The sequence below is a fragment of the Lichenostomus cassidix genome, chromosome 3, assembly GCF_008360975.1.
Source record: "Lichenostomus cassidix isolate B80296 chromosome 3, HeHo_3.0, whole genome shotgun sequence".
NCBI classification, from domain to species: Eukaryota; Metazoa; Chordata; class Aves; order Passeriformes; family Meliphagidae; genus Lichenostomus; species Lichenostomus cassidix.
In genome coordinates this window covers 17,915,095-18,045,834 of record NC_139483.1, presented here as the reverse complement: position 1 = coordinate 18,045,834, position 130,740 = coordinate 17,915,095, and the positions used below count along the sequence as shown (strand labels likewise).

The 130,740-nt window shown below is 41.8% G+C and overlaps 4 protein-coding genes and 1 pseudogene across 10 annotated transcripts; 4 read left to right on the top strand and 1 right to left on the bottom strand.

Moving 5' to 3' along the window:
• Positions 1 to 9,222: 9,222 nt before the first annotated feature.
• Positions 9,223 to 67,337, top strand: MARK1 (microtubule affinity regulating kinase 1). Of its 6 annotated transcripts, XR_014850699.1 has the most exons (19): positions 9,223 to 9,606; positions 32,041 to 32,244; positions 32,837 to 32,890; positions 39,300 to 39,348; positions 40,464 to 40,529; positions 41,484 to 41,554; positions 42,539 to 42,595; positions 46,340 to 46,576; positions 46,666 to 46,785; positions 50,854 to 50,953; positions 51,553 to 51,665; positions 52,902 to 53,055; positions 54,141 to 54,334; positions 56,955 to 57,055; positions 59,182 to 59,340; positions 60,139 to 60,393; positions 61,540 to 61,651; positions 63,129 to 63,173; positions 65,240 to 65,334. XR_014850699.1 is itself a non-coding variant. In XM_085054752.1 (18 exons), the coding sequence occupies exons 1-18, from the start codon at positions 9,556 to 9,558 to the stop codon at positions 65,592 to 65,594; spliced, it is 2,385 nt and encodes a 794-aa protein (XP_084910878.1). In that variant the 5' UTR covers positions 9,226 to 9,555; the 3' UTR covers positions 65,595 to 67,337. The 6 variants fall into 6 exon arrangements, 5 of the variants coding, with proteins under 5 accessions (XP_084910880.1, XP_084910878.1, XP_084910881.1 ...); XM_085054752.1 differs by lacking the exon at positions 61,540 to 61,651 and having other exon boundaries at positions 9,226 to 9,606; positions 65,240 to 67,337; XM_085054753.1 differs by lacking the exon at positions 61,540 to 61,651 and having other exon boundaries at positions 9,227 to 9,606; positions 60,142 to 60,393; positions 65,240 to 67,337.
• Positions 67,338 to 70,306: 2,969 nt separating this feature from the next.
• On the top strand, positions 70,307 to 74,667 carry C3H1orf115 (chromosome 3 C1orf115 homolog). The gene is made up of 2 exons (XM_085054751.1): positions 70,307 to 70,769; positions 73,149 to 74,667. Exons 1-2 carry the CDS (start codon positions 70,479 to 70,481, stop codon positions 73,266 to 73,268), a joined length of 411 nt encoding a protein of 136 aa, XP_084910877.1. The 5' UTR covers positions 70,307 to 70,478; the 3' UTR covers positions 73,269 to 74,667.
• Positions 74,668 to 82,188: 7,521 nt separating this feature from the next.
• On the bottom strand, positions 82,189 to 83,739 carry LOC146439198 (profilin-3-like; annotated as a pseudogene).
• A 51-nt stretch (positions 83,740 to 83,790) lies between these two features.
• MTARC2 (mitochondrial amidoxime reducing component 2) lies at positions 83,791 to 93,523 on the top strand. Its single transcript, XM_085054747.1, has 7 exons — positions 83,791 to 84,110; positions 84,252 to 84,425; positions 87,443 to 87,605; positions 89,022 to 89,162; positions 90,187 to 90,248; positions 90,337 to 90,408; positions 90,947 to 93,523. Exons 1-7 carry the CDS (start codon positions 83,866 to 83,868, stop codon positions 91,074 to 91,076), a joined length of 987 nt encoding a protein of 328 aa, XP_084910873.1. The 5' UTR covers positions 83,791 to 83,865; the 3' UTR covers positions 91,077 to 93,523.
• Positions 93,524 to 93,539: 16 nt separating this feature from the next.
• On the top strand, positions 93,540 to 99,781 carry LOC146439196 (uncharacterized). 2 transcript variants are annotated; one of them, XM_085054748.1, is made up of 6 exons: positions 93,540 to 94,949; positions 95,025 to 98,077; positions 98,267 to 98,291; positions 98,398 to 98,468; positions 98,899 to 98,983; positions 99,688 to 99,781. In XM_085054748.1, exons 2-6 carry the CDS (start codon positions 97,962 to 97,964, stop codon positions 99,739 to 99,741), a joined length of 351 nt encoding a protein of 116 aa, XP_084910874.1. In that variant the 5' UTR covers positions 93,540 to 94,949; positions 95,025 to 97,961; the 3' UTR covers positions 99,742 to 99,781. The 2 variants fall into 2 exon arrangements, with proteins under 2 accessions (XP_084910874.1, XP_084910876.1); XM_085054750.1 differs by lacking the exon at positions 98,899 to 98,983 and having other exon boundaries at positions 99,688 to 99,774.
• The last annotated feature ends 30,959 nt before the right edge of the window (positions 99,782 to 130,740 follow it).

Sequence of the window (130,740 nt, the reverse complement as noted above, 5' to 3'; positions counted from 1 at the left end):
AGGAAAACCCATGCTGGCTGTGCCATTCCTGGAAGTCTGCCACCCTCCCAGGGATGCCAGCTGCTGAGAGCCTGCTACAAAGCTTCCCAATTGCATGGGATATGAGGACTGTAAAGAGAAAGATGCTCAGGTGCCAAGATAAAACAGGTTTTATAAGTAATAGAGATAGGAATATCATAGAATCATAGAATGGTTTGGGTTGGAAGGGATCTTAAAGATCATCTCATTCCAACCCCCCTGCCATGGGCAGGGACACCTTCCACTGGACCAGGTTGGTCAGAGCCTCATCCAGCCTGACCTTGCCAGTGCCCCACCACCCTTACAGTCAAGAATTTCTTCCTAATATCTAATCTAAATCTGCCCTCTGTCAGTATGAAGCCATTCCCCCTTGTACTATCACTGCATACCCTTGCAAAAAGTCCCTCTCCAGCTTTCTTTCAGGCCCCTTTCAGGTACTGGAAGGTGCTGTAAGGTCTCCTCAGAGCCTTCTCTTCTCCAGGCTGAACAGCCCCAAGTCCCAGCCTGTCTTTTTGTCTTGTCAAGGAATTCCCACATTCATTGATGGTATTGGTTTAGATCTATATTAAATGGCACAATGTGTATGTTTTTGTAGCCATTCATTAGTGCTTTTCTTATTGCTGTCACCATAAATTACAGCAAGTATGTTGTTAAATATAAGTTGTTTTGAGTTTTTTTTATCATTTTCCCTAAACTGGACAATATTTTACTGGTTTTGTCCCTTGGTATTCCATTCTCACCATGCTATTTACCATTTATTGCTTAATTTGAATTTTAGTCTGCTCTACCATTTGTCCTCCACATCTCAGCATGCTACGTACTGGTAATAATAATAACCAAGAACCATATCCTGAGCTTGTTAACAGAAGAATAAATTTGAAGCTTCTGTGTAGACTTCACCAGAGGTCTAGAAAGCTTACAAGCACCATGGTCTTGACACTGAAATTGCATATACATGTATTGTTTTTGGTGCAGATCATGTTCTAACATCAAGGCTTCTGTTTGTATGAAGCCTTAAATTCACTGACCTTGTTATTTCTCTGAGTACTAAAACAAATGAGTCTTACAAGGAATAAGTTGCACTTGTAATTAGTAACACAATTACCACAAGAGTGGAATCTCTCACCATGCACAGTTTTGATATAATTACTAAGCATTAACATTTGCTTTGGCCCACAAGATGAGTCACTGTCTGCGTTAATGATGATGGGGACCAGATTGTCTGCTGGTATATACTGGGATAGCCCCAGCGGGGTCACCAGAGAGGAGCTGTCTTACAACCCCAGGGATTATGGCCCTGGAAGCTCCACCATGAGCCTCACTGGAAGTCAGATCCAGTCTCTAGTGCATTTTCTCCAGGAGGTAAATAAAATTAATAACTAACTAGGAATGAAAATTAGGGAAAGAAAAAATACTCGCACTAACATGTGGTTCCCTTCCAGTGATTCAAGTTTACTGTACATGCTACATGAAAACAAATCTTTGCAATTACATTTTTCTTGGGGGAAGGGAGGTGTCGGGTTTTTTGGTTTTTTTTCTGAACTCCTACACCCTGGTTAAAAGCTTAAAACAGGCTGAGTTGTGCAAGGCTGTGTTGAGACTGATTAGACAGGAAAGCACGCTGTGACACTCCCATCCGTGTGAAAGAAGAATGAACCAGCTCCTGAAGTCCGTCCTTGCCGGAGCTTGATCTTCCTCCCACTTGTTCATGTCAGCAGTCCTGATGCAGGAGCAGGAGATGCATCCAGTTCTTACTCAGCAACAACTGCTATGGAAATCAGGAGGAATGGTGTGGACTCAGCTGTTTTTTATCCAGCAGGATTTGAACTACCGCGAGTTCTTTTCTAGTAAAAGCTCAATAAAAACTGACCAGAAGGCCTTAAGATTTGTTCCAGTGGATTTTCTATCTAGTTCTTCAGGGCAAATAATGGTAATACAGGAGTAGTGCCAAAAGTAAGGCTTGAGACACAAATCTAACCTGAAGAATTTTTATATACATCTATTTAGTTTTGCAATGAAAATAAACCTTGCCATTGTCAAAGATGGATTTGCAAACCGTACTGAAAAGTGTTCTGGTACCCCAGTGAGCTCTTCTGTCGTGTACTTCATTGCAACTACATCAGACCTGTGTAAAAAATGAAATCATTCTCTGAAGCAAACCATTAGCTTGTTCTCAGATATTTTACTTAGATTTTTAGTACTCCTAAAGGATGCTGGACTTTACAGTGTTTCAGCTAAATGTCCTTAATTCATTTTACATCACTACCAACAACACTGAGTAGGTGAGTTATGAATATCCCAGAATAAAGTCTGGCATTTTCTTCCATCCCTGGAAGCACTGGCACCATCACAGAGCATTTTCACTAACTTTAAGCTAAGCTGATGAGTTGCAGAAGGGAACAACTTTTCCTGCAGCAGCAGAGTGCCAGATAGGAATGACTGGCCACAGTTAACCCCTGACAGATTTGAACCGTGACCTAGATATCAGAAGCAGCACAGCACCCAACAACATGAAATAGAAACAAAATCCATAACCTTTATTAAATATAGTGTTGCATTTCATCCCACTGCAGATACGTCATTATCATGCTGTGGGCAAAGATGAAAATAGCACGCCTGATACTATGCATTTATGTAATGCATAATAATGCTTAGCAGACATAGAGCACTGTTCATTCTCAAAACACTTAAAATCATTTAAACCTCAATAAAACGGTGAGATAGAGCAGTGTGTTGCTTCTATTTGGTTTTTTAACCATTATTTCCCCCTTAAAATTTATTGAGTAAGTGCATCACATCAAGGAACAATAGATCTATGGCCAAACTCTGATCAAATTACTTTGGTGAAACTACTAATTATCTTTGAAGCCAATGGAAAACTTCCAGCAATATGACCAAAATCAGAATCTGGTTCCTATTTGTACACGCCGTAAAGCTGAATTGTTATTGGATAGCTTGGTACGTCTAAAAATAACCTCTTTGGTTTATTTTTATCTCATTCTGGAAATCAGGTTGACATTGTTTCTTACTTCTCTGGCTAACTTTAAAAGTAGAATCTGACAATGTGCTTCTTTTCTGGTTTGCTCTGCTCTCCCATCCATTTCCAGGCACCCTCCTTTCCCAGGCTGGGAAAGCCCGATGATGTGGTTTTGCAAGGTGGTGGTGCTGGTGGCAGACTAAGGCACTATACAGTCAGCTAGCACACCTCAGGGGTGGCCAGGTAATTCAGAGTTAGGTTCCCTTTTCTCTCCTTGCACCTTACTTTGGGGTGCTGGTTTTGTGCAGACATTTAGTCAATTCAAAGTGAGCCCTCCTGCCTATCATTCTCATCTCGTTGTTTTACACCCTCTTGGGGTCTTTAAAGACTTCTAGAATTCATCCTCTTCTAAATCCACAGCTGAAGCTGTTGCAGTCAAGGTTACTGCCAGCTCTGGCTCAGCAGCTAATACAGGAGGTCCAGATGGCCTTCCTTTGCTCCTGATAACCTCAGAGAAGGTGGGAAGGATTTCAGCTTAGTCTTCAGTCCACTGTAAGATGTGGCCAGGACGACTCATGGCCAACAGTAAGTGGCTGTTGGCCATTTTGTTCCGCACGCAAATTCTGGGAGGGATAAAATTTACTTTCTCTTGTGGAAGTAATGAATTCGTTTGAACAGGCCATTGTGGTTGAACTGTTAAAAAGTTCAGGAATGCCTGTGTCAGTTCTTTCCTTCCAACATTTTATTCTATCCTGTCATTTTGTCAATTAAGGCTATTCTGCCAGTTCAGTGCAGTCAGCAGAAAACAAAACAAGGCGACTGCTTTTTGGGGGGGAGGTGGAGGAGGGGTTAGGGGAAAGATGGAAAAAATAGTACCACACAACCCAAGTAATTTTAAGCCTCTAAAGCGGCAGAGTGACTCAATAAAAATGAAACCTAGTACACTCAACAAGGTATTTTAACCAAATAAGATATTACAAAAATAAATACTAAATAAGTAAAAAATTACTCACACACAGACACACAGACACACACACAGACACACACACACACACACACACACACATGCTTAAATGCTGCAGTCAGGAGTTAGCTCAAATCTGTCTTTCCTTGATCACCTTAAAATGTGCAAAGGAAAGACTTCAAACCGACCCCATGCTCCCTGAGGATTACATCGGGTCTTTGCCACAGTTAGAGACTTTTCTGTTACAGAATCATTTATTGGATCAACTCATAACAAAATCTGCAATTGTTTCTGGATCAAAAGCCGTTCTTAGTTGGATCATAATATGCAATACTGCTGCACAATAGCTTTGCACCTTTCTGCATCAAGGAGTTCTTGTTGCACTACTGTAGAATACACCTTTGGAAAAATTAGATCCTGCCAGGGATAGCAGCTCCATTTAGCACAGAGTTTCTGTTTCCACAGAAACCACACCACTGAAGTCTGCAGAGGGCAGATGTAGAGTGAGAACATCTGTGACCACTTAGGTTAATTGCCTTTCCCAACTCTTCCCCCACTTCTGGTCTCTGGTGGCCTTCTGAAGATCAATGGCAGATCACCAGGCATCTTGTTGCAGGCTTTCTGCCATCCTGCCCCATCTCCAGGGGTTATCTAAAGCTGGTTTTAAAACTGTATCCAGAGGGTCCCCAAGGACTACTTCCAGCGAGTCTGCTGTCTCCTTTGTCCCTGGCTTCCTCTCTGTTCCTGGACAGACCATTTAGTCCCTCTGCTCCTCAGATCCACAGCTTAGCAACAGCTCAGGAAGCTTCCCAGCTTGAATGCAGAGGTGCATTATGTTTTATGTGATAGCTCAGATACCACTGTGATAGGAATCATGAAACACCTGATTTAAATAGTTATTTTACTCTTCAACATGCTTTCATAACAAATAAATATTTTCAGATAAAAGGAATACCAAGATACTGCATATTCATTACAGATACTTCCAAAATACTACACTGTTTTCATTATTACTCTCTGATACATATTCTTTTCTGAGAATGTTAATGTTGCCCAAAAAATGAATAGCAAAAAGAGATTGTCAGTGCTGATGCATGAAAATGATTCAAGCCTTTCCTCCTCTGCCAAGATACTAATCTAAACTCAAGCAACCAAAAAAAAAAAAAACAAAAAAAAAGAGGAAAGAAAGAAAATGAAACTTTTTTTAAAAGTAAGTTTGAAACCACTACTGAAAGCCACAACAGTCAAAAAATGCTGCAGAAAAAGAAAACAAGGGGTGAAATTCCCGGAGTTGCCATTGCCCCAGGTTTCATTGTGGTTCTACCTCAGTGCTACAGTGGCTTGCTAGTTTCCTTTTTGAAACTCTTCAGATGTGGGAAGAAGTTGGCTGTGTGGCTGAAGAGACTGGGGGCATCAAAAGAAAGATGAGATATCAAAGCTGAAGGAAACAATCAAAACTAGCTATTTTTAGCAATGATTATTAAAAGCCAATGCAGAGATCTTTAACATAGTGGGACCAATTTACAAGAGCCTTCTGGATTTTTACGCCATCAGAGACATGCCCAGGCAGCAACTGCTCTTCCAAACTTCCAAAAATAATTCTTTCTTCTCTGGAGCAGATTTTCTGATACCATTTTAGAGGCCTTGGGTATGTGCAAGAAAGCTCTGCAATAATCAAGTTGTGTGGTGATTTTATTATCCTTCTCCCAGATGTCCAGGATAATCAGTGACAAACACTGCTTTTATTTACTGTTTGCATGTCAAGTTTTGCATGGGTATTCTTAGGGCAGTTTTTCATAATAGCACCGAAAAAATAAAAATCTTGAGTTACCCAGAAAAAAATGAAGACACAAACTTAACTACTAAATTTCAGTACAACTGACCTTGAGACAAATTCTGGCCTGTTAAATGTATTTAAACATTTTTGGGGGGTTTTTTTGGCATGTACATGATAAGAGTATTCACAAAGGGTATGGGTTGCTATTAAAATAAAAGCTCATTTGTTTGCAAGTTTAAAGTATTAGGGCAAATTATATGTTACTTAATTTTCCACTAAGACTGTGCTTCCTAATGATTCTGATGGCAAAATCAGAATCTTGATTGTAACTAATAATATATTTTAAAAGTCTACATATATTCAGAGTACGTATCATTTTTTCCAGTGTCCCTCATGAAAGTAAACAATCCATGGAGACCTGTACCTGTAGTTTGTAATGACCTCAGGATTCCTTAATGCTATTGCAGCCTCATTACATGCAGATGGAGGCATTTTACTCTTTCATATTTGCCAGGTCTTTCATTCAGTTTTCCACACTACAGTAGATGCCCTGGTGTAATGAAAGGAAATAAAGAGCATGATTTTGCTCTGTTTTATTCACATCTGAGTGGTCACCTGTTCCTGTGTTGTTACTGAACCTCTCACCCTTTTGCTGTTGAGAATTGAATTTGAAAATTGTGGCAAAAGGTTTCATTCAAGTCAGTATCTGAAATCACTGCTACAGTAGTGGATGGGATTCAGGCCTGTTAAGGTGGTGGAATATCCATGTTTTCAGTGCCAAAGTTCAAGCCACTCACTAAGTATACCATAGACCACTCATGCTGGGCACCAAGCAGGACTTGATGCTGCTTGAAGCAGCAATAACTTTCTGCATATTTTAGTTGCAGGAATCAGACAGTCTGAAGAATTCTCCTTCCAGGACATTTTTGTGCTCAGCCCACTGCCTATCTTCTGCTTTGTCTCTTTGGAGAGTGATTGAGCCTTTGTGGTCACCTTCTCTTCCATGCAGCTCTTCAGACATTGTCCCTGCATTTTCCCACCTGGGGAAGACATGAAGCCTGTAGTAATAACACAACAAGATTAAACTGGGCTATTAAATGAATGACTGACCTTATATAACATGAGAGAAGATGATAGCAGTAACAACCATGGCAAAGCAGATCTTCAGATAACAAGAATTATTACATTATTATATTTTTAATTTCTGATCAACCAACATTTTGCTATGGACTACGGACCAAAGCTTATTCAAATTGTAAGGCAGGAAGTCTCTCTAAGCTTTGCCATAGTTAATGGTGCCATTAAAGATGGTTAGAAGACATTGGAGTTTACACTTCTTTCTTCTCCGACCACAGGCACACCACAAATCCATACCAGGATGGGTTTGCATCAGTAGGAGCTTTAACCAAGCAAGGATTGCAGAGTCAGGCCCCACACAGAGCCCTAGACAGAGTCTTGTTCTTACTTGGGATAAAAGTGAGTGCATTTTGATGAGTTAAGCAACTAAACTGGGTTAATATCCAGTTTGTCAACAAACTTGTTTTGGCATGCTGGCTAGACCATGGTTGCTTACCTTGAGTAAACCCAATCTTGGATTATTTTGTTCCCAGTAAAATGAAGGACGCTAAAATTTCCTTTGCAGTCAGTAGTGCCAGCTACGTGAGAGAGAACTAGGAACTCACAGAGGCCCTTGCTGGGATTTGAGAGGCTTTGGTCCAAGGAGGAGCTGGGAGCCTCTATCATTTCTAGACTGACAAATCATGCATGCTCAGAGCAACAGGGTGCTGAATGTGCAAACAGCAAGTCCAGTTACACTCCTCATATGATATGGGGATGTTCTCTGCCTGTGCCTGCATCAGCTGTTTTCCCAAACATGTGGAAAAGTCCACTGTTGGCTGACCAGTGCTGAGGAGCTGGGGGTACGTCTTGAATCACACCAGAATTAATATAGCCGGAATTACACATTCGCTACTAGTGTGTTTACCTATATATACATACATATATATATATATATTTGTTATCTATAAATATAAGTCATGTGTAACAGCCAATGCTCTTTCAGGAGCACATAAGTGCTTCCTGAAGATAGACATACAACTCATGAAGTGCCTTCCAAAGTGTTTCCATAAGGAAGGTCTTTCAGACCAAGGATTGTGTTTAGAGAATTTATGAAGATGTTTACAGCCTCAGCTACACAAATCTGTCAAAATATTGCAATGGAAATTCAGACCCACTGTTTTGCTTTCGGTACAGGAGAAGTTGGGGGTTTTTTTACACTTTTTGCAGACTATTTTTAGAATTTGGTGAAGGGTTTGGCTGGTTTTATAGCAAAAGCTGCTGTTGTGTAAACACCAGTAACTTCTCAAAGACAAAAATGCGTGTATGGTTCTAATTTTAAGCACATGAGGTCACTGGTTAAGTGTTCGAGGACTGTGCGCTGGCCGGACACGAGCAGAGGGATGCGCCACAGTCTTGTTGATCCCATTTCAGCTTCAAGCGGGTAAAGGAGGCTGGCAGGCTGGCTGAGGTGCACAAATAAGTGGTTTGATTTACACAGACACTCTGATGCTGACACAGGGTTTTTCAAACCTCCAGAGGGTCCATGAACTGGGGACTTGAAGCTGTGCAAGAGGCAGGCAGGGCTGTCCCACTGCCCTTCCTCAGGCTCCTGGTAACCAGAGACAACGGAGAGCTAAGGAAGGACAACTCCTGGCAACTCACCAGCCAACATCAGCGGGCCCCAGCACCCCGTGGGCTCTGTCCCAAACACGCAGCAGGTTTGGGGCTCCCCGGGCGACCGACTCGCTGAGCCCTGCCTGCTTTCTCCGAGGCCTCCCTGTCGATGCTGGCAGGCAGAGGGACACGCCCGGTCCCCAGGCAGGCCCTGACCCCGGGGCTCTGCGACACGCCCTCCCCTCGGCGAAGCACCACACCTGTCCCACAGAATCATAGGCTGTACCAAGCTGGAAGGGACGCACAAGGACCATCGAGTCCAGCTCCTGGCCCTGCACAGGACAGCCCCAAGAGTCACACCATGTGCCTGAGAGCATTGTCCTAAGGCTTCTTGAGCTCTGTCAGGCTGGAGCTGTGACCACTGCCCTGGGGAGCCTGTTCAGTGCCCAGCCACCCTCTGGGGGACGAACCTTTTCCTGATATCTAATCTAAGTCTTCCCTGACTGAGCTCCAGGCCATTCTCTCGGGTCCTGTCCCTGGTCACCACAGAGATCAGTCCCGCCTCTTGTTGACTGCTGAGGTCCCGTGTCCCTTCACTTCAGCCCCGGGCCCAGGGCACCCTCCCGCCCGGTCCCCACCCACGCTGGGCCCGTCACGGAGCCACGGCCACGGCGACGGTGGCGCCAGAGCAGCGCCGGCTCGCGTTTGCCGCGCCCGCCCGCACCGCCCGGCGCTTCCTGCGGCGGGGCCGGCGGGGCGGGGGCGGCCAGGGGGAGGAGGCGGAGGAGGAGGAGGGGAGAGACGGGGAGGGGAGCGAAGCGAGGCGGAGTTGGTGCCGCCGCCGGATGCTGCGAGGAGGCGCCGCGGCCCCCCTGCGCTGCCGGTCGCTCACCTGAGCGGGCAGGAGGGCGGGGGAGTAGGAGGAGCCGGCGGCCGAGCTGCGCGGAGCCCGGCGGCGGCGAGGCGGGCGGAGGGGCGGCCAGGCGGTCGGGCGAGGCGATGGCGCCGGGCGCGTAGCGGGCAGGAGGCCCCGCGTCCCGCCGTGTGCGCCCGGCTGCCGGCGGGGGCGGCCGGCGGGCTCCGCCGAGGCCTAGGAGCGGTCTCTCCCCTCGGAGCGCCGGGCGCGGCGGCGCCGCGGCCCGCACGATGTCCACCCGCACGCCGCTGCCCACCGTCAACGAGCGGGACACGGAGAACGTGAGTGGCGCGCCGGGACCCCCCTCCCTCCCCGCTTCCCTCCGCCTCTCCCCGGTACCCGGCGGCGCCCCGGCCCGTCGTGCCGTCCAGGCCGAGTGCCCCAGGGGCGGGCGGGCCGCGGCCGTGCCCAGCGCCGGGCCGGCACCGCCGCCTGCCCGCGCCCCAAGCTCCTCCATGCGGCGCTGCCGGGGCGGGTCCGGCCCGCCGCGCTCCACGTCGCCCCAGCCCTCCCGCGGCCCCGGGCCTCCCGCGGGGAGCCCTCCCGCAGCCCCTTGCAGCGCTGTCGGGCCGGCCGGGCCGGGCCGGGCTGGGCTGCCCTTATATGTCCTCGGCTGTCGGCGCACACGGGCCGAGGGCCCCGCCGGCGAGAGGCCTGTAGCCCCTGCGGGCGGCAGCCGGGCTGCCCCGCCTTAGGGCGGCCCCCACCCCGGGCACCTCCGCGCCCGCCTGGGGATAGCCACTTGTGGGCTGTCTGACCGCCGGGCACTTGGCCTTGTCTCACCTCTCGGGGTTCAGCGGTACTTGCTCTTTGTTCGGTTTGCACCTCCAAGACGGTCCCTGGTGTTGCTGTATTCCTTCCTCTGTTTTGCTTTGTGTTGCCTCTGAGAGAGGCTGTGGTCGTGTCCTTGGTTCCTCCCGAGTTCATTGTATCTTCCTTTGTGCTCTGTTTAAATATCTTTGCGGTCTCTTCTGCTCCGCCCGGATTCGATGGAGCGGGAGCACGGTGGTGTTCTCTGCTGTGGTGGTCTTCCATAGAAAATAGCCAGTCTTGGCTATGATGGACGATCTACCTGAGGAATGCTGGACCATGTCTGGTCCTGTCCATCAGTGGTGATTATTTACATAGGTGGTAGTGTAGGAGGTGTGAAATTTTCCTCTTGGGTGAGGGAACCAGCGTTAAAAGCAGTATGTTTGCAATGTGTATCCTTAGTTGCCTTTGGGAAGCTGGCAGAAGGAGGGGAGAAAGGAGTCTTAGGAAATGTAACACATGCAATTTTACCCACCTTCTATTTGGGTGGAAAGTGGTTGGTAAGAAATGAAGGAAGATGGCCTAGTGGTCTGAAATGGGTTGAAGAAGATGCTTGTTTGTATTACATCAATTTATAGAGATTCTGGCCAGCAGCAGGAAGTCCTAAGGTTTGTTACTGTACAAGCCCAAGCAGTAGTGCCTTCTGAATAGGTTACTGACTGATATGAAACAAAAAGTGACTGTAAGAAGATGATTTGGAAGACAAAGGTAACAGAAAGAGGTAATATAGCTAGAGAAGTGAAAACCCTAGCATGGTGAATTATTATAATGAGCTTTTAGTATCAGTCACTCAGTGGAAGTTTAATTGACACAGCAGTATCAGACTTATTACAAGTTAAAGCAAATAGATGCATTTGGTTTGTCCTTACTCTTCATAAACTGATGAGTTCTGTGTTATTGTAAGAACAAGAAAGTCTTTGGGATGAAAACTGCGATTTAATTAAATGATAAAGTCCAGATTTGCGTGATACATGTTACTCATGAGTCTCTATTTCAAATGTATATAGGAATGTAGATGAGAGGTAGATGACAGGAAGGGATAAGAAATATTTATGTATATATCCAGTAATGCAGTCCATAAGACTTGCAAAATTTACACAAGGAAAATGGAAATATTTTCAAATATCATCTTATATGGAATGAAAACTTAATTGAAGTGTTAGTAGATAATTTAAAAAATATTATGTTACTTGTGAATGCTCCATTTTGACACCTAAGGAATAGTAAGTGTTTTTTTATTATTGTAATTTCAGAGAGTGCATTGGGCATCTGCAACACTCAGGCTTATACAGGATATCAGAATGCTCAAAATGGCACATTTGTGTTTGAAAACCATGATGTAAGTCTGCAGCCTTATACTAATGCATATAATCCTCCAGCCAGATAAGCGCCAAAGATCTGTGCAGTTGTAAGTTCCCAAGAAATGTGTTCCAAGTTACTCCAGTGCTATCATCAGCGTGGCATCTGCAGGGTTTTGGAGCAGAAACCTTGAGCTCTGCCTCAGGAAGCCGTCTTTGCTACCTGTGGTGTCCCTTACGTAAGACTCTTGGCTAAAGTGGCAGGTGTAGAATGGAGGAGGAGTAGGTGGTCCATTGCTGACTTCCTGATCAGCAGCATTCCTTGATTTAAAATGGATTCTGTGAGGGTGAGGTGAGACTCTTAAATTACTTTTAATGTGCTTTCTTCTGCTAATAAACACTAATGGACTGGGGAACTGTTTATGCTGGTGGTTTGTGATGTACAAAGTCGAGCTGGTAAGCTCTGGGTGACTGAGGTGGTGAGAAGCTGCAACTAAAGGAGAAGTAATTGGAAAGAGTGAAGAATTAAGGAGCAGGTTTTGGCCTGGTAAAAAAAAAAAAATCTTTGTAGTGCATATTTCCAGTTCTCTAGTATGTATATTAGCAAAGCTCTCCTGAGCAGCTAATGGTGATCTTCAGGAGAGGCTCTTTTCTTCCATCTCAGGCGTGGGGCCATCTCAGCAGTGTTGCTCCATTGTGTGACTCCCAAGGGACAGGCTGGAGCTCTGTATCCCGGAGAGAGCTGATTGATGGTTCTGACTACAACCCTATGTACACATCCAGCTGTGCTCTGCACATGGGGTGAGGTTGTTGCATGAAATCATGGGGAGCTACCCTGCCACCACCACCCCGTCTCTTGACAGCTGCTTTCAGTACTTTAAAATAGAAAATAAATGAAATTTTAATGTGTGCTTTTCTCAGTGAGTGTGCAGCCATGTGTGTTATCATTTGAAAAAAATTATAATACTTGAATAGAGCACCTATCGTAAGAATATACATTCCTTGAGGAATTCCAGGAGTTCCTGGTGGGATGGATGAAAAACTTGCTTGTTTCCATAACTCCTGTGCCTTTTGTCCCACAGTGCCCTTTGAAAATATTCTAGAAGGGATAAGATCAGGCAGCGTATTACTTGATAAAGTCCTATCAGAAAGCTGGAGTGAAAAGTACAGGAACTGGCAGCAAGGGACAGACAACAGGTGGAGGGAGCCAGGGGCTGTGAAGCATCAGTGTATGTGTAACTGATAGGTCTGCCTTTTGGAGATTCACACCCTTTTTCTTTTCTTTGCCTTTTTGCTATTCCTGACATCTCTCAGTGCTATGTTTAGCTTCCTTAGCATATGTCCATAAATACTTTTCACTGGAAATGTTATTTCTCTTTCACAAAAGCTGTGTTTAAGGAAGCAAAGTAGATTATGATTGTCAAACACTTATTCTTACTAACAGTTTATTGGGAATGTTGGGGAAATTAATGGGTGGAAGCAGTACTGTATTTTTATGCATATTACTGGATTTATTTTTTCAAGTGAGGGGTAAGGGTAGTATTCAAAATAATAATTTCCCTGTGTTTTGATTTCTTATGTGTAACTATTTGCAGCCTTCTCTTGATACATTTTACGTAGGCTGTGACAGGTAGTGTGTCAGTGCATTCAAACAATTGTACTTGGGGTTCGTTTGGGGGAACTGAGCTTCCCGTCTCTGCTCTTGCTGGAAGAGGAGAAGGACAGGAATCAAAAGCTTTGAGCTAGTCTTCTGTTTTCATTGAGTTGGTATTAATTGAGGAAAGAGGGGCTTTTACATTTTCCTCTTCATAATTTGTTGTCTTGTGCCATTAAATTGTGGCATGTTTTTTCTGAATTCAGGCAAAGGAAAAACATAGGTAATATATTCTCTTAAATGCTTTTGGGAAACTGTAAGAAAAGACTTGGAGATTCAACAGTTGGCTCTAATAGCACTAGCTGTATATTACTTCTAGTAAAGTTAATAGAAGTGAGAATGCTGTAGTTTGCTTTTCTGACATAAGGACCTCTTAGTCTGGCATAAGAATACATTTTTTTTTCTCTTATAGTAAGTGCAGTTTAATCTTTTGAAGGTATTACTATTATCTGTGAAGATATTGCTGTTTGTTTGTGTAGTGCTCTCACCCATCTAGCTAAGTTGGAAGGTATTATTTTGTTTTGTGCTTTTCAAATGCCTCAAAGTTGTTTAATTCTGCTGGAGTGATCTGGTATGTTTACAGGAGAAGGAGGAACAAACAAGACAGGAGTGCTGGGTGATAACTCCGAACAGAGTCGAGGAGGAATGTGGGAATTGTGGTTTGTCTTACGTAGCCAGTGCTACATGAGAATGATTTAGATGTCATGGCAGGGGTACTTTTAAGAAGGATAAATCAGTGACCTGTGATCATGTGATTTGCTTCACTGTCATACAAATAATTACAACTTTGACACATGCACACCCGTTTGTGGGTAAGCTATGGAAGGGTGACATCTCGGATGCCAGCTTAAGTGGGTGTGGTTAAGGATGCCTTTCTGATAGGGAAGCCTATGAGACAGCTGCATTTTAAAGACAAGAAAAATTGAACAGGGCAAGAGATAAGAGGATAGAACAAAGTGGTCAAGTTGGGATGATAATGATTATACCATGTTTAATTTCTTTCTGGGTTTTTTTTTTCCTTCTGGATTTACTTTTGCACAATAAGAACACATGGTTTTGATTTGGACAGAGGGGGCGTGGGAGAAAGTATCTGACAAGAATTCTTTCCTTCAGTGCCTTAAGCAGAAGAATGGCCTAATTTCCAAGCCTTATGGGTTCAAGAGTACAGCTGTATCTTTCTTATCCACAGGAGATGGACTTGAGCAAAGTGAAGAATGCCTCTGTTTTTTCCCTTGCAAGATTATTTTCCTTGAGTATAAATACACCATTAGGTTGTATGTTTGTTTGAACGGTAAAAACAGGGCATGTTCTCCTAATCTCTTTTTTTAAAGTTTGTGTTTTCTCAATGCAGACTTGTTGTTGTTGTTTTGCTTCCTATCTGGAGCAAGCTCCTATGTTGTGGCGGGAAAACACATGTTTAGCTAGAGCATTATGCATGGAGAGAGCAAGGTTCATTTTGAAGTTAACCTGTGTGGATCAGGGAGAGTAATGGGACTGGTGGTACGCATAATTTAGTTTAATTTTCTTTATGTAAAGAGGAATATTTTGGTACAAAGCACTGAAAATGCAGCTTCATGCTTCAGTATTCTTTCAGTATTCTTTCTATTCGTGTATACACAAATGAGTATATGGCGTTAAAAGTTCAGAAAGAGTTAATGCAGTTTGCTTGTAGTACTTGTTTCATTTCATACTTCATGGGGTTTTGAGGTTCATAGGTAAACAGAAAGTTGGATTGTTTGTGGTTGATGTTCTGAAAACGGTACTTAACATGGTCAGTGGACTTAAACACTGAACAAGAACAAGGAGAATATGTTCTAGGGAAACTTACCAGAGAGATCTTTACTATTGTATACTTCTGATCCTATGGGCTTACTGTTTATATTAATAGAGATTTACAAAAAACCAAAAAAACCCCTCTGTACTTAAAATGTTTCAATCATCAGTAAAGGCAGGGGTTTTTTTTCCCCATGACACTTGATTACTTTTGCAAACTAATGTTTCTACTATAAATGTTTTAAGTTTCTACCATCACAATTGCTGTTGCTTAGCAGAGGAATCTCCTGCCAGCTTCTAATTGACATCAATAGTTTAAACACAGACAAAGTAGTAATTTAATTTTTAAGTGGAGATACTGTGATTTCTGTAAAAATACGTTCTCAATCAGTGATTTGTAGTTGTAGTCGTGGAGTTTTTCTTCTTGTTCTCAGAATTTAGATAGACCTGACCTTATTATCTTACTGATGCTTGAGAGAACTTTAAACAGTGTTCCAGTAGAGCAGATGTATTGAGGAACTATCCTGTAAGAAGGAGAGATGATTTTACAATTAATGTGGAGCTAGAAAACTACGGTGCAGCTAAAGCCCTAAGACAGGTTTCTTACAGATTAGCCTACTCACAGCTTGAGCATTTGAGCAAACTTCTCATATGTTGCAATATTAGAGAGAAAGCATTTTATTACTTCTTTTTAGATCTTATCTTTCAGTAACTTCAGCCTGTCCTTTATTTTAAAATACAAGTTTACCGTCTGTGCTGCCCTCCAGGTTAAACATACTACTTGTAAGCTGCTGCAGACAGTGACAAGTTTCAAATTCAGCTTATTTATGTTGTGGTCATGACACCATCTATTTTTTGTTGTTGTTGTTGTTGGAAACACAATGCTTGCTTTTTGTGGTTGGATTTGTTATTGTGTTTTTTTAATCTTTCTGGAATTTCAGAATAGCCAAAAACTGTTTTTTTTTAGGATTTCACAATTTTTTCTGGGTCTTGATTCTTGAATGTTTGCTCTGCTCTAGATAGTGGTAAATTAAGAAGAAATGTTTTCCACAGTTGACTGTTTGTGAAAACAGCCGTGCAAACAGGAAAGTTTCATCGAAACATTCTCATTGTTTAGTGTAATGCATATAATGCAACTCAATCTAAGTTTTAATAAGAAGCTCTTTCTCCACATCAACTATCATGCCTGTTTAATTGTTAGCATTTCTCTACTTCTTTCACATTGTCAATTAGCTTTTCTTTGGTGTCTTCTCCGTGCTCAGCGCTAAACTGAGCTTTAAATTGGGCCAGTTGTAATTCATGTAAGAATGAATCATCTTTGTTTTTCTGTGAATAACTTAGTAAAATAGCAAAATCAAAGGATTGTTGAGATCTCAAGGTCAGTTTGAGACTTCATAGCTGTATGTGATGATTCAGCTTAGATTGTTTTGGTGAGCATCCTAGTGAATCTGAGGTTAAAAATTCCCAGATGATAAAATGGCCCTTGTTTTTCAGGTGCATTTCCCTGTGACTGTTTCAACTTTTATTTCCTAACTAGTGACTAAACAGGCTATAGCTATTGTGGGAAAATAGTTGAAGGCAAGAGCATTAGAAAGTACTCTCTGTGCTTGTCATAATCCTGCTTCTTTTTGGCCTGAGCTGGCAACTGAAAAGAAAAAGTTTGGTTGGTTGGTTTTAGTGGTGGGGTTTTTTGGTTGGTTTGTTGAGGGGGTTTTGTTTTCTTTTTTTTAACATAGGCCTTTTTTCAGGGATTTCTTTTTATATGCTTTCAAAGAAAACAGCAAGTTCTGCTGAGAGACATATGTTCACAGTTGTAGTAAGGTGCTTGCACAGTTAAATTCAGCTGGGCTACAATTAACCTTAAAAGCAATGAACCAGACATGCTCATGGAACACTGCCACAGCTTAGTGTCTAATGATTGATCAATAGTTGTATTTATGTGAAACCCAAAAGCACAAGTTTATTTGGCATCTCCGGTGTGAAAGATCATTTTGTTACTCTAAAATTCTCCATCTGACCAGGACAGCTGATGAACAGTCACTACACATTGCTTCAATCCTTGTGGAAAGCAGGCTCTCTTGCTGGAATGAATGTGTTTGGGAGTTTTCAAGCTCTCTTGTTCTACTCTTTGTTGTATATGGTTTCAGGAAAAAGTAATTTTCCTTTTTCATCTTGCTGTTCCTATGCTTGGGGGACACCTTAGGTGTGGTCTGTGGTGTCAAAATGAGAAGTGGTCTGCACTCCCCTTATTTGATTAGCATAAATGTGCCTTACAATTAAGATGACTTCTGTAAAGAATCCTGCATGAATGTTCAAGATTTAAGCACTCAGCACCAATGACTTCTAGCCCTTTGTGTGCAAACTATTTCAAGTCAGCAATGTTTTATAGAAGTGTATTATTGTTATAGAAGCCTAAATTCAAAATACCGCCACACAATGTGGATTGAAAAAATGGTTCTTTCTCTTCACACCTACCTTCTGCAAAAGCCTGACAATATCTCAGAAAGAGGACTCTTGGTTACAGTAAGCTTTAGCCAGAGTAGTTGTTTATGTTTTCAAGGTGTACACCCATTCTAAAAGAGCACTGAATGCCCACACACTGATATGTGTATTCACAGTCATAGTGATTTCTAAGGTAAGGATTGTTACGTGTAATGGAGTTTTACTGAGGTCAGAGTGAATCACATGTGTGACTTCAAACCAGCCTCTGCCTTGTTCACCATGACCCTACTGATGTGCTGGCAATAATCAGAATAATAATATTGGTTTTTGTTAAAACACCTGTAGAATTCACAAAAGTAGCAGAATGTTAATCAAAGCAGAGAATGATGTCCAAACTTAATATATATTTCAATTGATTGAACATAAGGAGGTTTGTCCAGCTGTGTTGGAGAACTGTATTTTAAACAGACACAGTTATGATATGTTGGATAATAAAACAGAACTTTAGTTCACCTCTGATGAAAGCACTTGTGTAGTACATTGATGTTCATGTAGCTGAACATACAGAGTTACTGGATAGCCCATGGCAGTCTTTTGCAAGAGCAGATAATGATAATATTACTGGTGACAAAGTCTAATTGCTTCTGTATTATAAAGTAAAGTAGTGCATGATAACTTTTAAAATCTCAAGCAGAGACAAAATTAGGCAAGGTTGTTAGAGAGAAGTGATATCTTTCATTAGACAGATGTGGTTGGAGAAAATAGATGAGATTAAGATAGATTAAGCTCTAGCAGGGCTTGCTGGAAAGGCTCTTGCCCAAGGTGAGACTTGTGGTAAAACCTGTAGTGCCTCTGCTCTGCTTCTGTAGGAGGGCCCACACCTTACTCATGGTGCAGTAAAACACACATCATCTTGTAAGCAGAGCCTCAGCTTTAGTCACTGGGGTAGAGTTACTATTTTAAGCACTTCTGGAAGGGTTCCTTCTTTCCCCACTCTTGGTTATCTTTTTCATCTTAACCCAATAGTCAAAAAGAAAGTAATAGAAAAATAATGTAAAGCATCTTTTACTTGTCTCCAAGCAGACCCCTTTTTTCTGAGAGGAAAAGGCCATTTATTTGTAATCTTAAGGTGTTCACATAGATGTAATTTTGTTTTTTCAGTCCCTAAAATACTTGACCAATTTAATTTTAAACCTGGTGCTTGTCTATAACCTGCCATCACATCAGCTTTATCCTTGCATAGCCAGTATCCATCTTTCTGAAATTCCAGTTGTCTCTGTTGATTAATTTGCTGGCCATTAAGCCTGTGCAATTTGCTATAATCTCACATTCTTGCTCCCCCCCCCACCCCCCCCTTGTTTTCTCCCCCATTTTGCTTACTAACGTGCTTTTGTGCTGGAGCTCGGCATACTCATTGCCAGCTTCCTTATGCTTCTCACTCTTTCTGGGACCTTTTCCAGTTTTGCTCATTTAATGACATAAGCAAACCCAATACAAAGCTTTATAAAAGCCGTGTAGTTGTAGCTCCTGTTTATCGTTCAAGTAATACCCTTCTGTATGAATCGCAAGGAGCATTTTAATGTGGGAATAATTTGAATTGTAAAGCTAAAGGGAGTGAAGAAATTCTTTGCTGTGGGTGGGTTGGGAAGACCTGTTTCTGTGTTGGGGGCTCATTCAAATGTTAGCAAAAAGGATTTTTACCACTTGAAATACTCATCAGTTAGACCATATTTGCTTCATTCTACCTTTGCTTTCCTCCACCCTAATAAAGTTACTGTGCTTTCTTCTCTCAGATAACAGCAGAGAGTAACCAAAGCTTCATAGTGATTACTTAGAAAGGATATACAATTTTATCATGTTCTTTTGGAGATTTTCTCCATGCACTCAGATATGTGAGGAATTTAATGGGTGAGAGTTGCAGTGTTGGAGAAGGGGAGTGTAGGGTGTACTGCAGGCTGTGTAGCAGCAGTGTAAATTACTTACTTGTGCTTAAAAAGTAAATGTCTGAAATTCCTTTTGAGAGTGCATGCTTGGCTTCAGTCATGTAAGTGTCTTTCTACTTCTTAGATGTTTGTCTTTGCTTAAAATAAGTAGAGACATAGCTCAGAAATTCAGAGAATCTCATGTGTTAACAGGAGTCTTGTTTTTACCATGGAAATTACCTTAGTCTGTGAAATGCTACATTGAGCTCTTACAGAGGATATGGTTGTTTTGCACAAATGGATTACATGTGTAATGTATTTACTCATATCTTGTTCCAGATAATATTATTGATTCAAGGTAATATAATTCTTTAAAGCATTTGGGGTTTTATTTAGTAATTTTTTTTCCAAACAGTAATCTAATTTTCTTCCCCCTGCTATTATAGTAAGCACAGTCTACTGGTGGTTAAAAAAATCAAAGAATATGTCTTTACTTGTTGGAGGACTAAAATAGTATTTTTTCCTTAAAATCAGACTCCCAAAGGAATAGTAGTTTTAATCATTCAATACAATGAAATGCATACAGAAAATACGAATAATACTGTCCTGAGTAGTCTTTAGCAGGCATACCTATGTATAATAGCTTTTCAATATTTTTTCTTAATTTGATATTAAATGAAAAAGGATGTCTGCTTTTTAGACTTCTTTCTTCCAGTGATAGACATAAGATTCATGTGAACAAAGAACATTTATGAAAGCCCTTCACAATGTAACTCTTGCTCCATCTACTGCGTAGTCCAGAGAAATCTTATCTTCAAACTTGGTATGAACAATGAGGGTGGAGCTAATACAGATGCTGGAATTAGTCAGTGGAAGACATAATTATTATCAGAGAAAGTATGCCTCCAGCACTGTTTGTAGTCAGGCTAAGGGAAATCTAATCCCACAGCCTGTGCAAAGTAGACTGATAAAATTGCGTTTAAAGGTCCCTTTTAAGAAAGCTAAGGTTGTTTATCTAGTGATGGTGCTGGATCCAGAAGTATAGCGCTCATATAAAAGTCAAGTTTGATGTTTCCTAAATACTACAAGATAACATACTATTATTACTGCTGCTGTGGTTATTATTAGTTTTTTGTGTGACCTTTTGTAAAACTTTGTATTTTGGTATTGTGTACAAGCTTTTTCACCATTACTCATTACATTCATTTCCTAGTGGTGTGTAATACTACATTTCAATAGAGCTATTTTCAAAGTAAGAGGTGTCAGGCCTTCTGGAGGTGGTGTAGAAGAGAAAGTGGACTCCTCTATCCATCTGTTTTCATTATCTTCACATACAATTACTAACCTGAAGAAGCTGAATTAAATACAGCACTTGAATGTTAGACTGGAGTTATGATCAAGTGACATGTTAGTGGTACGCCAGCTATTTTCCTAATATTGTCTTAAATTAATTGAAGATTAGATTCAGCAAGTGACAGAGGAAAAGAAGAAAGCAGACCGGAGGACTGTTATATATTGCAGTTAAGTATACCCCCAGATAGTTTCTTACCCTTTCTCCAAAACTATGCCTGATTTCAGGTCAGCTGTCGGATCATAGGAAGGCAGTAGAAAATAAATAGATTCTTTGACTGTTTGGTGAAAAGAGAAAAATATTTCACACAATAGTTGTCATCCCTAGAGGTTGGAAGTGTTCTAGTTAGTTTGGTGAATTAAGGAAAAAATAGGGTTCCCAGTGAGCCTGTGATAATTGAGGGATTGCAACGTTGCGTAAAGGGATATGTGATCATCTCTTCTACATGTTTTCCTCATCTTTTGAGAGGCAAGGAATGTTTTAGGACTGTGGGTGGGAGAGGACCCTTGGTATATTGATGGTGAAAGAGAGAACAAAACATTGGTGGCAGCTTATCCTAAGACTTGGAATAATTCAGTTATGTCCATTTGAAATCTGCATAGGGATGACTTTCCTTTAACATTTTGGGGGCAGACTGCCAGTTTCAGGTAGGGAGATTGGTAATACCTGTCACCTGTGACATTGCCCTTAGGTTGCCATGACTTTCTCTGCTTCTATGACTTTCCCTTCCTTGAGACTGAATCAAATTAATTCCCATTTTAATATGAGACAGCATCTGATTAGGTAAGGCACTTCAGCTGGGGATTTCCAGGCATGCTGCTCTAGTATTATCCAAACTGTTTTATGTCCAGCTCAGGACAGGACTGAGTTGCCCCTGCTAATGGTGGGCTGGAGGCTGCTGTTGCTGCTACCGGTTATTTAATGTATCTCACCGTCTAGATAAAGAAATCTGAAATGCCCAGTTTTTGCAGCCTGCAGGCTGGACTGCTGTGTAAAACCCATAGCTGAGGATCTGGAATTCCTCACCCACAGATTGTCAAGGACTCTAAAGAAGGTCATGCATCTTTTCTCTTGCTGTTGTATTGACTGCTTACTTTAATAACAGTATTCATTTTGAATACATACTAGATTTGTTCAAACCTCTAATCACAGATTATCTGGCTTGTCTTATTAAGCTTTACCTATATATACGTACATTATTTCTTCCACGTTTTCCTAACTTGTTATTTTAATGGTCTGGGTAAATGCAGTATCTGCTGTTTTTATTATTTTCTTTGCATCCTGTGTTTTTTTTTATTTTCCTTCCTTAGCTGGTTTATGTTACGTGGACTCTTAAATTTGTTTTGTTTGTTCTTTTTCTTTTGCTTGGTTTTTACGTCTCAGTTACATTCACGTGTGATTTCTGTCCATGGTTTGAATTCAGCGCATTGACATGTATCTGCTATATCTGTGTGATTGTCAGTATTCATTATCTACTGTATGACTGTATCTTCCAGTTTAAAACAGCTAAAGAAATGCGTTCTTTTTTTCTAGCTATATTACATACTTTGCAAAATATTTGAGGAATATTGCTGCTGTTTGCTTTTTTGCATTTATCAGTTGGGTTTCCTGGTTGCACGTGCTTCTGGAGTGCTACGTTACAGTAGTTTGTGACCATGAATAATTGATGCCCAAAGGTTAAAATAGGATGGTTGCACGAGTTTAACAGGAACGAGGGCTCTGTGGATATTGTAGTCAGAGCTCAGTGAAAAACTCACTCTTTGATCATAAGATAGGAGCTGGTCCAAGGGCCAGACACTGTTTGGAGAGCTTAAAGTTAAGCATAAATCTGTGCAAGACTGAGAATATATTTGCTAAGTTGAAATGTGGTATAGCATTATCCAGATAAAGGTAAATAATTACTACAGCTCAACTGGGGACATTTTATTTGATCTGTTAATTAACACTTGCGTGAAAAACAAGGTAGAGAGGACTCACCAGGACTCTCTTCATTTTGCTGTTTGTTCTGAGTTCACCATGTCCCAGCCAGTTGACTTGGGCGTGTTGTCGTTATCTGGCTCTGTGTGTAAAGCATAGTTGGTTTTCTAAAAGCATAAACTGAGTTTAGTGGTGTCCTTAGAACTTTATGTGCAGCTCCCACCATCCGTCATGCTCTTCTAGCCTGTTCTGAGGAGACAAAACTTGAATGCTGCTTGAGTGCAGGCTTGTTGGTAAAAATGTCCTATGCCAGCTAAGGTGCTTCCTCCTCTTAGGATGGTGTTATGGTTTTCCTGTGTGAAAATATGTCATATTCAAATTCAACCTTTTGCTTATGGCTGAACCTTATGCTTATGAAAAAAAGTATATCTGCAGAATGCTGGGTCTGATGATATTCTGGCTTAAGTATGAAAACGACATGTCCTTCACAGATGAGGTCCAGTAGGCTCTCTCCACTTCAGTGTTTTGCAAATAACACCAGAAGTCCTTGCTGCAGGGCACTGGAGCAGCACATATTATCAGGCCTTGAAGGTGGAGAAACTAAACTGGTATGCTCTAGTGCAAGAGGCGATGAAAGTGCTGTTCAGGTCAGGAGGGATTTCCTGCCCCTCCCTTGAAGGCTGCAGCTCTGTGCAAGGGCTTGAGGTAGGCTTTGTTAATCTGCTGTACATCCATGCTTTTTATTCCCCTCTTCTGGTTAGGAAACAAGTTAATTTTGAGAATTACTTCTAGTTACATTTATTTTGTATGTACTGTATTGTATGAAGGGAATTGTTAAAATGGGTCTCTGTACTCTTTAGATTGGACTTTCAAGATCCCTAAAAGGAGCATGTCAAGAGAATATTGGAAAATCATGCTGGACATTGGGTAGTGGTGTTTAAAACAGAGCTTGATGTTATCCTCAAACATTGCAGAGTCCTGTATTGCCCTGGACAGTTTATTTTCTAGGATATGTGTACATCAAACAGTATGAACTGCTATCAGGTTGGATATTTTAATTGGTCATCTCATCACTTTTTAGAAGCTGGCTTTACTTCAGAAAGTTAATAAGACCTTGAGGTAAAATAGTACTCAAAATGAGAGGGTGATCTGTCTTGATAAATTCATCATTGGATCCACTGGATGAATCTATAAAGACTTTAGAAATACTGTCCAGCTTGCTAAAGGAGGAACTTAACTTTCTCTTTTATGTAGCAAAATGTTAGGGGTGCTTTGCCCACACGTCACCCCTAAAGGGGAGCTTCTTAAGCTCACATTGTGTGTGCCTCTGTCTCACACACCAACTGAGGGTAAACAACATGAGTAAGCAAGTCTGTTTACTTGTTTGTGGGATTGTTTTTGTTGGCTTGGGGCTTTTTGTGTTTTGGGTTTGGTTTTTTTTTTGGTCATGTTGGTTTTGGTTCTTTTCTGTGTCCTTCTGTGTTTTGACCTTGTTGTGGAATGGGAGTAAGTATCTCCTAGCTAAAGTTTCACTAGTGGTGTCAATTTGCCTTTGGATTATCAAGAAAAGTAGTGTGATCAATTTTCTTTTCCATGTTGTTCCTGTCCTGATAGTGCAGTTCCACAAGAGCTTAATGTAGAGCTGATGTGATCCCGTCTTCCCAGTGCTGGGTGTTGGCCTTTGTCCTTGGTCCTGTGCTGCTGCTGGGGAGCTGTCTGGGGCTGCCTGTGCTGTCTGTCTGTCCCACTGCCCCAGCATTAATGGGGTTGTAGGTGTGTGAGGGCATGTGAGCAGCATTGGATCAGCTTCAGCTGCCATCATGCCACATGGAGACTCATCCAGAGTTGTTTTAGGTATGCAGTGGTAAGGAAAAAATGCCCATGTCATAAACTGTGAGGTGAAAATTGAGATTCAGAGCCTGGTCCCGATTAGCTGCTTTGTCCTTTCCTTCTGTAGGAAAACCTCAGCTGGCCCAGAAGAGTGGTTGTTTGATCCTGAGTGTCAGACATGCTTCACACTCTAATCTGGTCACTCTTTTGTGAGTAAACCTTGCCTCCTGCTGCTGTTTCCCTCATCTGGAGGCAAGCCTCAGGTTTCAGGATTGCAGTCTCTAGACTATAGAAACAGCCCTTCCCCCTCAGTTTTGAAGTTTGATATTAAAGCATTTTCTATTTCTTGAGCCCCTGAAAATGCTAGAGAAGCTCCATGTGCTTGACATGATCCTGACCTGTAAGTTGTTTCATGTCTCCCTTTTTCTGCCTTTCATCAGGCCGTTTGAAAAATGACCTGGCTGCATCATTTATAAGTGCAATAAAAACTCCTGCCAGTTTCCTTTGCCAGAAGTTTCGCTTTCTGGGTGTGTTCCTGTTCTTGTTTGGTTGGTTCAATTAACAACCAACATTTGCATTTAGTTTTCTTTTTGTTTCACAGAGAATTTTTGAGCAAACTGTGGGTGCTGTGGCATTCAGAATCAGTAGTGCCCTGTAGCTGCCTGTGCCTCCAAGTGCTGGCAGGATGTCCTGGGCAAGATGGGAATGCTCTCTGGGTGCTCTGTGCTGGCAGGTTTGAAGATCTCATGAAATAAGTCAAAAAAGACTGGTGAGGTTAAACTGTTCACCTCCTGAAGAAAGAGCAATGGCTGACAAGAAATGTTGAAAGAACTCTGTCTATGAAGGGCTGTGTTTAAATATGTCCAGGAGACTGCAGGAATAGTCTTGCTCCTTCCTTCCCCCTTGCATAAGTGCTTTCCTTCAAAAAATAGTTTTGTGTTAGTTTTCTTGGTTAACGACATTTGACATTTTATTTTGACAGGATGGGAAATGTTTTACTCTTTTGCTTGATTGGGCTGACAGTAGTTTCTTGTACTGTACCAAATGACAAAAATGAGTAAACAAGAGGATTTTAGGAAAAACTTGGGGTTTTTTTTCTCTCATGTTGCCTTCACCTGTGGTTTACTGCAGCATCTTTTAGTTGGCTTGTCTCAGTTTTCATGGGGCTGCTGGGAGGGCTCAGTTTTGTCCTAGCAATTAATGGAGATATGGGCTGGCTGTCCTGAAGTAGCCCTGGAAAATCTTGTTTGTGTGTTTGGGATGAGTCAGGAAGGAAAGTGCCAGGTTGATATAACTGTGCCAATTCTGAGTGAAATAGAACAAAGGCAGGAAGGTCCTGTTCTGCTGCACCTGCACGCCTGGCCAGGCTGAGGGCTTCAGACCCAGGGAGAGGAGGAAACGTGTTAGCCGAGTTCAGGTTACAAGACCTGATTTCATGCTATGGAGGTGTTTGTTTTTCTGAAATGCTTTGGCTGTCATCTTGGGGGTGGACCAGCACATTTTTATTTAATGGATAAAAAAACCTTAAAAAGGATCTGTAATTCCATGTGATAATGAGCTCCACCCTCTCATATGATGTCACTGCAGTGTTTAAGAAAAAAAAAGGCGGAATGGCATACTATATCATGGACAGGATTAATATAGGTGGTGTAGCCATATGAAAATTAGAAGATCTAAAAATCTTTAATTAGAATTAGAATTGATGGATTTATTAGAATTCTAAAGATTCTTATGTATGAACTTCTGAAATTCGTATTGGCTGTGTCTGGTTCTTCACTGGTAGATCATGGGACGTTTTCTTCCCTGGATTGCTTCAAGTATGGAGCTGTAAACATTGCATCCTGTGTAGCTCAAGATTAGAAAAACAGTTTTGTCTCAAAGTTTGCAAACTTATTCTGTATGTCTCACATAGATCCACATATGTTGAGCACTTAAAAGACAACAAATGAAACCCCAAGCAAAACAAAAAACCCCACCAAAACTTCCATGGGGTTTAGATCCCATAGAAACAAGCACAGATTAAGATTTACCCAATGCTTAGCATAAGTTTACCTATCACCTGTGTATATGTCTGCTTTTCTAAAGGAAACACTATTTGGGTATTGACATTGGGGGATTGTATTTCATGTTGCAATAGAACCATTTCATTGTTAGCACTGAGGTTGTTTTTTTGTGAAATACAGACTATTACAACTGGGAAGAAAAGAGAAGATATGCAAAAATAAAATGAGGAAGTTATTTCTTTTAGTATCTCTCTTGATGCTGTATATTTTGGAGTTTTTTACAAAGTTTTATAAAATGCATTTCAGAGTTGCAGCATAAGTTAATGAGATGTTTGTGTATGCTTGACTCAGGCCAGGTTTATTCAAATAATTGTATCTTATTGCTGATAGATTCAAGCTATTGTAAAAGATCATGTGTGGCATTTATACGTGTTAAGTAAGTGATCTAAGGGAAGGATGTACATGCCATGTATTTGATTACTTTCTTCATATACTTTTGGAAAGCGTGCATGAGCAGGCACAGGAGATGGGTAAAGTTTAAATTTTGTCACAGTTTTGTCTGATTCCCTTTTGTGTCTGCCATGCACTGGTCTTGGTGTCTGATTTAAAAATGGTATCTACTTCTTTCCTCCCTCTGTGTCATCATTGCTTTGGTTTTTCTGAGCTTAGTCCCGTGTGTTATCTCTTCTTTCAGTGGGGAAGGTTGGTTGCTTTGCATTTTTTATAGTTTTTTTATAGTAAAGTTTGTCATGCATTCTCAATCTAGTATGCATTTAATTGCTGATAAGAAATTATGAAAAAAATCATGTGTAGAAACATTCAGTCTTTTTAATTGCCCCTTCCAAAGCACTTCTTCACGTCTGAGAGATAGGAAAAATTAGATAGTGCTCTGTTAATGTTTTGATTTAGACCAGAGGTGCTTTAGTAATTGTAGTTTGATGTGATAGATACATGTGGCAAGAGTAAGCTGTGGTTTTGTGCAGATGTGAGGCTTACCTGGAAGAGAAGGGAATCCCCTTCTGACCCTAGCAGGGGGATCAGGTACTATAATCTTGTGCAGTTGCACCTGGCATCACCAGGTACCACCTGGGTGCTCTTAATGCATGATGCAGAATAAGCTCATCTGAACATATCTGATAGTTTCTGCATTGAGGTTTACCAAGAGCTTTCAAAAAATGGGACTTGGGTTTAGTTTGATTGTTGCTTCAGCAAAAGTCCTGCTTGAGGTGGCTTGCTAGCAGCTCCTAGGTCCTAAAGGGTTAGTTACAGGCAGCAACATGAAAGCAGCTGGACATCCAGGACAGTATTTTGCATCTGTCCCTTTTCCTTTCCCTGCATTGTATTTTAAGAAACATCTAATTTTTTGTGTTTATTTCTAGAGACTTTTTATACTCTATTTTAGACTGTCATAAACTGAATATATGGGGAGTCTTGTTTATGATGTACTGTAGCATTTCCCACAACCTTATACATATATTAAGAGCAAAGCTGTTGCAGATCAGAGCTATTTAGAAGACTGTCTTCTCAACCCATCAGAATCCCTCTGTCTGGGCTAGCTATTTTGAAAAATAATTGCATGTTTGCAAAATATGACAGTTGTTACAAGTGCTCATGTGTGTGGCACATGCTTGGAAATGGTAGGAGTTACGAATATAAAAATTGGCTGCAAGATACTTACGTCCAGGACAGGACATAAAATACTGAAAGAGAAAAGTGTGATTATTTGCCTTTTCTAGCACTGCATGTGCTTTACTTCCATGGGCTGACTCTACCAAGGAATTTGCCTTGCCATAATTCAAGATAGGGAACATTCAGGACTAAGAGGTTTGTTTAACAAGAGAGTTGTGTTTGTAGGCAGATCAATGTGTGGAAATCACCCTCTTACTATGAAGGACTACAGATGCCTTCAATGTTGCTTGATTGAGAAAGGTTGTGTGGATTTGTGGCTGAAATGATTTGGGGGAATTTTTAAGACTTAAGCTGTAGCAGCAAATATAGGTGATGTTGTAAGTTTAATTACAGTGTATAATCCCTGAGAATACTACTCCAGTGGCTAGTAAGTGGCTAAAGGATGCTGAATATGTAAAGTAGTGAAACCCACACGTTGTACCTACTTGGTGGGGTTAGTGGTTCTGCACTTTCTTGAAGATGATGTGTCTGGCCATCGGGTCATCTTGCTTTGGCAAACTTACCTTGGGTAAACAAAGAAAATGATAGCTTTGAAAAGCAATGGGTCAGGTTAACTCTCTTGTGGTTTTACTGCCCTTGGGTTTCTGGAACAACTCTGGTGGAACATGTCAGAAACAGACCTAGTAGGGAGCAATAAGCGTTAATTGAGCTCCCTCCTGTTGCAATTTAAAATTGAGTGCTGGAAATACTTTTTTGAGATTTCTGGAAAAGTCGTGGATTTTGTTTTCCATGAGTTATTTTCTTACTTTAAAATACTTGACTAATGTGCAAAATACCTGAATGCTCTAATAAACTGTTTCAGCTCTGAACTTTTGTTACTGCTGCACCTTGTTTTTGTTTAAAATTGCATTTTATTTTAAGAAACATGTAGTGTTATGTTTATTTCCAGACAATTATTTTACACTGACAAAAGTGAATATATTGAGTCTTGTTTATGATACTCGTAAGGTAGCATTTCCCACTACATTTTATATATATATGTATCTATATATCTCAAGATATATTATCAGGGTCTCTAGCAAAATAATAGAATAGTTAATTAAAATCCTGTGTGGGAAATACAGATTGTTAGCTGGCATTGTTTTTAGGTGGCAGTGAACATCAAGGAGAATGTTGGTTTTTACAGCCCACTTGTTTCCAGCACCCTGAAAAATTTCTCAGAATTTGGAGATTGTTCTACTGAAATGGCATTTTAAATAGCCACATAGTAGCTGATGCATAATGAATGAAGGTATTGTAATGGACCAGAAGGATCTGAAAACTATGTAGCCTGGCCTTCTAGACAGTGTGGATGTTGCATACTTCTGTGAAATTCAGCTTTAGTATTGTTCGGAAATAATCTTTGAGATACTGTTGTTTGACCTTGATTTTTATTGTTTTTCAACTTCTTAATGTTTTGTTTCAATTTCATTGAATGTTGATTTCTAGAAGTTGATATGTTTCTACTTTAAAATTCTTCTTTACTTTCCAACAATAGCAAGCTGTTTATGTGCAGAAAAGAGGCCTATTGCAAGAATAATTTGAATTTCATTCAATGCTGTTCAAATTCAGAAATTGTATATATTTATTTATGTGTGGCTCACAAACTAGGAAATTTGACCTTCTTTATGCATTATTTCTGTCATCTTTGGGCATGGCTGGAGAGAATGGTTGGTTGACTGACGATAATCTGTTTGAGAAGGAATAATTAGGAACCATCCAGAGTGGCTTAGTTTTCCTGTCACAAAAAGACCAAAATCCAGAATCATCATGACCAAGAACCTTGTTACTTTTTTTTCCCCTCCTCAGGTTTGGTACTGTTATACTGTCATTTTGATTAAATAATCCTTCCCCTGTTATATCTGCATTAAAATGGTCTGTCCTGTGAAGGCATCTTCCCCTTTGCCCATGGCACTGGTTAAGCTTGTCTCTCCAACTGTTTATCTCAGAGATCCCTTCAGGTGTCTGCTGGGAGTAGGCTAATCCTATGAAGCACATGAAATTGGCAATTGATATTACGATTGCTCATGCTTCTGGTAAGCATTGTATATCCTGTAGTGAAGATCTAATTCAGTGAGTAAAGAGGCTCAAAGACTTACAAAACTTGTTTGTATAGCATAATGCTATAGCCCAATGGGATTCTAGGATGGGGTTCTAGGTACAGCTAAAATATTAATGGTTAGCACCAGACAGATACTGATTTTGCAGGGTGTATTTTTAGGGGACACTTTTCGTTGGGCTGTGATTTATTACATGTGGGACTAGTGTCCAGTACTGAAGGAATGTTTCAAAGCCTTTTTGCCTAGAGCTGCACTTCTGATCTTCTCTTTCAAAGTGCACAGAAAATACTGTAATGATGTGCTTCTAAAGAATAAATATTATTACTAGCGTGTTATTTCACAGCTGAATAAATTTGTCTGATATACAGAATCTAAACATGCCTGGCTTGCTTAGTTCTCCAGTAATTTGAAAAACAGTTTAGCAGTGGGAGTACAGTAGTATTTTGCAGAAGGACTCAAGCAATAAAAAGACAAACAAAATTATATTTAGGGCTGTTCTCCTGGCCATAGTGAATAATTAATAATGCTGGAGATGATGTAAGCAGGGTTGTGCTGCATTTGGGAAGAACATTCTGGTTGTGGTATACTCCTTGTTTTTTCCGCTTGTGTTGCAGCTGTTTGCTACTTTTCCCAATTCCACTATTGCTTATGTCCTGAAATAATCTTGCCTGGTTCAATGGGACAATCTGTAAAGCCTGAGTGTTTACAGGAGGGGATTGACTTCAGTCTCTAACAAGTGCACACTGAAGCAGGAAGTACTGCTTTAAATTCTGGTTTGTATGTGAAAATAATTCCATGAGGAATGATGGATGAGATCACATAACCCAGCATTAGGTTGGATGTTGGGAGAAACAGTAGAACCTCCAGCTACGCTCAGACTCTGCTTTAAGCTTAAGGTCAGAGATCCAGGAGCAGACTTGTGAGTGCTCTATACAAAGATAGCCACTTATTGAGGCAGTCAGTGGTGAGAAAATAAATATTCAGGTGTCTCTTGAGTTCTGTTGGTGCTTTATGCTTAGCTGGGAGTAAGCATGCCTTTCTGCTACAAAATCCAAAAACTGCTCTGGGAAGATGCTCTTCCTATCTCCAGTATTTGCCAGCCTTCAGAGTCTGTAACTTAAAAGATTTGAAGCTAAATTTTACCTGTTAAACATTTGTACCCATCTGCCACTCTTAGAAAGTATTTGAAATACTGAAACACTTAGCATCCCTTTGACATTTTTCTTTACTTTGGTTTCTTCTTGGAACAATTCCAAGCCCCATCTGTAACTTGCCCCTTATATACTTGGGAGTTAGAGTACAGAAGCACTGCAGATTTCAGTGACTAACATTTAATGTGGGATGATGTGTTGGCATGCATTAAAAATAACTTCCTTTTAGTTCTTCAGACTTTTTGAGATGTAAAATATTTTATGCGATCTCATGGAGTTTTAAAGAATAGTTATTTTTAAATGAAATGTTTGCTACTTGAATAAGAAATTAAAATTAAAAAAGATGCAAACATGTTTGGGGAACAAAGCTTACTCAAAAAAAAATTTTGGTAATGTCATTTGACTGAAGAAAGTTAAGAAAAAAATAGTGAAACCTTGTTTCCAAATATGTCGAGGTACAAGTATATTTTGTGCTGTGTGTTTTTAAAAGACTTAACTTTGATTATGATTAGGCAAATTTAGCTGCAACATGGTGCTATACTGCGTGGTTTGGCATGTTTAAAAAAGTCTGTAATGCTTTGTTGATTACTGCCTAGTTGTCTCTAGTTTAGCTTTTGGAGCAGGTAAAATCTTTCTGCAGTCTTTTTCATGAGACATGTATCGAACTCTGCCCAGAGGCATAATTTTCTCCTTAGGCTGCTATCCAGAATTATCATTTATATTGTAAAAGTAAATAAATTACTCCCTTTTGCATCTTTTTGTGCTTGTAGTCTATTTTGTTGCAATTGTCTAAAATTCAAGTAGCTAATTTCCCAACTGTTTTATCTGCTTTGCAGCATACCTCTGTGGATGGATACACTGAACCACACATCCAGCCTATCAAGTCAAGTAGCAGACAAAACATCCCCCGATGTAGGAACTCCATCACATCTACAAATGAAGAGCATCCTCACATTGGAAATTATCGCTTACTGAAAACAATAGGAAAAGGAAATTTTGCCAAAGTGAAACTGGCAAGGCATGTGCTTACTGGAAGAGAGGTAAGCCTTGAAAAAAGAAATGGCTGACAGTCTGGTTTATGTTCTCTTTGGCTATCTTTATAATCAATATTTCTTCCAAAGGCTGTTTCAGGATATAGAAGAAGTTATCTGATATGCCTGAGTTTTCACCTAACTACCCACCCACCCCCATTTTTAAAATGCAGCTTCTTGGTGAAAGGATCAAAATGTTTGTTGTGCATCAAAGTGTATGTTGGGGCTGGGAATGAGTCTGTTCATCCCCAAGCATTTCTAAAACTGAAGAGAAATATATTGATAGGAAGATTTCATTGATAGTGATGATCTATTAATAGATAAATTTTGTGTTTGGAGGGCCTGTACAAGATAACAGTGAACAAGATAACATTGTTCTGTTCAAACACAGACAGAAGTAGAAAACTGATTCCTTGGTGGCAAAGCTCCAAGCTCCTGCTGGTAAATCCCAATAGGTTAGAGAATTTTGCTTGATAAAATGTGTAGAAGTGGACACACCTGCATGTTTTAGAGGTGCATCTATGCCCTTGCTCACAGAGGTGCAATATATTTTTGTTCAAACCTTTTCCTGAGTTTACTAATTCATTGTTTTTTCCCCAAGGTTGCTGTGAAAATAATAGATAAAACCCAGCTAAATCCTACTAGTCTGCAAAAGGTAAGAATAGACCATAACATCTGAAATTCAAACAGTTGAACTGCGATTCTTTATTTACTTGACCAAAATATTTGATCCCCTTATCTTGCTAAATAACATTTTTGTGTGCAACCTTGGGAGAGCGTGGTCTCCTTGCTATAATGTGCACATACATTTGTCTGAGGGCAGTGACTCCATGTGGTTCCTATCTGAGCATTGTTGTTTTGCTATTCCTTCCTCCTCTAGCTTTTCTCTTTGCCAGCAGTAACATTTCTTTCCAATTAGGTACACAGTTTGTCTACATGCTAAACAAAGATATAATGCTGTAAAGGATGGTATTTTTCTTGGAGTTTTTCTTTAATATAGTACTTTTTTTTTGTGGACTTAGAGTACCAACTTTTATTGTGTTAATGGGTTTTTCTACATTTGTCTTTATACTCTTTCAACTTTAATAAAATATTTGCTGAAACCAAGGGACCTGTGGCAATTACTTTTTGTGCATAGAATTAACAAAATGAATATAATCAGAACAGTCTTGTTTATGCCTGTAGATAGAAAATCAAAAGTCCATAATCATTGTAATAGGTATTTTATCAAAACCCTGGGGATTCTTGTTTGGTTTGGATTTTTACTGTTTAACTCTGCATATGTTTTGTTGTGGCTGAAGCACGGAAGTGTTGTATTGTCCTACTGAAGGATGCCTGTTATAAAAATTTGGGATATTTTTTGTTTACAAATACTAGACTGCTGCTGTCTGTAGCTGTAGAAATGAGAGAAAGAGGCCAGGGCTGTTCTTTTATCTCTGGCTGCTGTTACAATTTATTTTATTGTGCAGCTTTAGTTATGGGGAGTTATAAACAGCTTTGCTTTAATTTCTTTTTTCTTTTATATCTTTTATACTTTGATTTATTTGCTTTAATGTCTTCTTTATAGTACTTGTGAGAGTGGGTTCTTCTGGATTTTTTTTTTTATTAATTCAACCTGCTGTGCAGTCCATGCAGAAGCTTTGCTGCTGCTAAGTCCTATATCCTATATTAAGCAAATCTGTGCTAATATTTGAGCTAGAGAAGAGGGACCCACAGAGGCAGTGTGTGACAGAGCATATTGTGGAAATCCTATGCTGCTCACGTAGCTGATTTCCTACCTAGGTTGGTGTTCACACTTGAAGAGCTGGGTGAGTTTGTCTCATTGTTGAGCAATGAGAAGCTAAAATATGTTAAATCTTTCTGGAAAACTAAGCAAGAAAAACTCAATTTTGGGATAATAGTTTTAATGTTGGTATTTCATACCAAAATACTTGATACTAATTCAGTAAACCATTCCACTTATAAATAAGACTTTCATAGCCTACAGAATATGCTGTCACACTGCACAAATAGTACAGAAAATACTCATGCAATAGGACATTGGTTTGTTGTTGGTTTGTTTTTTTGGGGTCTTTTTTGAGTGGGAAGCTGGCGACAAGAGAAGCAGTGTTAGGTACAGTTAAAAGCAGCTGATAGAAGAACTAAGGATAGATGTTTAAATTTAGTGACTTAACCATAATTTCATTCTTCAGTAACTTCTAAAAATATTTATCCCATGCATCTTCTGCTCACACTGAAAAATGCGGTAGTTTGTTGGTATGATGTTTTCATTTGTAAAATATTGATTATGGTTTTCAAAAAAATAATCTTTGTTTTTGAAGGTTTATATGTCTCCAGCTGTGACTGAGTGAATGACTATTTATTGCGTGAAAGCTCTTAAGGAAACTTTATCACAATTTTTGCATAGTCACTGAAGCAACTGTAAATGCAAAACAAATAAGGGTGAGAGGGTGGTTCATTAGCATACTTAAGATAATTTACTATTTTAATGGGTCACTTGTAAATTGTAAGTAAAATAATAAAAATTCTTGTTCTGTTCTATGAAATCAGTCACCCTTATTTTTCTTTCTGCACTGAACTATTACATTATGTTTGTGATTCTTCACATACTATTAAGTACCACTGCAACGTGAAGTTTTATGATTTTGTCAAGAGGCTTATACTGTACAAAGGGCTGTTTAGTTGTGGTTTTTTCTTCTAGAGGTAATATTGGGAATGGGAAGCAGTGATAGTAGTATTGTGTTGATAAGAACAGCCACTTACCTAATGAAGGTTTATAGACGACACTGGAGTATGTTACTGGCACAAAAATACAGCTCCGGAGTTTGAACTCATCTAAATTCCGTCTCTATAACTTCAAAGCTGATAAATTGTATGCAGTTCACCAAAACTTTTAGACCTTCAATCACTACTGATTATTATTAATCTAACAAGACAAACTTGTAGTTGTCTTAGGCACAGGGTCATTCACAAAACCATCCCCTTTCCATTCACCAAAGTATGAAGGATACCAAGTGCAAGTCAGTTTTGCTACAATACTTGCTGCTGACCTAATTAAGTGAAATGAGTCATCATAGCTTCACATGCACCATTCTGTTTTGTAAACAGAAATATTTGAGCACATACTTCAGTTGCTGGAAGCATTACACAAGCTGGGTCTGTAGTTAGTCACGGGTATAAAAGCAAAGAGTGTTTAGTTTCTTCTTAGCCGCTCACCAGTGGCTTTCATGCCCTGTAGTATGGACAGGGTACTTCAGACAGAGTCATTTTATTTTAACTTGTGCCATGACCTAACACTTGATGGCTTAAGTAAGCTGACGTTGTGAATTTTTAATTTTGCTTTCTTGTCCATGCAATATGATAGTCTTAACTTACATTATAGTTCTCACTCCAGGACCACTACTTCTTCAAACAGAAAGCCAGTGTTGAATTAAGGGTCCTACCTTTTTATTTTGTTTTCAGTTTGTTCAGTTACCACCATACTCAGCAAGCATCTGTTTAGAACAGAGCTGGGTTTATTGTTGACTTGCTGTCTTGATAGTAACATATTGTACTGACTTAGCTTTTCCCACTGTCACTATTGTAATTTGTTGACAAGTATTTGGTCTTTGTCATAACACAAATTTATATCAAAATAGCTGGTCTATTTTCTGCATATCTGCTACATTGAAAGTGTTGTCTTGTGGTGGCTTCACTAGGGATGTTTCTGAAAAGCATTCTGTTGCTCTTCTGCAAAATGCTAGTGGAGCAAAAGGTGCCTTTTTTATTAATAGGTTTAATTAGAAAATGGTATTTCAGATGCCCCTTCTAAGGGTCAGCAAGCTTTCTATTCTTTAAACATATTTGGAGCCTCTAACTTAAGTTCCTTCTGTTGATAAGAAAAGCAGAACAGAAGTAGTGTTGCTGTTGAGCCGCTAGCAGAGAAAAGGACCCAAGTTCTCAGTGTGGCAAGAAAGAGCGTTTATTATTTTGATTTCAATATATATATAGACTTTTCAGAGGTCGCCCAGATTGGTCAGTCAGAAACCTCCCCCCAGGCCTGATTGGCCAGGCCTGAACTGTCCAAATCTCAAGACACTGTTTTAAAAACATCCAAACTTTATCTTTGTTTATAAAACACAGCGGAATGTTCTCACGAGAAAGACCTGTGCTAGCCACAAAGTAGTAGTAGGAGATTTGGAACAATTTCAATATATTACCTATTGAAAGCTGTGCTACTTTTGCTACATCCCTTCTCAGTAACAGTTTAGAAACCAGCGCATCTTTTGAGCACATCTTTCAAAAGCCTTGGTTAACTGAAGATTTTCAGTTTGATTGTAGTGACTTAAAATAGTAGATCTTAAGCATAGGTGTCAGTCTGACAGCAAGTAAAAATGTTGTTAATGGTGTGGCAGAAGATCTTTGCTGTCTGCAGTTTGTGCCTTGAAAAATTAAGCTGGAAACACAGAAAACAATTTTTTAAGTCTTGTGGCTTTTCCTTAACTATAAATTTTAGGAATTGAATATGGTGCTGGCTGTCCCTTTTTGTAAGTGAGGCTTTTGAGGCTGTAGCACCTTTTCAACAAGGAGATGCTTGTTCAAGAGCTTTTTTTGAATAGTGGGACTTTTTAAGAATGAGCAGCAGTCCTATAAATACATAGTGGAGTGGGAAGATAGAAAATGCTATTTTTTGTTGGTAAAATGGATCATAATCCTGCAGCAGGTCGCCTTGTCATGAAAGGAGAATCAATATCACTGTTCTGTCCAGATTCTTATAAATTTAAGAAACTTGGTTTTGTAGGAACTAACTGTGGTCTTTTTGCATAAATGCCTCTATTTGCAAAGGAAGAGATGTATCCTGAGTTTTATTGAGGGCTGTAGTGGCTATTGTTGAAAGGTGTCTTTATTTGTAAGTACATAGTTATTGACATTGGCGGTGTTCATGACCAGCATGATTATACATGGGGAAAGCGTGGCAACGAGATTTCTCTCAAAGTAGGGCTTCGTGGAATGCACAGTTACAATGTAAAATTATGTCCTCGAATACTGTTAACGATTTTGTTCAGTATACTTGTGGAACAAAATTTCATGTCACTGTAAAATCAATTTGAATCTTAAACCAATTAGACACTTAAACCAATTAGTAAACTTCTAAACCTTGTAATATTGAATAGAATAATGCATATCTTTTTTCTTTCAATTCCTATGTGCTTTACATTAAATATAAAATTGAGGGTAGAAATAATTTTCTATAGAAGTCTCATATTTCAATCATGCTTATGATGTGTTCATTGCTGTACCTTTTATACCAGCATTAACAGTGTTAAGTTATGAAATACCTTTCCATTCTTTTGGGAGGAACTGATTTTCCACATACCTACTTAGAATCTCTTCTGAGGCCATATCATCTATTGGTTTAGATTTGTTAGCTTCTGATTAGTTTATATTGATTTAGCTAAAAAATTTATTCTTGTGCAACAAATTCGAATACTTTGAAAAACAACAAATTAACAAAGAATGTCATGGTGTGGTGTTTTTTTCTTAGCAATGACTGACTTTGAGGAAAAGATATTTGCTGAAGTTAATTCTGGTGCATAATGTTACATGCCCCTGTTTTATGTTTTAGACATAAGCAAACTGCATCTGTTCATAATTGCTCAGAGAAATGCTTTTATAGTCTTTGCTTCCTTCTGAAATTGTTTTAATGGCAGTTATAAGACAAGTGCTTAGTAACAAGCTTGAAATAAATAATGCAAGTATAGAACTGTAATATTATTACTTGAGGTGTAGTAATAGTACTTTATCAAAAGCTGAGTTTCAATAAGGTGTTGCTCTGTAGTCTTAATGTGTAGAACAAATGCAGAATTTTAGAAACATCATACAATACCCATTGAAGTGCTCCTCTGAGGAGCTGTTCGGTTTTTTGCTTGCATCATTGTACCCTTTTGCTAAGGTTGCATCTGGTCAAATGAGACTAATTTTGAAAATGGAGGGTGAGATGTCTGTGAGATATCAGATGAGGAAAACAGCAACAAGTTTCTCTCTAAGGAGGACTGTAGCACTTAGGTGTTTCCAAAATGTCTGAGCATTATATTAGAAAGTGAGCATTTTTTCATTTATTTCAGCATCCTACTTCAGCCCACTAAAGGATCAAAGAGTGTGCAGCACAGGAAATAGGGAATATGCTGTTCACTTGAAGTAAAACAGTGCAAGCTTATCTGTATTGTCAGCCTCAAGTATACAGTACCAAGCTACAGTAATTTCTGATTTCTCTCATTTGCCTTCTTTCCTTTAAGCCCTTAGGTTACTCTTGATGTACCTCTAATTAATAAAGCCATGAATGGTAGAAATTTAAGAGCAATAACCTCTTGTTTCTTCTTTAAAAAAAAATCCACCATTGTCTGAAGTATATATACTTAGGGCTTTAAGTTCTTCCAGTTGTTTATAATTACATGATTCAGGAGCATACAGCAGACTTTCAGCAATGATAAACCTTCAGGACTTGCAGGGGGAGAGAGGTGGCATTGCTGCTGCTGGTGATCCAGTGTAAAATTTGGTAGTTGTGGGAAAAGCAAATGTGTCTGCTTCACCTCTGTGGAGCGGCAGGACTTGGAAGATGTCAGAATTCCTGGTGTCTGATTCCATTTGAACTTCTGTGTGTGACTTTTCTCTAGTGTTGCACCTTGTGCACCTACAGTTTCTATGTGTTTGGAGTAGTTGGCTGAGCTTGCCAGTCACTGGAGAAATCAGAGCAAAGAGAGAGTGAAAACTTGTGTGAATAATCTGTGGGGTTTGGTATATGTGAAACTCCAGAAGGGGCTGTGCAGCTTAGTGTGTCTGTTCGTATAAAGCTTAAAAATCAGTCTGGTTTTGGTAAATAGTTATTTGTAGTGGTTATATTTATTTAATGCATAAGATGTAGATTATGTTTTCTGGAGTTCAGTGCACTATATTTATCTATATTTTATGCTAATGCTACTTTCTGTGGCCTTTTCTGTCTCTTCTTTGACATTTAAAATTGCATATCTTGTGTAATTTTTCCCTAATAAACACATTCTAAGGAAATTGTCCTGCTTCCTTGACAGTTGTTTCGAGAAGTACGAATAATGAAGATACTGAATCATCCCAATATTGGTAGGAACCCTGCATTTCTGCATATTTTTTTTGTGTTACACTGTTTACATTTTACTCTATTTGGCTGTATTTGAATGTACTGCTATTAAACTTTTTTTGGAGATAATAGGACAGTAAGCATCCAGTAAATGCTTCATTGTCTCACTTCCTTTATTGACTCTGCTTGCATCAAGAATTTTGCTCTGAGGAGATAAACTGCTGAGTCCAGGAAAGCCTTACACGAAGTAGGAGATGTGAGCTCTCTGGTCTGTCAAGTACCCCAACTCCCCTCTTCTACTGAAATTATTCTTGAGACCCAAAAGCATGAGTTTCTTAGGTGAGAGTAGCAAAACTCCATTAGTTCAGTCTAGGAAAGACTCCTGCTGACTGATATTTCCAGAGAATTAGAGTTGCCAAGTATGTAATTTTCCCTTTCTGCTTTAGTTCTTTCACCTACCCCACAGCTTCAGGGCCCTACTTTGTGATGACAATTCTTCTGGCTGAGGAGGGCTGGACAGTGTTGTTCCAGAGACAGTTAATGGTCCTGAATCGGCCAGAGGGCTTGTTGCATACAAGGTATGGATGAGGTGTACAAGTTATTACATGCTAGGCACTCCCTTCTCATCCCTTAAATTGTTTGTTGCTTTTTCAGCATTCATAGCTTCTGCTGTTTTTTGTTTTCTTGGGGGTGGTGGGGGGGTGTGTTTGTTTTAAATGAGTGGTTATATTACAATCTGAGGAAAGTCAAACTTAACATTTTTGGTATCCACTTGGTTTTTAGTTGGTCAGAATCTCAGATTTCTGACTGTGAGCAGTTTACTAGCAAAACAGGGGAGGTTTGTATGATCTTAAAGAAGTCTGTGTCGAATTAAACACTAATTTCAGCATGAACTTGTTTGTACAGTGTGTGTAAATTTCTGAGAAAATTGTGAATTAATATGCTTTTTATCAACTGTGATTTAGAAATTAATTTTGGTCTTTTTCCCCTCAAAAGAATGCTAACCTAAAGGATATAAAGTTTCTGTATTATTTAGTGTTATCACTGACCATAAATTACAGTCCTTCCATGAGTATAATTGTTTGTTTGTGCTGTGCCTTTACTCCTGGCTGCAATCTCTCATTCATTTTTCTTGCAGTAAAATTATTTGAAGTTATTGAGACTGAAAAGACGTTGTATTTGGTAATGGAATATGCCAGTGGGGGTAAGTGGATTCTGAAATGTGCATTAAGGATAAACTGAAATGCCAGTTACATGCCTAGAAACGCTTTAAGGATTTAATGGGTTATTCCAATCTGGCCTTCAGAGCAGTCCCAGCAAACCTCCCAGGGCAGGATTTCTTGATTCTGTTAAGTAACCTCTTAGGTTTGTGCTTAAGGGTAGTTCCCATTCTGAAGCTCCTGCTGCAGTATCAGGAGATAATCTGGCGCTGATTCTGGCAAAAACTCTTGACTCGGTATTTGTCTGCTATATTTAGGCAAGCACTGGTGCCTCATTTTATCTTGCAAATGTGTGCCAAAGCACTTGGAGAGGCAGATCCGGGGATGGGAATAAGTAAAACAGGAAGGGGAACCAGCAGGCTCATAGTGAGAAGGATAGTGAGTGCCTGCTGGAGAAGCTGCTTAGCATCTGAATGGGAAATGTTTGAATGTGGGAAGAGAATCCAGCACAGTGCCAGTGACCAGCAAGGAAAGGCTGCTGTCAGACAGTGCAAAGATGAGAGTCTGAAAGGCATTTGAGTAGCTTTATTAGAAAGAGAACAAGAAGGAATAAACAGAAATAATATAAACAATGTTAAGTGAAGCCACTAGGGATATGCAAAACAAATCTGGTACATAAGTTGCCCAATTCCCAATGTGTCTTACATACAATATGAATAAGTTTCATGATGAATTTTGTTTGTTTCACAGTGGTTAAGTCAATTTATTTTAAAAATTTAGGAAGCCTTAGTATGAAGGGTTCAATTTTTACTTGTTAGTTATTATTTGTTGAATGAAATCCGATGCAAAAAGTCAAAAGGAATTTTTCTTGGCTGCTTTTATTTCCTTTCCCTTCAAGAAGGGGGGGAGCATGGGTTGTGTGTTGTTTTCAAGCATGTTTTGATTGTGTGTGATAGTGAAAAAAAAAAATACTGATGTTTTGTCCTTGTCATGATCAGGAGAAGTGTTTGACTACCTAGTTGCACATGGAAGAATGAAAGAGAAAGAGGCTCGTTCAAAATTCAGGCAGGTATGAAATCAGCATTCATACTTCCATGTTTCTATTTATGGTGTTTTCAGATAGAAATGAGTGTGAGCCAACTTCTTTTACTTAAAAAAAATTGTTTTGATAATGTTTATTAAAGCTTCAGTGGAAAAAGAAAATCCCAGAAGAGAAAAATATGTTTCCTACATACTGTCTAAAAATAGTAAGATTGTTTTATATTTTCTTTTAGTCAATGTTCCTAAGAGTCACTTTTTTTCTTGTGACTCACTTGAGGTTTAAATCCTTTTCAGAATATTTTAGAATTTTACAGGTGTTCTATCTAGAGATGTTGATACGGTGACAGATATTGCTGTGTCATGTCACACTGCTTTGTATGAAGGTTTTTCTGTAATAGGCTTTTATACTCTTATTACAAATTTTCTCATGTTAATCCTTTTCTTACCCTGGTTTTAGTGACTGTTTTGAGAAGCTGTAATTAGATAAATATATCAAATTTGGTATTTTTCAGAGTTAAGTTGCATAATTAACATTTAAAGAAACTGCTCTTAACTTACTGTTTCAGCTTTGTTTTTTGCTGTATATGTGAAAGACATGAAAATGTTGAATTAATTGTTTCGTTAGGGATGAATTGCAAAGATATGCAGTTGATATTTTAGAAGATAAAATCTGAGATGATGTATCTGGCTACTGGGTTGAAGGGTGGATTAATTTCCTTTTAATAGTTATTGCTGTTGGGTGATTTGCATTTAAAAATATGTTTCTGCTATTATCTTGAGGGGTATGTATTAAACTTCTTTTTAGGAGGAAAATGAGCTGCTTATAGGATCTTTCTAGTTTTAGTATTTAAGCTTTAATGAAAGAAACGTGGGTGAATTTTTTTTACAATAAACGCTTTATTCATTGATTTCTTACATTCTAGTGAATCATATCAGGAAACAAAATTGCTAAATTATATGCAAAAACTTAAACTGAAGTTGAAATATTTCACTGATCATCTTGCTGTTTCAGATTGTATCTGCTGTACAGTACTGTCATCAAAAATGCATAGTTCATCGTGATCTCAAGGTAGGTTGTTACTTATTTTAGTTTCTGCTGCCTATCATATAGACTTAATTTCATTCTATATATTAGTCCTTGCCACTGCCTGTGAATGCTTCAAACATGTGAATGAGGGAACTATAATTTGTATTTTTTTCTCAATTTTCTGAAGCACAAAAATATTGTAGCTTGCCTCTTGGAACAGGGGAGAGACAAGAATAGAACATGTGTTACTTTCATTCCAGTTTTGGCTTTGAGAAAAAGATGTGCTCTCCAAAGAATTATACCTGCTGTCATACTGATACCTACACAGTGAAGCTGCAAAAGATCAATTGATACCAGTCAGCACTACTTAATTAAAATATTTGCAGTTAAAGTATATTGCAAGGATATATAAAATAGTCTTTCCTTAGTGATTTATAAGAAATATGTTAGATTTTTAATCTAATGTTTTAATTGGTTTGAATTTCTGGTTTATATTCCACAATGTTTAATTTGAGCGGGAAAAATAAAGGGTAACCAGAAATTAGATTAATTTCTTTTTTTTTAATCCTTTTTAGTAATCTATGTAAACCAGCAGACCATATTAAGAGTTTAGCAAATGCAGGTGTAACCTAGGCCATCAGTTGAAGTTGTCTTCATGCCAAGTTTAAGTATCATGGGACTTGGACAAGATCTTCACACACTTAAAGCTGTCTTGTGCTGTTGCTTTGATGTCTTTGTACATTTACAAAGAAACACAGGTGTAGGGTTTTTTTTTTTACTAATGTGTCTAAATACCTCTGAAAAGCTGGGGTTGAATAACTTCTAAGAGGTTTTTTTTCACCAGTATCTCTTGTCTTACCTTACAATGTACTGCAGCATTTTCTCAGCCTTGTTCCTACAAATCTGTTCCCTGATATCTGTCAATCTGCCAGCTCCTGCATGTGCACATGAGGATGGATAATAAATACATCCTTTTCTGCTGAGTCGTCCCTGCCCTAGGAATGTTGTCATCTGATGTGCAGGTGCCTGCTCAGCATTCTGAAGTCAGAGTGCAAGGAAGGAAAGGGCTGGATCTCACTGAAATCTCAATTAAAAAAATTTCCTCCACATCTTACGTGATGGTTTGGAGCCTGTGAATGTTTTGTCAAGCTCCCCAGAGCTTACTGCAGCCACTCTTGCTGAGCTTTGCAGAAGGCCGCTCCTAGGGACCTCTTGGCCAGCCAGGACAAGCCTCTTCCACTGGTTCTCTCACTCTTACACTTGCCTGGGAGTGGGGAACCAGCCACCTCCTCATGCTTATCTATCTCTGGCTCCTTCAGCCCAGCTGTGTTAATGAGTCCTGCTGCATTAACCCCTGCAGGAGTTACTCAGCATTCTGCACCTTGCTTTCTCCCAGAGCCTCTTAGAGCTTCCACCTCTCTTCCGTTTCTTGGCTTCATAGCACACACAGCTTACAGGCTGTTCTCTCAAGCCTATGCAAAACAGCTTTGCAGCATTCGCATAGGAGCTACCTGCCGCAAGGAGTCTGCTGCTGATCTTATTTGCATGACAGGCAGGCAGGCTCCAAAATAACTTTTATTTAATTTTTTTCCTCTCTGTCTTCTCTTGGCTGGAGTTATGCTAGACTCATTTGAAAAGTTCAGTAAGGTGTGACTGAGAGCCAGTCAGCCTAGCCAGTGAAAAATACATTTTCCAATGGAAAAAAGACTAAATGTGTGGCTTTGAGGAGATACTCTTGCTTCATCTCTACTTTCCAAGTGATGTGACATCTGTCTCCATTAAAACTCTTCTTAAGGAGCTGTAGAGGAGGAAAAAGCAACTTTCAAGTGGTGTCTGCATTCTCATCTGCTTCTGTTGACTCTCCATGATATCAGCATGTTGAGCAATTGATGTTGCAACACAGCAAGGCAGAGGTCTAGCACCACTTTGGATATTTTTGATAAGACTTTTTTAGCTTTAATAACCGTATAAACCCTATCATTTACAAGTTATTTCAGACTAAACTGGGGAGATGCGCAAGAAAATGTGTAAGTTTGTCCAGGCTCTTCTGGTAGGAAGGAGCGTGAGGCCCATGGGTTCTTAAACTGTCTCCTTTTAACTTTGTAATTATAAACAGATTTTGTAGAAAGGACTATAACCGATTCAAACTTTGCTCATCCTGTGATGCACAAAACTTATCTTTTCAGTTCATGCATTTTGCTCTGAACATGTAATCAACAAGAGGATAGTCTTTCTATTTGGCATATTAAAAAGGCCTTTTGGTATTTTTGTTTGAAGTAAGGAACCTAAAAGCATGGGGCACTTGGGTAGCAGAGTACTGTTGAACTAGGAGGACTATTGTAATCACAGACCAGCTGCACTGACAGTACTGTTTTCACCACAAGGAAAATAAAGTCTTTGTGTAGTAGTGTAGAAGGCTGTCAGATCTGGAAAATAGCTCTGTGAGTCTGTCTCCAGGCACATCAGCTGGAACCAGCTGGGATTACAGGTCATGAATTGGAAAAAAAAAATATTTTCCAGGATAGAGTTTGTAAAAATGGGCTGTATTTTACTCCTGATAAAGGCTAAATTCTGTTGTTCAGCTAGCTCTTGGCTTGGTATACTGGTACTCAATTGTCTCCTGTTCTGTTCATTGACTATAAGTGAAATTATTAAAAATAAACCTAAACAAACCAACCCAGACAAAACCATGTTTACCCTTTCATTCAAATCAGCTGACAGTTAGATTGCTGCTGCTCTGATAGTGAGCTAAGACATTTTTATATCTTCTGTGCTCAATTCTGAGTGCAGCACATGATGAGAGATGTCTGTTTGCTATAAATCAGTTGTTTGGCAATAAGGTGAATCCTCTACTCTGGTTAATATATGTCCTCCTGTTGAAAAAGTAGGATTCTTGCACTGCTTGGTGCTGTCCTGTGTTGGTGATATGCAGATAATGAGCTGGGACCCAGTTAGATAAATATTGCCCAATTCAAGTGCTGCACTCCTTGCACTTTGAGAAATACGCTTCCCCCTCCCCGCCAGTAATTTATTAGTATTTGTGTAACTTCACCCTTTTAATCTTCTTACCTACCTGGGATACTAAATGTGAGATACTGTTGGCTGACTCTCCAGGCATCTGTACACTTGCATCCATGTATATGTGACGTATTACATTCACATGATTGCTGCGCAGACAATCTTAGATGTATAGAATACACTGTGTGTGGAAAAAAAATTAAATACTTGACTGTTATCACCTTGGTGTTGCTATTGCTGAAGCAAATGCTAATTGTAAAAAGGAGAGGATCTTTAGTGCAGAATGCTGATACAGGTATAGCTTGAAGTGTTAAATCTTGTAAGCAGAAGGCATCTTCTTCTAAAGTCTTAAATTCCTTCTAACATTCACTCTACTAAAATGGTAGATGATGTCTAGGATTAGATTTACTCTCATTGGCATCAGAAATTGGCATGAACCTGTCAAAAGCTGAAACTGCTATTCTGAGATGTCTAGATATGTCACTCAAAGGCTGAACTAAGTTACTTCTTCCAGAAAATAAAATGTTCATAGTTAATTCACTAGCTGACTTTTAAGTTTGTTTAACTGCTTGTAACAGTTATATTTGCTTGAGTAAACATTGTTGATTTTCAGTCCTTGTAACGTACTTGGGGGCATTAGTTTCTTTTATTCTGCAAGAACCATTTTAGGAAAAACGTATTTGGATTTATTGATAAATTATACTTTGTACTACATATATATTTACTCTGATACAAAAATTCTCCTTTTCATCTTTTTTTTTCCCTTAGGCAGAAAACCTTCTACTTGATTCAGATATGAACATTAAAATAGCAGACTTTGGGTTTAGTAACGAGTTCACGGTTGGTAATAAACTGGACACGTTTTGTGGCAGCCCGCCTTACGCTGCTCCTGAACTTTTCCAAGGAAAGAAATATGATGGCCCTGAAGTGGATGTGTGGAGCCTTGGGGTGATTTTGTATACACTAGTGAGTGGATCACTGCCATTTGATGGTCAGAATCTAAAGGTACAGTTACAGTGTGAAAGCTTGGCTTTTGCTGGCTTTAAATCTTCCAGGTCATCAGGAGCTCACCTTTTAAAAATCTCATTTAACAGGAACTAAGGGAGCGAGTACTGAGGGGGAAGTACCGCATTCCATTCTATATGTCCACAGACTGTGAAAATCTACTCAAGAAGCTACTAGTACTGAATCCAATAAAACGAGGCAGCTTGGAAGTAAGTAATTTTGTGTTGGAAAAATGGGGGTTCAGATTAAGAAAGAGTAACATAGAACAATTGCTTGAGAATTCTTAATTTTTCAGGATAGACACTTTCTTCGTGTTTCCAGGGCTCAAAAGTCTTTTTTTAAAAAAAGGAGGAAATGTCCCAGAAACAGTGCAGCTTGAAAACAGAAAGTGTTAATCAGTGAAAATCTAACCTTAATTGCAGCTGACTAAAACTAATTTAAGAGCATTTCAAAGTGCGAACTGTTCCCACTTGTTTCAGTCAGATAATGGAGCTAGTTCAAAATCTGTGGAAAGCAGGACCAGATTGTAAATATCTTCCTGGAGTTTTTCAGAAAAACAAGACCAGCAGCAGACAGTACCATAAGGTTTTTTTTTTTTACTCAACTTGCCATTTTCAGCATGACTTCTTGAGAAGGAGGTACAAGAATAACTAACTGATAGAAAACTGTGTGGAGATTTTTTGTTTTAGTTCCATAACATGTGTAAACATTAAGAACTCTTTGAATTGTAAGCTGATAATGGCTAGTTATTTCTCTTCTGTCCTTTCTTTTCCCTCTTCTGGTAGCTTTGTTTCTGAGTAGGTTGAAAGTTGATATATATAATAATACCTGCTGTGTCCCTCAGGTGAAATCTGTTTTGAGGATTTCTAATGAGTTATGATTTTTGTTGCTCTTGTTAGCAAGTTAGGTTTTCTTTTCATGGGGTGCAAAGAGCATATCTGTGCATAACTTGTAAGGTGTCTAAAAGGTTCGGTGTTTTTTAAAGTTCTGTTTTGTTCAAGATTGCTGTATGACTTGTACTTAGTGCATAGCTGATACTTAAGAAATAATTGATGTAGAGGTCACTCTAAAAGCTGCTTGGTTCTATTTTGTGAATCCTTAACAAGGAAGGATTTTTTTAAAAATAACATCTACTTGCCATAGAGATGAAAGTAGAGCAGAAGATAAATAGAATGCTTTTAAAATAGTACTTGCCTGAGTTAATCACTAGTGACTTTTGTTTCATCTTTGTACACGTACTTGTGCAGCAGTGGATGGTGTTCCAGAGAATAAATCCCATTCAAGCAGCTTTTTATTTGTAGTGGCATGACATATTTCCTGGCATGGACACTACCTGTGCAAGGAAGCATGCACACACTGAGCTCTGTCTGCATGCAACTCATTCCAAGCTGATGCAGGTTTTTGACTTTTTGTAAATAGTTTTAACTTGAATAAAGTCTGTGCTGAAGAGAATGACGGATGGCTTCTGCTTTACTGATGTGCATTCATTATGTCTAAAGGTCATAATGGTAAGAGTGTAGTCACTTCAAAGATCACTTTTTTCCTGTGTGATGTTGAAGTTCTAGGGAAATAGCTTTTTCTTTTATTGAATATTCCTCTGGATTTTTAGCAGTTTCTCTTCAGATCTACCTTCACTTTCATTCTAGATATTGTAGTGTTATCCAGTTCTAAAATTCCTTCCTGTCCCTGGAGAGAGGTGTTGGATCGCAGCCTCGCAGAAAGAACAAGGTTGTCAGATTGTGTGGCACAGGGAGAGAACAAATGTTATGTGTGATCAAGGGTCTTGAGCCAGTTCCAAAATACTGATAACAGGCATTGATCAGGATGCCAATCTGAGGGGGAGAGAGAAATCACAACCTTTTTTGCAAAGGGATATTCCTGAAATCACTTTTGTTGACTTAAAAAGGGCGGTATGTGGTTTGGGAAAAAAATGACTATTTCTTCTGTCCAAGCACTTCTAAAATTGCATGTTTAGAATGAAAGTATATATTTATTAGAAGCTTCTAAAAGTGGAAAGACAATGTCATCTTAGGTGAGAAGGATTTTTTTTGTGCTTTGCCTTTTGATTATTTGCTCAGTCCCAGCCATACACCCTCTCAGTTCCCATGCATATTTTTGGCAGAGCATCCAAAAGGATGTTAGTCAGTGACATCATCACCAAAGCTGAGATCCACACAGAATCAGCACTGTATGGGTTAGGTTTAGCACTTAGCCTGTGGTAAGGACCAGGCAAATCTTTATTTAAGTGGTTCATTTAGACTTTTTCATTGTTGCAGCAGAGAAGAAACATTTTAGGAGCAAGAGAATGTTGTTATAAACCCGTAAATCTTCCTAGGAAGAGATGGGAAGAATGTACTGTCAGAAAATACGTGGATCTCTTAATTGTCAGGATTTCAACAAATTCCTCTTTCTCTCTCTCCCAGTCTTTAATTCTTTTGCATAGTGTTGCTCTGAAATTCCACCAGAGCAGATTTATGCTTACAGAGTGTAATAAACCAAAATAACCTTGACACAGACAGCTCTTGAGCCAGGGCAGATTTTTATGTGATAGTTTTCCTGAAAATTGAGGGAAAATTCATCAATATCTAGTTGGTTGAAATTTAGATTGGGTCAATGTTTAAGAAATACAGTTTGGGTCAGATTTCTAAATATTCTGACCAAGGCTGTCGCTCTTTAATCATCTGACTGAAAGCCCAGCAGAACTTAAACAAATGTAGTATTGATCTTGGAATTGGATTGTTTGTGTCGCTTCAAAATGCTTGATTGTAAGAGCCTGTTTAAGAGTTGTACAATAACTCAGCGTGCCTCTGAGATCATGTCTTTAAAAGACAGAGGCTAGCAAAAATGTAGATATTTAACAGATGGCAACAGAGACCAGATTACATTGAACTCTAGATCCACCTACTGAAGAGACATGAAAAGCTCTAAGTGGGAATTTTCAGGTTTGCCTGTTAATTCAAGAAGAACTGAGAAAGGGAGGTAGAATTTGAGCAGTGATTGCTGTCACTTCATCGTGCTTAAACTTCAGATGTAATTAACAGTTTATTTAAAAAATTGTGATTGCAGAGACTGCATATTACTCTTTGGGGAGTCTCTCGGGTTACTGCAAGGCTACAAATAAGCGACCAAAGTCTGTTGTCAAGTAGGCTCATGCTCTGTGTGTCCAAAATGCAGTATAGCAATATGTGTTCACAATCCCTCCCTCTTTATCCCCCTCAAAGCCAAAAAACCAATTCCATGACAGAACAAATCTTTAAGTGTTATTGTCAGCAAAATGTTAATTTGCACAAAGTTCTGTATTGTTCTTGTAAGGATACTGCTATTGGGGTCTAATTTGCACTACATACAAAGAATTTGGTTGTATCAATGGAAAATTGAGTCTTTGGCTCTTTGTGAGAAATAACTTAATTTGGTGTTTGCAAGGCATATTTGGAGCCTGTGGGAAACTTGATTTGCTGGCACTTGTTTGTATCTTGTGTCCATATAGTGAGCAGTATTAGCATCTGTCCCTGAAGAGACGTGTGCCTGGTGCTGTTGGAGGGAAAATGATTTTAGCAGTTTAAAGATGAATATGCCCTCAAGGAGAAATTGTGATGGTTAGGGATTCCAGACAATCAATCCTGAAGGCATATAAAAAGATCCAGGCCACAACAGAGGGAAATTTTCCAAAGAAGGCAGGAGAACGTTTTGAACTGAATAACTACATGGCATAGAGAGAGTTAAGAGACATTCCTTCCTCCAGCCAAACTGGGAACATATTTAGGTCAAGTGCAGTGAGAAGATCCATAGGAAAAAATGACCAGTTGGCATTATGATCTTGAAACTAATGACTCTAGGAAGCATCAGGGCATTCCTGAAATATTCTTTAGTTTCTAAACACTTCCTTTGAAGGAGCTTCTCATTGTGATAGAGTTGGTATTGCAGTACCATCTTAGGATGTTAACCAAGAGTAAGGGCATGATTGTCAGTCACTGGGCAAAATCAGATGAGACAGTGGAAGTGAAGGATACAAAATGAAAGATTCTTTTCTTTCAGTAGTTTTTCTCATATTTTGGGCTGGGGGATTGTATTCAAAAGGGTAAATTGTAGGAGAAATGAACTTAGAGAAACAAAAGGGTGTGAGGGGAAAAAGTATGAGGGAAAGAGCAGCATTCAGATTATTGTGAACTTTAAATTGTTTTTCAGCATACAATTTATTGTGCTAGTATACAAGCTAGCACAAATGTAATGGGGTATGGTAAATGATATGTTGGTCCAAAGCTCTTTTCTTTTTTTAGCAAATCATGAAGGATCGGTGGATGAATGTTGGCCATGAAGAAGAAGAACTAAAGCCATATACTGAGCCTGAACCAGATTTCAATGACACCAAGAGAATAGGTAAAGCTTTCAGAAGGATGTTGGATCTGATGTACACAGACAATTTTATCTTGGAAGCCAAACTATTACAGAATTTGACCTACAATCTCATCATACAAATAAAATGCATTCTTTTTATTTAAATGAGAAATTCCATTACAATGGCCTCCTTTTAACTACAGTTGTGACTTCACTGAGCTGACATGAATCTACAAGCACAGCAAAAGACAAATAAGGCTACAGAATTTAACAGACTGAACGAAACAGGTTTTATTATGAGGGCAACAGTTTTTGCCTGCTGTGGTTAGAAAAAGTTACTGTTTTGGCCCAGTAGCTAGTCATAGTTTCTATTTGTCAGTGTTTTGTTTGTTGAATAATATTGAATGTTGTATAAATTAGTTAAGAGTTGTATAATATAGTTGAGAGTTTTCAAGATGAAAATAACAATGAAAGAGGATTTTGTCAGCATTTCCTATTCTTACACAGCAAAAAAAACCTCAGTGGGTTGAGTTGAATCTTAGTTACTTGTAAATTATAAGGCTGTTTTTCTGTTTTCACTGTTCTTTGTCAGTAAACTCAAACACTTACTCTGCTGATATATTTGGCTCTTTTACTTTTAGACATTATGGTCACAATGGGCTTTTCAAGAGAAGAAATCCATGAATCTTTAGTAAACCAAAAGTACGATGAAGTCATGGCTACTTACCTGCTTCTAGGCAGAAAACCACCTGAAGTAAGTGCTATTTAAAATTTCTGTTTTGGCCTTTATATGTTGCTGGGTTAAATGATGTTTTTATTAATTATTTTTTAATCTTTTTTAAAAACTGTGATTGATAACTTATTAATGTCTTTCCCTTTTCATATCTTCTTGGATATCTTTTTAGCTCCCATATGGAGAAATAAATTAAGTCTTCAGCATGTTCATGTTTGCTTGTAAATGTGTTAAATTGCTTTTTTAAAAAGTTGGCTGATAATCTGTAGTGCCATGACTTCTAAGCCTTCTTTCTGTCATGTGTGTTTTCAGTTTAAATCTGAAATAGTTAATACAAATTATTTTTCTAGCTACTCAGATGTGACATCCTTTATTTCTCAGAAATGTGCTCATCCTTTCATACTCACATGCTGTTTTATAGTATATTTACTTATTTAATGAATCATATAATTGTAGTCATTAATAAATTTGTGGCAGAAAATCTTGTGACTGTTTTGGAACTAGAAGGACCTGTACATCTTTTGGGACCACATAGATTTTTCAAGAAATCAGAGACCAAGGCTTTCTTTTTGAAGGAATTTTTTCCTGCTGCTTTGTTGGCTTTCCTTCAATTCCAAGAAAGTGTAGATCTGACATGTGCATCCTTGAGTGCATTTTCTCACATCTCTGAGCCAGAATTCCCTTGTGATGGCAGAGCATGGAGGGAATCTGTCGGAAATCATTTTGACTCAAATGGCTTGGAAGAGGATATTTGTCTTTTCCTCTGCTCTTACATAGAACTTACGCTTCTTAGATATGAACAAATCAGTGGCTGAGTTACAGACCTCACAAAGATGTTTTGAAAGCCATAAGGAATCCTTTAGTCAGTACTTGCTTTTTTAGTCCTTCTGACTCAGTCCAATGCATTTTAAAACTGTTCTGGAGCTATGAATGCTCTTAGGCTTTAAAATAAAACAAAAAAGGCAGAAGAAACCACTCTGTGGCTTAGGTTTTAAAATAGCACCATTTTTGTTTCTGTCAAGATTCTTCTAATTTTATTTTGAGCATTCATTACCTACTTAGCTTTAGCTGTGTGTTTCTAAAGCACATTAAACACAGATGAAGTGATAAAATTAATCTTGAAGAGTATTCAACTCTGGACAAAATTTTAAATTTAAAAAAGAAAGCCTTTGATTGGAACTTCTTGCTTTGTTATGCCATAAAGGTACCAGTAGCATTGAATTTCGTTTATGGTTTGAAAAACTGTTTTTCTTGTAGTTTGAAGCAGGTGATTCGTTGTCCAGCAGCAACTTGGGTCAAAGGTCTCGTCCCAGCAGCGACCTCAACAACAGCTCTGTGCAGTCCCCAGCCCACCTGAAGGTCCAGCGCAGCATCTCCACCAACCAGAAGCAGCGGCGGTTCAGCGATCACGGTGGGGATGACATTCCAACAAGTGAAGCTACAGACAGTTTGGTGGGAATGGGCAGTGTTTGGTGAACCTGGCAGGTCCCCTGCTCTGCATTTGTTGCGTAGCTCATCGTGCTATCTGTGATGTGTGTCTCTCTATGAAAGCTTCTGTGGTAAATGTGGATCCATGCACCTTGCAGATTTAATTCTTTAGGCCTGTTACTTGGTTGACTCATTAAATGAGACATTGGGGGTGTTTTCTGCTTAGGAACTGATGGCAGCTATTGCCCTGGATTAACCCTAAGGGCAGCAAACCAATTATTTTGTCAGTACATTTGGCTGTAGGCCCAAATTGTTTGCTTCCAAGAGATAACAATTTTACCAGGCATTCAGGAAACATTTTCAGGTGAAAGTGCTTAAATCAAAAAGGAATACATATTTAATACATTAAATGAAAGCTATCAAGTTGCTATAAATATTTCTAAAATGTTTGGCCTTTTTCTCTGCCTAGTTTACATTATTGTTTCCTGCATTTTTTGTCCAAAAAAAGAAACCAATGTTGTGAAAATTGTTAGCTGATGTGATTATATTTCAAAGGAATGTGAAAGTCTACTGACGAAGGTGTTTTCCCAAAACATTTTAAAGAATTATGAGAGTGATAGAGTTATGATTTTTTCCAAGTATAAACATGTTTGTAAACAAACATGTAGGGTTTTCAGGGGAAAGTAATCTTTCATAGTATTTAGAGGAAAAGGCATGCAGCAAAAAGTACTAAAAACAATTTTGAAAAATATAATTTAATTCCTTTTTTCATAATATGGTACAAATTGCATGAATTTAAAATGAGAATTAAAATGCTCTTATAGGTTTTACATATTGATGTGAAATGGGAAGTAATTCTGAGCTGCAAATTGGTAGTGAACAGAGAGTGGATAAAAAGAACACAGGTTGTCACAGCTCGATTTAGTAGGTTGGTCTGTGTGCTCAGTTTGCCGTCAGAGTTGTTCAAATGCTTTTTTTGGACTCGAAGCATTATATTTAGACTACTTTGGCCAAGAAAAATGCAGTGATTATTTTTAGATATTTATTAATTCTATTTTTATTTGGCAGTTGGCCCCTCGATTCCTCCTGCTGTGTCATACACAAAAAGGTCTCAGGCAAACAGTGTGGAAAGTGAACAGAAAGAAGACTGGGACAAGGATGTCTCACGCAAACTTGGCAGCACTACAGTGGGATCCAAAGGAGAGATGGCTGCAAGTCCACTTGTGGGTCCAGAAAGAAAGAAATCAAGTGCAGTAACCAGTGTGAGTTGTGTGTGCTTTTGGCTTGTTATATTTATTTTTCCCTATTTAAACAAAATGTGCAGCACAAGGTTACTGTAGACATAATGGGTACCGAATAAGCCACTAAGTCTATTTCTGGTAACTTTTACTGGCAGACAGAAATAGGCTACAGTGGATGCCTTTTAAAATAAACCTTTCCCTTCCCCCATAACTTCACTTTTTCTAACACTAACATAACAGTAAACATGAGAATGTCTGCACTTGGGCAAACTTTTTCTGTCAAGAAAAATACTGGATATTTAAGGAAAGAACATAAGAAGGGAGCCAATATGGAGTGCTCTTTTTCTGGTTTCTAATGCTTGTCTATCTACAAGAAAGTCAAGGGACTTCTGAATTAGAGATTTCATCTGATCAATCCTACATAATCTCTCGTGAACTTTCTCTGTAAATTTGGTGTTTAGTTTTCTGAAACCACTTCATTTTGGACTTCAGAAATGGGGTGAGATGAGGGGGGACAACCCACTTGTTTTCTCTGGTGTGTGTGCCTACTGATGATATTATTTTTACCACCTGACTGTTGTATTAAGGAACTGAACTAGGAAATTAATTATTTCTTAATGCTTCTGTTATGATATTCACAGTTCTGTAAACTGCTATCATTACTGCCTCAAACATCTTTGTTCCAAATAGCAGAGTCTGTCTCTTCTAATGTGAAAGCATCTGTTTGCCTTGTGGTAATTCCAGTGGTGAAACTGTGCAGTAGTATCGGTGTTTAGGATTCACAGTGAAAAAATACTGCATGGTGTTTAAACAGCTATTTAGGAGGAAGAGTTCATGTGGGGAGGAAAAAAAACATGAGTAATGATTTAAGATTCAAGTATATTTTGTGCTATTTAGGAGAGATGGTCTATTAAATACAAAAATTCTTGCCATCTTTTAGTACAGTGGAATGGCAGCAGGAATTCTCATTGTCATTTGGGATTCTGTGTGTGCTTCTATCTTGGATATTCTGGAAAGAAGATATGCATTTCTGCTAGAATTTTCTGAAAGCAAAATAAATGCCGAAGTTCATTTAACTCCTAATGTTCTGTAGGCTGTGTCTGCAATACATCTGCAGATGCTTTAAACAGATATATATTTTTTTTAATTGTAAATAAGGTTGTTGTCCTCCCTCCCCCCCACCAAGAGTCTTTGAAAGTATGGCTGTGTGGATTGCATGCAGGAACTTTGCATCTAAGGTTAGATTTCCTGTCTGAGCTTCCCAAATCTATATTGCCCCAAAGCTGATTCGAGTCATGTATGGTACAAGCTGATATGTCACAAGCATTTTTCTGCTTTGTGAGAACTAATTAAATGGTGTATCTTTGCTATGAAGAATGAGAAATTGATTTACTTGCTAATGTCAACTTCAGTATTTGTACATTTTTAGTTCTGTTACTATTTTGGGGACTTTCAAAGGCTTTGTGATGGGCATGATTAAGGAATATTGGTGTCTGATATTGCAATTGTAGTTCAAGGTTGGGCAGCTTACACAGATAGTGAATATTTTTGTTTAAAACACAAGCATTTAAAGTGAACAAAGCTAATTTAATGTGGATTTTTAAATACTTTTGTGTAACTTTTTGGGGGTAACGTGATAGGGAAGGCAGAATTTCTCGAAAACATATTTATCACCTTCAGTCATATTACTGTAACTTAGGAGAGTTTAATTTCAGAAACAGTTACTGCAGTTGTTAATCTTCCTTAAAAATTTGCCTTAAAACAGTTTATTCGGTGGTCTCTGTGGGGTCATATTAATGCTGAAAAACTGTATGTGAGGGAGACCTAAACACAGTAAATCTTGCAGAGTTCATGATGTCCTACAGTACCTGAGTCTAGGGTATTTGAAATCTTTTGCCAGCAGGCATCAGAATGTAATGTTAGCATGGTGCAACTTCTCCCACCGCAAATTCAGTATGCGCTGTATTAAAAAGTGAGAATTGTATGTCATGTACTAAAGCTAAGCCTTCAGCAGCTAACCCGTGTGTACTAGGGATGGAGAGAATGTTTGTAGTTATTTTATTAAGATTATACAAACTGAAATTAGTAATAGAAAGAAATATGACCAGTATTTGTTGCTACAAGACATATTTGCTGTATTATCTGCACCATAATTTCTGGGCTGACTGACATTGATAGTATTTCCATTTTCCTCTTGAAAGGTCTTTTGACAGGGGCAACAGACTGGAGCCCTTACTGGAAAATTATGCTGTGCAGGAAAGCCTTTCAGCCAGCCATAGGTGTGTTCTCTGGGATCCCAGTTTGTTGTATCCCAGGGACAAATAATACAGTAATACAATATGTGGGAATTGCATAATAATATTTCGTAAAGCATGTGTCAGCAAAATTAAATTTCTTTGTGTTCTCTAGCTGTATTCTCAACGGTGCAGTAATGAGATGGTAAATGAGCTATTGGAAAAAAATAGCTGATGATATAAATGATTTGTGTTGACAAATTGACTTAGTACATTTGAAAGCATTAACAATATACATAAGTGGCTGGAATGGTGTTTTGATTTGCTTCTTCCAATGCTTAGACTTTTGTACAACATAATACACAGTAGAAGAAAGGTGTTTAATTTTAGTCTTAATTTCCTTGTAGAATAATGTGTTTTCTGGTAGTGGAATGACAAGGAGGAACACTTACGTTTGTGAACGTTCTTCAGATCGCTATTCTGCAATACAGAATGGGAAGGACAACAGGTATTGTTCAGCTTTTCTTGCTTATTAGTTTGGGTACAAGAGCTGAGGCACAGAAGAAGCAGATTATGCAATTAATACCATTAATCATGGTGTGAAATACATGAAGTCCAAGTGTATGTTTTCATCTTCCATTGCTGTTTCTTTGTTTGTGGTGAATTTTTAAACTAAATGTATGCTTCTTTGTGTGGAATCATATTGATTACTGAGGGTTGTCTTCCAACACAGAATGAAGTAATTGTACTAACAACTAATTGCTAAGTGGGCAGTTATGCTGTGGAGAGCTTCAGATGGATTGCTCTGACAGTGTAGCCTGACCCTTTTTCATTTCCCCGTAATCACTCAAAAAAGCTGAAATGGTTAAAACTTTGAACTTTTTGGTCTAAATATTTTCATGATGGTGGTAACCAATTTCCACCTACTTGTGGGATGACAATGACACTCAGTTTAGTATGGTTTGTTAAGTAATATTGTGTTTAACACTGACAGTTCATCTTTTTTTAAATCTGCTTTTCATCCCTTGGGTTAGTTAAACCCTGTACTTGACTGAAAAATAAAATACTGGCTTTAATGGACAGTAATAAAAAATGGATTTTTTTTTTTTTTTTTTAGATTCAAATAACAGGTCTTACTCTGATGCTTTTTAGCTATTCAAATACAACAGTTACTGTCAAACGAACAAAAAAATTCATAGCATGAAATAGCATAATCTAGTAAACTAGTTTTCTTTTGTTTTCTGTCATAGTGTTTGAATTTAAAGATGCATAAAATTTTGCAAGTAAGAGAAGCATAGGGTTGTTTACAATAAAATGATAAGCTATGGAACGTGTAAAGTATAACTATTTAAGGAAATACATTAAAAGGCAGAAAACTAATTTTAAGTATTTAAATTATTTCAGAGTATTAGATGGGTGCTTTCAAAAGTGTTTTCCCAAATTTTTGTGTATAGTTTCAAATATTTGAACAGAGGTATTAACAATCCATTTTTGAAAAGAAATGAGATAATATTTTTTAGGTAGAGGGTTAAAATATATATTAAAATATTTTTTCTGACCTCACAAGGATATTTTTCCGTCAAGAGATTTAACAGACAAAACACTATAATGGGAAGGGATTTTTTCCAAGTTTTTCATTTTACAGTTCAATTTTTTTCCATACTTTTGAAAGACTCTTAATCCCTGTTCCTTTCATGAATGCAATGAATATCATGCTCAGTTTTTTGACCATACCCTAAAAAATGAAGAATTATTTCCTTTTTAGATGTATTATTTGCCTTTCCTACAAAATAAGCAGTGTTGGAGCTGAATTCGGTGCAGCTGAATGTCTTGTGTCATCAAATTACTAATCTGAAATCTTCACCTCTTTGCTACAGATATTATTGAGCTGTGGGATTGTAGTTGCTAATACATTATTAATGCCATTTCACTTATGCTTATAGAGGCAAAGCTGTATTTTGCCTTAATTTATTTGACTTTTGTTTTAAAAATTAATGGCACAATAGTTTTGCCACTACTTTCATCCTTCTTGCCACTTAAGGAAGGAGAAATAAAAGTACTGGAAGAAGGAAACTACTTTGAAAGGTTTAACTCAGCCCAGCAGTGTCTGGGATAGTCCCAAGGAGAAGGACAACTTTGTCCTTTAAACGCAGTCACTTCCAAGTAATAATGCAACAGCAGTTCCAGATGTTTCAAGTTTTAGATGTTTGTTTTAACTGCAGTTAAGGGTATTCAGTTCACAAAAATGAAGAGTGTCTATTTAATCAGTATATTTAAGTATTTGTGAATTTATTTTTCAGTATTATTTATTATGTCATTGTATTCTTTGTAGTCTTTCATTACTTTGAATATTGTGCGTGTAAGCTTTTATCTTGGGAGGAATTAAAAGGCCTAACTTAACATATACAGTGAATTCATTTATGGATGAACATAATTTTCTTAGAATTCTGTATTCTTTAGCTGACTAAGGCAGCCTGGTCACTCAGTCTTCGTTTAATTAAACAGCACTGCTGTGTTCTAAAAGAAGAAATCAGTTATTTTTCCTCTTTTTTTTTTTTAAGGGGGTTTACACTAACCTTTCCTTTTTTCCCTTGCCATTTGTCCATCCCTCCTGCCTTGCTGCCATGAAAAAAGCCTGACGGAAATGTCTGCAAGCAGCACATCCTCTGCAGGCTCTGCAGTGGCCTCTGTCTCCACGCGCCCTCGACATCAAAAGTCAATGTCTGCCTCTGGTCACCCTATCAAAGTCACACTGCCAACCATCAAAGATGGTACTGAAGCTTACCGACCAAGGTAACAGATTGATGGGCATTTCTTCACTGCTGTGCACTTCAAAAATGCTGTTGTTCAGTTCACGGTAGACCTCAAAGCATTTGAAATCCAGTCAAAACTGCCACGTTGCGTTCTGGTTTTAAACAGTAGCTTACTTGAGTATTGTGGGTATTATGGATTATTTGAGCCTGGTTTTGTTCATGGCACACGTTTGCAAGCTGTTAAAGAAGTTCCTTGACTGCCTCCCTCTGGAAACTTCTGGAAAACATAAGTAGTTAAGAATTTGACTACTCTAGATAGGACTGTACAATGCAGTTCACCATAAATTGAAATTAAAGTCCAGAATTTTAACATCTCTTATTTGTAGATTGCTACACTCATTGGTGTCTAAAAGCACCACAGTATAGTTGTTGTTACTATTAACTGCCTGAATAGCTTTACACACTTACTGCTGTCAGTTTATGACTTGAGAAATAGCCATTAAGTTTTTTGGGAGTGCTTGTGTTAGGAGTATTAATGAACAGATTTTTCCAGAAGAGAGCTGGGAACACTTTCAGGTCTTGCTACAGACTTTTCTACCTTTTTCCTTTGTCCTATTATCGGCATGTACTTTTTTTACAGCTCTAATACTTGACATAATTTGATTTTACAATGAAAATATCTCTATATTATTTCTGAGTATAAATCATAAATCAGTAGCACGTTCAGTTTTTAAAAAGACTCAGCAGCGGGGTTTCTTTCCTGTCTTTGAGAAGCAGTTGTCGTGTAGGAGGGTTTTCAGCCTAGTCTTCCTCGTTATTTATGCTTCTGTTTTCCCAGCAGTGCAACTCAAAGAGTGCCTGCTGCCTCCCCATCTGCTCATAGCATTAGCACTACCACTCCAGACCGGACCCGCTTTCCCCGGGGCAGCTCCAGCCGAAGCACTTTCCACGGGGAGCAGCTGCGGGAGCGGCGCAACGCCACCTACAATGGCCCTCCTGCCTCGCCCTCCCACGAAACTGGGGCTTTTGCACACGCCAGGAGAGGGACATCAACTGGCATCATCAGCAAGATAACCTCCAAGTTTGTTCGCAGGTTGGTACCTCGAGTTTTTAAGAGGAAAAGAAAATGTAAAGTCCAGCCTATAATCAGGGCCCTAATTGTGAAGTCTTTAACAATTTCTAGTTCAAGTTTGAAATAAATATAAATTTAGCTAGAATTCTGCTTGGTTTGTGTGTTCCTTCCAGAATCTGCCTTGTTTTACTTCTCTGTATATATTGTAACCATTGTTTGACCAGGTATTCTGCTTCTTTATCTCAAAGGAGCACGAGAACGCTGCTCAAAAGGGGCCTTTGCTCCTGTTTTACCCTTACAACACAACTAAATTAAAATCAAAGTAATGTAAATACAATGACTTCACAATGAGTCATTAATAAATGTAACAATATTTTACTTTTTTAATTGGATGCAGTTTGTTGCAAGGGCTATATTTACAATCATTTTAATGCTATGCCTAAAAGGAATAGGTATTCACAAGTTATTTCAGGTAATTCTAAAATCTGTGAATAAGTGAGAAGTTAGAAGCAGGCAGAAGTCTGGAAGTGTGGAAATAATAGTATTTCAGTATCATACAGCCTCTTCTATTATGCCACCAGATTCTTCAAATGTAAGTTCAGGTTTCTGAAAGAAGAGAACCCACACATCTTGGGTTTGCATTCATTCCAGTGACAATGCTAACAGTAATAATACTGTGAGGAGAGGTGCTGAGACTTTCAAATACACTATTTAATACCCAACAACTGTTGATTTAGCAGTCACAAGAGCTTTCCCAAAAGGGGACTTCATTTTCAGTTTGCCTCTTTCTTTATATTTTAATTTTCAAGCTTGTTTATAGATGTGTCCAAAGTGCATTATTCTCAGTTTTACAACATAATTATATACTGGAAATGTCTCTTTCCTTTGCAGAAGCATCCTGTTATGCCCTGAATTCTATCACTTGTCTGTAGGGAAAAAAAAGATAAATTCAAAGTTAGGTTAAGCTAGTAGTTGCAAATTTGTAAGTAAAATATCATGAATTGCATAAGGTGGAACTACAAGGGAAGAGAGAAAATTGGAAATGCAGTCATGTTCCTCACAAAACTGATTTCACCTGGTGAGCTGATAGTGCATCAGTGTATGTCTAAGTAATACCTCCTATGAAGACCTAAAAGGAAAAATATATGAATTATTTTCTTTTTCCAGAAACCTGAACATACAGGATTATGATCCTCCGTTATTGGTATCTCCAGCACTTATATAGTTGGAAGGGGAGAATTGTTCTCTGATTTTGAAGAGGAAAAAGTATCACAGCAAAGTTAGTCAGCTGTTGTCAGTATAGATTTCTAAATGGGAAGAAAGGTATTTTCTGTTGGGTAATTAACCAATTTCAAGAGCACAGGCTGGTTTTTTTGAGTAATAGCTCATTATTTGCAAGAAATGGTATCTTGAATTTTTTTTAGAGTTAGGTCAAAGAAATAATATTTTCATTATCTTAAACTACAATATTAAACTAATATCTTAAACTATGTGTTTAGAATTAACATATCTTAAATTGATGTCTTTTAAATTTATCTTTATTATAGAAGGTTTTATACAATTTCCTATTATGTTTTATACTGTTAGAAGTATATTTTGTCAAGGCCCTGTAGGGTATATGTGTGTTTTGTTGCTTGTGAAGGTGGGGTGTTTTGGTGTGTTTTTTTGTTTGTTTGTTTTTTTATTTGGGTTGTTCGAGACTTAATGGCTGGGATTACAGGGGTGGAGGTTCAGGGGGTTATTTTTTTGCTGTTCTTTAGTTGGATCACATAACTTTTAACTTCTGTACTGTTCAGGAAGTAATGGTTTAAAGCATACTTTGACTAGAAGGTGTCATGAAAGACTTTTTTTTCCTAACTTTTGACAAGGGTAAATGCCTTTTCTGGTAAGTATATAAAATAAATTCATAATGAGAATGCTTAGTGAATAGGGTATTGAAGTATTTTGAATCAGTGGTTTATGTCAAATGATAGTTCCCTGGTGTTAGTTACTAAAGTATTTGTGTTTTGAAGGTATTACGTTAATTAGGTAATTGAAATTGTGTGCTAAAATGTACAGCAGCACTAGGAACATACCTAGGTGGCTTTATACAGAGTGGATATATTTCAAGTTGCTTCATACTAAAAACACAATATAAAACAGTTCCTTGCAAAGCACAGCTCTAATACAACAAGTTGACAATATGTTTAATCTCGAGTTCTCTGGTAATCTCACTGAAGTCAGTGTAACAGTTGATTTGGTTAAAAATAAGCAGATGTTGAAATAAGGTGTCGAACTGGGCTCCAAACATTTGGTCTCACAAACTCTTAGGCACATCTTACTGTTAATTGCTTGAGTGTGCTTAAGTGTGGGCTTGTCTCAAAGTGCTTTCAGGACTGAGATACAAAGGCCTGACCCACAAGGGTGCAGAGTAGGGCCACCTTGACCAACTGCTCCTCTGTGCTTGCTGGAATAACATGTGGCCATTGCTCTGTCTGCAGTAGGTTCAGAACAACATTAGTTCAGTTAATTTTGCCATCAACTGTGGAAAAAAAATTAAACAATGACATGTAGAGCTGAAAGAAGCTAAAGTGTCATAAAGGGAAACTAAAATTACAGCTGTGAAAAAATACTGTTAAACAATATTAGGCTTGACATTATTATACTGATTTTTTTTTTTTTCTTCAGTAGCTATTTAACATTGTTCTAGGTGTAGGTTTTCTTAACTTTTATTTTTCACCTTTATCATTGAATCTCAACCTTAACTTTGTTTTGAGGGATCCAAGTGAAGGCGAAGCCAGTGGCAGAACTGACACCTCAAGGTGAGGAGTCACTATTAATACTTCGCTCCTAGGTCTTTTGAATCAAGTGATTTCTTAAAGCCTTTTAATCAGGGTGTAAAAGAGAACAGTGCTTAAGTATTCTGTATTTCAAAAATGTTTTCTCTTTGGGGGGAGGGGGTCTTGGTGAGGTCCTTTATATCCCTCATTTCTGCTTTCTTGCGAAGTATTTAATATAAAACTTTATGTAAGCATATTCCTTTGAATAATAAAGCCCCATGTAGGAGTTAAACAGTCCTTTAGGCACTTGAAATCATGTTTTGACTTACAAATATTTAATGGTGTTTACTTTTGGTTTCAGTGGACAGTGTAAATACTTCGTGTGTCTGTGTGTATATATGTATCTATTAAATTTTTACTATAGTTACATACCGTGCTCATTACTAAAGCTGCTGCTTGCCATAAGTAAACACCTTACAGTCCCTGAGAAATGAATGTCACTTGCTCTGAGAAATAAAGCAAGTGACATTCAGACAAAAGGGGTGGTGACCGCCAAATATTGAATTTCTGTGGCAACCACTGTACACAAATCTATAGATGCTTTGTTAGCAGTGAAACATTCCTTCATATGCTCATTTTCCAGTGTATCTGCTCTTTTGCCATGTCTCAGCATTTGGTTCTGCATTTTTGGTGCGCTTAAGCACAGTGCATACCTCTTTATTTTTCTGCTCTCTAATGAACAGGCATTGTAGTTTGCATTCATTCTGAACTGGTCACTTACAGAAAGTATTGATTTAGTTTTCAAAACAGAAAGCCTCTATTTAAAAAATAAACACCACATTCTTAACAGGATACACTATATAATAAAACACAATGCATTTACCTAAGTTAGCCTGTTTCAATTCAGAGTATTAGCTGTCAAATTCTTGGATGTGGAAAGGGAAAAGAGATTGAGTGGTCAAATGAAGTGTAAAGTTGCTTTCAGCTCTTGCTTTCATTCTCTAGCTTTCTCTGCTTTTTGTCATCCTACAGTGTCTGTTTTGGGCTTAAAAAGTCATTTGAGATCTTATCCCTGCTCTATCCCTTAATATCAATGTGGTTCTCTGGGGATCACACAAAGTTAAGTTAAAAGTGCTTGTTTTGACTCCTCTCTGAATAATGACGGTTTCTAGACTCAAAATGAGAGCAGCACCTTTCTGCAAGAGATGGATGGGGTGGCATCAGCATCAGGAGTACCTGGGGCAAGAACAGATACAGCTGACTGTGGAATTCCTTTAAAATAATTAGTGCTGTTTCTCAGAATGTTTTCTGCAATGGGATAAGTAATCTGTTTGATAAGGGAGCATCAGACTAAGAACATTAATTGGAAATTGCTCTCTTGCAATTTTGTCCTTTATCAAATAAACTACTTTGTGTCTATTCATAAAATACACGTTGCTGTTTCTTATGTGTGAAAGCTGCTGGCCGTGCACTTAAATGGTGACTGACAGGCTGTTTACAACCAAATTACAGTCCAAAATTCTGCCTCATCAGTTAAAATAAAACACGTTATTATAAAGTCTTTTGACACAGAGAGAGGTCAAAAATCTAAAATAAAAAGGGGGGGGAAGGCAGAAAAGAGGGGAGGGAGTTAACTAAAGACTTTGTGAATTGCAGGGTGGGATTTCTTCCTCTGCTGCTTTTACAGTATGATTTCCGCTTCAGGACTGTGTCCCTCAACTTCAGTTTTGTTGGTGTATGGCATGCTCCAGACCATGAAATCAGCAGAACTTCAGTCATGCTTTTACATAGATTCCACTTTCTTTGGAGCAGTATGGAGTAACGTGTGTCTGCTGCAGTTACCATTGCACATGTTGTCATCAGAACATCGCAGAGCAGGGGTTTCCAAACTTGCTTTGCCATGTGCCACTACTGTGGCACAGTGCCGTGCTGAGAGCACACGGGGCATGACTGTTCAGCAGTGTCCATCCAGCTCCTTGAATTAGCTTGCCCGTGACTAGTGGCATATCAATGGCAGTTTAGAAACCCCTGGTCAAGAACTGTATTTCTCTTCTCTCTCTTGGCTACACTGCTTTGGTTTTGACTTTGCTGTATGTCACTTGTTCCAGGAGTGTTTCTGGGGAGCCTAAAGACAGAGAGAAGGAGGATAGCAAAGATTCAAAGCCACGCTCCTTGCGGTTCACATGGAGTATGAAGACCACAAGTTCTATGGACCCGAACGATATGATGAGAGAGATTCGGAAAGTGTTAGATGCTAATAACTGTGATTATGAACAAAAAGAGAGGTTTTTGCTCTTCTGTGTCCACGGCGACGCACGACAAGACAGCCTTGTTCAGTGGGAGATGGAAGTCTGCAAACTGCCACGATTGTCACTCAATGGAGTTCGCTTCAAGAGAATATCTGGGACTTCTATCGCATTTAAGAACATTGCATCCAAGATAGCAAACGAGCTTAAGCTGTAAAGAGAACCTAAATTCTTTGGGATCAGGGAAGATTCATACATGATCTACACTTTGAATGTACTGGTTTCGCCTAATGTGATTGGCCTGTGAAACTCCCCATGTAGAAATTGCCCTTATTGCAATAAGGTTATACATAGTTATTCAGAATTGTAAAGTTAAATCCAGTATGACCTATATTAAATAACTGTAGCTAAAGAAGTTATGTTCACATGTACAGGTAAGTATATAGAGCATTCTGTTCATTTTATGTTCATAGAGTTGTATAATAAAAAGATGACTGCTTAAATTCAGATCTTGTATAGTTGTCTAGATTTCTGCACAGAAATGTATGTTCGATGCTTTGAGTTGGAAAAGTTCTTCCCTATCATTTACATTTTTGGTGAGTTTTATAAGTCTTACCTCTACCATGCGTTTTTTAAAAAACTTGTGTCCTGAGTCAAATGCACAAAACTAGTTTTCACAACTGTAGCATGACCATTTTTAATTATTTAAAAATTGTTCATGAGTTGAACCAAAAGTCAATGAGTAATTGGCTTTGGTTCTACATGAGACTGTTCCTGCTTATCTTTGGCTCTTACCCTTGTTATTGGACAGTGTTTAGTTCAAAAAAAGACACAAACATGTTTACAGTGTTGGCACTTACAGTTTAGAAACTTTGTTCTGCCTTTGGTCAGCTCAGAGCTGTGGGGGAACAGAAACCAGGCATAAGTGATTTCTGTCTGCAAATTCCAGTGCTTATTCCCATGGCCCATTACCAAATGTAGCACCAAAACAGAGAACCGGAATTACTTCATTTGAATACCTTGGTGTAAAATATCACGTATTTGCTGCCTTCAGAATACTACAAATTCCATTTTATAGAAATATATTAACATTGGGACTGTTTAATAGCACAAGATAATCTGAAGTGTTGACCAATTGTGTAAGTTAATAATACCACCTCAGGAATTAGCTTGGCTTTTGGAACATGTGCCCCAAAGAGTACATGCAATTCCACATAATATTTTACAGTTAAACATACATTGTTTATAATGATAAATTGTTGATTTATGCTTTCGTGGTTGTACAGTTTGTTCCCATGTAACCTGTTTGTGTTTAATATTTTACCAGATTTCTTGTATTTATTCCACATCATTATGCCTGTAATGTGCAGCTTTGTAATTAGGCACTTGCCTACAGAAAAGGAAAAAAAAACCCAGCCCCACATTTTTTTTCCTTCATAATTAATGATTATAAACTATGTAAAACCACTAGTACTGGTACATTTTAATACTTGTTCTTTTGTACTGAATTAACCATAGAGGTTGGTTGTGCAATGTTATTTAATGTCGTAATTACTGTAATATCAACATATGGGCCCCATCTGCACACTCTTGTGAAGAATAGAAAGTTCATTAAGAAATTGTCACTTTAAAAAATAAAAATTAAAAAAAAAGCTGTGGTAAACTCTGTAACCCTAAGTTAGAAAGCTGTAAGTGTAGTAAATGTGCCATTCTCTAATGGCTTCTTGACCGAGATGGACTTTACATACTGTACTGTGATGTAGCTTTCCTATGTAACAGTTATGTTCGGAAATGGACGTGTATTGTTGCCTTAGAAAAAGGGTGGTGTTTGGAAAGAAAGAACTGTAGCCCCTTTTCTTTTTTTTTTATCTGATGTTCATTGAAACAAAATCTGATGCAAGTCATCTTGATTCACTGGTGCACTCTATTAAAACTTACTTGAACAGTTCTCATACTAAAATATTGTTGTTTGCCCTTTATAAAATTACAACCATTACTGTAGGTAGCAAAACAATTTAAAGGTGCACAGGCTCCATCTTCAATATTGGGTGAATTCAGGATTAGCACTGCATGGGTTCAGTGGTCCTGCACTGTCAAGAAACTAGCAGTGGTTTAGTATTGCTTAGAAATGGATGTCCAGGCTCTTTTTACAGGGATTCACCAAAAATCAGCCTGGGGAGGAGGGGGTTGTATGTCGGCTCAGTTTACCCATAACTGTCCATAAATGCTTGATTATTTTTTAAATACACCACTGGAATGTAACCATGATGCTAATATAAGGTCATCTGTGAACTTGGTCATGAAACAAAACCCTTTGCCTTTTCAGAAGGTTCAGTGGAAAAAATATAGGTCATGCTGTGAGACAGTAGATTAAGTACTTAGGAAAGCTTCCCACTTTACAGGCGTTGTTTTTCCATGGCTAACTTTGCCCTAGATTGTCGCCGGTTTTCACCACTCCCTATAACCAGAGATGTAGTGATGTTCTATAAAACACAGATAGCTTTTCCAGAACACAGAGCTGACAAATTTTAGTTCAGCTCTCCCATAAAACATGGTGCTGTGAATTTAATGTGTTACATATAACAGGTCTGCTTGCAAATAGTCTTCTTTCCAGTGACTGTCAGCAGTGTGAAATTGCCCTGATTCCTAAACCCTGCTGCCCTCCTCCTTTTGCCTTGCTGGAAGATGAGCTGTGACCCACCTAATGCTCTCCATAGCAAATACACCAGGAGCTTCCTCAAGGACACTGTCTGGGTGCAAAAGGTGTAGGTGCACACAAGTGCGGCATTTGGCTTTCCAAATCTCCTCCTGCCCCAGCAGGAATAAGATGGGAAGATCAGGGAAAGCAGTTCTGAAAAGTCTCTGGTTTTATTGGCAAACAGAGTTTTCTTAATCTGGGATCAGTTACTGCATGGCTCAGCTGGTCTGGGTTGGTCTTTTTTTCTTTTTTTCGCATTATTTCTTTCTTTGAGATATACAGACATTTCCAAACTTCGTGCAATCCCTTTTCACACAGTCCAGTTTAGAAATATTAAAAGTATATAAATCAGTGAAAAGACAATAAACAGTCATTCCTGGTCCCCTGAATGAATGACACTGCTGGACAACCAAGGGGGGTCATTAATGCCATATGGTTTTGCTGATGCTAAAATTCTATTAAGACATGAGATTTTGGTATGTGGTGTCATACAGCTTATGGTACCTTGGACCAATTCATCTCAGAACATGTGATTCCCGTGCAACCAAGTAAATGGAGACTAAATCTCAGCTGAGAGATGTATTCTCTGAAGTTTTGATAGCTGAATTCTAGAAAAGGAAGCAAACTCCTGAGGTACAAACCCAGTCTGTTGGGAAAGGCCTGGCCTCTTGAGAAGATGGTGAAAGATTATCTACATCTGCCTTCTCATTTAAGGGCAGGTATACGTTCCCTAATGGCTCTATATAGAAAACCTAAACATAAACACTTTTCAAAGCTCCTGAAAAATATTCAATGCATTTCTTTAAGATTTTTGAAAGTAGGATTTTATCTTGTTAACTTGAAGCTATTTAGCAGCTGCTGAACAGATTATTGATATATTATTTCTTGATGCTTCAGCTTAATCAGCAACAAGCAATTACTTCATCCCTCAAACTATCTAAGAAGCACATAAAAATCTACAGCAATGCAAAATTTACCTCTCCTATGCCTTGCTGCTTCAGGTCCCCCACCATGCAGTTGGTGTGGATCTGTGGTGCTACTCTTTTTCAGTATCTTTGCAGGGTTCAGGACACACTTAAACCTCTAGAATGCAGGCAAGCTCAACATCTGACCCCAGGAGGTGAGGGAAGAACTGGGTGTCTCAGAAACGAGCCCTGCAGACACTGCCGCAACCAGAGCCCAGAGAAACAAGCTCCCAGGACCAAACATGGTCCGTGGCAGGTGTCTCTTTAGGACTGGTACTCAGTGAACAAAAATCCTGTCCTGGGTTTAGGTCACTATCTCAGCGTTTTGGAGAATTAAAACTTGACAGTGCTAACAGGAGCAGTATGAATTACAGGAATGAGTATGAATTAGGGGAAGGGATAGAGCACTTCTGTAGTGACAGTTCTGAGACTTTGCTCGCACCACCTACCCTTCAGGGACATGGCCCTTCTCTTCTTTACACAGCTCTCTGCCTGGAGCTGTGAAGGCGGTGAATCACCATCCTTGAGGCAGATAAGAATGTTAGGGGCAGGATTTACTTCCCGAATGCTATGCACACATCTCAGTGAGGCACAAGTTCAAGGCTTGGTTCCTCCGTAAGAAAAATCCAAGATAAAAGACTAGTATGTCCCTGTGTTGCATCTGCTTGTCCAAAGTGTTCATATGCGTATCAAACGTTGATAAATACACCAACTGGTTTAATAAGTTCGTTCTATCCTCCCTATGCAATTTTGTATTTCTTAATGTACCCAAAGTGAGGAGCACCGCTTAGGAGAGGCAGCTGTTCCAGTGCAGCACCCCAGCCGCAGAGATGGGGCTATCACAGGCACCAGGGCAAAAGCCACTGAGAAACTTTTCTGGCACTTCCCGCTTGGCCAGGGATAGCCGAAACCAGCCCAGGACGCAGAAGAGGCTGTTCACGCGTGGCTTTAGTAGGAACACCTAACGAACACCTATAACTGAGGGATGTCCAAGGAGCTTGGCTTTTTCTTCTGACGGGGAAAGAGCGTGACCTCCCGGGGCGGTGCGGCCGCGGGCCGGCGCAGTGCGTGCGGTGCCAGGGAAGGAGCTTCCAAGGCTCTCGCCAGCCCTGGCGGCACCGAGGCCGAAGAAGCACGGGAGCAGTGCGGGGCTGTGCCGCCCCGTCAGCGCTCACCTGTCCCCGCTGAGCTGACGGGCTCCAACCCCGGGCTCCCCGCCGCAGCAGCTCCCCGCTTCCCGCAGCGGAGCGGCGGTGGGGCCGGAGTCCGGAGCCGGGGGCACCGCCAGCCCTCGGCCGCCTGCCCCGGGCCGGGGCGCCTCTTGCCGCAGCCGTCCCGCCCCGGGGAGGGGGCAGCGGCCGCCTCCGGCCACACCTGTGGCGCAGCGGCGGAGGAAGCGCCCGAGGTCGGCGCAGACGGGTCGGCGCCCGGCGGCACCATGACGGTGGGTGCGCGGCTGGGCGCCAAGGTGAGGGGCAGGTTCTCCCGCCGCGGGCCCGGCGACGACCAGGTCTGCATCCTGCCCGGCGAGGAGGAGGAGGCGGCGGCGGCGGCGGGGGTCGGGGGCAGCGCGGGGGCTCCGCGGCTGGCGGTGCTGCAGGAGGAGGAGGAGGGCGCCGGGGCCAGGAAGGTGCGCTTCGCCGTCCTGCCCGACTCCTACGAGCCGCTGCACCCGCCGCGGGCCCCCGGCAAGCGGCCCTACGGGAAGCGCCTGAAGAAGTACGGGAAGGTGAGGGCACAGCGCGGCCCGAGCGGGGACACTCGGCACGGGGACACTCGGCACGGGGACACTCGGCACGGGGACACTCGGCACGGGGACACTCGGCACGGGGGCTGCGGTGCCGGGAGGGCAGCGAGGCCTCGGCTCCGACAGTTCCGAGGGGCTCTCGAAATGCCCCTTATTCTGCAGGTATTTCAGAGCCAGCGCCTGGCTCCCAGGTGGGGTCAGGGCTTGCTCTGGACCTGCCTGGGAAGGAGCCGGTGCTGCTGGGCAGGGCCGGACAGCGAGCCTCGCCTGGATCAAAGAGCACAAAATCTGTCTCTTCGGAGTGAAAATGACACTAAGCTGATCCATGTGACGGGTGCTTTGCCTTGCTCGGTTCTACGTTTCTCTCGGTGTCATTGTTTTAAAACTATGCTTTTAAACTTCCAGTTAATTGGCCTGCATTTTTTTCCCTTCTAATGAAGTGCCCCAAAGAAATGGTAAACAGCCCTTCAGGACATTCTTGGCCAAGGTTTCTCCTAGAAATCACTGCTGTGAGTTACAGGGGAAAAAATGCAGCTTGTTCTTCATCTGTAATAACTATTTTGGATCAAAATTGTTCTTTTGCTTTCCTGTGTGGGAAGTCACAAGTCCTACAGTGGTGGTTTGGTGTTTTTCCCACCGGAAGACGGGTGGCTTTGGGTACAAAATGATTTGTGGAAGAATTTGATTGTTTTTCTCTTGTTCATGTCACTTAAGTACGTCTCAGGTACGTCTTGGATATTCGTGGCAAGAAGTAGTTTCTGTGCAGGCAGGAAAGACGTATCTGTTGTCAGGAATCCTTTCCTGCTGCTGAGATTACAGATGTCAGTATGAGACATGACTTTCTACTGCATTCTTTTAAAAAACCATGATTTTGGTAAAGATATGCTTGCTATGTCTGACATGCAGAAAATGCCACTAGCTTGGCAAAGTTACTTTTGAAATTGAGTTTACAGATGTCAGCAGAGTCAGGAACTGCCTCCCAGATCCTACTGTTTCATAAAGAAATGAACAGAATATTTCATTCTTTCGTGATGGATTTGATACTTCGAGTTTCCAGCACTGTGTTTTGCCAGCCCTGTGCAGTAGGAAGTTCTCTGAAGCCTGTAGGCCTGATCTGTACGGTGCAGTTTTGTGAGCATGGTGATGTTGCAGCAGAACATCACAACAGTGGTGCTGCTGGTATAAGGATGTTTAAAGCACAGGTCAGTTCTTGGGCACTGTGTATTCCCTCTTGTGTTGGTCATATGACATTCCCACAGGGAAGGTTTGCCAGTTTGGCTCTGGCATAAAGAACAGCTCATGAAAGCACAGGTGAGGTCTGGGTAGGTAAGTTAAGGGCAGGAAGGGGGAAAGAAGACTTCAGTGGGACACAGTGAGGCAGGGGCAGATGTGGGAAGGGAAGGCCCTGCATTTCCTTCTCCAGCCTGAGGATCTGCCCATCAGGCTCGAGCTGCCTTTTTATTTTGGTATCTGAACTCCCTTCAAGTCAATTTCCATAGGAGTAAAACCAGCCAAGTTCAACAATGTAGTTAGCATCATGACAGCTAAAGGTTTTTATGTGCCAGCATGTCTGTAACCCAGCTTTAAGAAATCATAAGAATATAATAGATATTGACTGGATTTCACAGATTTAAAACTATTTACTCTGATACAGTGTTTTCCAAGTTACAAGAGGTCATTTTAATCTAGTGCCACACAACCATAAAGAGTTACTAACAATAAATTCTGCTACTCCTCCAAAACTGACCACATTGTATTAATTCACCAGTTGTGAGCAGCCATATGAGCAAAAACTATCAAAAGTGAAATTAAAATTAGATTAAGGTTTTCAGTTAAATAATCCATGGCAAGTTATCTCTAGCACAGTACACAGATGAGTTCCTAAATGTGTACAGATGTGGATCAAAACTTTCTTATTTAGACAAAAATAAATATCTCATTTTGACATAAAGCAATGAAATTTCCATTAAAGGATTTTCAGTGATTACTGCCTTCTTGTTCAGCTCCAATTTTAACACCTTATGAGCTTTTAGGAGTTACTAACATAGAACATGTAATGTGGGAAGCATGTACTTCTACACTCTAGGGTGAATTTAAACTAATTTTATTCTTGAATAGAATCACATGTAAAAGCCTGGCTTCCTGTGGAGGCTGCATCCGTTCAATTTAACTATACCCTGTGGGTGTGTATGCCTATATAAAAATAGATGGTAAAATGTTTTTCCACTCTCCAGCCCTCGTTAGCTGTGGGAGAATTTCATTTTCTGGGGCACTGACATTGGCTGTCAGAATGATTTTATGCGAAGGTATTTTCTATCACCTTGCCTTTTTTTTATCCCTTTTTCCCATCTCTCTCCCCAGAACGTCGGCAAAGTCCTGCAGAAGGGATGTCGCTACTTGGTGGTCGGCCTGCAAGGACTAGCAGCAGCCTATTCTGCTCCCCTCGGAGTGGCAGCGCATGTGGCATCCTTTGTCCGCTAGCACAGCTCCGTGTGCCCCACAGGAGAGGACACGAGGCCATTGCTGCTTTCTCAGGATTAAACTTGAGACCTGGATCTGAAAAACCTCTTGGACCAACAGCCCCGAGCCCCTGCACCAGCCTCTTTCCCAAGACTGAATGCTCTTCTCTGAAAAAACTTTTAGTGTTGTATAAAATCAGATCGGGTCAAAGAAGTGTAAGGATGAGAAAATAATCTCTGATTAATTGAAGTTTGGTTTTGGGCATGAGTTGGTTTTCCAGAGCTTCATGCTCTGTGTGGAAGGGAGCCAAAGATGGATGGAAAAGCAAGTAGATGAGGGAGAGAGAAATGAAGGAAAACAGAGGATGGGAGAGCAGCTGGGGAGGTGGAGATGAGTTTGGGTAGTGAGAGGAATTGTCAAAGCAGTGGAAGAAACAGATAATGAAGGATTAGGAAAAGCTAGTCTTTGGTTTTTTGAGATTCTGAGCTTGGTGGTGTTTTTTTACCTGAGAGGGTTAAAATTAGGAGTGTACTTTATGATATGCTTGGACATAAATGGACTGTGGCCTGAGACATGGAGAGCTTTGCTGCATCGTGGTTGTTCATTTCAAACACTGGACATAATGAGCCTTTAAATAATCTTAAGAATGATGAAAAAATCCATAAAGAAAATGAGATGTGTACTTGTGATTTTTGGGCATTAAAGGCTCACTGTGATTAAGATTTTAAACTTTCCCTCTGCTACTATGAAATCTGCTTATATTTTTTTACTGAGAGCAGAGTTTTTATGTGATAAGGAAGCTGGGGCATTTTATACCTAATTCTGTGGTGTTCACAGGGAAAAAAATTGATTACCAGCTCCATCTGAGAAAAAAAATAGATACAGCATTTGGTATAAGAATGTACAAATGTGATGTATGAGAATGGGGCCAAATAACCTGCCAGCTCCATCTTCATTTCTGCACTCAGAAGCTGTAAGCAGAAGATGTCAATATCAGATGGCTCAGTTCAGGGGTGTGGATGGAGCAGCTTCTATGGCACACCTCCAGGGATATAAATCTTGTATTGATGACACGGGAATAAGGTGGTTTATGGGCCTTAAAAATTCTGTGGAGCTTGTGTGTTTGTTAGTTTGCTTGTTTGTGTCAGTTTTTTGTGGTAGTCATAAATGACTTCCCTGCTAGCACTTTCTCTGTATTCTATATCTTTCTAGTTTTGATGGTGTTTTTGTAATCAAGGAGTTGACTTAACTGGAAAAAAATGCTATTCACTTGCTTTCGTTGCCTTTTCTGAACAAAGGAGTTTGTATGTCTTGGCAAACCACACTGTATTTCTTTTAAATGTAGCAAATGAATCAGATGGGGGCGGGGGGATGTTAGGCTCTTTTCTAACTGGACTGTAAATAAAAGCCACGAGATCCATGCTGTGTTTTTACCTACACACGTAAGTAAGCACGCAGAGGAGGAGTTTCTCAGCGGCAGCCCAGCCAGCGAGGGGAAGCTGCAGTGTAAACTTCCCCACGTTGTTTTGCCTGTGGCCTCAGTGCCCTTGTAGGATGTGATTGGAGCCCAGAGTGCATGGGAATGCTCAGGAAAGGCAAGGTGAGGAGATGGGGCTGCTGAGGATCTAAGGTTGCACAAGTCGGGATAGGAATAGCCACAAAGGGATTTCACTCATTGCTTTCATGCATTTAGTTGTTTCTCTTGAGGTTTTTTTGTGGGGACAGACCTGTCCCTCTGATCTGCCACACCAGCCTGCGGAGTTTGGGATTAACTTCAGATTTTGTTACACCACTCCATGTTTTACAGTGCTTTTACAGCATAAATCATTAGACCTTTTTTTAAAAACTACTAAAGCCGTGCAGGGAGAGATTTGTGTCTCCGTTTTTCTGTGTGAAGTGAGTGTCCCATCTATTTGTCCATGTGTCCCCTGACTAGTAAGGCTGCTCCCTCATTGCAACACACAGGGTCCAGCCCATTCAGACCTTCCACAAAGGTAAACATAGACTTCAGCTCCTGAACTGCTCAGCACAGTGGACTTTTGCCTGCTGGCATATGGCCTCTGCTCACCTGGGGCAACTTTAAGGGAATAACCTGCTTGTTATCCTTGCAGAACCTGAATGACATGTACATGGTGCTTCTGTTCAAGCCTGAGAAAAGAAAAGCTTCAGGCATATTGGTGAGTCAGCTTTGGCTGGCCAATCTTTCTAAAATAGACCAAAAACAAAGAGAAGAAAGAAAGAAAAAGTAAGCGAATAACCTGTGCTGTTGCAATAAACCAGCTAATGATTCATTTTCCTTCCTCAAAATGAACTGATGGTTCTCACTGAGGCTACCAATTAGTGCTGCTGATCAGGTCTCCTTGAGCAGTGATTCACTCCTCAGCTCCTGAAGGGAACTTGTGAGGCCAAGCCTTGGCCTGAAGGTCTGCTGCTCTCTTCATTAGCCCAGCTCATGCAGCAGTGTCTAGAAAATCTGAATCTGGAGGGTGAGGTTCATTTTTCAGCTGAGTGGATGGCAGAGGGCTGTACTTCCTGTCAGTCATGGCAGCCTCCCTGTTGGGCCAGGTCTGGCTTAGCCACGATGCAAACAGGTGGAACAGGGCAGGTCCTGCAGCTCGGTTGCTAAATGTTGTCTCGAGGATCCAAGAGATGAGGAAATATTTCCTGACCACCTCAGCATTGGGTGGTAGGTCATCTACTCAGCCAACAAGAAAGGGCTACCTCCATCTGAAGCAGAGCTGCTGTGCTGGAAGTCTGCAAGTGAGTCAGGGGAGAACAAGATGTTGGTGATGGTGAGGAGGCTGGGATTGGTGAGGAGGCTGGATTCCCAGCCCTGGCAGGTGCCAACCAGGAGGGCAGTCTGGGATTGACTCTTGGCTTCTGCACAGGTGTTATGTATTCTTGGCAAGGTTGTCCTTGGAGGAGCCACCCCAGCAGGGACAGCTTTCAACCCACGGGTGCACACAGGATCTTTAATAAAAAAATCGTGTCATCTGCAGCTTAACTCCTCGTGCCTCTGAGGAGCAAAACAGACATTTGACTCACTCATAAACAATGTAGGATGTGGTGGATATCATGGTGGGTACGTGGGGAAGATTTGATTAGATGATTGAGCTGGATGAAAGATACTCTTCCCTTCAGCCCCTTACATGGAACCCCTACTCATTGCTTCACTTGCCAGGTTTTTGTCTTCAGTGTTGTGCTACTGTGCTACCTGGTTCCCTTCAGATTTCCATGCACCTTTCATTACCCTTTATAACAAATGGCAGGATAAATAGGTTCAGGAAGGTGAATACATGCAAGAGTGGCAAGAAGTAGGTTATCAGCTTGTCCATGCTTCTTTCAGGAATGAACTACACTAACCAGACAGCCTGGCAAGTCACTTTTACCTTAAATTCCTAGCTATTCCCAGTGACTGCTCAATGAATCACAGAGCAGAATAAAGCATATTTCTGATGTTTTTGCCAGAGTATTTAATTACTCCTCTTACCGTAGGCTCTGAGGAAATGGCAGAGGACTCATAGCTATTGTCCTTTGTCCTGCAACATTAGCAGCAAGGAAGCACTCTTGCACAGCGTGCTTTGGAATTGCAGTGACTGAGTAGAGCTGTACCATGCCACAGCACTTTGGCACCTCCAGGTCTTTGCCACTCCCTGGCCATGGATCACTTCAGGGATGAATGTCTTTTCTGACCTCTGCCTGTCTGTAACCCTGGGAGAGGGGCAGGTTTTGTTCTGGGGTGTAGTAAAACCAGTTGTCTCTTTTTCTGTATCCTGAGTCCCTTGTTAGCTGGGATACTGGCCTCTTCTGAGACAAACCTGATGCTAAAATATGCACAAAATTGCTGCAGTTACCTGTACAAAGTGTGCTTTGGAAATCCTTTTTTCTTCAGAACTGCTGAGAACCTGAAGAACTTGAAGATTAATGGAGATAATTAAATTAAGAGAAAGTAAAGGAATAAAATCCTCCCCTTCCTTCTCCTTGCTGGAAGTAGTATTAGGCTGCCAGGCCTGTTTTGGGGTGAAGTCTAGACTGGGCTCAGGGAGGGTGGTGCACTGAATCCTGAATCCTGCGTCCTGTATGAGGAGAGATGCAGGGCTTGGACTTGTCCAGCTGGAGGAGGGAAGACTTAGGAGAGATTTGGCTGCAGCTTTTCAATACCTAAGCAGGGTATTCCAACAAGATGGAGCCAGACTCTTTATGATGTCTGGAACCAGAAAGCATGAGGTCATGGTCATAAATCAAAACTGGGGAGTTTCCAGCCAGATATAAGGCAGGGAAAGCAGTAATATGATCATTAAGAATGAGAAGAGGTTACTTCAGGAGGCTGAAGTCTGTACGTGGAATGTCTCAAGGCACGATTGCACAAAATGGAAAGCAACCCAGTGTGAATGCAGGGTTGACCCTGCCGTGAGCTGGAGGCTGGAGGAGAGACCTCCTGGGCTTCTTCCAGTCTGGATGAGGCTGCAATGGTAAGCAGAAAGCTTATAATCTACCTACTGCATGGAAATACAAAAGACTGAGCTCCTCACCCTTGCTAGAAGCACTGACGCTAAGAATAAAGCTTTGCTCCTGGTGGCAAGGAGCGACTGGCGAGGGTGACAGCGCTGCGTGAGGAGCAGCTCGGCTCCCACCACAGCTTCCACTTCCCTGCGCGCCGCTGGCTTAAAGGCAATTGTCCTTTACTGCCATCTCCTGGGGAAAAAACCCACAGATTTCCAGCCTCGTCAGCCTGCCCCGTTGTTCTGCCTTATCTCCTGCAGGGATTTCCTGCCTTTCCCTAGGCTGGCCTCCCGGTTTGTCCAGATTCATCCTCAGGATGTGGGGTCTCAGCAGTGTAATGTGCATCTCGGTGTTCCAGTGTTTCCTACCCAGTGGAATCCTGAGCCTCCTGTGTGCAAGTGTTTCAAATGTAAAGCCATAGGAAAATTGTTCTTGTGTTGGGGTTTTTGTCCTCCAACACCTAAAAATGCATTGCACTTTGCCCTGAAGTTCTTGCTGTGCCTCAAAAACATTCCTTAAGGATGCTTCAGTAGAGGTGAGAGGATGAGCCATGGCCACTTCTTGTTTCTGAATCTCACCTTTTGCAGGAGAGATGGCAGCTGCCTATGACAGGGTGTGTCATTCCCAACTGGAGGTTGGCAGACTGGAATTACAACCCCCTAGGAGTGCCTTGCACCCCAGCTCCAGCACACTGCATATACTTACTTGCTCCCTCATGCTTTTTGTATTCCCCAGTTTCTGCTGTCCATAAAGGAATCCTTGCTCTTTCCTTTCCTGGGACACTGAACTAACATCAGATTGTTTTTTCAGCTGTGTCTCAATTAGGGTGGGGACTTTCCTGTCCTTGGTGATTCCCATCCTGCCCTGTGATGGCCAATAAACCAGAGCTGCAGAAGTCTTAGTCCTTGTGCTGCAGAACAAATGCCCTGCTCCCCTGCAAAGCCTCTCCTTTGGTCCTTACCTGCTCTCCCAGGTGACGCACAGCTCTACCCTGACTCTTCCTAAAGCCGCCAAAGGATATTATATTCACATGGAGAATAGCATTTACAGAACCTTGGGAGAGCTCATAATGTCAACAGCCTGTGTTAGTTAATATTGGGTCAAACATTTGCCTGGAACAACCATTTCTGTATTGTCCTGGTACATTTAGAAAGACTGAAGTTTAGTTTTTGACTGCAGGAAAAAGATAATTTTCAATTCCTCTTCCTATATGTCTGGACAGAGACCAAAGTAGCCTATCAACCCACCTGGGTTTTAGGTTAATACAATTCTCTGTATAGGAAAAACCTCACCAAAAAAACCCCCCCCAAAAAAAAAAAACCCAAACCAAATCAACCAGCCAAACAAACAAACAAACAACAAAAAAAACCAACCAAAACCCAAAACCCCGACCTTTTATTTCTTTGCTCTGGCTACATTAAAGGCATCTATCATTTATGATTCTATTTATAAGTCTATCATCACCAATTACTTGTCTGAGATTTTTCCATACATGAATTTCACTGAGCTCATTTCTAGTGCATGACTCACTGAACTCTGATTTCCTTCTAAATCTTAAGAGGAAACAGCAATGCTTTTATCCTCCCCTCCTCTCTGTGAAGGAATTTTTTGAATTTATTGTTTGTTCTAACTTTGGAAAAAGGATATAATTTCTGTGTGTGTGAATATAATACGATTTTTTATCACATCTTGCTGAAATCAGCATACTTGGCCATGTTATCCCCTCATCCTTGCCTTTTGCTGAATTATCAGAGAGTCACTGCAAAAATAATTGCCATATCCCTGAGGTGTGCATTTAATTCCTTCTCCGAGACAAGCCCAGGCCACATTTAGCTTCATCCTAACACACTGTCACCTGAGGCCAGCATTTTGTTGTCTTTGTCACTGTTTTTTTTCATTATGTCCATTCAAACCTCCTGCCTCAGTGTGGTAATTTATGCCTTTCCAAAGTACAGCTCTGTGTACATATTGAAGACCTACAAGATCCTCAGCTGCTTGTCTTTTTTAGTTGAAACAAGTAAAATTCTTCAACTCTTTCTTTGTCATTCATCTTAGACCTGTGATTGAGCTGCTGCTGCAACAGTCTAGGTTTGCCTCTAGAATTATCTCAAATTGCCCACGATATCAGAAGGCAGATATGCCTTTACTTTTTCCATAAAATTTATTCCACCTGAAAATTTATCCCGTGCTTGTGAGTTACCACCATGCTTTTTAAAGATGTCTCAGCATCATCCACTTTCATGACTGAGGGAGCCTGGCTCCAGTTTGCTGCAAGAGTGACAATGTAAATTCTTCATGTGATCAGAAATGTTTTAAAGGGAGCCTGAGGCAAGAGCCTGGTGCAGAGAATTTCAGCTCAACTCTCCTGAAGTTTGACGAAGTTCTAAGCAATTGAAAGCATAGTCACTTGCTTTTAAGTGCAGGAATACTGCGCCTGCTCTGGCTCTGACAAACAGTCCTGTCACACAAGAGCCTGTGTTTGGCTGTAACAAAACCAGCACCTACATGTTGTCTGAGTGGCTCTATTCACATTGCTCAGCAGCAGCAGGAGCTGGTGACTCCTAGGTAAGCACCAGAGTGCTTGGGATGGAGGATTAAACAAACTTGCTGGTCAAGCTGTTTACTGGAGGCTGTTTGAGGGGTGCCTGTTGCATGGGTGAAGAGAGTTTTCCTCAAAGCCTGCAGGCTGAGAGCCAAAACATTTAGCCACAACCATGCTCTCTGCAGCTATTTCTGATTTTATGTTCCTTGTTTCACAGCAGGAGAGGAGAGACTATACAGATGCTGCTGCCTCCTGTTATTTCTTTAAGCTCCTTCTCACCATACTCTCCAAGAAGAGTCAGGGCTGAATGTAACAGCAGGGCTGGTCTGAACAAAATGTCCTTAGGCTCCTTAGGTCAGTAGATCTAGGGAATGAAAATTTTAAGTCCTTCTTGGATTTAGAAATTTTTTTTCTCTAAATTAATATCCAATTGTTAGCAAAGGTGAGTTATTTCTGAATTCAGTTAACAAGTCCTTGTACATTACTGTGCTGCCCATAATGTGTAGCTAGGGAGGAATTGTAGCTTCTCACAACAATATAGGTCTCTGCTTCCCCAAATTTTCTTGCTGGTAAAGTATGTATACACTCCAGACCTGTTTTCTCTGGCACCCAGAAGAAGCAAACAAGTAGTAAATCACCCAATTTTTTTTTTGTCTTATCTTAAATCCTGTTATTTTGATGCCTCATAGACAGAAGTTCAGAGAGCAAAATCTTTCTACACTTTGCATCTTGCACAGTGGAGAATACTGCCAGTGCTCAAGAAACCACTGGAGTTAGTTACTTATTTTTGCCTTAAGCTTGTGAAAATAAGCATTAATGTTTGTCAGGAGTGGCCAGCATAAATAGTAGTTTGTTGGGGTTTTTTTTTCATTTATTTAATTTTATGTATCTCTTTTTTTGTTAGATTCTAAAACCAGTTTGTGTTTTTGTTTTTATCTCTTTAGGACTTTTGTTAATATGTTTTGATTCATGCTTGGAAGCACTGCTTATCAGACGTGAGACAGTTCCTGCAGTTTTGCTGAACATTTGCTAATACATGAGATGCCTGGTTCCGCTTATTTCATTTTGCTGCTCCTGTGGGTGCAGGTGCAGATTAAAGACCTCTGTGTGAATTCAATTGAATTCAACAAAATACAGACTCCATGTTAAATGAAAAGATTAATAGTTACCAAAGGGTGTGCAAGGGCTCAGTCTCTCAGCAGGGTTGGCTCCCCTCTTGTGTCTGTGGTGGAGTCATAAAAGCAATCACAAGCAATTATTTTTGACTCAGTGGGTCAGTGATTTGAAGGTGGTGGGGCAGGTCTGGTTAAACCAGATCAAGCAGTTTAGCACCTATGACACCTATGATTTACCTGGAGCAATGTGGGGTATGGAGGACAGGGGGAGTGGTCACAGGATTCAGGCTTGCTGATGGGCACTGCCATGGCTGCCAGGAGCAATGGAGCAAGGAAAGCCCATGAGAGAGGATATCAGCCCTGCTGAAGATACTCCTCGAGTCTTCCCTGCAACAGACCCATCTCAAGTGCACCAAATCTGCTTCATTTCACACTGGCCATTTGGGGATACAAGCAGGAGCAGGAGGGAGGACTGTTCTGGTGAATGGAGCAGAAATTCTGCATGTTTGACAGAACTCCACATCCTCCTGAGGGTCCTGGAGAGCTTATGGGGACCCATAATCTGGAGGCCAGACAGTGTGACTGAACAGGATGGAAAAGAAGCAACCTGCAGGAGCTCCCCATGCCACAGACATGAAGAGGTAACTTATCTCAAAAAAAAAAAAAATTCTCTCAGTAAAGTTGTGTAAGAAAGGGTTTCAAGCGATGTGGAAGGTGAGCAGGCAGCAGACTGTCCCTGCACATGACCCCCACACAGTACAACAGCAGCACAAGGTTCTGCTGATCAATAGCTAATCTCTAGAACTGTTCTGGGCTCGTTCAGGGGGCAAATTCAAGATAAACACAAGTTCTGTTTATCTTTCATGTTGTGGTGTACTTGTAGAAGGAGAAAGGTCTCAAAACCCATGACTGGGAGCAGGGCATGGTTTAAACAGCAAAGTGGTGAACAAGGGCAAAGGGATTGCCCTCCCTCTTGCCTTTTCCCAAAGCAAATTTTATCAGAGACCTTCACCTCAAAATCAGTTAGTAAAATGTGACTAACAAGGAGCAACTACCCCAAATGGCTGGGAGGCCACACAAGTAATACTGAGCATCCTGATGAGAAATGTACACATTACTCCTTTCTGTACCACACCTAGTGAGATGGACTGTTGGTGTCCCAGCATTGCTGCCTGTCCAGCATCCCTGATCTGAAAAAAGCACACAAAGACATCTGCAACAAAACCAGGTTTAATTCCCATGTCTGTGCTCAGGCAGATGTCTGTCTCTTTGGTACTATTTGTGTCATGCTTTCATGCTCACAGTCATATCCTGGTCCTTTTAATTGAGGACTGCTCTATGGACTCCCTGCTTGCCCATGAGGAAGATCAGAGTTTTGGGGGTCATGCCAAATTCTGGATGGATCTGCTGTCACTGCCTTTGTTTCTGACATCCATCAAGTTGTCTTCATCCATTAGCAGGTTGTCACAAATCCCACTGGACTTTTTACAATCTATGACGATTCCCACTAGCAGGAACATTTTCTGATCCTGGCCCGTGATCAAGTGATTCTCAAAGTGGCTGTGAGGAGCTCTCCTGGCTTGATTGCCCACACACACCTGCCAGCAAAGAAGCCCACAACAGCCACATCATCCATGTCCCTGTCCAGCAGGATGCTGGTGATGGAGTACTTCCAGTAATCCATTATGGCTGGGTTGTCTGAACCTCCCAGAAATGCCCAACACTGAGCTCCCCCATCTTCCATCATCTGGGGCTTTAGTCTCAGCATCTGATTCTAAAAATTTCAATTTGTGAATTTGGCCGTCAGATCCCAAAGCTCTTGCTTTGCCTGTGATGAGAGACCTGTGGAGATGGTGGCATTTGCCACTCCAGCCTGCATTAGATGTCATATTTGCTTTGTACTGGGCATCTGACAAAGTGTCTTCCCTGCAACCCTGCCGACAGAAGGGAAGCTCTCGGAAGGGGTCTCAGGAATTCGGCACCAGGCAGCTGAGGTGTGCAGATGTCCTAAGGCGGCCGAACAGCACTGGGCACCCCATTCGCTGCCCTCCACGCCTCCACCCACCTATTCCCCTCTCCTCCGAGCCAAACCAAACCCACGGACTTGACGCACTCGCGTATTCCCACACACTCCGCACTCTTCTCGTAGCGCTGCTTTCAACAGAAGCCCGGATCTCAGAAGGAACACATCCTCTGCCGCTGCTTTGCCGAGCCGGACGCTCAGCAGTGCACTGTTCCCGCCGCGCCGCCCCTTTCTGGCAGCGACGGCCGCGGCTCCGCGCTGCTGCCCGCCCGGGCAGGTGGCGGGCCGGAGTGCGGGGCGGGGCGCTGTGAGGGGACAGCGGCGGTGACCGGGGCGGTGTGAGGGGACAGCGGCGGTGGCCGGGGCGGTGTGAGGGGAGGTGGCCGGGCAGCCTCCGCCCACGGCGGCTCCGGGCGAGCAGCGGGCCCAGTCGCCATGAGCGGGCCGCGGGGCGCTGCTGTCCTGGCGCGGCAGGGATGGCTGTGGGGCGCCGCGGCGCTGCTGGCGGTGGGCGTCCTGCTCGGGGCCTGGCGCTGGGCCGGCCGCCGCCGCCGCCGCCTGCAGCGGGTTGGGACGGTGCTCCGGCTCTTCGTGTACCCCGTGAAGTCGTGCCGGGGGGTGTCGGTGCGGCGGGCGCAGGTGACGCCGATGGGGCTGCGCAGCGGGGAGCTGCGGGACAGGTAGGCTGGCCGGGGCGCGGAGCTCGGGCCGGGTCGTGGGGCCTCTCCTGAGGGCCTGGGAAGGAGCACGGCAGCGCGGGTCCCGCCGAGCCCGGCACGCACTAACGCTGTTGGGCGCCCTTGTGCCCTGTCCCGCCGCAGGTTCTGGCTCGTGGTCAGGGAGGACGGGCACATGGTGACAGCTCGCCAGGAGCCGCGGCTGGTCCTCGTTTCTGTCACCGGTGAGAATGGGCACTTGGTCTTGGAGGCCCCGGACATGGACAAGGTGTGCGTGCCTATAAAGCTCCCCAAGAAAAACCCCGTCCTCAACTGCAGGTACTGAAGAAGGCTTTTTCTTTCTCCCCTCTCCTCTCTCTCAATACTTTCTCATGTGCTTTGCTTCTCAAGATTGTGAGGCTTTGCATTTTCTTATGCAGAAATTGGAGCGTAAAAGTTCAGTACCTCCATGTTTCTGTGCGGGTGTTTCTCACCATCTGCTTAATGGAGATAGACTTCAAACCAGAGCCTGTACTGACAAGACAACGAGTAGTGGTGCTAGTAGGTTTAGATTAGGTATTAGGAAGAGATTCTTCACTGTGAGGGTGAGGCACTGGCACAGGTTGCCCAGAGGAGATATGGATACCCCATCCCTGGAAGTGTTCAAGGTCAGGTTGCATGGGCCTTTGGACACCTTGGTGTAGTGGAAGATGCCCCAGTCTGTGTTAGGGGAGATGTCCTAGGTGGTCTATAAGGTTGCTTCTAATCCAGACTGTTTTGTAATATTGTGAAATCCTCTGCCATGTGTTACACAGGAGGCCAGGAATGGTTGTCATAACAAAAGCTCTGCTTTTAATCTGCTAAACATTGGTGAAAACAAATCTCAGGAAAAGATGACACAGTATCAAAGACCATGCATTGCATATCTGCCAGATGAACTGTGATCTTCTGTCTTCATAGAATGTCATGTTTGCTTATTTGTTTTTACTTCTAGTGTTTTTTCTTTTGCTTGGGTGAGCAGCTCCATCTCAGAGCCTTATTCATGTGCTTTGGACTTCTTGATCCCAGCTACTATTTGCATCAGCATTTTTGCATGCACACTGGCCATTCAGAGCTAGTGAGATGTTGAAGTTTAGATTCCTTGACCCCTGCCCTTAGGCATTTAACTGAGGTGCCTCAATTAAAAACTTGGCTCACCCTGTGGTCACAAGGGAAAGGTGGGCATCCCAGGGACTTAGGCATTCTCTGTAGATGCTACCCCAGAGGAGTTTCACTGTTTACAAACAGTGATTTAGCTGTGTGCTTAGAGTCTTGTTGTAAGAGTGCAGGCCTAGTTATTTTATCCATGTGTTGAAATCCATGCTGGAAAACTGCCAGCAGGAAGCGGAAAAAACCTTTCTCTGCTAAAATGTCAATTAATACGTAAGAGTGTTTAGTGACTGTAAGTGGTGTAAGGCCCTACAAAGATACTGTGTTTGTTCTTTGGATAGCAGAGGTGGTTAATGCACCAGCTGTGGTAATTGTAACTAAAAGACTGCTGTCAAGGACCTGCATTTGCTTGCTTTAGCATTAATCTGTTGCTGTGGAAACTCTTGATCAACATAGGTGAGTATCTCTGTTTATACAAAGTAGGTGCAAGTTCCAAATGGTAGCATTTCTCATGGAGAAATGGAACAGGCTTTTAAAAACCTGTGCATAAATGCCTCTATGTTAGCCAGTGACACATGCACTGCAAAACCATGCAGTTTGCAGGATTGCAGGATATCATTTTTCTAAAATTTGTTGTGCCACTAGAAAAATGTTTAAATAGCCTAATACATTTCAGTAATGAAAAGTGAGCTTTGATTTCTTGGATTTTCCAGTTTTAGATCTCAGTGATTTGTTCTTCTGGTTTGTTCTTTTTTTTTACTTTGCCTTAATAAAGTTGCCTTCAGGTGGGTGCACGTGGGAGCTCTTATCCCGTGGTTGGAGCTAAAGCAGTGCCATAGTGCCTATGCTGATCTTGAAAACTGCTAAGTCCAGTTGCAAATTTTATGTGGATATTTAAAAATCCTGTGTTTGGGAGCGTCAAATAAAGTACCAAAGCCATTGTATATGTATGTTTTCTGCTTGTGCAAATGCTAGAGTGTTTCTAGAGCCCTCTGGCTAAGAAACCTTGTGCTATTCATTTGTGCCCTGTGTCAGCATGTGCTGTAACATTTAAATTGCGTGATCTGTTCCCACGGATTCCATCACCACCAAGTGCTTAGGATGGATCTGCTTCCTGAGTGGAAAGCAGTAGTGTTGGAAGCTATAAGAGCCTTACCTCGGTTGCCCTGCTAGTCTGAAGGCATGCAGGGATGGTGGAATGGAGAAAAGAGAAAGGCAGTTGAATGCTGTCTGGAGCAGTAGTGTTTGATCTCAGCCTGTGTCACAGGGTAAGCACAGGAATCCCAGGAAATGGAGCAGGGATGTTGATGCTAGCACTGTAATGATCACTCCCCCAAATGAGTAAAGAAGAGCTCCTAGGAGCTGAGCTGACTCTAGATCAACTGCATGGACATTTCTTTGCTTGAAGCAACCCAGGATTTGATTGCAGAGGTGTAGGAAACTGCAGTGCATTTGGGTCAAAATGGCTACCATGAAGAGTGTAACAAAACTACTCATGACTGGTGTTGAAGTTTATTGAAGATTGAGTCAAGGTTTAGCTTTTCTTGCCAGGAAAGTGTTCCTTGAGTAAACCTGTTTGCATTCTACTGGCAGTGGCTTTTTGTGCCCCATGGACTTTGTTTCCATTACAAATCTTTAACCTCTCTTAAGCTACTGAACTATTCTGTATGTGAAGTCTGAGCTTAAGAGTCTCACTCATGTCTGGCTAAGTTTTTACAGCACAAAAGTCTGAAGGAAAGTTTCCTTAACAGTTAGGGACACTTTTAATTAATAGCATTTGTAAATATCAGTTGTGGTAACTAATCACATCCTTTCAAAATACCATTTGTTTTCTGAAATGAATTACCTTTCAGTTGATTTCTTGGTAGAAATTTTTTGGTGTAGCAGTCCCGTGCAAATGCAAGAGCAGACCCTATTTTTCCTCAAAGCAGGGCAAACAGGTAGGTCTGTTACTGTCACTGATGTGACAGTTAGCTCTGGACACCTTAACGCTATTTCAGAGCTCATTCTTTCACCAGCTGGTATTGTCTGGTCATGTCCATGTTACTTAGCTTTCAAAACACAGTGGCCACAAGGAGATTGCCCACTGGCAATGATTTGTTTTCTGTATTTTGCTGCTACTATTAAAACATGTTGTTTGCCTTCAAGTAAGCTTCATTGAACCTTCATCTTTCCAGCTAACTTGGTGGTGTGCTGTGTCTCTCCAGGGTGTTTAGTCAGGATATCCAAGGCAGGGACTGTGGTGATGAAGTGGCTCAGTGGATCACCACCTTCCTGAAGTCAGAGCCCTGTCGACTGGTGCACTTTGAGCACTCCATGGTGCCAAGAAAGTCAAAGGATGTAATAGCTCTTTTCCGAAACACAGATGAGGTAAATGAATGTTCTTTTTCTCAGAACATTTGCACCCACCCACCAGAGCCTGCCCCTTCCATCACTGGTGATTGAGCACACTTTGGCAAGGTGTGTAGTCGTGTACTAAAACCATGTGAGTATTCTCCTTTTCTGTGATAAGGTGGCTTGCTTAATTTTTACTTTAAATCTGTTTTAAGCGATTGACCATTCACAGCTAAAGGCTCCGAAGCAGATACTTGAAGAGGAGCTATTACATTGCAGAATGCAATTCCTTTTGTGTATCAGTGAATAGAAAAAAGTTACATTTTAAAATAAATTCTGATGGTATAATCTGTGTTGCATAGAAAGACTCCACTCCCTATCCCTTGTTAGGTCCGGGAGTGTACTGATACAAGTTGTGTTACTTTGTATTTTATTGAAGGGATGATGTTTAACCCTGGCACCTTATAGTTGCGGGCCTAGGAATTGAAAATCAAAGGAAGTTACAGAGGTTTTATTCCCCTCTTTCTGTGGAAGAGGTTGGAAGGTATGATATTAGAGAAATATCATGGAAAGGTATGGAAAGCAGATGCAGTGCTCAGACATCCTTGTGTAATTTGAGCAACTGATGCCCTTCTTTTTTTCTGAATAACTCAAGTGAAGATAGATTGAATTGTACCAAATGTAAGGTTTTGAAACAAATTAAAATTGTGAGTACTTCGCCTTAGTGATGTTATTATCCATAAGGCATCTGTGTCTCGCTTATTGTTGCACAAAGAGGAGACGGTAAATTCAATTATAGACTTTTATAGATATGCATTTGTCATGTAAGGGCACTGAGACCAATACAGAGACAGTGTTTCAGCAAAAGGGATGTCAGAATAGGAGGGGTAACATTCAGGAATCCTAGCAAAAAAGAAAGGGGGAATTTTTTTGATAGTTACTTCAATACTTATCATCTTGCAGTTGACAAGCATGTAGAAGAATGGAGGATGAATAATGTAAGAGAGACAGGAGTGCTATACAATAAAACTCGTGCCGAAATGTCTTCTTTTTTTTTTTTTCCTTTCTGCCCCCACCTCCTCCACCCCCACCCCTGTGGAATTCCACTTCCAGGAGGTTTACAAGTTTTTAAATACCATTCATTTGCCTTGTTTGCTCATATGGTCCTCCCACTGCCCAGGCATCCCAGACTGATGAATGGACAGTTGTAATTGAGTATGGGCTGTTCTGGATGTGGAACTCCCTCTGGTGTTGTGATAAGGCAATTTGAGCAATAAAAATGACCATGGTTACTGAAATAGGAAAGAGTGTGTTGTTTTCTTTGTTAACCTACTTTCAGGAAAATCAAATCCTGAATGGTGCAGCCTAACAAGCCACTGTTTTCAAAACCTGCAGTAACTTTCCTCCCATGCTCTTACAGCAACATTAGTTTGTTTATGTTTGTTTCTGTAGGTTGCCTATCCTGACTGCAGCCCAGTCTTGATCATCTCCGAGGCTTCAATGGATGATTTAAATACCAAGCTGGAAAAGAAAGCTAAGATACAGAACTTCAGGCCAAATATTTATGTGGCAGATTGCAATGCTTTTGAGGAGGTAAAATAACTGTCTTAAATGTCTTTTTTGAGACCTTGATTATGTTTCTTTGTAACTTGGTTTTCTTGTGGAATGATGCCTACAAGGGTGAGGAAAGCTCTTATTCTTTGATTTTTAGTACTGAATTACAGAGAGGTACAGCTTCTGCTGCCATCAGTGCACATGAAACATTGATAGAGGACGTAGCTCTGTGAATGATTATTTAGCTTAGCAAAGGATAAAATAAGTGTGTATAAATGACAGATTTGCAACTGAAAGTGCATCTTTAAGTGTAAAGCAGGGAAAGCTGTGCATGCTGTAATTAATGATACAAATTACCCTTTTGTCAATTGACAGTGTTATGTTTTATAGCCTTTGGCAAAAGAGTAAAACTGTCCCTTGCAATACTGCAAGTCCATTATAATACTTGCAGTCCATTACTGTATCTCTGACATGGTAGTTAAAATAACGCTATCTGGTAAGGTATTAGGTGATGGGGTGAATTGGTAATAGCAGTGTTTACATGATTTTGTGTCACATTGCAGTTTTTCCAAAGAATTTCCTCTGGATAGATCAGATAATTTCTAAAATCTGTGAAGTTCTTAAAGCAGGGATGAATTTTTATCTCCCAAGAGAGTTTGCAATAGAAAGCTTGTGTAGACAAGCAGTAAAAACTTACTTCTACTAAAAATTTCCTTTCTACAAAAATGGTGACATATGCGTGACAGGTCAGATTGTCACCCATACAGTAAGAATAAATTGCTTTAGGTTCAGCACTCCAGACAAGTGCATGTTGCAGAACAGGATCCATTACTTGTGTATCTTCCTTTTCAGAGTTAGTTACTAGTGTGCCCTGAATTGGATAAATGCAGTGACAGTAGGGTTTTCATTTAAATAGTACTGTAGTGTAACTATGCATATTTTCAAGGTACAAGTAAAGGTGATCATCTGGAATTTGCAGTTTTTTATGAATGACTGTGCCGCCCCTGGAAAAGTGATCGCACGTGGGTGTGTCTAATCTGTGCTTAATGTCTACTTCCCTCAGGACACCTGGCAGGATATTCTTATTGGTGACGTGGAGTTGAAAGGGACTGTGTGTTGTGGCAGGTAAACATTGGAGACCTTTATTTTGTATAGAAACAAAGAGGTTTATGATAAGAAGCCCTGACTGATTTGGCACTGTCTGCCATTGCAGGTGTATTTTAACAACCGTTAATCCAGACACTGGAGTCATCGACAGGAAGGAGCCCTTGGAAACATTGAAAAGGTTGTAAATATACCACTGTCTCTTAGACTTTGGGAGAGGATTTAGGCTAGACCCCAACAGATGTTAGACTGGTGTTTTTAAAGTGGTTTGAAGTATGTGCAGGTCATAGTAGTGCAGTGTCAAGGTCTGTGTATATTGGCTTCCAGTCAATTGGCTTGCAATTCTATATGGTAAGAAAATTTGGGAAATTCTTTTCTTTCTTGAAAACTTCACATTCCCTGTCTCTTTCATATCTGTTATGGTGAGAGCTTGGGGTTACAGGTATTTAAGGTATCTAAGGGTCTAACTTTGCTCCTTTGACTTTTGTTTTTATAAAGATTTTTGTATATATATTAGACATTAATATGTGAACACAGTCAGGCTTTTTTCCCCTCTATCTAACTGCTTGGTTCTCTTAATTACAATATTTATTTAGTTTTAGCCCAGGATGATGACCAAAACTAGGCACCATTATTTGCATGTCATCTTTTTCATCACTGATACTTCGATGTTTAGGGTTTGCTACCACTGATTCTAAAGAAGGGCTTTCTCTCTGCAGTTACCGCTTATGTGACCCATCTGAGAAACACATCTACAAAACCAGCCCTCTCTTTGGGAAATACTTTGCTGTTGACAAAACTGGAACGATTCAAGTTGGAGACCCTGTGTACAAGATAGTCTGGGAATGAGAGAGTCTTTGATCAGAAGATGTTTTTTCACTTTGATATACAGATTGTTTTTCCATGTACACAGTCACCAGCATAACTTTTTCTTCTTCCTTGCAATATTTTTTGTGCTTTTTAAGGTGCAGGAGGTTCTTTGAGGCTGTGAAGTGCCAATCATTTCAGATCATGTAATCTACTGGCATAGCTGTAGTAACCACATCTTCAGTTTTTCTGGAGGCTATGGTAGCAGAAATTGATCCAAGACAAACTTCACAGCACTACTGTGAGCATCACATGTCCTAAAATTTCATGTCAACTGCAATATTGGAATCCAGGTTTATGTACAAGAGTTTGCGTCATGTATTAGAGACCTTTAGTGCCTATAAAGAGCCACAAAAAACAGTGATGCCAAGCACAAGCTATGCTGGTCACAGAGCTGCCTTTACAAGTGATCATGGAGTGCAGATGGCAGGGCTCTGCCACCCTCCTTTGGTCCTAATCCTTGTTGGATTCCACCCTCCTTTGGTCCTTACCATCTTGCCCTGTGTCTGGAGGTTGTTTTTTGCAGTGTTTCTTACCTTGCAGTTGTTTCCTGAAGATTACTACTATCTTTTGAGATTGGAGCAATATCAAAAGGAGGATTGTGAGCTGACTAAATGATAGAGGTGGGGATGCCAGGTAATGATGGGTAAGGCTGTGGGTTTGTTTAGTTTTTGACCTCTGCTTGACAGTTTGAACTGTCAGTTTTTTCTCCTGTGAAGCATATCACTGAGGCTGTAGAGCAGTGAAGCATTTGCTAACACAGCAGTAGAATTTCCAGTTTGACTGAAAGAACTGAATGTTCACTGTGTCAGAGACTTCATGCACATTGGAGGGTAAGAAAAGCCATAGGGAGTGATGTGATGCTGAGCTGCCCTGTTCAAGCTGCTGTCCAAGCCAACATTGTAGGGCTCTGTGTTCACACGCAGCTCCTCTCTGGCTCAGTGAATCCCTTTCCATAGAAAGTTAGGCTGCTAAGCAGATGTTTGGGAAGCTGCAGTTTGAGACTGAGCATTTTAACATCCTTACTGGTTCTTCATTTAGATCTGTGGTTGTCCCCCAGTCCAGCTCCAATCTAACCAAAATGTCAGTCATTTGTAGGAAGCTGATAATTATATTTTCTACTGCATGAAACAAATAAGGGAGAAAACTAGTTGAATAATGGTAGTATTGTCTTTTCTTTAAATGTTATATGATTTTTTTTTTCTAAAAAGTGGCCTCCAGGACAAAAGCCAGCCATCTTTCGAATGTTTGTCTGCTTGTTTCTTTTTTATGGATTACTAAATTTGGAAAGAGTGTTATCCTAGCTTAAAAGAGGAATCTAATTAGGTGTGAAGAAGGACAAATAAGGTTGTCTGATGTTTAGAGTGTTCATTTTCTCTTGTAAGTGTGAAAGTGGAATTTTGAGGCATGTTCACAACTCAGACCTGTAAAATGAAGAGCTGTTGAGCTTTGAGGAAGTGCAGGTGGATGTATGTGGCAAGCCTGAAGCAATCATGTACGTGGTTTTCTATTTTTTTTTAACTCAGAGTTGCTCTGAATACCATTTTGTTAGCAGGATGCTCTGTAAGTGTTACGTTTTCATGGGAGAGACAAGTGCCCAGTTTGAAGTGCATATTGCATATTTGTGTATTGTTATGCCTGATGCAGCAACTAGTGGGAAGAAGTGAGAGAAAAAGCATATTTTGAAAAGAAAAAAATTCTGAGGTTCACTTTTAGAAAGCATATGTTGAAGGTTCTTAGTGTTAGAAGCTGAAAGCTTGTGGAATTCCTAATGGTGTTATTAAGCATAGGCAGCCTGCTGGCCTGCCAAAGCAATTAGTTAAGTGTGTGTCTCTTCATTAAGTCAAGGAAGCAGAAGGAGAAAGAGCTGATTTTTTTGCTTCTTGCCAAACATATTTTTTCCACTGTTGTTTTAGCAGCACACCAGCATTTACGTGACACAAACTGTGCGGTATAGATCCTGTTGTCTCTCATTAGGCTGCTGTCGATTGGGCTGATTTGGAAATGGGGCTGTCTTTGGAATGAGAAACTGCTATCTGCATTCCTGTTAGGGAGAGGCCATAGATCTAAACCCCTCAGTTACTCCTGTAAAGCCTCTTAGCAGAATGTGGCTGGAATCCTAGAACAAGTATGCATCTGAGTACAACATGGTTCACAAATGACACTTAAATCAATTATGTGGTCAAAGAGGGCCATTTTGTGAAGCTGAAAGTATAACATAAACCATTGCACTATAAATATTTCATATGACTGTTGAATTGCTGTAACTGTAGGAATTGTGTTTGATTTTGTTAAAGCAATTTAGAAAATTGACTGAAAACATGTCAATCATAAACCACTGTTTTTTAAATCGTGTGCTTAAACAATTGTTAATTGTTTTTTTAACTCTAGAGGAAGAAAACAAAAGTATAAACTTCTAATGAATCAAATTTTCCTAATGTGTGATGTTTGTGATTTTTTTTTCTGTTTTTTCTTTCAGCATTTAATTTTGATTACTGTTTCCAGGATCTCATATATAGTTAATAATGATGATTATTTTTTAATCCTACTTCTGAGTTCAGATATATATGTAGTTAACCAGAGGATATGTGTAAGAGGGCAGAACCATCAGATATAAGTGATCATCAGACTCAGTTTTACAGCTCTTATGATCTAGATAATGAAAAAGATATTTAAAGAGTCCCTTTTTTCCCCAGAGACCTATGAAAATAGGGATAAATGGGTTTAATACTATAGATGTTTATTCAAGTCAATGCAAGGTCATGTTTCCAATTTAATATCTCATAGTATAAAACCAGAACTTTTTTTTTACAGTACTTATTGCACCGCTAGTGCTTGCAGAAGACTATTTAAGAGAAGGACAGTCATTACAGGCAGAATTGTCTGGATTGGTTAAGATGTGATGTGGGTACCTCTTCATCCAAGTCTGCTCTCCCTTAGAAAAACTTGAGAAAGATTCTGCTTTTACATCCTAAGGAGAAAAACAGCCTTCTAAAGGCATCACTCCTCTATAAGAAGACAAGAGATTCCTGGATCTTGCCTCTACCAATGGCAAACCTTTCAGAAAGGGCTGCCACAGGGTGTTCATTTCTGATCTGTCCTAGCACCTTAAATTGTCTTTTTCTCATTCAAGATCCATAAGAAATTCCCTGTGCTGGATGGCTGCAGGGCTGAGGACTACACATGCAAAGTCTTTGTTTCTTTTGGACAGAAGATTTTAAAAAGTGATGCAGACATAAAGCCCACATGTGTATCAATCCTCAGCTGGAAGAGAGGCAGTATTCATACCTCATAAATGTTCATATTTTTACATAATCTACATTGTGTTAATGTTAACAATCTCAGTTTAGAATGTCTCTGTTACTAGTAATTCTTTGCATTTTACCTGAAGAAATTGGTAAATTCAGTAAGGGTTTCACACACTGGGCCTTTTCTGTAACAAATCTGTGTATTTATCATGGCAATGGTTGTAGTTTGGAGCCAGTATCTTCACTTGTATTTGCTTTCCTGCTGTGGGACAGGGATTTTCACCTATAGGTGTAAGCCTGTCAGAGTTCAGGAAGCATTTGGACAATGCTCGCAAGCACGTGGTGTGATTCTTGGGGCTGTTCTTGGCAGGGGCAGGAGTTGGACTTTGATTATCCTTCCAACTCCAGATATCCTGTGATTTTAATTTTCTTCACTTTTATTTATTGGTGTTCCTGTTCAAATATCCCCAAATCATGGATTGCCTGTGTGCTATCAGAGCCGCTTCTGGGACAGCGTGTGAGGAAGGTGCCCCAGCTGAGAAAGGAGCTGCAGTGTGACTGCAGCACGTTGTGTGGGGGCTCACAGCACTGCTCAGTGCACATCCTGGTTCTAACAATCCCAAACAGGCATTTAGCTGCTGCAGAGCCAAGAAATATTAACCGCTGCTCAGTGCAGGTGAAGCACGGGTTAATATCTCTTGGCTCTGCAGCAGCTAAATGCCTGTTTGGGATCGTTAGAACCAGGATGTGAGCCATCAAGCCTAGCAATGAAGTTTGGACTCAACTTGTATTGCAGGGGGTAGTCATTTGCCACAGCAGACTGGCACGAAGCCATGAAGCAAAGAGAGCTGAGGAAATGCCAGTTACACTGAAGGGAAGAAGGATGGTGTCAGCATGGCAAGAAGCAGTTTTCTTGGTCAGGCAGACAGGGAACCGGAATGGTTGGAAGGGGAAAGGAGGATGAGCAAGGCTTTAGGTGCATAGAGGGTGTGTGCTAGGGTTGGAGCTGCATGAGATGGGACTGTGAATGAAGGCAAGCTACTGGGTGGCTACATGTTCTCCAGGTGTTTCTGTGCAGACAGACTGAGAATGAGCCCTGGTGGTGGAGTAGCATCAGTTCCCAGTATTGGACAATAACCTAGCCTGAGGAATGCCACTCTCCCCAGCGGGCCACAGCTCAGCACTCTGACTTCAGGAAATCACAGAATCACAGAATGGGTCAAGTTGGAAGGGACCACTGTGGGTTGTCTGGTCCAACCTCCCTGCTCAGGCAGGGTCATCCCAGAGCATATGGCACAGAATTGCTTCCAGATGGTTCTTGAATATCCCCAGTGATGGAGACTCCACCACCTCTCTGGACAACAAGTTCCTGTACTTGGTCATCCATACAGTAAAGTTCTTCATCATATTCAGGTGGAACTTCCTGTGTATTGGTTTCTGCCCATTGTGTCTTGTCCTATTTATTGGTTGGCACCACTGTGAAGAGCCTGGATCATCCTCTTGATACCCACTTTTGGATACTTATGAACACTGATAAAATCAAAACACAAGTAATGGTAGTGTAGCCTGAGTTAAACAGCAGGTAAAGACTGTCATCCACCTGCGCAGAACAAAGACATGGAGCAGCCTGTGGTATGTGACAGTGAAGAGTTTGGGTGGGAGCCTCTCATTTTTCTGACACTGTGTAAAGCTGAAGCACCTCCCCTTTGCCCCTGGACCATTATGCATGAGAAATGTAGCTGGCTGAAATTCCCTTTTCTTCCAGGAGCAATATTGCAGAGAATTGTATCTTCTCTAGTGCAGAAAATTGCTCTGACAGCTTATCACTGCCTGTTTAACAGCTGACTGTTCTCACTTTCTTTAGGCACTAGATAATAAGCACAGTGAAACAATTATTGTGCTTCACTGATATGCTGACCGTCATAGCCTCTTTGCTGTTGAGTTCCTAAAACCAGCTTCATTCACTGTTAATGGAGGTTTGTCTTTGAGAGATTATGTAGGATGAGAATTCCTCAGTCATAGCAGCCACAGTTACTTTCACTGAGTCATAGACAGTTATTTTCAGCAGACCTACCTACATCACTTTGGCATAAGTTAAAAGTTGCAGCTAAATATCTTCATTTTTTCAAGATTTCACGTATAGAAGTGTAGGACTAAAAAAAAAAACCAAAACAGATGAGTAAGAGTGCAGTGTCCTCTGGCTACGGAAACCAAAGCAATAGACATTAAGTTCAGACTTGGAGAATACCTGCCTTATTCCTTCACATACCATGGGCCACAGGGCCAGCTTCCCATTACACTTTGAAAACTTCAGATTTTTGGTGAAAGATCAAAAGCCACAGTGATGGTTGGACTGCAGGGAGATCATGGGAGAGATCAAGAGTACCAGCAATGTCCTAGATCCTTTCAGACATAAAGACTTCACTCACTGAAAAATTATGTTCCAGTGTGTTTACAGTTGTGCAGTTTGCTGCTCCATATTAATTCTTCATTCCTTGGTTTTATGTAAGGTAAAGCAGAATATCATCCTTGCAGTTACTTCAAGGAACAGGTAACATGAAGTTTAATTTCCCTCACCTGTCCTTTATTTCTCTTGAATAGACCTCAAGCTGTCCAAAGATGGTTAGCCACAACCTGGGCTGCATGACTTTTAGCAGAACTAAATCTCTTCCAGCTCATGTGCACGTGCTCAGAAATGTGAGTGGCAAACATCCTAATTAGGGGTGCAGGTTACTCTGTAACTAATCCTTGAAAGGAACCGGCAAGACAAATAGATCCATCACTCTAAACTTAGCTGTAAAAAGTTCCTCATAGTTTCCTTGGAATTCTGAAAGTATCTGCTCAGCCCTGGAAGCGGTTTTAAGAAAAGGCTGGGTTTACCTGACATGCAAAGGCACACACTGGAGTCCTTCTGAAGCTGATTCAGATAAGAGCAGTTCTTGGGCACTGGGTCTGATGGAGCAGAAGGTTCTGTGCTGAACCTTGCTTACAGACAGCCCTGTGTGTTTCTGCTCTCCAGCTGGGGAAACTATTGAGCTGTGCAACCCAAACACCTGTCCAAGTGGTCAGCTGGGATCTCCATCAGAGCAAGATTCTTCTTTTTTAAAGAAAGTGGCAGTGTTGACTGTGTGCTCTCAGAGGAACTATTCTGGGAGCAGTCATGCTCCAGGAAGCTGCTGGGACGTACCAGCCCCTGGGAGGATGCTGAGAGCAGATAAAATTTAAACAGCTGGCTGGGAGTTCTGTGGCAGTGCTGATAGCCTGGCTCCATTTATCACCTGGGCTCGGGTTGGCCTTGTGGAATCTGTCTTGGAAAGCAGTGGCAGCCATGCTGGAGTCAGTCTTGTGCATCCATGAAGGGGTATGCAACATACATACTTATTTTAAGATTGCCAAGAGCAAAATGTATCTGATTTCTTTAGTTTGAACATGTATCTGGAGCTGAGGGAAGTCAGACAGTGCTGCGGACAATGGAAAGCTGCTAGAATTTAGATAAAAAGAAAAACATTTTTTTAAAGTGTGCTTTCCCCCTTTTTTATTCTGTTAGTATCATAGAATGATTTGAGTTGGAAGGGACTTAAAAGATGATCTAGTTCTATCTCCCCTGCCATGGGCAGGGATGCCTTCCACTAGGCCAGGTTACTCAGAGCCCCATCCAACCTGGCCTTCAACATGTCCAGGGATGGGACATCCACAGCTCTGGGGAACCTGTTCCACTGTCTCACCACCTTCACAGTAAGTACTGCACTTCTCAGCTGTGGAGAATCTGCAGCTATGGATGGCATGGCTGGATAGTGTCCTTGCATGGGGAGCAGAAGAGATCAGCTCCTGCACCTATGCAATTTAGAGTGTGTTTGAAGCCTTAGTTACTTTGCTTGACTACATAATTCACTACATTTAAAGCTTTTTTTTTTTTCCCAACAGAAATATAATCACTTTATTTGAACAGGTAGGTTAAAATATTATTTAATATAAAAAAAACAAACCCCAAAATACTCCACACACAAAAAAAGAACGTTCATACCCTAAACCTAAAAATCCCTGTCTTTTTTCAGTTGCTTGTGATGAAAAAGATTCCCAAGAGCCCAGCTCCAAGCAGTAGACAATTCATGTTGCTGATCAAAAAGTGAGTCCTTTACTTATTGCATTTAATCATTATGAACTCCTCTACCAGCATCTCTTTAGTAAAAATGCATTTTCCTAAAAAGCCCTGTCAAGTTTAACATCCTTACAAGAGCTTTGGAACATCAATGCTTGTCTTGTGTTCCACTGACCTTTCTTCAGCCCAAAAATAGCTGTTCCTACCCCACTGAACTTTCTATGTACAGAAAGACATTTGATGCCAGCTACACTTGAAGAAAATAAACTATATTTAAAGCTATTAGTCAGTATCACTGATAGTTCCTCTGGGATTGTTTGCCCTTTTTAAATGGAGTAGATTTGGGTAGAGTATGTGTGTCTTGCATGCTTGTTCTGAAGGGGCCTCCCACAGATGCTATTTAACATATCCTCTGTTAATTAAGGGGGTGGTCAGTGTATTCTATATGTTCATCTAGATGGAGCTGTCAAAGTGGATTTGGAGCTGGATTTGAAGACCATTTTAAATTTGTAAATTTAAAAGTAGGGGAAGCATGCCTGCAGGTGAGTCTGAAAGCAACCACTCTTATACCAACCTCATTTATCCTTTTAAAAAAATACAATTTGATTTGTGTTATTTTAAATAGACTTCATATAGTGCATTTGGTTTTGTTTAGGGTTTTCTTGTGGAGAGGCAATGTTTAGTCTGCATGTTCTCCTAAAAATTGCAAAATCTTGAAATTCACCACAAGAAAATCATACAACACAAATGTGGTTTTGAAAAGCAATTCAATTCCCTCTGTCCTCTCTCACTTTTTTATTGGGCAATATGGATGTTTTTCCTTCCATCTTGAACCCTTAAAGTAGTCAGCTGTTTGTAGTGTGTGTGTGTCTGTGTATATATGCATGCATACATATTTATGGTTGAACGTATAAGAAATCAACCTTGGTTTCAAAATGGTGTGCTTTGCATTTATACTCAAATACTTTGTTTTGTCAGGTTCCCCAAGGTTGCCTCAAACAAATGTCTGAAGGCATCTCAGAGTTAGCAAGATAATCAGCCCTGACCAGTTTATTATTTCCATTACTGATTGCTTACTTTTTCCCATGAGAAAATAATTTTGGGATAGTATGTTTAACTTGTGGAAGGGAATGGAAGCTCCATTCCTGCAAAATGTGAAGGTTCCCTGACTTGCTATTCTTGTTTCATGCTCAGCACAACCTATTATAGATGCATGCATGGATTTTTCTGTTTTCTTTCCTGGCAGGTTTCCACAAAAAAAAAAAAGACGGCATTGCTTTTGGTACATCCTCTGGACTAAAAGTCTCCTGGCATCAGTGAAATAAAGCAGGAAAGTACACAGTGTCCCAGCCCTAGATGAAGTTGTGATAATTAGCTTTTGAGGTTTTAAAAATTGATTGATTTGTTGTGTTTGTTTTGGGGTTTTTGTTTTGGTTTTGTGTTTTTGTTGGGAGTTTTTTTGTCTTTTTTTCCCCCCATTATTTTTCTTGGATTAATTTTCTTTCTCCTTTCCTCATCCGTCTTTAGTGACTGGAAAATGACCTGGTGTAAGGCACCTTAAAGGAAGTTTTTTCTGAATGTCCTGCCTCAGTGCTTCCTGCTGCCCTTTAAGTCCTTCTCTGTCATGGAGATGGTGCATCCCTTAGTGCATTTGTGTGCTTAGTTTCCTTTCCTGCAGGTTGAACATCTTTCCTAAACCTGCAGTGACTCTTAGTCCAGTTGCTCATGTAGGCATTCAGGGTGTAGTGCAGCCAGATGGGAAGTGGGTGTTGGGATGGCATTGGGACTCTCTGCTCACCTTAACATGTAGTGAGGTCAGGAAAAATAAAGGGAGAACAACAACTACCATAATTCATTGAAATGGTAAATAGTTTGAGGTTTTTGTTTGTCAAAGTCCAGTGAAAGATGTGTTTGTGCTGGAGGAGGGCAAATTCTGTAGGGAGCATGGAACCCTTGCCGTTCCTCATGGGGTTCTATTTTACCAGGTTTCTGGAGAGTGTATGGTCAAACAAGCTGTCCCCTCTTGAAAATGCCAACCCCTAGTGCCTGGCAGGCTGCACCTGTGTCCGAGGGATATGCACCTTTGAGGTGTCCCAGTGGCATTTGTGGGGACACTATGCACAGAGGTGAGGAGCTGACCCAGCATCCTCCCCCTGCTCCAATGTGTGCACATCTCTGCAGCCTGGTGAAAGAGGCATCTGTATGCTGGGTGGTGTCAGTGACATCCCCAGAGGTACCCAGTGGAACTGGAGAGCAGCCTGTGTGTGCCAGGGACCAGCTGCAGCCTGTAGTCTGCTTTAGCTTTTGCTGTGACCCTTCTGCTGAGGGCTGGCTCCTGGCCTTCTCTGGAAAATAATGTGACTTATTTTGGTTTTGGAACTCCAGTAAATCTTTTGCTCTCTTTTGCACTGTGCTGGGACATGTGGGGTTTTCCAGTGCAAAAAGCTTTCCTTACGTGTTGGTTGTGCCTGTACTGTCACAGAAGCTTTTGATTAATGTATCACCTGCATGCCAAATATCTGGCTCTTGGAGATGATATACTGAGAAAGAAAGATGCAAAATCAATTTGGGATATAGGATGTCCCAGGCTGATTTAGTTAGAGTGAATTTATTTATGTCTAATCCCATTGGTGTCAGGAGTTCTGCTTTCAGTCTTCACCCCATAAGGAAATTAAAAGTCTTGGTACTCATCAGTGCCAAGAAATAAATAACCGACCAAGAGTCACTCTTCAAACCTGTCCCAAGTAAAGTTTTGTGCATAATTTTGTTTATTTGTTTTTTTCATTTGCATATGTGCAAAGAAAGAGTCCCTGCCAGTGGCATGGCTGAATAGCAGGAAGCCTTCCATGAATTCCATGGGACAAACTCAAGCCACGCAGGAGCACAAAGGGTGACAGGAAGGTTTAACACAGCTCAGCTTCTTGAAAGTACTGTGGATGCTATCAGTCTCTGAGAAGAAATAACTGTGCTAGGCAAAATCTATCAAGCTGCTCTTCTCTGCTTTAAGATGCCCTGGCAAATTCTGCAACAGGGACTAAGTAAGTGGGAAAACAATCACCTGGAAAGGAAATCTCTGGGAAGCACTTTTGAGGAGGTGCGATGGTTTAGGAATGGTACTCCTCTGTTCAGTGCCCCCACCCTCAGACCACATACTGCTCTCTCTCACTCCATTTTCCCCTTCTCCTTCCTTTTGGCCAAAATTTGGTATTTTTAACAACATTCTTTTAATGTCCTTTTGATGGATCAGAACAAATGGAAGAAAACACTCTAAAACAGGTGAATTTCCAATACGTTTAGGAAGAGCACTAGGGAAATCCCTCCTCTGAGCACTGGGGTGCTCTGGTCCAGTCCCAGGCACCAGCCTGCTTCACAGTGATGCTCAACAGTGCTGCACCAGCTGTGTGCACAGGAGGTAGCACTCGTGGGTGCTGGAGGACACCGAGAATCTCCAAAGCCTATTTCACAAGCTTGGGAAAAAGTGGTTGAATGTTCATCCTGCGACCAACAGGAGGAGCAGGAAACCACTTCTGAATTAGAGCCAGGAGTCACTTGTAAAATACTCCTTTAGCCACCTCAGGCGGGGCTTGCAGCACCTTGGGTGTGTTAATTCAGCACCCGGCTTCTTACAAGCCCCAAGGGGAAGGGATAATCATCATCCTCGCTTTCTCAGAGAAGAGCAGAGTGAAACACGAGAGGTAAAATGCTCTGCTACTGACAGTCAGCCCCTGCCAGCATTTTGCAGTCAGAAAGCAGTGGCTCCTGGAGGGCTGCCAGGCATTTCTCAGAGACAGGAATGAGCCTGTGTGTGCTGTGCAGGGCATGTGCAGTGGGCTGGCAGCATCCAGGAGCTTTTCGTGTGCCAGCAGGCAGACTGCTCTTCAGCTGGGGCTGGAAACCCATGGTGGTGCAGGCCAAGGAACTTGAAGACAGCCAGCCAGGGCTTTGCCAGGTTGAATCCAGAATGGAGGTAACACATGAATTCTGCTTGAGTCCTCAATGTCTCTGCTTGGTGCTCCGCTGTGCTGTGAGGAGCTTGGGTTGGTGCTTACAGGGGGTGTTTGTCTTGTCCTTGGCTTTTTGGAGTACAGAACCTTTAGCTCCTCTTTCCTCAAGGTGCAGGTTGTAGTTGTCTCCCTTTCTGAAGGAAAGGCTGGTGGTAATCATGTGTCACAGGTAGTCAGTGTTGATCCACAGCTGCAGTGAAGGCAAAACTACATTTCATTCTTTGGAGGGGGAGGGAAAAAGGCTTTTTCAGGATTTAATGTTGCCTGCTGGAACAGAAATCAAAATGGCTTCTGTGTGAGGCATCCAATCTCCCTAACTTTCCTGCAGCCCAAATAGTCTGCCCTGATAAACAGATAGATTTTAAGAGACATGTAGGTATGGTAGCCCTCAGTGTGGGTATAGCTGAGCAGCAGGCTTGTCCAGGTTAGGCATTAGGAAAACCTTTCTGAGTGCCAAAGGGGGAATTACGAAATCATTTATGTTGGAAAAAACTCTGAGATTGAGTCCAACCTGTGACTGAACTACACCTTGTTAACTAGACCATAGTGCTGAGTTGTTTCTTGAACAGGGACAGAGACTCCACCACTTCTCTGGACACTCCATTCCAATATTTAACAACCTTTTCTGTGAAGAAATCTTTCCAATATCCAACCTGAACCTCCCCTGCTGCAGCTTGAGGCCATTTCCTCTTGCCCTGTTACTGGATACACAGGAGAAGAGACCAATCCCCACTTGGGTACAACCTCCTTTCAGGGAGTGGGGGATAGTGATAAGGTCACCCCTGAGCCTTCTTTCCAAGAGAAAGAGAAGGTGGACCGGGTTGTGCAGGTATTGGGAGAGGCTTTGCTGGTGGAGATTTTGAAGGAAGAGTTGGACAAACCTTCTATAATAGAGTACTGGATTCTGCCTTGGAGCAGGGATTAAACTGAATGGATAGTCACAGTCCTTTCCCTTGTTGTGTTGTTTGGGTTTTGGGTTTTTATTGCTACTTTAAGTTCTTTCTAGAAGTGTAGAAAGGTGTTCAAAACATTTTAGCCCATGGGTTCAGCCACTTGCATAATAAATCTGGCATTTTAAATCATTAACAACAAATGCTAATTCCTGCCTATGCTGCGATAGATAATTTTGGATGGAAACTCTATAAAAGAATAGGCAGACTAAAAGAGATTTAGATTGCTCTTGAACTCTCCCTGTACCTTCTGGGAAAAACAAAGCAAACAAAGTAAACAAAATCTAGGTTGTATGCAATCTATTGGCACGTTGACAAGCTGAATTGTCATACATATCCAGAGATTACAACAAACCTGTGTGGCTTCTCTTCAGTTATTATTTATACTTGTCAAAACTCACAGTGCAATATGGTGCATTTTAACCCTCAATTTCCACTGAAAATTGCTTTTAGAGTGATTTATTTGTTCTTTTTTTTTTTTTTTACTGACATATTCCACATTTCAGTAGCTCTTATTTGAATACACATAGCTTTAATCACTGGCCTTTTTACTTAGCTTCTTTGAAGTGTTAAAGGGTTCATAAGGTATAAAACCCATATATCCAGCATCTCCAAGACTGAGACCTGAAACTGAACAATCTTTTAATGTGAGTAAGGTGAGTAGGATTTGACTTGAGATCTCAGTGTGTTATAGATGGTCTTTGTCTTTCCCTTTCTTCAAGATGTTAATGTGGAACAATACTGCATCCTTCAGAGTTCTGGTTTTTGGGTTTTTTGTTTTTTTTTTATCTGAGCCGATGAGCCTGATAAACTTGCCACATAGGATCATCTGTGTTTGTGTTACCATGTTATTTATATACAAAAATGGGACACTGGAAACAGCACCTCAGCTGTGAGACCTGTTCCAGCTGAAATCTACATCCAAGAAGTCCTGATGTGGTCTGCTGCTGTGTACCTGCTCACTAGGATGTCTGTGAGGCTAAATGAGAACTATGTCTGTAAAGGCCTTCAATGCAAATAAAGTGAACTCTGCCTAATTTTGACCATCTTAAAAAACTCATGAACTTCTTCCAGATAAAAGGATTCAGCATGACCTCCTTAGCCTGTCTTAGGACTGTGCATGAACTTTAGGCTCCCATAACTACAAAAAACTAGGTTTCCAGGGAAGGGAATAATTAATTTGAGGGACTGACATCCTTTGTATCCCAAAGGACAGATCCAGCTGAGGATCCCTCACTCATGAGTGAAGGAATTTTGCATTTGGCAACACTGTGTCCTAAATCTGTGCTAGCTCTACAGTTGTCAGCAAACTGTTCTCCTACTCCTATCCTTTCCCAGATGTTCAAGAAGTAAAGCTGTATTTTACTCTTACTGTCAGCTGTTTGACAGTGCTGCTGCTTTTTAAATAAATACGAAAGTTAAGATCTTAAATCACAGATAAAGTATAAATACACTTTAAACCCACATTTGAATAGAGTTGCTGTTGCTCACCTGTCAGAGCTCTGTTGCAATCACTGGAGCTCAGATCACCCCAGGCTGAATGTTTCAGGGAGCTTTGCTCCCCTTGCTGTTTAGGTGGTTTGGTGATACTGGAAATGCACCTCTTTTGGCTAGGATCTTGAGAGTGATCTCTCAATCTCTCTCTCTGTCATATATCCCTTCTGAGTTGTGTTTTGCATCATATTGACCTTTGGAAGAGTATTACTCATGCACAGGTGCTGTGATTTGCCAAACTTTATTTATTCTTTCCTCTCATGCCACCAAGTGATATACTGATGTTTGATCTTCAGGTTTTCTTTACAACATTAGCTTTCTCCTTCTAATAGAACAACGGTCCTGAAATGAATATGAATTATATTTTAGACCACATATTTTATCCATCTGGCAGAGTAATGAAACAGAAGGAATATGACAGTTCTTGTTTACAGTACTTTTTCTGGCAGACCAATGTCACTAGAATACACTTAGGTTACATGAGAGGGATGGGATGGTTTTGCTTTCTTCTCTGTGCAGTAATAGCTTTGACAATGACCTGAAAAATTATTCTCAAGTAGAAGGAATGCTGTAAAATAGCTGTTGCAAGTCACTTAGCTATGAGCATCATTATCTGTATTGTGATAGTCTTTATTCATTATCTTTCCTCACCACTTCTCTGCTCTCCCTTTGCTAATCTCTCCTTGTGAGTTTACTTTGTCTTTACTCAGTGGTGAGGTGGTTCCTTGCCCTTGCCCTCTTTCCTAATAGCACTCATTATTTGTTTTAATTAACCTAATATAATTATATAGAAACAATATATTTGCGCAATTAATACAATTGAAAATTAATATATGGGATAAATTTTCCAACTGACTTCATAAAATGGCATACTATTTGTTGCAGATAGGACTGTACCTCAGATATTCAAATTCTCATTTTCCGCATTCTCACTTTTTACACTTTTTAACATTTGTACACTTTTTAATGACAGCTTCATCCTTTGATCTGAATAAACAGCTTAGACCTTGTGCAAATGAATAGTGTTTCCACTAAGTGTGTGTATTTACAGTGTATTTAATGGATAAGAGCTCCAACCAACTGAAATGCTGAGAAGTTTGTTTAAATGAGTTTTTTTTTTTAGGGCTGTCTAGATATACATGACAATGTTTTGGATTTTCATTTTGATCATGGTCTTTATGTTGTATGTGTTTTGCATAACTCCATCCCTCAGTTCATGCATGCAGCCACACAAAACCCCGAAAGAAAGCAAACTACAATTCTCAGGCAACAGTAACACACTGAAAAGGAAAGATGATTAAAGGTATCTCTATCAAACCCGACAATTGCTAGATTCCTTCTATGCAGACTTTTGTATTAGATGGTTAAGTATCTTGAAAAGAAGCCCATGGTAACAGAGATAATTGTATTGGAAGGGTAGTGGTGCATATTTTATCCATCTATTTTCTTGCTGTAGCTGCATGATGGAATTAGGATTTCCCTGTTCCTCTGAATTTCCTCTTTGCAGTGTCTAATGCAGAAAAGTCAATGCTCTCATTCCCCTTTTGTTTTGGTAATGGTTATCTCTTCATTTATCTGTTAGTGAAAGTAGACAGGGAGTATTTTATGTAGAGGCAGCCTATAGCTCACAGGACTGGCATAATCACTTAGAGGAGAGTAGTGGAGTGAAATGGATGAGACTTTTGTTTAGACAGGGATTCTGTTCCTAGCTCTGCCTAGCATGACCCTGCACAGCCTTTTGGAGCCTCCTGTATTTTATCTCTGACACTGGTGGACTCATACTTGCTTTCCTCATAAAGTAGGAAGATGGAACTGTGCTTAGTCATTATCTATCTGAAGTATCAGCATCATTAGGCATGATTGGGGAAAGAAGTAAAAGCAGCACTCCTGGGTCTCCTCCAAGCTTTCCCTGGCTAGTGAGGCACTCCAGCAATCCCAGCTGTTCTTCCCGTAAGTGCTAGGTTTTGCCAGTTTTATTCAGTTGTTTCTATAAACAATGGAGGAGAGACAGTGGGTTCAAGAAAAATGCATGAGGATGGGTAGGCGGAGTATCTCTGGAAATGCTAAAAAATCATATGAAAAGTGAGACCCTTCTTACTTTAGCAAGTGGATCTCACAGCAGTGCCACACCACCTCTTAAATCCTGATGGACTCTCTTCTTGCCAAAATCTGAATTCTTTCTACAAACCCCAGAAACATTACAGGCTTTTTAAAGAATCTCAGAATCATTTAGGTTGGAAAAGGTCTTTAAGATCATCAAGTTCAGCCATAAGTTATGCTGTTAAAACTGTAGTTTTTATTGCCCTTATTTCTAGAAGTAGTTGCAGGCCAATGTAAAGAGTGATTTGTCTCCTGAAATAAGTACACCTTTTCTGCTTTTAGTCTGAAAAAAAGCACAGAATTGAACTGAGGCTGACTGATCAGGGCAAATAACAAAAATTCAAGGTGTAAGCATTTTTTGATTTGCTGGCAATTTTGAAAAAAACAACATCTCCATCTCCATAATCACTTCTCTTTGGTATCACAGATAGCATCTTGAGAATTTAGCCTGAACACAACAGGAATGTCAGCATGAAAGGTTTTACTATTTCAGGTCATTATCAGTTTGGTTTACTCTAACATATTTGTGGAGTTCAGATGTAATTTGGTGGAGTCACATGTATAAACATTTTTCTGCTGTCTGCATTTGTCTTGAGCTTTAGTGTTCCTCATCAACTTAAGCATGTAGAGGAAACTGTAAAAAAAACCCCAAAAAACAGCAAACCCAAACAACTTTTTAGTTCCACTCAGATTAAGTATTTTTATGAGCTTGCTTTGCATTTCACTGCACTGTGTTTTATGTCCAAATTTTATCAATTCCTTTTGTGTGGCAGTCTTCCTTGGTTTGGATGAGTATTTCATACCAAAAAAGGCAAAAAGAACATAGATTAAAGAGAGTTGAAGGTGTGATATTTAAACTTCTTTTAATCATACTTATTTATTGTTGAAAATTTTTCAGTCTAACAGCTTTGTTAGGGTCTAGGATAAACAATCACTAAGAAATGAGAAAAATGTAATTCAATGAGAGCAGATTAACTGCATGTATTATTACCACAAATACGTGTATATGTATTCTTAATATGCCATGCACAGGAAAACTTACTTGGGATTTCATGTACTGCATTTGGAGCAAGAGCTAGATTTTGGTTGCTCTTCCCTGCCCTCGTCTTCCATCTTATCATTAACCCAGCCCTGGGTCTCTGATATTTTGACACCTGCTGGGTCTCAGGTTGAACCCATTTAATTATCCCATATGTTGTTGTTTATTTCAATAAAAATACCAGATTACTTACAAAGAAATTAAGCAATCTTTTCCACCTCTGAGCGCAGCCTCGTGGGACAGCCAAGGACAGCTGTAAAGTTCTTCTTTTTAAGAAGTTCTGGTTAATGTCAGCTGAGAAAGCTCTCAGTAAACAAATGAATAATTGATTGCTCAGCTTTCACATAGCTACTGCGTTTCTGGGCTCACATGACTCATTTGTGAACCATTCCTGTCGTCCTAATGCCATAACATTGGAGAAATGATGATTGTTTCTTGGAGGATTCTTCTGTGGACATAGTTGCCAAGACCGAAGCTGTAATGGTTTGTTATTATGACCTTTGTGATTCCATTAGGCTCAATAGCTTTAAAAAAATGATGTGTGCATACTTTAGGAAAGTTTTTACCCTTTACATTGACCTGACATCATAGTTTATGCTACAAAATGTATTAATGACAAAGTAGTGTTTTCATGTCAGGAGGACAAATTTTAACAACTATAATCTGCCCTTAGTCATCATAAATACAAATGTATTGGTAAAACAGACCTTGTTAATGCAGCCAAGACAAATGCTGGACCATATTTCAAATGAATTTGAAGCGCTAGTCTATACACTCCACGATTTTTTTCTGTAGCTTCAAATACATTATTGTCAAAGCACTGTTAACATGGTTTTCCAGTGGGTATTGTAGAGCAGTAATGGCCCATCAGATGCAAACAATCTAGGTCGTTTTTTCTTGATTACTTGGAGATGTGTAAATGTCTTTGAGCATATGGAAAGGCATAGGGAGCCTTCAATTAATATTGTTCTGATGGTTTTTCAATACTTGAAAAATCAGCTGCAAAAAAACCTTGTGAGCCTGACAGTATTTGCAAATAGCCTTGTACATTAAAGAGTTTAATTTGTAACAAATCCTGTACATTACAGTTAACTGAAGTACACCCTATCCAGTACCCACTGCTCACTGCAGTGATGATATAAAGTAGGTTTGCTGTTTTCAATTGCTCTAGAACTTTAAGGCCAATACGCTGACCACAAGTGCTTCTTTCTGGTTCTGCTTCCGCCAATTAATTAATTGTGTGCAAAAGGTTTGCTTTGTTCTTGGCTTGCACCCTTTCTTGGACACATGGGTCTCTCAGGGTGGAATGGGATCCTAGAAGAAGCTGTGAAGCAGAAAGGCTCCCTGCTTTCTTCCAGCTCCCTTTCATATTTCCTAGCTGCTGTTTAAAGAGCTCTTATGTGGATAGACCTGCCCTGAGAGGTCCCAAGGAAACGAGTAAGAAACTCGTGGCCTTTGTTTTTCCAATGCATTTCTGGAGGGGAGCCTCCTGTCACTGTACTCTGACACCAGCATCTACCAACATCAGGGAATCTTTCCTTGTGGAGACTTTGCTGTAAGGCTTGCATGCAGAGAAAGGAAACACTGAACTTTCAAAACTCTTTCATAGATTTGCAAGGAAGCAGAGTTGAGTCAAATTTGGTTATTTGTGTGTGGGTTCAGGCAAAGGAAAGTTTCTCCGTGCTGCTTGTGTTTACAGGAGAAATGCACCAGAAGGTCTCCCCCTCTGTTAACTCCTGTTAACAATGGTACTGGAGAAATGTTTCTTCCACTCAAATGACACTGCAGTAAGGCAAGTTTGTGAATACTTGACCTATCCATACTCTAAGCTGAGGAAGAGGTATTTACTGCTACAAAAAGTGGTGAAGAATTCTTGATGTCAGGGAGCAAGAGGAGACTTAGCACAGCATCTCTCTGCAAGAAGGAAACATCCATTGCATATTATGCCATGCATATGGATAAGTACATATTTAAAGATTCATCTTTCTGGTTTTAGACCTAAATCCTTGTGGAAAACAGTATGTGTCTTGGGAATCCTGGATGCAAAATTATCATGCTTCTGCTCAGTGCTGTTTAACTGCTGAATTAATCAAGTACAATTGCTTAAAGCCCTGGAGGAAAGGATGTAATAAATCTTGGGAGTATTTGTTCTGGTTTATGGCTGGGAGAAACTGCGTAACATTAAATCAGATGTTATAAACATTTGCAATGGCACATTTTCCTTACTCGGGGCATTGTGGCATGAGTCTTGAGAAACTAAAGAGGGTATGTCCTGGGGACTGGATGCATTTATTCTGATTTTTTTATAGTCGACAGCGTTGCTATGCGCGGGATGGGAAAGGCCCGGCTGCTGAGGAGCTGGGCGCTGTGCATCCCAAGCTTTCGGGTAGAGGGCAGTCGGGTATCGCACACGGGCTGGGAGCCCAGCTCCGGGCTGAGCCGGCTGCCCCAGCCTGGGCATGGACAGCATCGCCCATCCCCAGATAAACTTCCCCGAACTGGAGAAACAGAAAGGTGGATTCGTTGTACCCAGGCTCTGATAATGCTCTGGAGTGGGACAATTTGCTGACAGTACATGGAGCTTCTCTACCCTGGGAGCAGGAGCTGCAGAGACGTGCAGCAACCAGTTGAAAAAAACTATCCTGCCTGAAATAGGAATCTTTCTGAGTTTAAAACTGAGCTGCCTTGAGCTGTTTTCCTCCCTGCAGTGGGGGGCAGTCCCAGTGCGCTGTGCCGAGCAGAGTGTGTGCTGTTCTCATGCACAGCATGTCCTGCCCCTGGGACCTCGATCACTGGGAGCAAAGTGAGGAGGCAGAGCATCTTTCCCCAGAAAAAGACACATGCCTGCCATTCCAGGAAAGGGAGCTTTGTCTCACTTCAGAGGACAATCTCCTCAGGCACTTGTATGGTTTTTTTCTTCTAATGTACAAGTACCTGAACAGGCTCATTGCACCATGCTTGCTCACCACATGCTTTGTTCTGAACCCGTCAGAGCTGCTTAGGACCTTTGAAAAGTCCAAATTATGTCAGCCTCAATAAGGAGCCAAATCTGGTCTTCTCTTGTTCCAGGGAGGGAAGAGTGAGCTGAAGTTTCTGGGTTGAGCCCTGAAGAAGAGCCAGTCCTGCTTCTTGTTCTAGCCAGGGATGGGTTAGAAGCTGCTACTTCTGCTCCTGGTGCCTCAGCCTTCCTCTGCAAGAGCCACTTGGTGATTTGCTGGGTGAAGCAGTTGGAGGGGCTGTGATTATTGCCTTGTCACAGTCGTTTGTGGCCCTAGACATGGGACAGGAGCTGGTGGTGGTTGGTGCTCTGAGGTCAACACCAGAACTGGGAAGGCCTGGGCTGTTCCTCAAGGAATGATAAGCCCCTGTGGTACCAGCTCTTCTTCTTGATCAGGTATTTGAGATCCTCTGGATGATGGGACAATGCAGCTTCTTGAGTTGCTGGAAGGGGTCTCTTGGGAAATGACTCCAGAAGCTGCACAGCAGAATTGGAGCTTTTGTTCAACTGGTTTAAAGGCAGGCTGAAGCCAAAAGGCAACCCAGGGCCAAATGTCTGCTGCCAAGGCCAAGCACATAGTATTCACTCATCCCCTTGGACTGTAAAAGCCCAGCAGGGGTCCAGTGGGACTGCCTTGCTTGCACCAATATTAAATCTGGTCCCAGTGCCCCTGCATGTGCTGACCCATGTCACTCAGCTTCTGTGGGCTTCCCAGACCTTCCTAGTGGAACCTGCACAGACACTGGGCAGTGCATCAGCAGAGACATCAGGCCTGCTTTCAGAACGCAGCTGAAAGCATAAAGGATGCAGGATGGAACTGTGTCTGGGGAGAGGGCTAGGGGTCTTCTGCTTCACATTTTGCGGTGGCTACAGTGTAAAGCACTTCCCCAGAGCTGCACAGGGCAGGAGCCACCTGCCACAGCAGCCTTGCAGACACTCTGGCCAGCAGGCTGCTTCCCAGCTGGTGTTGGAAGCCTCGTTAGGAGCGTGCTCCCTGCTGAGGGGCTTTTACCCATCCAAGTGATATTTTTGTAGTTTCCCACTGGGTTGATAACAGTGCAACTCATGAGCATCAGAACATGCTTGGGCAATGAGGCACCTTCCCCTCTCTGGGAGCAGTGGCTGGGTGGGAGCAGCTGTGGTGAAATGCCTGTCAGGGCTTCAAATTCTAGCAAATTCCCAGCTCTGATGCTGGCAGTGCTGGGGATGCTGCTGCTGGTGGTGCCCATGAGCACAGTGTCTCTGTTTCTCTGCTCCCTGGCATGAGCCCTTCCTGTGCCAGTGCACCACACCTGTGTCTCTGTCCTGACAGCCCAACGTCACACTGGCTTTGTTTGCAACAGCTGTAGAGAACAGCAAGGCCACACCACGAAGTAGAATCAATTTTTATCAGAACAATTTCCTGGGAAGCTTTTTTTTCCTTTTTTTTTCTCCTTTTTGTTTTTCTCCTTCCGTAACGTAATTTTAGGTTTTAAGAGGGGAAGGAAAATAATAAATAGTCTAGAGAAAATAGATTGGTGGGACCGTGTCTTAGGACGCTGGAACAAAGGGCATTCAATGAAATTAGAAGGTGGTGAATTCAGATCAGAGGAAGTATTTTCATATGATGTGGGTCCAGGCTGAGGAGCTCATTGCCTCAGGAGATAGCAATGGCCAGCAACGTGGTGGGTTTTGAAAGGGCTGAAATTTGGATGGGCAGTGGGAATGCTGAGAAGTACCAAAGTCAAGAGAGGGTGCATGATATTAATTGGGTAGAAATACGAAGCTTTCAGGCAAAAGATGACCTCTGTTTATCACAGGCTAGGATCTGAAGTAGGACAGGTTATTTTAGTACTTGGTGCCACTCCAGAAGCAGACCTGAACATCCCCAGCACAAAACAGTGATGCAGAGAAGCTCATTTGGGGAGCCTGCAGCAGCACCAGAATATGAGCACAGGTCCCATATGAGCACAGGTCCCATGTGTGCCACAGGGCCACCCTTCCTCTCACAGCCAGGCTTGGGCTTTCAGAGCTTCTCCTCATGTGAGCAGGGCTTGGACACAGACACTCTGGACATGCCTGTAGTGAGAAATTGTGAGTGTCAAGGAACTTGGGCTTTATTCCTCTGCTTCAATGCTGTTATAAAAATAAATCTCTTTAGAGATATTAATAAAAGTTAATGGAAGTCTTGAATAGAGGTTTTTTTCCCCTCCTACCAACCTAATAAAATGTATTGCTTTTTCTCCCAAGTATTTTTATATTAGCAGGCAGTGGCTGCTGCTGGAGGAGAACAGTTCTAGTGCTATAAAATGACTCCAGATGGAGACCCTCTTGCTGTTCACTGACTTCAGGCTCAAGCAAAGCTGAAACGTAATGCTTGTCCTGATGGTCACCATCCTCAGCCAGGAAATACAGGAATGTGTTTGGCCCAGGGAACAGTGGCCATCTCTCCTTACGATGTCTGATTTATTGGATGCCTGTTAAAACAATAGTTTTGGAATAATTTTTCAATTTTCTTTAAGAAAAGGAAGAAAATTAAGATGAATGAAATGGGACTTGTGCTCGGGGCTTGACAGGTGTAGCACAGAAATCAGTCCCCACAGACTTGACGTTAACAGTCATACTGAATGTCTGGATCCAGTGCTCATGGCAGATCATTTTTCCATCTGCTTGGGAAAGTCACGGCTGCTCTCTCCCAACAGCTGACACAGATATACAGCCAGAGCTTCTTCCTGGCAGGCTGAGCCAGCAATAGTTGTGGGTGCCCACCACCATCAGGACCAAAGGCTATCAAAAATTTTAAAAGTACAAAACTTGTGTGGTGCTCACTCTGCAGGGAAGGGGAAAAAAAAAACTTTTTCCTGTGTGCAGAGATACATCACTGCTGTGGTGGCAGTGAGGCGAGGGGCTGAGCAAATCCAGGGTGAGCTCAGTCCGTCTCAGGACATCTCTGCACAGCACCTGATATCCAGACATGCTGCTGCAGCAGCAGGAGGGCATCCAGTCTGGAAAGATTGTACCACTGCTGGAATATGTAGCAGCAGTAGTGGAATAAGGATTTTCTGTGCCTTACTGCTGAAATGCTTCAGGATTTGCCTATCAAGGTCTCAAATCCAAGCAAAGAAAATCCTGACTCTGGTGAAGCACTGAACATATGCTGCCTCTTGTTCCTTGTGGTTTGGAAGAGGCAGAGGAAGTTATCCATTAGCTTATCTAAGCTAAAGTGTGTAGTAAAAAGGGTCTTTGCTCTTGCAGAGAAGGCACCCTTTCTCACCTAGCAGACAGTTTGTGCACATTTCACATTTTCTTTGGAAATTACTTGCGCTAAGCTAAACTTTTATTCCCTTTCTCTGTAGTCTGTCAGGTTTTCTGCTCTTTTCTAAGTGACCCACACTTCAGCAGCTTGTCCTGGCTGCTGTGCTATTGTTCCACACACATGTGCTATCACGGCTATTGCTGCCGGGCTGTTTGTCTTTTGATTGCATGTGGCTTGGAGATTAAGCCTCAATGAGCCCTGTTAGTTTCTCATGGGTTTTCCTCTCCTGCAGCAGCCCAGCCTGGCAGGTGACTTTGCCATTGTTGTGCCGTCTGGGGCTCCGTACGCACATAGGAAGTTCACAGGGGAGATTTGCTACGTCTTCCTTTCCTGGCGAGGCATCTGTAAACATTCTGTCAAAGCCAGGCATTTGACTTCTCTGTTGTCCTCACGGCAGCATGCTGAGGGTCAGCTGTGTGCCATGGTTTTCCCCAAGAAAACGTGGAGATTTCAAGGAGGAGAATTGTAATCCATTGTTGGATACCAGTTCAGTCGGGTTTCCTTCTCCACTGAAAACAGCCAACAGGAAAGCAATTACAGGAGCAGATGTGACTTGTGACGTAAATGTTACTTCTGGCCCTTTTGAGCCTTTTTTCAAATGAATCCAATAGGGTGATTCCAAAGCAACAGTCAGCTGGTACGTGAGACACGTGCCTATGGTGGTCATTTCCAGATTTCTATGGCTCAGTCAGATCCAGGGACAATTTGCAATACTTTACCAATATTTTTTTCAAATTAAATTAGCAAGTAAGAGAAATTTTTGGAGCAACTTCAATATGTGCATCCCATGTAACTGCCTGCATGAATCCCACTGCTCTGACCACTGACTTGCTGATGTCTCTGTTGTGAGCAAGGTATTGAAGTGTTACTTGTAATCCCTTTGTAGTAATAAATCAGTAAGTGTTTTCCATCTCATGTGCCTTTTCAAGACAAGTTAAATCCATAGCCTAAACTCTGGAAATAAAGCTGGTTTTAACTATTTAGGTCTTTTAAATCACCTCATTTTCAGGACATCATGTAATTTCTGTTGAATCAAATAGAGCTGTTGACAGGGTGTTTGTAACCTTTCTAGATGTTCACGTGTCTGGTAGTTTTGTGAGGATAAGCCCAGTGGGCTGTCAAGTTTGATCTCCCTCTGTGTCCCTGTTGAGGCCAACCACTGGTCCCTTGGCACAGCTCTTTCCCTGAGCAACCTGGTATCTAAGTCATCTTAGATACTGTGAACTGTCCCCCCAGAGAGCTACAGCCCAAGAGCTTGTGTCTTCCTTCACCAAAAGCTGAATATGTCCCTGAGCTTCCTTGGTGCCAACACAGCAGTGCTTGATGCTGTCCTCGAGCTGCACACCAGACTTGGAGTCTCAGAGAGAGCTGTAACCACTGGAGCCCCAGGAGTTAAACCCTGAGGTTGCTCATCTCTTTATGCCCAGGACCTTAAATCTTCCCCAGCTCAACAGGCAATGTTTGCCCAAAGCTCATGTGTCAGCTAGAAACTGGACACAGAGGCTGTAACAGACTGGTGGCAGAGCCAGGTACACATCTAGTACACATCTGGTTCAGTGGGTACACATTTGGGGGCAGGGGACATGCCTGCTGCTCACCTTGCTGCTGCCCAACCTCACGGGGTTCCTGGCACTGCAGCCATGCAGAGACAGCACAAGTAGTGGTGGACATTGTGCCCTCCCATGAAATAGGGCTCTGGAAAGCTGAATTTATTCCATACCCTTCAGTGGCAAAGGTTTTGCTTCCATGTTCTGGAGGGGTGGCTGAAGAAGGGGAGTTGGCAGCCACAGCTGGCAGGAGTGGCCACCAGCATGCTGCAGCTCTGAGTGGCACCTGTTAATGCAAGGGCTGACTTTGTCTCACATTAAGTTATTCATACACTCGTATTTCTGGCCAGAGAAAACTTTCTTCCAAAATGTGCCCTGCCTCATTAGCAGTTCCCACCCAGGGACCTCCTTTCAACTTCTCCAAGCTTCCCAGCACCTCGCCACAGGGACCAGTCAGAGACACAATAGCTCCAGCCTGTTTATTTCATTTCACTTTTCCTCTCCTCTTGGCCGGCAGCCAGCAGAGATGTTCTTTGCAAAGATAATAGTCTCAACTTAATCATTCACCTCTTATGTGTCTAAAAGGAGTTAAGGAGACTGGAAGTTTCCAAGAAAAATAAATGAACAGAACTCTTCCGAAGGGGCCTCTTTAAGGCTGTTTTATTGATTTAAAAAAAAAAAGCAAAGCAGCAAGCAGTTCCCGCACATCACCCCTGCCCTATTTATTTTTTAAATGCGTGTTTAAATTTGGAGGGACAGTCATGAATAGAAGGATTATGAAGTGTTTCTCTTTGTGAAGGGATTTGTGTTTAGAGAGATACTTCCAGCATGATATTCTAGTTGTGTCCAATCTGGGAGTTGTAAAGCTGGATCTGCATCTCAGGGCACTCCTTCCTTGGCCTGCATGGCAATGACAGGCAAAAACTCACCCATCCATTTGGTGTGGTTTGATTGGTTTTTTAAGAGGACTGTGATTCTATGTGGTTCTTTTTGGGGCTCTTAATTTTGTCATGTCCTGAAAGTCTGACGTTTCAGAAAGTTGGAGGACCAAGTCCCTTGATGATGGATCCCTTTGGGTTGCCTCTAGTTAAGAAGCCGCTATCATCAGCTCCTTTTGGAAATAAGACTTTTGTTTAAGCCACAGGAAAAACATCTTCCTTCCACCTGGTCTGGCTGAGGAGCAGTGATCAAAACCCAAATCTTTCCCCTGGCATATCCTGTCCATGAAGCTGTTGAGAAAATGCATGTCCTTGGGAACTGTTGGTAAAAAGAAAAGGTTTTTCTGTCAACAACATTTAACAAGGGCATTTGTTTTTTTACTGAAAACCTGAAAAATTGGATGGTTGTGGTAAAGAAGGCTGGGGGTGGATTAAGACACCAACAGTAAGCCTGAACCTGAGGAATGAGCTCCTAAATCATACAACTTCAGGGGAATATGTATTTTCATGTAACCATCAAACCAACAGCTACACTATGGTGGACCTTAAACCATAGGAAGAAATAAATGCCATCTGGAAAGGCTGGCAGGACCAACAGGTTGCCCTGAGCTCAGGCTGCTTTTCCTTGGCTCTCTGGACTGGCATGGTGGGCTGTGATTCTGTGATTCTGTCTCTCTGTGCCTTTCCTACCTTTAAAGAACCTTATTTCCAGAAAAGAGTGAGGTGAAATATCTGAATCCATTCCTCCTCTCCCATGGCTCTGGCTCCATCCTCTGAGCAAAGTGGCTGTGTAGTGCTCTGAGCTCTCTGTTGTGGTGCTGCCCTTTGCTCATGCTCAAGTGTGTGGATGTATATGTACTTTGCATCCTCTCCCTGCAGGTATGGAAGATCTCTGCCTGACCCCAGCTTTGGGAAACAGGTTTTCTTGTGGGTAAAGGCTGTAGGACTCATGTAAACATCCATAAAATAGTGGGAAGCGGAATAAAGTTGTCTCTTTCATTCACTATTCATAAAAATTCCTGCAGTGTAGACACCCATTTTCCAGGCTTCGATGACTAGGGGGAAAATTATCCTGCCAGGTGGAATGGGATTTTTAGTTCTTCTCTTCAGCAAATGAAGCACTGAATTTAGCAATCTTGGAGTGAGATGGAAGTGAAACATCCATTCTTCTCCTCCCCCTCTTTTTCCCTTTGGTCCTGGGCACGCAGGACCCTCCTCCTTAGAGAGGACAGACATGTTAATTTTCATGAGGCTGTGATGAGGCTCTGGCTGGGAGTGTGTTTCCCTTCCCCCCCTCTGAGCACTCCAGTAACCACACATTACCCAAGCCCAGCACTTTCTGCATGACTCAGATATTTTTTTTAAGAACTAGAATCCAATGGACATTTTCTTCACTGATACCGCTGGGACTAGAGGTCTTTTTTTTCCCACCAACCTTAAAAACATGCTGATATACTGCGATTTTTTTTTCCTTTCCAATATTTTGTTGTTATTAAAACAGCACCAAGTCCCACAGCACCAAAGGATGGGATCTCTCTTGCTCCTTTCTCCCTTCCTCAACAGCTAATAAAAAAATAAAAAAGGGTAATTATCCATAAAAGAAAACACTGAAGGACACCTGGACCATCCTTGATGGCTGGGCTGAGGTGGGAGCATTGGCAGTGTGGGATGGAGACATGGCACAGGTTGCAGCACTCTGGGGTGCAAATGAGAGAAGAGAAAAGAGCTGCCATCCTGACTATGGATCATGCTGGGAAAAAAACGCACTTTTCTTAGACCTGAGGCATCGAGTTGAGACTGGACACACATCAACCAATGCCAGGTGAAGAGCAGAAAATGCCTTTGTGAAGGCAAAGGTAGCTCCCTGCAGTCCCTCTGTCATCCAAGGTCTTGGTCCCTCATACAAACAGAAGTACTGCAGGCATGGTTAGGCTGAACAGTGAGGCAGTGAGGCAGTGAGCTCCCACTCAAAGCTGTCTGATGACAAGGAAGGGAGTTTTGGAAGGGCTGGCACCAGCTTTGGTTACAACATAACATGGCACATACAATCTGCATGATGTCCCATGCTGGAAATGTAGCTCTGTGGTGAGTGTCCAGGTGGATCCATGCTCCTGCTGGCTCGGCACAGGGATGGGCCAGCACTGAGCTTCCCTGGGGAAGCACAAGCAACATATGGAGCCAATGTGTGTTTCCTCATGTGAATCCCGAGGAGTTCAAATGGACAGGTTTGGGGCCACAGTTCCCATCTGACGTTGTCTGCCTGATGTGATTATTCAAGCCTGAATTCCTTCAATTGACAGCCGTGCTATTTCCAGTCTCTTAGTCAGCAAATCCCACTCTGCTTCCCAGTCTGATGAGACCTGGATTTTCCCACACTCCTCCTTAAATGGAAACACATTGTTCATCTTCATTTTATTTATTTATTTGGTACAAAAAACAAGATACTGCTGTAACTTTGAAGTGCTGGTTTCTACAATGGTTGGTTCCTTTTTGGAGCAATGGGTTTTCCTAAAAGCCACTCTCAGCAAGATCCTTATCAAACTTTCCTTAGCGGGAGACAATGAACATTTCACAGCATGAAGAGAAAAAAAAAATAAAAAGGTTGTTGAGAAGACAAATGGTCTATGTGAAGAGATAGCCAGGGTGAAGATGAGACCCCCCAGCCTTGTAAACACAGATTATTTTCTGTCTAACCTACAGTTTCTGGACAATTCCCTTATTGAGTCAGTTCCAGAGTTAATTAAGGGGTCAAAGTGGCAACCTGGGCAATGTCTGGACACTTCCATTTGGGACCCAAAAACTTCACACTTGTGTCCAAATACCAAGAAACTCACTGCCAGTAGTTGCCAGGGGTGGCAATTACGATGGGATCTGGGTGGGACAGGTGCCTCTGCAAGCTGCCAGGGGTGGCTTTCCACAACAAGTCACACTGGGACCTGTTTGTTCCCTACTGGGCTGCAAAACCAGTGGCTGACCTGTATGGTAGCACTTGAGGCAAGACAAACCTCCTGCAGGAGCCCAGCTGCCAACCTTGTGCTGAGGTGACATCTCCTCCCACAGCCTGCCCAAAACCTCTCCTGTGTCAGGTCGATGCCAAAGGATGCTCTGAGCAGGGATAACCCAGGATCAGCTTCAGACCTCTCCTAAAAATTCCAATGCCACTGGGCAGCTGGTGTGGGAGATGAGCAAGTGCAGGAAGGGATCATCCTAGCCCAGGATCTGCCAAATCTGAACTGCACCTGCCAGCTCAGCTCCACGAGAGCCTCCATGGGGACAGGCACTAGGGGTAGCCAATGCTCTGAGTCAAGGCAAGGGCCCAGGATTTGATTCTGCTGGGGACAATCACTGCTGTGCTCTGGCTGAGTCTGAGCAGCTCCGTGCAGGCGGGTGGCAGCTTTGTGTGGAGGAAATGTGTCGGCTGGTGTCTGCTGTGGTTTTGTTTCTTTTTTTCCCAGCCTAATTGTATTTTTAATTATTTGGCGGATGGTTTCAAGCCAAGACTATGCAATAGGTCAATGTTTGTTGGTTAAAATAGAAGTAAACACTAGGTTATATAAACAAAGGAGTGCTCTAGTTTATTGCCCAGGGATAACGCCGGCATTGTTGCATGGATCCTCATCTGAAGTCTTTGAAGATTGCTTGCTCTATTTGTTTTTCTAAAGATGGATAGCTTTGTTCTATTTGCTCAGCTTCGTAAGGGCTTGAATAGAAAACTGGTAAAGTGCAGCAAAGGTGGGCCTGGCTCTGAAAAGGCCCATCGGGAAAATGTGTTTTTGGATTCTGATCTCATCCCCAAAAGGTCCAGCATTCCAGTACTTTTAGATAGCTTACACGTTGGAAATGCCAAGGAACCAGAAACGTTCTCTCCAAAGTCAACTTTGCTTTCATTAAGAATTATTTGAAGACAGCATTGAGAGAACAAAACAGTACTATGTGGAGCAGAGAGAAGCCCGTGAGGAATTTGGGGCTGAACAAATCAGATCCCCATCCCAACTCTGATGCTGGATGTCAAAGATCAGCATCCTGAGATGCAGGGGAGGTGTTCACACGAGGTGATGGTGAGGGTGTGACACAGGGGAGAAGAAAAGCCGCCCTTCAAGCAATAGCAGCAACAGCAGAGCCTGGCCACTGGCAGGGAGGGGCAGGCAGTGGGGTGGACAGAGATGTGCCTGTGGGGCTGTGGAGGGGCTGAGCCTGGCTCAGATTACTTCCAGCACCCACAAGGGCAGTGTTCAAGGAGTACATGTCCTCCTAATTTCTTCATGTGGGAGAGGTGTTGACCCCATTTCACAGATGGGAAAACTGAGCAGCAGAACACGAGGATGCACATTTTCTTGCCAAACGTGGGACTTGACTTCTTCCTTTGGAGCTGACCTGGTATCATGCCTCGCCTTGTTTTCTTGTTGTAAAGTTGCTGCCTGTGCCTGTGATCTGCTTCTACAAGTCCTGCAGATCATTACAAATAATATTAGATTTATCACTTCTGTATGTAACGTGCCAATCCTGGCAGCACGTTGTGAAAGCACAACAGCAACAAGAAGCATATGTTCTGCAAGTTGAGTTAGTGGGATTTTTTTTTCACTGCCAAGGACAATAATTTTTTTCCTCCTCTTTTTTTTTTTTTTTTTTCAAAATAAACATCATGCTGGAATGTGCTGCAGCAAATGGCTTGGGCTCTATTATATTTCATGCAGCTTTCTAAACAATTTTCAACCCTGCTGGCCCAGTGTCAAACAGAAGGCAACCAACAATAGCAAAATCCCATTAAAGCTGAGAAGGTTCCTTCCTGAGGTGAACACGGCCAGAAATAGTAATCTTGGCTCTCTTTTCAATTTGGCATTGGGGACTAATAATGCCTGTTCTCCTAATGGAAATTATCTAATTTCATCCAAGTGCAGCTCCAGAGAGAGCTGGGCTGACGCACAAACAGTCAATATAACAACATTCTTCTTGAAGAGCTGAACAATGGGGCTTTGGTGGGACCGTGATTAACAACGTCAAACTAAGAACAAACAGAAGGTGTAAAAATAGGCATCTGAGGAGTTGACACAACGAGCTATTTTTCATCTGTAAGGCCAGAGGAGAATAGCTTGTTAAATTGTATGCTTGGAGCACTTCATCAGATGTTGTGTGGAATGATGAAAAAAAAATCCATTTCCCATCTGGGTCTGAATGTACTAAGGAACTGCACATGCCTTATTAATATAAATAACACTAGGAGTATAATTCCCATTAGCTTTAAAGAACCATTTTTCAATGAAATACTCTTGCACCAGGAACACCTAATGGGAAATAATGATGTTTGCTTCATTTGAAGAGAATAGTAAAATACAGTGTGGAGACAGAGAAGGTAGAGAAGTGTTTCTTCCCTCCAGCGTGATGGGTTTTTGTGTCTGCTGTAAGATACCCCCTTCCCAGCCCAGCAGAGCTGTATCCAACTGCTGTGTAGAAGCCCCCAGAGGTAATAGGGAATGGTGATGATGGGAAGAGCTGCTCCAGAAAACTGGAACATTGCTATGGCCCAGGGTCAAAGCGCTGCTGTCCTGGTTCCTGCAGGCCCCCACCCAGACTGGGTGAGAGAAGGGGTCCAGCCTGCTTCCCTCCATCCCTGCTTCCTCTCCAGGGCAGCCTCACATTTGGTGAGTATTGAGATGGCTTCAGGCCACCTCCACTCCCTTACCCACATGGTTCAACCTCACCCTGTGGAACTCCTTGTCATCAGCCTAAAAATAGCACTCCCCCCCAAAAAAATTGCCACTCCGGACATTATTTCTCATGTCTTGAGAAAAGGCATCAGTTCCTACATTTCCCTTTGACACTGAAGCCACTGCTGGTCTCACAGTGTGCCTGATGCATTATAAAGCAGAAGCATTGGAAGTGGGTGAAACCACCACACAAGTCATTAGCTCTGGTGCCTCGCCTGCTTTCCCCAGGGCTCTCTGGCTTTAGTATTTGCTCTGTAAGGAACTGCATGTGCCTGGGGTGAATGCCAACCCCTGTGTTTGTGCGGGCACACCGTGGCTCCTGAACATCAGATCATCTTGCTTTGACACTGAGGGATTTACTCCATCCCTGCCTTAAGCATTCCAGCTCCATTCTAGCTCTTAATGGATGTTGTAGCTTTGAAATGTTGGACAAAATTCCCACCTCAGGTTAAGCAGGTATAATTTCTTTTAATTTTTACAAAATCTCAAGTAGCCATTTACTGAGTGTTATTTTTAGAGTGTGAGAGGGGAGGTCTGTGTTTTCATAAAGCCCCATAAAGCTCTGGGGCAGTGGGATTTTGTGCGGGACACGACACAGTTAACTTGGCTCTGTGTTGTGGCCGATGGCATCCAGGAATGACCCCGCTCCCCCTCGCTCACCCCACAGGTCACCCCCTGCTCAGGGTCTGCCAAAATTGTGTCGTTTTCTTGTTCTCCTTCCTCCTAACAACAATAAAACTGATGAAACGTATGGAAATTGCTAGTAATGAAAGAAAAGTGCGCCAGAAGTAATACAACACCATGTTGCCCTCAGCCTGAGCTTTCACACCCGGTTAGTCCCCAGCTCTCCCAGAAACCAGTGCCTTTCTCCATGTGAAAGTCCCAGTCCCCCCTCCACACCCAGCCCTGCTTCCTGCAGCCCAGCCCTGAGCTCAGCTCCCTCCCTGCATCAGCCGACCCCTTTTCATTTTCCCTCTTCCCCCTGGTCCTTCCAAACCAGGTAGGATACCTCTCGTGTGTCTCAAAACACCCAAGATGGGAGGCAGACTCCTTTCAAGGAATATTTCTCTACCTCCAGACTCTGGTAGGTAGCAGTATACCTCAGAAATGAAGGCAGCATGGCACAATGGCCATCTGTGCCTCCTGCCTGCAGGCAATGCTACTGCCTGGGTCTGCCAGAGCGCTGGGGAATGTTCAGCACCCAACGGGTGCCCAAAACATGGGGGTCCTCGGGAGGAACTCCGAGAAAGTTTCTGAGAGAAGAGTAAAGCCTTGTGGCTGAGCTCATGCCCAGCACTTCCAGTGGCGATGCGTGCAGACCGAATGTGACCCAGGAGGGTTGTTGTGATTGAGCATTTTATTGTCAGCTTGCACTAGAGGGTGCTGCTTGGTTAGGGTTTGGGAAAGATCGCAGTAATGGGACTGTCTCCGATGTCTTTATTCCTTGCAAAATTAGGCTGAGACCTGAAATGTGCTGAGATTCATATTACCAGTCGGTGTGGCCTCAAAATGAAACGGATTGCTTAGCTGGGAAAATAAGAATGTCTTGGCTTGGAAAGGAGTTTATACATCTGGGGGGCAAGGGTAAACATTTGGGTTAGACACTGTGACAAATGAAAGGAAAAACTGGTCAGCCTTGCCTTTTCTCTCTACATTTCACAATTCTGAGATGAATGGATGCCTCAAGGAGCTGAGAAATCAGGAAAAAATTAAGGACAGGACAGTGAAGGCAGACACGGGAGATAATGAAACTTTGGAATTTTCTGCTACAGGACAGATAATCAAAATCTCATGACAGAGTTTTCAAGAAAAAATAAAAGCAAAATACCTTTTATGACCACTACAGTCTTTTGGCTAAGATAAAGGTAACCAGATCCCAGCACGGAGATATAAAATGATGTGTTAGAGGTATCAGTAGGAAATTGCTTCCCCTGTGTGCTGCATTGCTGTGTTGACTGTGCCTCCTCTGTTTTTGTTTCCATTTGTCGAAGGCGTGGAGGAAAGGCTATTGCTGTAGGCAGCATCCCAGACCCGCAGCTGGGAAGGGGATACCTTTCACCACTCTGCTGGGCTCCTAGAGCCTCTGTCCACCCTCCTGAGTGCCTCACAAGGAGGTCACCTGGGTCTTCCAAGAGCTGGTGGAGCCTGGCACAGGGAATCTGTGAGCTGTCCAAGCAATGGCTGGACTTTATTTTGGGCAGATTCAGTTCCAGTGAAGGAAGGAGCTCTGGAGGGCGCTATGTACACGCTGTATAGTCTGGCACACTTCTTTATGGGCCCATAAAACTCCTCTGACTGGCATTCCCATTTGGCATCCACCAGGAAGCATCTCCCTTGGGCAAAAAAAAGGTTAAAATGGGACTTTTTGTAAGGGCCTTGATGACATTATTCTCCTCGGGTTTTATATATGCTAATAGCAAGGAATGAGCTGGTTTTGAAGTCGGGCTGCTGTGTACCTACTGCATTTAAATCCACTTTGGACATGAAAAGTGGAGTGGAAGAAAAACAATAACTCTTCTCAAATCCAGATGAGTTTTACAGAGTAATTTTCTTCTAGAGACTTGACTTCCTTATGGGGTTGATTTTGCCTTTTATGCGTCTGCATTCTGATATCTTTATTTCCAGCTTCCCCACATTTTTGACCACTGTTGGCAAGAAGGAGGAAACTCTTTCTTACTAAAACTTCTATTAGGCAGTTATTAGTATTTCCTTCTTCAATATTGAATGGCTTTTCTGCGCAGTAACTTTAATGTACTGCTGCTGGAGGGGCAAAGAGCCTAAGGCATCAGTCAGGTTTTGTGGAAATAGACAGGGATTGCTTTGTCAAAATCATAAGGGTGATGATCCACTATGGGAAAAATAAAAAAACCTCTTTCATTTTTAATCCGTACTTGCATCTAAATATGCAAGTTGAACTGAGATACCCTGAGCCTGACCTGAACCTGTCCTCAACAGCACTAGTTTGTCTCAGTTAAGGAGCTGCGCATTTGGGTCACAGCTGAACACAGGTGTAGTTACACTCTCCTGTCAGATTTAGGAAATACTTGTGGATGGTCTTTTCTCACTGAGAGTCAAATCTCCTTCATTTCATGCGGTGGTGCTTGTTTTCGGTCGCTGTGCAGTGTGCCAACCAAATCCAGCGTGTGCAAGCAAATGCTTCCCTGATCGGCAGCTGCACATGAGAGCAGGAGGTCAGAACTTCTGCACGTCATGTCACCTTTAATCAGCCGCCAGAGGGTTAATTGCACACCAGCTCTCTGCAGACCTCTCTGTTGGTGAGGCCTGGAAAATCACAACTAGCCCATGATAAATCCCTCTGCAAGCAGATTATGGTCTGGCTGCAGCATAAAGGTGGAGTAACCTGTGAAATCAGGGTGATTGGATGGTGTGTATGATGTGATGCTGATGGAAATGAAAACAAACTTGGGGGCTCTCCATGCAAGAAGGACCCATTTTAGATTGTGGAAAGCAGTTGTGACCGAAGAAGCAACACTTAAATTAATGGCTGACCTGATGAGAGATTAGAGCAGATTAGAAGAGTCACAGCAGTCCTGCCAGCCTGTCCCCCAAATGCATGTTTTCCCCAGCACCTTCACCCTTGCTGGCCACATGGTAAAGAAGGTAGCTTGGGAACTGTGGCAGTAAAAAACTTTTTTTACTAGCAGAGTTAATTTGACATCCCCAGGGATAGGAACAGGCAGGCTAGGATGCAGGGAGAATGGGAGACTGGCACTTCAAGCAATTTAAACCATCATGGCATCGCAGGCTCACAGTACCTGGTTCTCAGCACAGCATCAGATGCCTAAAAATGGGACTCACAAAAAGCAACACAGTGGGAAACCTGCCTGCTCTAACCCACAGGAAACCCCGGGGAAGGGACCGTCCTGACCCTGCTGCTTCTCAGAACACAGCCTCCTTTCCTGGGGACTGTGAAGAGTCTCAAGGACTCGAGGGCAGAGGTGAAGCAGTGTTTTCAGGTCCCCTCTCTGTCTGAAGGGACTTGAGGGACTACACAGCATTTGGGAGACTATGAAAAGTATCTCCCCTTGAAACCCCTCAGCTTGCCATGCTCCAATGTGTTTCCTCAGAAAACAGCAGTTTCAGCAGTTGAAAGAAAGCCACAGCATGCAAACTTGCAAGTGTGAGAACAAGTCTCCGGCTCAGTGGCTGGTGTGCTGTCCCTGGAGCTGGGAGCTTCAGGCTTTGATCCTCTCTCACATATGGACCCGTTCAGTGGGACCTATTCTGCTGGAACATATGGACAGTTCTCAGCACTGCTCACATGCAAAAAACCCCATGAAGTTTTGAGACAACTACAATATAAACATTTCAGAGGAATTTTTCTTCAGAGCAATATTAGCATGCCCCGTGGACTCAATTCCCATCTAGGATTCCTGTGTGTGCACTCCAACACCTCTCCATGTTGCAAAGCTGCAGGTGAGAAGGATCAGGCGCTTCCCTCCAAAAGCACACTCTGACCCAAATTCAAATACTAGTGAAAATACACCCGCCGGCGGGTTGAAATCCTGCCCTACCGCACGGAAACCCAGATCCCTCCTGCTTTCCGACGCCTTCCACGGCTGCTCAGCAGATGACATAACATTAGTCGTGACTTACTGACACAGGTATTCAACTAAATAACGAGTGAAACAATGGAAAGGAAACGTCAAGGGGTTGACCAGCGTAGTCACTGGGTTCGCCTGCGGTTCTGGGCAGTTCCTGCCTGCGCTGCTGTTGCGCCTTGCAGAGAACGAGCTGTGCTGAGCTGGGGGAAGCCCCTCCAGCCCCGCGGCGGCGGCTGCGGCCGCTTCCAGCGGCGGATCCCGGCCGGGGGTATCGGCCCGCGATCAGAGGGGCTGCTCGGCGGCCGCGCTCCCCGCATCCCGCGCCTGTGCGGGAGAAGTGTTGGCGGGAACCTCCCGGCTGCTGCACTGCGCCCCTGCCCACCCTACAGCCCCAGCCCGGGGTGGCCGCGGCGGGAGGGGCTCCCGAAGCGTGCTCGCCCGCTGCTCTCGCGGACCACGGAGCGGGATTTTTTTGGAAGCGGGAAGTTTTGGGAGGGTGGGGGAAGCCCCGTCCCGGGGACTCGGCAGGTGGCGACAGAGCACGGGCTTTGGGGGGAGCCCGGGGCTGCGCAGCGCGGGTGGGGCGGGGGGCAGCTCCGTCGGATCCCCAGGGCAGGGGGGCAGAGGTCCAGCTAACGCCACCCGAGCGAATCTTTTTCCTGGAGGGCTTCTCGTGAGGCTTAAAGAGTTATTTTTTACAAGTACTCTTACAGAGAGATTTAATAGGATTTAAACTTTTTAAACATTTCTAGATATATGGCACATATACCTTTCTATATACAAATACAGGAATAATCAGAGCACATACAGAAGTCTAAAATCCAACAGGCAAGGCGCAGGTTGCGGGCGGCGGAGGAGGGCTGGAGGCCGCTCCGGCAGCATCCCGGGCAGGCTCGGAAGGGCAAACCCGGCTGCCCATCCCCGCGGCAGGGCCGCCGAGCGTTGCCTGCAGTGCGGGGAGCCCCGAGCCCCCGTAGGATGAACGGGCTGCGTCGGGCCCGGGCACCATTCGGGCACCGGGAGAGGCGGCCGGGGGCTCGGGCTGCCGGCATCCCGGTGGGATCCGTGGGATGGACCTGCCCGCAGCTCCCCGGGGAGCTGGACGGGGCAGGAATTTGGCCGAAGGATCTGGCCGTCCTTTCCCGTGGGGCGCTGGCAGGCAGCGCCCGGCCCTTTCCGGGATGCTCCCGGTCCCGTGCCCGCGAGTAGAGACGGGGAGCTGCAGCGCCTCGGGCTTAGCCCTTCTATATTCCCCTCGTAAGAACTCGAATAATTTTTTTCCACCTCCGTTGTCGGCCTCGGGGAAGAAAAAAAAAAAATTCCTTCGAGGCTCCATTCCTAAAAAAAAAAATAAAGCAGCATCGCTTCTGCCGCACAGTTCATTCGCCTCCTTCTCGAGTCCCTCGGAAAGCAAGATTAAAGGGGAAAGTCGCAGCTGTATATTTATGTTTTCATTGCTAGAAGGGAATTGATTTCCTTGCATTTATTTTTGTAGTTGCAATACACAAGGGCGGATTTGCGTCACCAAAGCAACTTGCTGGTCGAGATAAAGTTGCACAAATATTGAAAAGGGAAGTGCTCGCGCTCATTATGAAGTTTTTCTCCGGAAGAAATAAGGATTTCTGCTGTATCCTAAAATACTAAAGCCGCTTCTATTTTGGGACAAATCTCGCAGGCACATCCGCTCATTTAGTCCGAGTTGGAACCTCTCAAAAAACAGGAGATGACCTGGACTGCAGCGAGCCCCGGGTTTCCTGCAGCCTTCTCCCTCCTTGAGCGGGGAGGAGGGGCTGCCGCCTCCCCCGGCCAGCGCGGCCGCGCAGCCCTGTGCGTCCCCGGGCAGGCAGGGAGGCTTGCGGAGGCCTTTGGGGAGAAAGGACACACTTGTCCCCGGGAAGAGGGAGAGGCCGAAGGGTGAGGCAGGTGCTCCTGGTTTCGGCCGCGGAGGATGCGCGGGGGCTCAAGGCGGCCGAGCCCCGGGAAAGCACCTGCCCCCGCGCCGGACTGCTCAGCTCCCTCGCCCTCCCGGGGCCCAGCCCGGGGTGAAGGGCTTCAGTGCGAAGCGTTCAGCGTTTCCTTTCGGGTTATTTTAGTGCCCGCGGGATGACAGAGCTTCCCCTCACTCGGGACCAGCGGGGCTTCGGTCACCGGCGGTACCGAGGCAGCGGAGCCGCTGCCGTGACCGGGTCGGGTGTGCCCGGCGTTCCCCCAAACGGGCCCTTGGGCCCTTTCCTCCCGTGCTGCTCATCCGCGGGCCCTGCACGGCAGCGAGGAGAGAGGAGTTTTGAAATCAGTTCCTAAAAAAAAAAAAAAAAAAAGAAAAAAAAAGAAAAATGAAAGAAAGAAAAACACCGCGTTCACTTTTGCTCGTTTTTTTATCCCCTTGACTGCCTGGTGAGCAGCCCCGGGCTGGTCCAACGCTCAGGGGTAGCAGTGGTAATTGCGGCAATAATTTAACGAGGCGGTTTGCGGCCGGGATGCAGCGCCCAGGGCACACTTCGTTGCCCTTCCCTCGGGCGGGCTGGCGGGGTGGCTCTGCCCGGCAGTGGGAACGCGAGTGGGACCGGAGTCGTTCAATCCGGTTTGAGAGCAAGAGGATGGCTCCGGGGTCAGCCGGCGAGGGGGAGAATGTGGGAGAGATGCAGGGAAAGTGGACTTTCTGCTGTCGAGGCAGGAAAAGTTCAAACCTAATCAACCTTTTTTTTTCGCAGCCTTTGGTTTTCGGGCACATTTTGGCAAGCCAGCCCGTCTTCATTTTTCGGTTTTGCCTTCGTAATAAGAACCAAAGCGGTGCCTGGCTTTTCCCGGGGAGCCAGCCTCACCTTTATCTGTTATAACATAGAGTTATGGCTAAGGAACGCATTCACTCTCAGTCGCAGGTGGTTTCAATATTCACACAGAAGCTACATCTTCATACCTGGTGAAAGAAAAATAGTTCGCCTTTCTGGCGGTTCCCCGAAAACCGTCAGAATTTGGGAAACGCTTTGGAAAAAAATAATATGATATTTTTGAAACAAAATCAAAGCAAACTTGCAATCGTCCGATCCGGCAGGCTGCTCAAAACGGCAGCGACTGCTTTACTTGTACAAAAACTAAAAATAAAGAAATTGTTGATTCTCATGTGTCAGGTGAGGACAAATGTGATGTTAGAGTGAAGGGGGAAAAAAGCACCAAAGACACTTTGTTAAACTTGTCCTCAATCATTGTGGCGAATATAGCTCAGGGTTCTGGTGTTCTGGAAAAAAAGGGGATAGTTCTGTCGTGAAAATTTTGAGAAGTTGTAAAGTAGTTTTTAAAGTGTAATTGGTGTGCAAGCAAATGCAGCCACCGGGATGGAGAACATTACAAAAATCTATTGTAAAATTACACTGTCGTCAAAATACTTTTAGGTAATTAGTCGCTACTAATGCAGGATCCAACGTGTCCTGGGCCCAGAATATCTGGGAGCTCTCATAAATGCATATGTTGCGTGCATCAGCATGGACTCCTTCTCTTCCAGACCATCCCAGGCTCATTTATCCGGGAAGGAAACACATTTCCTTGAGAATCGTTTCCAAGAGGACAGACCTGCTTCCAATAGCCAAGAATTTCCCTGTGCGTTTCTTTCAAACGTTTGGAAATCGCGGCGGCAGCAAGCGCAGCCACCATGCGCTGTGTTTTTTCT

Excerpts from the sequence above, each read along its gene's own strand:
- LOC146439196 (XM_085054748.1), top strand. The coding sequence starts at position 97,962 with ATGCCTTCCACTAGGCCAGGTTACTCAGAGCCCCATCCAACCTGGCCT. Across the intron at positions 98,469-98,898 it reads TTCATGTTGCTGATCAAAAA|ATGGAGCTGTCAAAGTGGAT; the intron begins GTGAGTCCTTTA and ends ATGTTCATCTAG. Across the intron at positions 98,984-99,687 it reads TAGGGGAAGCATGCCTGCAG|GTTTCCACAAAAAAAAAAAA; the intron begins GTGAGTCTGAAA and ends CTTTCCTGGCAG.
- MTARC2 (XM_085054747.1), top strand. The coding sequence starts at position 83,866 with ATGAGCGGGCCGCGGGGCGCTGCTGTCCTGGCGCGGCAGGGATGGCTG. Across the intron at positions 84,111-84,251 it reads AGCGGGGAGCTGCGGGACAG|GTTCTGGCTCGTGGTCAGGG; the intron begins GTAGGCTGGCCG and ends GTCCCGCCGCAG. Across the intron at positions 90,409-90,946 it reads CCCTTGGAAACATTGAAAAG|TTACCGCTTATGTGACCCAT; the intron begins GTTGTAAATATA and ends TTCTCTCTGCAG.
- MARK1 (XM_085054752.1), top strand. The coding sequence starts at position 9,556 with ATGTCCACCCGCACGCCGCTGCCCACCGTCAACGAGCGGGACACGGAG. Across the intron at positions 32,245-32,836 it reads ATGTGCTTACTGGAAGAGAG|GTTGCTGTGAAAATAATAGA; the intron begins GTAAGCCTTGAA and ends TTTTTCCCCAAG. Across the intron at positions 42,596-46,339 it reads TAGTTCATCGTGATCTCAAG|GCAGAAAACCTTCTACTTGA; the intron begins GTAGGTTGTTAC and ends TTTTTCCCTTAG.
- C3H1orf115 (XM_085054751.1), top strand. The coding sequence starts at position 70,479 with ATGACGGTGGGTGCGCGGCTGGGCGCCAAGGTGAGGGGCAGGTTCTCC. Across the intron at positions 70,770-73,148 it reads GCCTGAAGAAGTACGGGAAG|AACGTCGGCAAAGTCCTGCA; the intron begins GTGAGGGCACAG and ends CTCTCTCCCCAG.